The 144,179-nt window shown below is 45.9% G+C and overlaps 1 protein-coding gene across 1 annotated transcript; it reads left to right on the forward strand.

The window, feature by feature from the left end:
- Window positions 1–22,299: 22,299 nt before the first annotated feature.
- On the forward strand, window positions 22,300–118,120 carry PSMD2 (proteasome 26S subunit ubiquitin receptor, non-ATPase 2). Its single transcript, XM_078666088.1, has 21 exons — window positions 22,300–22,471; window positions 31,716–31,772; window positions 33,894–34,058; window positions 49,106–49,227; window positions 51,070–51,294; window positions 55,213–55,371; window positions 57,165–57,309; window positions 57,785–57,845; window positions 58,837–58,983; window positions 63,240–63,346; window positions 63,901–64,028; window positions 64,120–64,207; window positions 66,150–66,312; window positions 82,014–82,115; window positions 84,663–84,808; window positions 96,721–96,804; window positions 97,532–97,700; window positions 107,798–107,892; window positions 116,298–116,424; window positions 117,359–117,477; window positions 117,682–118,120. Exons 1-21 carry the CDS (start codon window positions 22,367–22,369, stop codon window positions 117,862–117,864), a joined length of 2,697 nt encoding a protein of 898 aa, XP_078522214.1. The 5' UTR covers window positions 22,300–22,366; the 3' UTR covers window positions 117,865–118,120.
- Window positions 118,121–144,179: the final 26,059 nt, after the last annotated feature.

A 144,179-nucleotide genomic window follows, 5' to 3' on the forward strand; every position in this document is an offset into this window, starting at 1 on the left:
CAAAGATAGATCACCACCAATGGTCTTATCGGTCAGGAAAGTGCCGCCTCCCTCTTCCTGGAGAAGTTTATCTATGTAGTCCTCTGTGTATGTCAGAGTTTCCCTTTCGGACATTATATGAATGTTACAAAAAGAGTATAAAACTTTTCAGACAGAACAATACAATTTAACAGTTTAACAATACATACAGTGATACAGAAAAAACCCTCGCAGAAGTACTGCATTAAGGTAACCATTAATATAAATGGGGTAACCCAATTGGTCCAGGACCTGGGTAATCAACAGTATGAACAAACAATGGTCCTAGGACTAATATTTCAATTATGCAATTTGTCATCTATTTATGGATTCACACGAAAATATGGAATTTATCCATGAACACCACACCAGTACCAGAAAACAGCCAATTAGAAGTAAATTCAAAACAACAGTGGTGATTTATTTGTTCTCTACCACTTATTGCACAATGTAAATTGTTCACAATATAAATTTTATATAATACCTATTGGTCATCAAGGCTGCCCCCCCGGTAGCGTGCAGAAAATAGAAAAGTAAGGTAGAATTGGTGATGAAGAAAAAGAGGGAAATTCAAAGATCGTGATATAAAAACGTTTTTCAATTCAGAATAGGATCGTCTTTCATCCTATATAAAGACCTGACCATTTGAACAATCGTATTTACAAATTTATTGCAAAGGCAAAAAGAAAAGGCTTTCTACTTGGTAAGTCCAATGCACAAAAAATAGAAGATATGTTGGTCCAGGTCGATATTAATAAAGAGCGTCGACGTTTCGACTCGGCTTATGGCACCACGGCAAGTTAAACCTGGGCCGGGCGAGTCTTCTTCAGGACTTAGGGGAGGCAGCCCTATATAATTCGATGACCCTATAAAGCAGAAAAATGGGTCTGAGTAAGCTGGTGTGGGTGCGTTGCCTAATTAGATACACATCAAGCGTCCAGCGGCTTCCCTTTTTCGTCTTCCTTTGAGGATCCAGACTTCAGAGCCCGACGAGACCCGGATTCCCAGACCTCTCCGACCTCAATCCACATCTGCAGCAAAGCTGAGACCCGTGGGTGCGACGAGACACGTGGGACCGGCCATCTTGGAAGAAACTGCACTTTGCTTCCAGCACGACTCCCGAGGTAAACTCGACCAAGTGCTTTGGGGACTGAGAAGCCCCAGCCCCGAGCAGCCCCTGCACCGAAGATCAGCCCTCCAGCATCCACGAGATCTGCGTGGGGCCCTTCTGCTTGGTTCCTGCTCGACGCGTTGTCTGGTCACTTGCCGGCTGGCTAGTGGCCTCCTAGACGACGAACCTTTGAATTTTCACTGCTGGTCTGGTTGCTCCAGACTGGCCCTTGCTCCCTTCCAAAAGAGGGGCACCCCGGACTCTCCTAGTCCGCACCAGATGCTTTTCCTCCTCACCACGTGGGTTGCCTTTGCCAAGGCCTGTTGACGCCGATTCCGGATCCAACACCGCCGACAGCGAGAGCCTGCGTGGGACAGCTCGTGCCTCCATCCTGGTTGTCGAAGACACCTCCTGGTCCACGTGGCTGCAGAGTCAAGCGTCCACTCTTGACCTGAACACGACGACGACATCTGGTTCCTTCCTGGTTCCACTCCAGTCACTGGCTAGTGACTGTGAACATTATCCCCTCTGCTTTCAGGTCTCCTTCTTCAACAATCCACCCTTGGATTGCACCGGACATCTTCCTCCTGGTCGCCTGCAGCATCTTTTCTTTCAGGCTCCATAGATTTCAACGCGAGAACCCAACGCACTTTGAACCCTATGCACCCGCGGCCCGTGGGTGAGGTAACAAGAGCATTTCGGTGCTCAAGGGTAGTTTAACTGTCCTAGTGTCCAGTTCCACAGTCGTTTTTGTCCTATCTAGTCAGGATTGTCCGCACTCACCTTTAACTTGAACTGTACTGTCCATAGACGTTGTTACGCATCTCGCGTGTGAGTTCACACTCTGCACACGCGTTCCGTGGGCCTCCTATTACTTACCTGAAGTTAGTGTAGCGTGGTCCCATTGATCCAACAGCCTCTGGACAGCTCCATTCCTTCTATTGACTTTCACATTCCACTTACTTAGTATATGGTTTGTCGTGCCCCTAGGGCACCATTGTAATTTCGTGCAACTTAACGTATTTTTCAGAAGAGATTGTCATGTGCTTAGCCCTCTGACCTCATAAAGAGTTCAGAGGTGTTGTTATTAATAAATATACTGTTTATTTTCATACCAACCTGTGTGGTGTCCTTTCATCTGGTATTCAAGGGGTTATATTGTGGTAAAACAGCTGGCTTCACATGCCAAAAGAGTTTAGCCTAAGACTGCTTTGTCCATGCTACCATTAGGATAGCTGGTCTATAAGGTTGACTTACAACCAATCACCATAAGGGTTGTTTGGACTGATACAAGGTGATCACTAGAACTAGTGAGCATCATATATCAGGCCAACTTCTCACAGTAACCTGTCAGTGGAGTTGGGGGAAAGATCTCTGCCAGCTCAAACGTGAGCAGCTTGGGTTTTGAAGGGTTCCACATGACGCTCCCTTTTTGAGCGTTTACTGGGTCTAGGAGCTTCGTCTTAGTCAGACGTATGACCTGAGGAGGAATCGTCATCATGGAGAGATTCTGCAGGCGTCGCCTCAGGGAGGGGGGCCAGGTAATCATGATCACTGGACATGGTCTTGGCCAGTTTGGCAAAATCTGCTGCGCGAGGGTTTCTGGGACCTGACTCACTGGTTCTGGATCGTATGCTAGGGGTGGGGATCCAGCCCTGCTGTTGGAGGTAGCCACAAAGGTGGTGTTTCAATGGTTCTATGGGTTGCATTAGGGCTTTATTAACGGAATGTTGCACCCCTGCATCCAGTGCATTAACAAATTCCTGCTCCAAGGACCCTGAGGGTTTCCCCTCAAAATATTCCTCATCATAATAGTGCTCTGCCATGATGAGGTGTGCAGTGTAACTATGTGGTCCCAATGCAGTAAGATTAATGACTCAAATCTGAGGGGTTATAACCCCAGCCCAGGAGCAAGTATCAGTGGGAGTGGTGCAATCCCAGGTAAGTCAAGCAACAAATCGGTGATATAAGGTGGAGGGAGAGCTTGCCATAACCACTCTAGGCAAAGCCTATGCAAGGATTATGCAGCCCTGAAGATCAGTATACTCAGGGCGTCTGAGTGAGCAAGCCAGAGAAGAGAAACCCGGAGCACAGAAATTCTGCTCCTGCGCTCGTTAAAACCTTCCAATATGTTATGAAGGCATTCAAAATTGCCGCTGCGCAAGCGCAGGGCTTGCCACTCGTGCTAAAATAGAAAGAGGACTGCGCATCTACTTGAAGCGCGTCCTCGCTTCCGTGTCCCACTCCACCAGAAAATAGACACGGGCGTACAGCGCCCTTTCAGGAGGCAGAACGATCCCAGGAAAAAGCGACCGTCAGCGCGTGAGTGCTGATTAAGACAAAGTCGTCTAAATGTGAAATTGACTTGTACAGCGCCACAATCAATAAAGCAAAGCCTCTAAACGCAAACCACTCGTGTACAACTGATTAGCATACAGCATGCAATCAGCGCTAAAGCCCAAGCGTCATGCTAATTTCTTTTTTCATTAGTAATAGAAGAGCACTTAACTGGCTGCAGAGCAATAAAGAAAGAGGACACTGTCACTGTAAGAGTTTATATAGGGCTATGCTCTAAGGTTGGTCAGGTGGCATAATGGTATTTATGGGTAATGCAGTGTTTTGAAACTTTTCTCTTATTGGCTGCTGTAAGTAAGTAGTAAAGAAATGAGAAGCATAATCGAAGCCTCAAGTCCTGACACAGAAGTCAACAACTGGCACTCTTAGAGTTTATCCATTTGTATCTCTTCCTTGAGTGACTTTACAACTTGTACATTTGCAAAAAAATAATTTTGTTCTTCCTTGTGTGACTCTACAACTTGTACATTTGCAATTTTTAGGGCTCGCCTGCTGATGCGCATACGCATAGCTGGCGAAGCTCTATAGTGGCTTATCCAGAGTTTAAACACTGGCGATTCCACTGGCGATTCCATGCGGTGCATGTGCTTTTTAGGTCATTGCGCAAGCGCAAGCCCTAAAAAGCACGTGCACAATGCCACCAGCCGCCTGCCTGCCTGCCTCGCATTACCACATCAAAGGCAGCCCTCCCAGCGCATTTATCACCCCCTAATTATTCACGGCTGGCCGGCCGTACTTTCAGTTTCACGCCGTCTCCTTTTATGCTCTCTGATGCTGTGTCTCGCGTTTCTCCTCCCCCCAGTGTACTTTTTAAAAAACTTGTTTTATTTCACCCTAGTCAGTCGTTGCTTGCAGTCATTGATGTAACAGAGTGCCTACATATTGGCTTTAGCTTCTGATTGTCGCTATATTCATTTTGTTTTGCTTGCACCTCTTCTCTCTCTGTTGTTCATGTTTTTTAATTGATCTCGCGTTTCTCCTCCCCAGAGTACTTTTTTTTAAACTTGTTTCATTTGTCCCTCCCCACCCCTCTTCCAAGATCGCTGTTTATTTTTTAATAATTAAATAACACAGTCCACGCTGAGGCTCGAACCCTGTACTCCAGCTCCAACATCAGAAGCTTCAGCAGCTGCGCAGCCTGTCAAAAGATAAGCGCACCTTTAAATCGTGGCATTGTGGTACAATCAGTTCTGCCCATGCTTCTTGTTGTTGACCTACTCTTTACGGGACATGCGCTTTTTCAAAACTGCACATATTATGTACCGCATTTTTGCTTATTTAATCTTACTCTTTCTATGCCTATATTTTATTAATCCAGCATGCGGTATGTACAAGCTCAGGGCAGCCTCAGAATGGAGGTGAGATTTGACATTTCTTTTCATACAGCTTGGGGCTGCCAGACACTGGCTCGGATTTCGCCACTCTCATCCTGATATTTCAAACTGGACGAGCAATGCGCTTGCTGGTTTCGAACAGCGCTTAGCACAAGATGGTGCATCGAATTCCCCCTCCCCATACAGAGAGCGTTGGAGCTGCGATGGATGGAGATATCAGCAGTTTCTCTGTGTTCCCTTTGTCCGATAAAAAGTTGTTTGCCAACTTACTACGCGGCCTTTTTGTTTCAATTCCTCACCGACTTCTAGATGGTTTGATAAATCGTTGTGACAATGCCCTTTTTCGCTTGCACGTGATTCTGCTGTTACAGGGTCGTATGTAAACTCGAGCCGTGTCTCTTGGGGTTCTGGAAGTTTTGTGTGCTTTGTTAGTGATACTTGGTTTCCACGTCCATTACTGATATTCCATTCCATCCATTTGAGCATTCCATACTAATAGCGCCAAAACTTAGACCCTGTTTACACTAGTTCAAGGCCATGCACGTCGGCATGGCTCGCTGTATTAATCGGGAAGTAGACATTCCAAAAATCCGACAACTGCACATGGTTTATTTTTCTTTGTTACGTGAAGTGCTTGAAGCCAGTAAGAGCGCAGTACATTCAGTTGTCTCTTTTTCTTGTTCTCCTGTTTCCACCTCGACTCTTTCCATTTTTCCTTCGTCTTTATTCATTTGACAGGCTTCCTAGGTTTCCCTCCCTCATATTAAACAATCCACACCTTCCATGCTCTTTTTTGCAAACCCTCCTTCTTCCCTTCTGACCGTTAGATGTCCCAGTCTCCATCCCTTCCAGTCTGCCCTTCTGTGCGTCTGTCCATTTGTTGTGCACACTACCTTCAGTGTGAGAGCCTTCTACTTTCAGTGTGAGAGCCTAATGACAACTTTACAAAATATCTTGATGTCCAGCTTTTGAAGGGACCTGAGAGACATTGGTCTGTTTTTACTGAGTACAAACATCAGAGGCAACTGTAGTCATGGACAGAAGGAATTCTTAGCGAATGTACATGTACTAGACGAACACGGACACATTTAAATTCACTATACAGTTTCAACGTACACGTTGCTTTATTGCTTTTAATGTAAATCGCAGCGAGCTGGAGGTTGCAATCAAGCACCCGCTTTTTGAACGCCTTGGCACCCTCCTTTTTGCCGTCAGGGTCCAAGATCAGTGACACCTGATGCACCTTGATTCTCAAAGGTATTTCTTCACAGCACTGCCCATCCCCCTGCGTCTGCAGCGTAAACTGACTTCAAAATTCGGGCACACTGGCCTCTTGACATGCTAATGGCCCTTTTGTTCTGCGCAAGTGTGTATTTGCATGGGGGGTATCTGCCCATCCCAAAGCCTCTCGAACAGCAGACCAAGGGAATGGCTTCGTGTACATGATGGAGCGCAAAAAAACGGCTTGCATGCTTTAACTACCTTGCAAACGGAATGTGAAGAATATTTCCTTCTTTAGTCAGAAAATTCTGCATTTCGTGGTGATATGTTTTCACGCGTATTTTAAATGGATTATTCTAAGAATTTCTTTACAGACTCATCGAAAATTGGTAATTCATTCAAGGGGGCACTCATATTTTAAAATAATACCTCACATATCAAATCTTTTTTTTAAAGATTCACGGCTTCCGTGTCAATGTACCTCCTACATTATCACTCAGCACAACGACAGCACCACTCAGCACCACCACATTATCACTCACCATCACCACATCATCACTCAGCCCCAGCATCTCACCACCACAGCACCACTCAGCATCACCACATCACCACTCAGCGCTACCCCAGCACCACCACATTATCACTCAGCACCACCACATTATCACTCAGCGCCACCCCAGCATCACTCAGTGCCACCCCAGCATCACTCAGTGCCACCCCAGCATCACTCAGCGCAACCACAGCATCACTCAGCGCAACCACAGCATCACTCAGCGCAACCACAGCATCGCTCAACGCAACCACAGCATCACTCAGCGCAACCACAGCATCGCTCAACGCAACCACAGCATCACTCAGCGCAACAACAGCACCACTCAGCACCACCACAGCATCACTGGTTCAAATATGTTCTTTCAATGTTTGAAGCTGTTCTCAAGCTTTCACGCTTTATTACATATCACAAAAAGATGTTAATATTTCACTTCTGTTCTTGGATTTTCGTCACAATAAAAAACACTGAACATAATCTTCACAAAAGTTATTTACAAAAATGTAAGCTATTGTCATTACAAATTAAATAAATTATTTAAGTATTAATAATTAAAAAAAAATAAAAGCATTGTTATTTGTAATAACAATACATCTAAGTCACGTAAATACAAAACATGTTGCATTACTGTAGTGTTGCGCTCTAGTCTCCGGCGCCTGGCGTGGTGACGTGGCGCGCCGGAGCAAGAGCGGAACACTGGCGCATGCGCGCAGGGCTGAAGGAAAGCGCCGTGGTCAGGAAGCGGCAGAAGCGACGGGAGCTCGAGTGAGTGAGACGCTCGGCGCTCTTTGAGATAGCGTAATTGATAAACATAATAAAGGCACTGCTTTACCTATCCTGGTATCCTGTTCTCTGTGGGGGAAGCAATTGACAACATCACAGTGGCGACGAGGATGGGTCAGTGAGACGCTCGGCGCTCTTTGAGATAGTGTAATTGATAAACATAATAAAGGCACCGCTTTACCTATCCTGGTATCCTGTTCTCTGTGGGGGAAGCAATTGACAACATCACAGTGGCGACGAGGACTGGGATCACCCCACCAACCCCCACACAGCAACACGGGAGAAGCAACAGCAAGGGACTCAAGGAATAAAGCAGGTCAGAGACTGTTGAAAGGGGCACCACATCGTGAGCACGCCCAGAAACACAGCGCTATTTACAAAAGAGCGTGGCAGCAGCGCACGACACCAGCATCCAGCATACATGTGACCCAAGCCACACTAAGGCAGGTCAAAGCCAGCACAGCGCAGAGGGGCACGTAGCTGAGACCCTGGCAGAAAGAAGAGACAGTGATAGGGAGGAAGGAAAAGTACACCTCCCCGGCACCACACAAGGTAGAACTACTAGTGCACCTGGCAGTCCCAATAGCCAAGGAGACGACTCAGAAAGAGAAGGAAACCCCAGCGCACCAGGCAGCCCAGGTAACCGAGACGGAGGACCAAGAACAGCGCCCAGAATGAGCAGCCAGATGACATCTCTCACAGCACCCATCCCCTTCCTACCCAGACCAGGTGAACCCCTGATGAAGTGGGAGGACTGGAGGGAGTATTTCAAGAACTATGTGGAGGCCTTGGAGGATGAATACGGTGAGCCGTTCCCCAGCGCGAGAAAGAAAAGGCTGCTGCTGCATAACCTGGGCCCGGAAGGTGTACGTGTGTATGCGAACATAGTGCCAGCAGAGAGACCAGCCGCAGCCGATGACGTCTTCAAGAACGCCTTGGAAGACCTAGACAACCACTATCGCCCGGCAGTATGTGTATCTGTCGACCGGTACAACTTCCAACAAAGGAAACAGGAGCAAGGAGAGTCGATAGATGATTATGTGGCAGCTTTGAGACGCCTTGCCATCACGTGCAAATATGGGCAACTACAGGATGAATATATCAAAGACCAAATAGTCATGCACACCACGAACAAATCGGTCCAGGACAAGTTGTGGGCACAGGGAGAGACGTCGCTTAAAGACGTAATTGCCATGGTAAAGAAAGCTGAACTTTCGAAGCGCTGTGCGGAATCATTCAAAAAGGAGTGCGCACAGAGGCAGATGGTCAACAAGATAGACGAAGCGCCCTCAACCATGAGGTACAAAGGAGCCACAGGAGAAAGAAGGCAAGATTCTAGGTGGACAGGGAAGCAAGCAACTCCAGGAAGACAACCCACGGACAGCAAATTTTCGTGCTACAGGTGCGGGAGTGCAGATCGTTCAGCGCAAGACAAACGGTGTCCTGCATTTCGCGCCAGGTGCTCTTTCTGCGGCCTAGTCGGCTATTTTGAGAAAGTGTGTCGCAAGAAAGGGAAGAGAACTGTGGTGAAGTACATAGGGCAGTCCTCGTCGGAGGCCCCGGCTGAAGAAGAAGACCTGGAGGACGTCGACATGGTCTTATGCGTCGAGGAGCAGGTGTTGGATGTGACGGGCAGGCGCTCGGACAAACCGCGCACAGACATGTTGATAGGGGGAGTGAAAGTCCACATTGCAATTGACTCAGGGTCCCCGTACTCCATTGTCCAACGATCAGTATGGGAGGAAGCCTTTGTGCCCATCCTGGGTCCCCAGCTAGATCCACCGGACATACGACCCATTTCATACACCAGCAATGCAATTCCCATGGTGGGTTTCCGCACCTTGAAATTCGAATTCAGGGGCAGATCTGCGAACTGCAAGCTGTATGTGGCAGAGCGGGGACCCTCAGTGCTAGGCTGGAGAGACCAAGGCGATTTGGGCATCAAGCTAGATCCGGGTGGCAAAGAGCAAATCCTGCTGACAGAAGACAGCCGCTGGCCACAGCAAGACAAACTAAAGCAGGCCTTCCCCAAAGTATTTGGAGGCACTGTGGGAAAATTGGACAAGTTCGTGCACAAAATACTCCTCAAGGAGGACGCCGGACCGGTGTCCCATAAAGTCAGGAACATCCCCATCGCTGTTAAAGATGCAGTCCAGCAGGAACTCCAAAGATTGGAAGAACAGGGGATAATAGAACCGATAGACAGCTCAGAATGGTTGGCCCCCTTGGTCGTGGCCAGGAAGCCAAATGGCAAGGTACGCTTATGTGTGGACCTCCGCGAGCTCAACAAATGCTTAATCGTAGAGAAGTTTCCCCTACCAAGGATTGAGGAAATGTTGGCAAGAACAAAGGGAGTATCACGGTTCTCAACAATAGACCTCACATCGGCGTATCATCAGATCGACTTACACCCGTCAAGCAGGAAACTAACCTCATTCATCACACCCTTTGGGTGTTATCAATTCCGCCGCATGCCATTTGGGATGGCCTCGGCGGCTGCGGTGTTCCAAAAGTTAATGCACCGCCTATTCAAGGACTTACCAGGTGTCCAGTACTTTCAGGACGACATCCTGATCATGAGAACAAGCCAGGAAGAACATGACGAGAAGCTGACAAAGGTACTAACAGTGCTCCAAGAAAGAGGTCTCACAGCCGAGTGGAGTAAGTGCAGGCTGGGCATGTCATCCGTCACCTATCTAGGACATGAAATAGGGAACCAAGGAATATCCGACAAAAGACAAAACGTGAAAGCTATTTGCGATGTGTGAGAAGTTGGCCGGATAGGTGATGTTTCCAATTCTGGAACCCCCTGGTATCAGACCAAACAATCCCTTATGGTGTCTGGTTGTAAGTCAACCTTATTAGACAAGCTATCCTAGGGGTAGCATGGACTAAGCAGCCTAAAGGCTTAACTTAAGAGGTCGTGTTAAGCGAGCTGTTTTACCACATACAATCCTGTAATATCAAATGAAAGGACACCACACAAGTATATATTATAAAAATATATGTATTTATTACTAAAAACAATCCCCAGTATTCTTTATGGATAAAGGGGCACAAGCGTTAAATCAAAAGCACAGTATAACTTACAAAGTTGCACAATTTTGGATGAGGCCAAGGGGCCACTCAAACCATATACTAAAAAAATGGTATAAGAGAGACCATTCGATCAGTGGTTGGGCCTAGGGAATCGCTGGGAGCAGTCGGGACAAGCAATGCTGAAGTCGGGAAAAGCCCGCGGGATTCGGGTGCAGTGCAGAAAGCGCACGCATGCATCAATGTTAACCAATGGTGCGTAAAAGTTACACAAATAGAGTTTAAGGACACTTCCGCTGAACCTAGAGGAACAAAACTTAAGACACAGACCCTAGAGGTGTGTACCAGTGTGGGAACACCGGCGTTGCAATGTTACCTCACCCACAGGAAGTGGGTGCACAGGGTCGAAGTTGAGTTGGGTTTCGTCACGCAGGTTCTTGGTGCTTGGAGCTGAAAGGGCTGCAGGCGAGGTGAAAGAGAAGTGTCCGGTGGAGTCCAAAGGTGGACTCAAGTCAAAAAGTACCTGAAAGCAGAGGGGACAGAGTCTGGGTCACTCAGCAGTGACCAGGGTGGAACCAGGACGGAACCAGGCAATGTCGGGCGCAATCAGGTGGTTGTCGAGGAGCTTCTCTCCGCTGTCACGTGGGCTCTGGGGCATCTACGACGTCCAGGAGCGGGTCACGATCTGTCCCACGCAGGCTCTCGCCGTCGGCGCTGTCGGCTTCAAGATTGGAGCAAACAACACTTGGCAAAAGCAATCCACACGAAACCGGGAGATTGCTTCTCACTCGAACCAGGAGGGTCAGAGTGGGGGCTCCTTTTCAGGGGAGCTGGTGTAAGTCTGGAGCAACCAGAATCACAAGTCGATTTTCAAGTTTCGTCGGCACAGGGGCCACAAGCAGGCTGGCAAGTGACCGGGCCAACGCATTGAGCCAAAAGAAGCAGAAGGGCCCCACGCCGCACTCGTCAAGTGTGGAGGGCTGAACTTCGGTGCAAGAGTGGCTCAGGGTTGGGGCTTCTCAAACCCCGGTGTACAGCTTCGAGGGTCACTCGTGGGCTGCACGGTCAGCGTCTTGTGGTCTTTTCAAGATGGCGTGCCCCACGCTTCCGGTCGCCTCCACGGGTCTCAGCTCTGCAGGGACTGTGGATCGGGCTGTTAGAAGGCAGGCAAGCTTGATCTCGTCGATCTCTGTCGCTCGAGTTCCGGCGGGAACTGCAACAAAGCAGACGTCGATGGCTGGATGGTGCCTGTTTGCACAGGGTGGTCACTCCTTGACCACAAGGGAGATTCTTCAGTCTTCTACGTCGAGTAGGATGTCGAAGGGTCCAGAGTTTTGTTTCTTATGTTTCATCAGGATAATCTGAAGTGCATTGGCATTGCTCCCATTCTTATACCAATCTAGGGGGCTGGATTACCTGCTAGGTCCCCTCCTATGGGTGGGACCCAGGAAGTGGGTGGATACACCCCCTTCCCTTGATCCAGGCCGCGCTGGCACGAGGGCTGGAGTGCCCCAGAACCGGTTTGGCCGGATTATGCAAGGGGCAGCCTTGTGCTCCCCATGCAGTGTCTGGTTTCTTTCAAACCTCCCTGCTACAATCCACTATCTCCTGTCTGGGGGGGTGTAACACCTCCCTGCGACAGGAAACCCTTTGTCCAGGCCCCCTTGGCTGAGTTTCGGTCAGCTGCAGGGGGTCAGACCTGTGTCTGTGGCAGAAGCATCCATTTTGTGGATCTGAGGCTCTTTTAAAATTAACCGCATTTCAGTAAAGTAACATGTCTTCTCCCTCTAGAGGGGTGGAATGCTATCCCCGTCGCCAGAACTGGCGAGGGGATAGTATTCCAAATCGTATGACACCTTACACGACATGTTTTGATAAAGCCAAACCAAAGTTGCTATATAACCGCGAGGATTATAATGCACTTAAGAGTATATGGTATGGCAATATCCTGAAACAGCTTAGGGAGTTGTTCCCGAGGGCTGCAGACAGGCTCAGCTCATGCTAGAGCTCCATCTCACATTAAACCAAGCACTCTGCCTCCAGGATTGATGAGGCCTTCCATAGGAGTGGCTCACAGGTTTATATGTGTCCAGATATAGGTTTAGATATAGGTATACTATATCTAAGCAAGGGGTGATTACACCACCTTACCCCAGCTGAGTGATCAGCCAGTTGAGTCAATTTAAGAACCAGCCAGGCGTGGCAAAAGATATGTTGCAGCCCCTGGTAGGCCTTGGTGGCACCTATGCCCTGGGCACCTATAGTGCATGGTACAGGGGCTGACAAGGAGTCCATTTCCAATTGTGGTATGTACCTAGGGTACATGGAATCCATTTTACAGAGAGAGCAGATGGCCTGGGGCCCTGATTAGCAGGGAACCAGGTCAACTAAGTCAAAAACCAGCTAAACACAAGGCAAAAAATCTGGGGTAACCATAGTCAGGTAGCCACCTTCCTACATAACCCCCCCCCCACCCCCCCAAACGAAAGGAGATAAGGCTATCCTTGGCCAGGTAAGCCTATATTGCCTGAGTGGCCATATAAGGAAGTACCTGCACTAGCATGGGTACCCCCTGTCTCATGGTCCACTAAGCAGTCCCTCACCCTTGGGGTATTAGAGGGTCTTCACCATAGGGAATCACTACCTTGGGTGTGTTTATGCAAAGTTAAAGGCTGGTGTGGATATGGAGTATTGAAGTGAGGCTCCACTAATTTAGGGCTCAGCTTCCTCCAATTATCTTCCACCATGTGTGCCTTTCTTTCTTTAACTGAGTTGCACTGTGCTCTCAGGGTCAACCTCTGGCTACCTAAAGCTGGAGGCTGGGTCCCTCTGTTTGGCTTGCTGGAGGGACAGTTCAGGTTTGGGCCCTTTGGGTCCCAGGTTTGGCTGTGCCCAACAGAATCCATCTGTGGGAGGTCCCTAACTGTTTTTAAGGGGGCTCCCTCAGGAGTTTTTAAAGTTTTCACCTCACTAGGGCTACTAGTTTTGGTGCCCCTAATCTGTTGATGGGGGTTCTTTCTTTGACAGGGGGCCCTATGGGTCTCACTGTCCTTCTTGTCCTCTGCAGCCCTGGGCTGGCTAAGGCAAGGGAGAGATGGGCAGGTTACCTGCTCCAGACTGGGTCCCCCCTGAGAAGGGTCCACTGACATCAGAGGCTCTGTGAGGCTAGGCCCAACCACCTCTGGGGCAGTTCCTTCATCATGGGTAAGATCAGTTCCCTGAGGAGGCTGATCCTGTCCTAATGTATGGTGAGGGGGAGATTTCTCTTCCTCCTCCATGCTCTCAGTTTGTGTGGAGTTATCCATCATGTCAGGCTTCACAACACACATATCAGTTTGAGTTTGGGCTGTGGCCATCACAGCCCCACCAACCTTTTCAGGAGGGGACTCAGTTTGGGTTTCTGCTGTTATCATAACAGCTTTGCTATTCTGTTCAGGAAGAGCTTCTGTTAAAGATGGGGCAGAGAGTTGCTCAGCCCTACCAACCTTTTCAGGAAGGATATCTTGAATTGGGGCTGTAGCTATTACAGCCCCACTAACCTTTCCATTGGAATTCACCATTCTAGAATGGGCTTCCTGTTCAACCTCAGCCCAGGCTGAGATTTCCAAATCATTACCAAGTAGGCAGTCTACAGGCACGTTTGCTGACACTGCCACTCTCTTTGGGCCAGTGACACCTCTCCAGCTGAGACTTACTACTGCCATGGGATGATTTGTTTGGATTCCATCAATGTTTGTTACCTGGTATGTGGCACCTGGTAAAAGTTGCTTAGAGGGGACTATACAGTCAGCCACCATGGTGATGCTAGCCCCTGTGTCTCTAAAGGCTTCAACTTTCAAACCATTGATGATGGGTTCTTGTCTATATTTGCTCAAAGTATTTGGGCAATCAGAGAAGTTGGCAAACCCCATGTCAGTCTCATAAACAAGATTATTTGGGGATGGGGACCTGGATAGGCCAGGGTCCTCCTGGGCTCCAAAAGTAAACCCACCCAGATTTCTGGGTGTGCTCCCACTTCCTGGGGGATTACTGCTGACAGTAACAGGAGGTGTTGGAGCTGGCTTTGGAGGTATATTCTCTTTATTGCCATTCTTGGGACAACAGTTGTCTGTTTTGTAATGCCCAACCTGCTTACAGACATGGCAATAGGGCTTTTTCTCAGTGGAAGAAGTGTCTTGGGACCCACCCCCATTCTTGGAGTTTTGGGGCCCTGGGGAAGTCTTTTCTTTACTTTTATCCCTACCCTTATCTTGAGGCTTGGTAGACTCCTTCTTCTGGTTACTGTCCTGATTCTTAGGCCTAATCCTGGTTCTGACCCATTTATCTGCCCTCTTTCCCAATTCTTGGGGAGAGGTCAAATCTGAGTCCACCAGGTGCTGGTGTAAGAGCTGGTTCTGACAATTACTTAGGATCTGCTCCCGCATAATCAAATTATACAATCCTGTGAAGTCATGTACTTTGCTGCCATTTAGCCAACCCTCCAGAGCCTTAGTAGCACAATCTACAAAATCAGTCCAGTCCTGTGTCTGTGTCTTCTGGGTGTCTCTGAACGTCAACCTGTACTGTTCAGTGGTTAAGCCAAACCCATCTATTAGGACACTTCTCAGGACTTTGTAATTGTTTGCATCCTCATGTCTGACAGTGAGGAGCTTATCTCTCCCTTTCTCTGAAAAGGAGTACCATAAGATTGCTGCCCACTGTTCCTCATGGACCTGCTGTACCATGCAGGCCCTCTCAAGAGCAGTTATCCACTTGTGGATGTCATCCCCTTCCTTGTGGGGGGGCACAATCTTTGTCAGGTTTCTACTATCATAGGACCTGGGTTTCTCTTTAGGAATATTGCTGCCACCAGTGGCATCTAAGCCACACATTTTCTGTTCTCTTGCCAAGGCAAGTCTAGCTTGAGCCAGGGCTACCTCCTCTCTCTCTATTTGGAGTTTGACAGCCCTCATTCTTGCCTCATGCTCTTTTTTCTGAGAGGGAGTCATTCCTCTCTGAGATTCTCTTGAGGCACTAGAAATATGAGAGTCCCCTGCTGGAGATCTCACTCTTCTGTTGCCTGGGAGAATGTTGTAGGGTCTGGGGAGGTGCTGGCCCTCTCCATTCCCAAGTAGGTTTAAGTTGACCTGGCTAAGCCTGGCAACTACACCCTGGTTAACCCCTAGATCCTGATCTTCAGGGTCCTCTACCTCTGAGTCCTCCTCCTCTTCTACCACTGGGGGAATCTCATTCTCAGGGGGTTGTACTCCATCTCCTGATCCTAAGGGAACTGCAGTTGCCTTATCTAAGTCATCCTGTTCCAGAATGGCTATCAGGGAAGGACTGGTGGGACTTCTGCCCCTTTTTAACCCTCTTGATATGCACAAGGCAACCAAGTCTTTGTGGGTTAGTTTGTCATAACTGGAAGTTGCCTGGGTAAGGTCAACTGTCACAGGCAGAGAGCCTGAAGCTTCACCTGTGCCAGACATGACTCTAGTGTGGTGTAAGTGATGCACCTACCTACACTAAGTGTTTCCCTACTGTACCTTGCTAGTGAGTTGTAGTCAGGGTGTGCTAATCCCTTTTCTCTACAACTACTAAGTTCAGTAGAACTTAAATATGCTAAGCTTTTGATTTATATGTACCTAAGGTACTTGATGTGATCTTTCAATTTGATAAAAGATTGCAATGGTAAAACAAACAGCAAGCTCAAATCCGCACCGCTGCTCACCAATGTGAGGAGTTGGCCTGATAGGTGATGTTTCCAATTCTGGAACCACCTGGTATCAGACCAAACAATCCCTTATGGTGTCTGGTTGTAAGTCAACCTTATTAGACAAGCTATCCTAGGGGTAGCATGGACTAAGCAGCCTAAAGGCTTAACTTAAGAGGTCGTGTTAAGCGAGCTGTTTTACCACATACAATCCTGTAATATCAAATGAAAGGACACCACACAAGTATATATTATAAAAATATATGTATTTATTACTAAAAACAATCCCCAGTATTCTTTATGGATAAAGGGGCACAAGCGTTAAATCAAAAGCACAGTATAACATACAAAGTTGCACAATTTTGGATGAGGCCAAGGGGCCACTCAAACCATATACTAAAAAAATGGTATAAGAGAGACCATTCGATCAGTGGTTAGGCCTAGGGACTAGGGAATCGCTGGGAGCAGTCGGGACAAGCAATGCTGAAGTCGGGAAAAGCCCGCGGGATTCGGGTGCAGTGCAGAAAGCGCACGCATGCATCAATGTTAACCAATTGTGTGTAAAAGTTACACAAATAGAGTTTAAGGACACTTCCGCTGAACCTAGAGGAACAAAACTTAAGACACAGACCCTAGAGGTGTGTACCAGTGTGGGAACACCGGCGTTGCAATGTTACCTCACCCACAGGAAGTGGGTGCACAGGGTCGAAGTTGAGTCGGGTTTCGTCACGCAGGTTCTTGGTGCTTGGAGCTGAAAGGGCTGCAGGCGAGGTGAAAGAGCTGCAGGCGAGGTGAAAGAGAAGTGTACGGTGGAGTCCAAGGGTGGACTCAAGTCGAAAAGTAGCTGAAAGCAGAGGGGACAGAGTCTGGGTCACTCAGCAGTGACCAGGGTGGAACCAGGACGGAACCAGGCAATGTCGGGCGCAATCAGGTGGTTGTCGAGGAGCTTCTCTCCGCTGTCACGTGGGCTCTGGGGCATCTACGAAGTCCAGGAGCGGGTCACGATCTGTCCCACGCAGGCTCTCGCCGTCGGCGCTGTCGGCTTCAAGATTGGAGCAAACAACACTTGGCAAAAGCAATCCACGCGAAACCGGGAGATTGCTTCTCACTCGAAAAAGGAGGGTCAGAGTGGGGGCTTCTTTTCAGGGGAGCTGGTGTAAGTCTGGAGCAACCAGAATCACAAGTCGATTTTCAAGTTTCGTCGGCACAGGGGCCACAAGCCGGCTGGCAAGTGACCGGGCCAACGCGTTGAGCCAAAAGAAGTAGAAGGGCCCCACGCCGCACTCGTCGAGTGTGGAGGGCTGAACTTCGGTGCAAGAGTGGCTCAGGGTTGGGGCTTCTCAAACCCCGGTGTACAGCTTCGAGGGTCACTCGTGGGCTGCACGGTCAGCGTCTTGTGGTCTTTTCAAGATGGCGTGCCCCACGCTTCCGGTCGCCTCCATGGGTCTCAACTCTGCAGGGGCTGTGGATCGGGCTGTTAGAAGGCAGGCAAGCTGGATCTCGTCGATCTCTGTCGCTCGAGTTCCGGCGGGAACTGCAACAAAGCATACGTCGATGGCTGGATGGTGCCTGTTTGCACAGGGTGGTCACTCCTTGACCACAAGGGAGATTCTTCAGTCTTCTACGTCGAGTAGGATGTCGAAGGGTCCAGAGTTTCGTTTCTTATGTTTCATCAGGATAATCTGAAGTGCATTGGCACTGCTCCCATTCTTATACCAATCTAGGGGGCTGGATTACCTGCTAGGTCCCCTCCTATGGGTGGGACACAGGAAGTGGGTGGATACACCCCCTTCCCTTGATCCAGGCCGCGCTGGCACGAGGGCTGGAGTGCCCCAGAACCGGTTTGGCCGGATTATGCAAGGGGCAGCCTTGTGCTCCCCATGCAGTGTCTGGTTTCTTTCAAACCTCCCTGCTACAATCCACTATCTCCTGTCTGGGGGGGTGTGACACCTCCCTGCGACAGGAAACCCTTTGTCCAGGCCCCCTTGGCTGAGTTTCGGTCAGCTGCAGGGGGTCAGACCTGTGTCTGTGGCAGAAGCATCCATTTTGTGGATCTGAGGCTCTTTTAAAATTAACCGCATTTCAGTAAAGTAACATGTCTTCTCCCTCTAGAGGGGTGGAATGCTATCCCCGTCGCCAGAACTGGCGAGGGGATAGTATTCCAAATCGTATGACACCTTACACGACATGTTTTGATAAAGCCAAACCAAAGTTGCTATATAACCGCGAGGATTATAATGCACTTAAGAGTATATGGTATGGCAATATCCTGAAACAGCTTAGGGAGTTGTTCCCGAGGGCTGCAGACAGGCTCAGCTCATGCTAGAGCTCCATCTCACATTAAACCAAGCACTCTGCCTCCAGGATTGATGAGGCCTTCTATAGGAGTGGCTCACAGGTTTATATGTGTCCAGATATAGGTTTAGATATAGGTATACTATATCTAAGCAAGGGGTGATTACACCACCTTACCCCAGCTGAGTGATCAGCCAGTTGTGTCAATTTAAGAACCAGCCAGGGGTGGCAAAAGATATGTTGCAGCCCCTGGTAGGCCTTGGTGGCACCTATGCCCTGGGCACCTATAGTGCATGGTGCAGGGGCTGACAAGGAGTCCATTTCCAATTGTGGTATGTACCTAGGGTACATGGAATCCATTTTACAGAGAGAGCAGATGGCCTGGGGCCCTGATTAGCAGGGAACCAGGTCAACTAAGTCAAAAAACAGCTAAACACAAGGCAAAACATCTGGGGTAACCATAGTCAGGTAGCCACCTTCCTACACGATGCCAGAGCCCCGGTCAACAAGGAAGAAGTGAGGTCATTCCTCGGGATGGCGGAGTACTATAGTAAATTCGTCAGACACTTTGCCACCAAGACTCACAAACTCCGCCAGCTCATCAGAGACAAGTCACAGTTCAAATGGGATGAAGAGGCACAGAGTGAATTCGAAAGGTTGAAAAACGACATAAGTGGTGCAGTACCCCTGCATGGATATGACCCCACAGGCAGCACCATCTTGACAACGGATGCCAGTGAAAGAGGACTGGGAGCAGTGCTGGCACAGGAAAGTATGGATGGCACTGTAGAGACACTCAGTTTTGCATCCAGAGCGCTGTCCCCCACGGAGCAGAAATATAGCGTCATTGAAAAAGAAATGCTGGCTGTCACTTGGGCCATGGGAAAATTTAGACAATTCGTCTGGGGCACCCGCTTCAAACTACAAACAGACCATAAGCCACTGGTCAAGGTGCTAACATCATGCGGCCACGACACAGCCACCCCACGCATCGCGAAGATGACACTCAAGCTCCTAGACTACACCTATGATGCGGAAGATCTTTTAGGCTCCTCGCAGCATCAAGATGGAACAAGCTACCTATGGCGCTGCGATTAGAACTTTCAGAACCAATTTTTAGAGCCAAGCTGAAGACTGCTTTATTCACACAGTAGTTCTTTCCGCACTTGTGAGTTCCAGCAGGTTATTAGCTCCTTAGCGCGGGGACACGCCGCTGTGCGTCACCAAGCGCTCTATAAAACCCCCTAAATAGAAATAGAAAATAGTACCTGCCGGGGACACGAAATAAAGTGGCGGACTATTGGAGCCGAGCCTCCGCCATGGAGGATGCACCTGCGGTCCCACCTGACACTGACGAGATGGTGGCAGAAATGGAGGACGCGGAGAAGACCATCAGCAGGCAAGAATGGGCCCTGGCCTATGAAAAAGATGGAGAAATGGAGGAGGTTAAACAATATTTGATCTCTGGATGGCCAGAAAAAAGGCACCTCAAAGCGGACCTGAGGAAGTACTATGAGATACGGGAGGAAATATCGATGAGTGACTCGGGCATTTTCATGTACCGGGGAGACAAGGTAATACCTCCAATGACTCTGATCCCCCTGCTACTGAATCAACTTCACGAAGGTCACCTCGGCATTGTGAAGACGAAGTTGAGAGCGAAACAAATGTACTGGTGGCCGGGAATGGACAGTCAGATAGAAAGGCAAGTAAGAGAATGTGGCCAGTGCCAAGGAGCTGATAAAATACTGAGACCGCTGAGGCCGGCGTTGGGGGAATTTGAACGACCCCAGAACCCCAGGGAAGATATAGCAGTGGACATTTTAGGTCCCGTCCTCGACAACAAAGGTATTGCCAAATACCTGTGCGTGGTCATAGACAAATACTCCAAATGGCCAGAGATAGAAGTGCAAGAAACCATGGACACAGACACGGTGCTGAGATTCCTCACCTCGCTGTTCTTAAGGGAAGGAATACCGAGGACAATATTAAGTGACAATGGACCGCAGTTCACATCGGACAAATGGAACAAGTACATGGAGAGGAACGGAATAAAGTCGAAACACACGGCAGTGTATCATCCCGCATGCAATGGACAAGTGGAACGGTTTAACCGTGTACTGATGGGATACATACAGGCGGCTATAATGCAAGGGAAAGATTGGGAAACGGAAGTTCAGAGCATGCTGTGGGCTTACAGGATCACCCCAACAGCGCTAGGGTACAGCCCCTTCCAAATCCTGAGAGGTAGGCTCCCCTTTACGAGAGACAATGTAGTGTGGAGAGAAAAAACAGTGACGAGCAAATGGTCGCCGGCGGTGGTACAGCACAACCTGGAGAGGGCCCAAAGGGTGTACGCTGCGCATTACAATAAAAGGCACAACACCAAAGACACTGATCTGGAAAAAGGGGAATGGGTTAGAGTCAAACTAGCAACTCTCCAAAGAAAAGGCGAAAGCAAGTACAGCAAACCCCTGCAGGTTCAAGAAGTGTATGGAAGAGCGGCCTTGCTCAGTGATGGGAGAGTGTGGTCGCAAGATCGCATGGCAAAGGTCAACAGGATCATGCAGTGGCCGGCAGGCAAGGAGGAAGAGAATGAAGGCCAGAAGCAAGCCAATGGAGATGAAGAGACTGTGATAGGAAATGAGAGGCAGAAGGAAAGACCTGCTCAAGAGGACAAGGAAGAGAACGAGGAAGCACGGGCAGATGAAGGAGCAGCGGTGAACACGACCCCGGCTGGGGAGAAGGAAGCGGACACACAGAAGGGAGTGAGGTGTCTTCCCGGAGAAGATAACAGGGAAGAGCTCACACCGGTAAGACGAACACGTGCCGGTAGGGCAGTCACCCTGCCCCCTCGATTCAAAGACTATGATATGAGTGACTATTGAAGTTGGAACTTAAGTGTTGTTTATGTTATGGAAAAGAAGGAGATATGTAGTGTTGCGCTCTAGTCTCCGGCGCCTGGCGTGATGACGTGGCGCGCCGGAGCAAGAGCGGAACACTGGCGCATGCGCGCAGGGCTGAAGGAAAGCGCGCGAAGGTCAGGAAGCGGCAGAAGCGACCGGAGCTCGAGTCAGTGAGTCGCTCGGCGCTCTTTGAGATAGCGTAATTGATAAACATAATAAAGGCACTGCTTTACCTATCCTGGTATCCTGTTCTCTGTGGGGGAAGCAATTGACAACATCACAATTACAAATGCTATAGGTGTCACATTTGCAAAAGTTATAACTATTGCCATTGTAAATGACAAAGCTATTAATTTAACTATTTGAAAAAATAGCACATAAATAAAAAAAAACATTTATAAGACCAATAGCTCAAACTCTCCTAATGCGAGCCCTATTGCATTTCCAATGCTGGTTTTTCAGTTTCTATCTCTTCCTTGTGTGACTTTACAACTTGTACATTTGCAATTTTTTCTGTTTGTATCTTTTATGTAACTCATGTAATCCTAAATCCTTATGTAACGCAACTTGTTCTTTTGTAAAGCGCTCTGACACCTTCGGGTAATGTTCCCGCTAAATAAAATCGCATTAAATAAATAAAATAAAATAAATAAACAACGCACAAACATGAAGCATTTTCACCCACAAATCCATATGAGAAAATATGGTGATGATATTCCTCCCAGCAGCATGGTGCTCACCTTTGGGACGTTATAGTTCTATCTAGATGCAATCTTTCACCAGACTGTGACTTACGCAAAGAAACGCCATCTTAGATCGGGAAAGGTTTTCTCCTATTGACAAATCTTCGCTCTTGAGCCCTTCAAAACTCAATTTGCGTTTCAACCCTCGCTTTGACAAGCCCTCTAGGCTTCTAACCAATCAACAATTTCGATTGAACTATTTGCGTGAGGTAGCTGGAAGGAGCGTTATCTGACTGGCGGTTCTTGACTTGACCCCGCCCTCCGGAGCAGGGCGCGTGGGGACGCGCTTGCGCAGGATCCCGGAAAGTAACCACCAGCAAAGATGGAGGACGCCAGCCGCAAGAAAGCGGTCTCCCCGCCTGCCGCAAAGGACGAAAAGAAGCCCGCAGTACCCGCGGGCAAGAAGGGGGAGAAGGAACAGGAGCTGGTGAGACATGCCGAGGGGGACAGTCCTTTCTGTCGGCCTGGTTATCCCAGGGAAGGGGTTGCTGATTCATATACTCGGTCCAGGCCCAGTGCTGCTGTGTCACTGCCATGGGAGAGTACTCTTTAGAGGCTGTCCATGGGTTAGACCGAGAGCTATAGGACCAGAAAGAAAAGGGGCCTTGGTAATACAAGTAATAACAAAGAGTTATAAAATGTGCATTTCAGTTTCAGTCTAGTGGATGTCACAGATCTAATGTGGGGTTCAGGGTGACCTGTACCTCTAGTGTTTTATGTCAAGTGTCATGATGACAATAAGTTACATTGTTTCGGATCGCAGGGGTTTGAAAGACCGAGAGCAACGTCAACATATTTCCTAACTAGTCTTTCACTCGCACTACATTTCGGTACTCTGATGACAGATATTATGGAAAGTGCTTATAAGTCCACGTCAATATTTGGATAAATAGAGACATACATTGTTTTTTTAAAAAGCAGTCACTACTAGCCACGAGTGCAGCGCGCCAAATTGCATTTTAGATATGTAGGTTTTCGAGCTAATCCATTGGCCTCTTGAATAAGAGAAAGCACAGATGGATACTGAGTGTTTGTGAAGTCTCTGATGACTACAGGTTTGCTTCTTTTGGGTAGCAATGAGGGAGACTTGTAGTTTTAACTGTCAAGGTGGCTCTCTGGTATTTTTCCCATGCAGCATGCATTGGAAAGTGCAATGTGCATGTTGTCGGTTGTTAGCAACGGGGGAGGCATGTACTCATTTAATTGTCCTGGTTATAGGGCAGATCCTTGGGGAGCCACACATGACCGACTTTTGTTTTTCTTTAATTCCCTTTTTATTTGTTTATTTTGAGGAAAAAGCAAGCTGCTAAGCTGTCCCAGAAATTACACATGCCGTTCACGGAGTAGGATGACACGACAGCAGGTGGTGTGATTGTTGTCTAGGGCTTTGAGCTGTTTATCTCATTTAACTTTTTGGGCGGTGTCTGTTCCACAGGCCAGTATGAATCCGGATTGATTATTACATTGAAGTGTCATTAGTTCACTTTTTGGGTGATTTTTTTTTTTTTGGCCTCTATTTGTTATGTTGATTTTGTATAGCTCCTGAATCATCCAAGAGGGTATCCAGGCGCTTGGACAGGTGTGTGGTCCTGTGGTGCTTATATGAAGACCCAAATCTTTAACTTCTTGAGGAACTCAATAAGTGAGGAGGAGACTCTGTGTTGAGGGAGGTTATTCCATGTCTTGGGTGTGATGTAGGAAAATGAGCAACCAGAGGGAGGCAGAGCTCAGGTGTATGATGTGTTGGTGAAAGTGTATGCCGCTGTTCTGTTATTAATTGCAGGACATATTTGATCCAGATGTTTAGCTAGGTCAATAGTTTTCTAGGCATTTAGGTTTGTATTTTATTTTGTAGAAGGTGCATTTTGCACTTTTCCAAGAGTCTTGAACTGAACAGTAGCAGAGGACGGATTTATTATTTTCATAGATGCTCTGGCTCAAAGAAGTGCAATTATTCTTTAATGCAGTTTGTTTGGCAAGTTAGTGTTAAGAAAGAATGAACATTGATGTTCTTTGTTACTTTTAGTTAGTGGGCCTACTTTGAGGATATTATTTTAATGATGGTGGTAGCCAGTTTTATACTTAATATTATCACTAGCATTTGAGATGCGGGAAGCATGTTTCATTGGTTTGGTACTGTGATTTAAGACTATTGAATAGAAGAACTGATTTTCAATCCTGCTTCTTGTTATGCTAGCATAGTAATATACATTTTATGATGTATTGCTGGTGTTTGGTTGCCTTTTCTGTGGCTCTTAGAAAACTTCATATTTGTCTATACTTGATAACATTTTAAAAAAAATATACCAGGAAGTACCATAGTGAAGCTTCATCCATTTTCAGGTCATATAGCTTCATGTTGAACTGTTTAATGACTTCTTTAGATTCTGATTTTGTTTATTTTGTTTGAGTGACTGTTGCAATTATTTTCCAGGGTTCATTCAATTTATAAATGGAATTTTGTTAAATCTCTTGGTTTGTGTTGCTGAATGGTCCTACTGACAAGTATTTTTTGTTTAAATTATATTGCCTCATGCAGTTGTTGGTTTATTACCAAGGAGTAGTGTTTGGTCAACTAAAAGTGCAATGGTTTTGAAGTATTCTACATTTTTGTCATGGTGCTATACCCACAGATAATACCATCAAGATTCACCAATATGCCAGGGATACACAACCCTACTAGAAAGTCTCCTCTTCTTCAGACATCCAACTCCTCAAGCACTGATGAACCCAATCAAGAAAAATTTCTGTTATTTGTCAAGAACAAAATACATAATTCGCTCAAAGACCCGAGCATTGTCTGTTCCAAAAACCCGATCTTCACTGACTGCCTAAGTCACTTGGATTCAACCTGTATGCCATTCTTGTCCTCAGTGAACACATTGCCCTACAGAGAGCCATCTCATCTAAAGAAAGTAAAACCGTTTTTTCCAAAAAGCGTCTTCAAAGCTGCTGTTCAAGCACTAATGCATCTGCATCTGGATGGCGGTAACACTCTTCTCCATGACTTCTCCGGCTCCACACTGGCATCTCTCAAGGGTATCCTACACCCAGCAGCACTTCTCATCCAGGTCCTGAATAAATATGAACATACCAACTCCATCCCTCTAGAACATCATTGGCTCCCTATGCTGTTCTGTACCATCTTCAAAACCAGCTGCATCATTTACAAAGCCATCATGCAGAGCACGCCTGCTTATCCTGCACACAATCTCACCATTTCTGGTGGTTTTCTGCACTCCTGCATCTAGGACACAGTCAGACTGCAGACTAAGAAGTGGAAATAAGCATTTGCAATGCAATAGGTCTCGCTTTACTGAAAGTTTGAGCTATTGGCGTTGCAAATAATACTGCATGCTAAGCCATTGTTTTCAGCTCTATGTGCCACTATAAATAGCAACCAAACACTGGCATATCAACCAAGTCCTTGTCCTAAAAGTGAAAGTCCAGCACAAACCGGACATTTCTCCTTTGTGGCAAACTGCTAAGCTACATCCCTTCTGTACGGAAGCATCAGCAACTCCAAACATGCTTCAGCTCGATTGGAATTTATCAGTTAGATTTATTCAGAGGAGACACCAGAAAATTAAAACATCGGGAATGGAACAGCCTTTAGTGCAATTGTATTATTGTTTCATAATAAATCGACATGGAGACTTGATATGCTTAACCCTTTATGAAAGCCAGAGAATGAAAACTATTTTTTCCATCAGTGTGACCACATTGATCATTTGCTCCAATGGTAAGCCAAATTAGTCAGAGGGAACCTGTCAACAGGCGACCTGTCTTGTGACTAGACAGCTTGGCCATTTAACCAACCTTGCAAACAGGGTATTTTAAACCCATTCTGACAATGTGCTAAGAAAAATCACAAGTCTCATAAAGGAATATTCTGTTGGCTAAAAAGGAGGACTAGCTTTCTGACACGTGACTTGGGCCAATGGCAGCTATGAACTTGTATTATCTCCTTGCACGTTCTGGATAAACTGGAATTATTTAACTACAGCAAAGAAAAACAACAATCAGTATGAGTTTAGATTCTTAAGCATATTTCCTTAATTTAAAACATCAACATTTTAAGCTCAGTTTTAGCCAATACTTCTTGATTTCACTAAAATAAACATATTCTATGCTTCGCCCGATTTTTTTAAAGTATGAGGTAAAGGTGCGTTTGCAAGCATGGGAACTTCTTGCAGACATGGAAAACTTAGATATAGCGATAGCCATTGGGAAATATATGCAGGGTGTGTATAAGTTCCCCAACTTATTGGAGGCTTAAGTGCAAAAAAGTGTATTGCTATTTGAAATGAAATATTAGTGTTTTAAAGTTTTAGGAATTAAGTTTTAAGGATTATATGATGTTTATATGGTTGTGAATAACATTTTTTAATGTGGAGACTTTAAAAAAAGTTATTGTATGAGCTGTTGTTTAAAGACTAAATGGTCTAAATAAACTTTGTTTGAACTGAGCTATGCTTCTGTAGGCTTTCAGGCAGCAGTCTTCTATTGGTCTGCTCCTATCTCATTACCATTTTCTTCCATCCACTACAGCATACAGCAGTGGGTCAGCCCACTTCCGCCATTGGCAGTTTGCTCTTTCACAAAACCTCAGCCATCATATATCTTCAACAAAATAAATAGGCTTTGCTAAAGCTATCAGTTCCAGCATTGGCTTAAAACTTTTAACTTTGTCAGTGCTTGTTTTGTTTTCTCATTGGTCTTGTAAAACGTTATAGCCGGGGAGCTTCTGGGCCCTCAATTGCTTAGTTCTTTGTTAGTGATATTTCCTGTATTGTCTTTCATTTGTGTTTTCCCCAAGTTTAACATGAAGATATTGGAGTAGTGTCTCATAAAGTCGAGGTGGATTTGGTAAGAAGGTTTTTCTCAAGTTCAGTTTATTGTGCCTGTGGTGGCTAGTTATCTAATTATATGCTCCTTTGGGATGTTACTGGAGTTCATTTAACAGGGACCTGCCTGTTCTCGGTTAGCGAATAAATGCTGTTATTCCAACCCTAACACAGGCTTTTCATCTGAAGTTTGAGACTTCTTAAAACGCGATTGATCACCTTACATCCTAGCAACTTTTGGGAGTGCAAGAACACTAGTATAACAGGCTCACACTAGTGCTACACTTATTATATGGAGAATCAAGGAATTTGATTGGCAGATGGCTTTCCCTGAAATTGGAATGAAAGTAAAGCAAAAGAATGGATTTCTATAGATGCATTCATGGACGATTTTCAAAATATTGAATGGAATATATGATGACTTGTAGAGCCAGTAGAAGGCGCATGAACATTGGGTGAGTAAATAAAGTTCTACACTGACTTCACTCTTGTCCTACGTTCTAGGATACAATTTGATGCAGTAAAACAAGCCCTTTGCTATAGTCCAAGTATGTTTTGCTGCACCCTGCAGACAGTTTTGAACAGGATGTATTTTTTACACATCCTAAAGTACTTCAAATTTGTGAACACTATACAAAAAGATGCCAAGGTGAAGAAAACACCCATAGCAAGACATCGGCACCAGTGAAGTTGAATAGTACATTAAAACCAATGTTAATTTGGGGATTTCGTCTTGGTAGAACACACTGGGGTCTCATATTGATGGTGTGGTAACTCTATCTTGAATTCTCAGAGATCGTGCAGTAAATAAGGCTTCTTTTTTCCTGTTGGCAGATTAATTATAGTTGACACTGGTGAATTTTATTTACTGGGTTATCGTCAAGGGTCGTAAACACTATATAAATACAATTATAGTTGTCCCAGTAATTGTAATCCTTGATGTGGAACTACACAACACCAGCTTCATTCTGTGCTTTTGGGATGAGCTCTGAATGCAAGTGTCGGGGAGGCAGCTCAGCGTTGCTGAACCCGCCCACTGTAACCCTACTGGAGACACAAGTGCGGACCCATTGTATTGTCTTGGCAAGCTTGGAGCGCTGGCAGGTGTCTCAGTTGCATTTACAGCTCCGTTCCCAAGTACTCCTGAGGTATAGGTGAATGAGACTTGGTGTAGACGTTGTGTTTCTGAGCATGGTATGACTTGGTCATAGTTGACAAAAGCTGCAAAATAGCATATTTAGAGTAATGTGTTTTTGGATGTTTTCTTGTCTACGATTGTTGAGGGGAGGAAGTCTAGTACATCCCCAGGCCGAGTAGCTAAGTTTTGGACAGCATTCGTGTTTTTTTAGGGAACTGTTACCCTGAAGACTGTTAAACCATAAGCGTTTGGAGCGAAGATCATTGATTAACGCACAAATATCTGAATTGTAATCAGTAATTATAAAAATTATGCATTTGATAGTCTTGAAAAAGTGACATGCCATGCAACAAAACATGCTGGCGGCTTTAGGCTATACTGGCTGTATAGTTTTGGCAAACTTGGAATTCTGAATTTATGAATATTGCATGAATCATGTCAATGTCTAAATTTGAGTAAATAACTAATTGAAATGGAGATTAAGCTCTTAACTTTTTGGACTTTTACATCAGCCTTGTAGTTTGATGCTCACGAACCCTAACGTTCATGCTTTAACTTATGTATTAGTTAGTTGGGCAACAAGTAAATATTGGGATTCCACCTGTACAATATGGTGCATTTGTTATCCAAGAGAAAGTTCTGGGTCATGAGGGAATGTTTAGTCTGCTGCTTATAATGTTGCATGCCTGCTTGGGAGAGTTCTGTGGGTTAAGCCCCCCCACCCTGGTTTAGGGCAGAGTTGCCCTCATTAAAAGGAATATGGATCTCATGTTCCCATATGCTGTATTTTATTATTTAGGCATTTTTTAATGTGACACCGCATACACCCAAAAGGGGTACTATAAGTAAATGATCTAAGAGATTGATCAGAGATTTCTTTCTCAAATATAGGACCTTGTTGAACCATTTAATATGGCTTTAGGAATTTTCACTGCAGGAATTTGAATGATGCACAAAGTTGCTGACTTCTCTCCGTGAAATCCCTTTGCACTTTTTTTAATTTATTTATTTTTTAAAAAGGTATTAACTTGATAATTAGTCCTTATGCCAACTACCATCAGCCCCGCCACCCCTTTTTTGTGGCTACCTTAATCCCAGAACTCTTTAGTAGATAGGGAAGAGCAGGAAAACGGGCTGAGTGAATGAAGGGGTGAACCATGCAGTATCGATGCTGCTGGCACCCACAAATTAGGTTGTGGTTGTCTTTTGCAGCTTGCGTCCTTGAAGAGGTTTCTTTCCCTCTCTCTTTCCGTAGCCATGCTTCATTCCTTCATTTTTCATTTGAGCAGGGTTGTCCCCAACATACTGCCACAGCCCTTGCATAATTTGTCTAATTTTTGGTAATTGATTTAATGCAGACGGAAGTGCTTTGTGTAATGCTGTGCTTTTCTCATTAATGTTAATTGGTTCACTCACTTTTTTTTGTAAAGGGTTTACTCCTTTATTAATCCTACTTGAGAGGACACACAGTCTGAAACTGAGCAAAATGTACCTTCACTTAATGCAGCGATAATGATTCCCACATACCCTTCCCAAGCTTAGTAGCACAACTCCAACCCCACAGTAACTGGGTTTGGTTCACACACACTCCTACTGGCTAACTGACCAATGCCACAGTAGCTAAAAGCCTCTTACCTTCTAAACACTGCATTGCAGGTCTCTAAGTAAATACATACAGCCAATCCTTTGGATTTCTCCTAGTCTCAGAAGAGCTGCACCAGCAAGTGCCTTGGTTGTTAAAGTAGGTGGTGCATTGGGTACACATGAAATGCATTTCTGAAGCGCCTACAGCATAGTAAGCAGCTTCTTAGAGCTAAACAGAAATATCTGTACTTCTGAGAACTGTCGGGATTGGGACCCAATGGTAAGTATTTTGTACAAATGTGTACCTTAAATACTCAGGTGTTCTCTTGGATTACATTTATTCAACGTGTAGCCACATTAACTAAATAGTCAAGAACATAATGTTTTACCTGGGATGTTTAAAGGAATTATATTGATCTTGAACCTCCTCATCGAAGGGGTATCTTGAGCCAGGTGATGATAAACCCAAGACTGGACTATTGCAGTTGGCCCTAGATGGGATTCGCTAAATGCAAAATGGACCTGCTATAAAAGCGCAAACTTTGGGGAGCAGTGTAGGTGAGGGCCTGTGCAGTAGCCATCATATCACTGAGACCAACAAACAAACCTTACATTGATGACTGACTGAATCCATGATCTATTTTAAGTGCCTCATATCGCACCAGTACAAAGGCAGTTCTAACCCCAAGTATGACAAGAGGAGATTTCCCACTATTGTGCATCCAGTGTTCTAAGTTCAGCAGATCTCTACATCTGTTTTTATCGTTTTTTTCCTTTCTTTGAAAGTCTCGACACACTATCTGCCAATGGAGGTTTTTTAAAGGCAATTTTAAAATGTAATGCCATCTAATTTTGGCATCCAGCACGGTTAAGCACTTTACAGACCTTCACAGTTGTGGTCCGCTATAGAAATTCTCTTACTTTAGTCCCGCATTAGATGAAACCATGCTGCTGTGCTTTGTCCTCTCTCTGTGTCATAAAGGTGTTTTTCTGTTGAACATGATTGACTGACATCTGTTGGTTAATTGTTTATGTTCTATGCAGAGTGTCCTACCACCGTGTAGTAACTGTTGTTCAGTAGTGTTGTAAACAATAAGTGGTGCTATCGCCCAACTATATCAACTGAATCAGACCTGATAATATTCATATTAGTTTAAAACTTGCTAAGAAGTTAATACATTACAAGTATTTTGCATGAAGGTAGTGCCATGAAAGGAGCTATACTGTTTATTTAATTTGAGCACAACCAGACATTTGTGTTAAATAAGTTACTGAAGTCTCAAAGAAGTTATAGACACTTGTGACTCAGTTCATTATGTTGCTGTCAACACCATTCCACACATCGTCGCTTTTGCCAATGTACACCCGTAGGACCTCGCTGCTCCACTGCATTAAAAGTGGAACTCTCAAAGCTAACACTTGTTAAAATGGCTTAGTCCACCACAGAAAATGTCAGACTCTGGAAACCTGCTTGAATAGAGGATGAGTGGTTAATACGTTGCGTCCCTGATATCACTTGTTAGGGTATACTAACTCCACCATTCTGCAGTCACAGCAAGACTTCTGGTCAATTGCAGTCTTCTTAAAAATATTTCATTGTAGATCTTTTTCCTTTTTCTTGGGCCAGTCTTTGGCAAATGTAATTTCTGGTATCACGAGGAAGTACTTACAGTTGACGTTTGTGATAAAAATGGACCTATTGCTGAAATCTGTCTGCAAACTGTGGATCAACAGAAGTTGGAATCTCAATTGGCTGCCTCATCTGCTACTTCTTCTGAAATAAATACCATATAAATTAATTGGTGAATAGTAACCGTAAAAACCAACAAGTAACAACCAACTACATGTGCCTGATGGCAAGTGTTATGTAATTATTATTATTATTACCACAATCGATGGTCAGTCACCCTGTTTTAACAGTCTGTAGTCTTTGCTTTCTGTTCTACGTTATAGTTTTGGAGTAAGTCTGATAGGCCTCACTTAGAGACAGAGCTGGTGATCTGTGTCATATCTCTGTTTTTAAAGCTTTTTTTTTTTGTTATATATTTTTTTGACTGTCCTATTTATAACTGACCGTAACCTTACAATTTCTTGTCTCTCAGTCCGAAGAAGACAAACAGTTGCAGGATGAACTGGAGATGCTTGTCGAGAGGCTGGGGGTAAGTAGCTGATGTATTTGAAGTCTTACAAATGCTTGTGTCCCATTGTATGTTACAGGTAAATGCTTATTTAGCAGCTGTCATATGACGTGTCTTTAAAGGACAGTTGCTGTGTTATCATTGGGTGTGCCTTCGGTAACGGTCTTATTGTAGCGTGTCTCTTGAGGGATGATGATAATGTCACTATCTGTAGAGCCTACTGCTCAACAGTTCCTATTTTATGCCAGACCAGTCTCGGATAAGAGGGACGCTGCCTCCGCGGCAGCATCTGCACTGGTACTATTTGTATTTTACAAAATGGAGATGCCTGGAGTGATGAACACATTCTACTTGGGGTGAGTCTCACTTGGAACTGTTAGTATATGGAAGGTAATGCCATCTGTTGGGTACTGATTGAATGCTACAAAATACAAAATTCAAGTTCATCCTTATTCAGCCTCAATGCCACTCTAGACAAACAACAGCAATAGTCAAATTAATATTGGTCATGCTTTATTGCTAACACTCCAACACGAGCTGTCAGGTCCGGTCCCCTACAGACGGGAACACTAGCAACTCCAGAACTGTTTTTGCCCGCTTTGGCTATGTGAGTGGGGTATAGCTTGAGCAGGGGCTCGCATCTTGAACTACTTGTCGCACTGGCGCAAACAACAAAGGGATGTAAGCAATGTTCGCTGGCACTGGTGATCCCTCCAGTCCACATTCCAGCCAACATTACTTGCCCACTATGACACTTTAGACCGAGACCAACCATATGAAAATCAGTCTAGTGTCCTGCTCCATTTGGAACAGCTTACCCTCCACCACTACCCAAAGTGTGTGACCCTGTCCTCAGTGAAGCTTTTGTGGTAGAGCTTTTGTGTTATTAAAGAACAGACCCTTTTATAAAAAATAACAGAAGAGTAGACCAAAGGATTGTTGCAAAAGGTAGTTGGAGAATTTTATAATGGGGCCATCTGTTGGGAAGTGTAGTGAGGCATCCACATGGTCTCCAATATAATGTTTGGTCCACTGTGAAGGGTATGGTCGTACCTTTAGTCATGGGACTCTTACTTGACTGCTGGTAGGAGAGTGTGTAGTGGGACTGTTTGTGCCTTATGATGAGACCGACTTTTGTGCCTTATGATGATACCGACTTTTTTGTAATATTTGATAGGGACTGTGGAGGGAAACCCAATTAGTAGGGTTTTGTGAATAAGGTGTTTGGTGATGCCTGTAGGCATTACCTCCTATGTGCCTGGTGCTGTCAGGAGTGTCTACCCAAGGGGATTATGGGTTAGTTTAATATGTGATGACGTCTTTAATAACTGTGACACTCTATGTAAAAGGTTCTGCAGTGGGACCGATTGGGTGTTTCATTAGGCATGTTTCGCTGACCAATGTGCAGAAGGAGATGTAAGATCAATAGCAATTTGCATCCCCCGTTGATTTTACTGTAACTGTATTGATTTTTGTCAGAAAATGGAAGAGTGAGGAAAAATACATGTGAAACTCCCAAAGTTTTTCTATCAGACTTTACTTTCTGTTGAAAAAGAAATCCTCCCCTTCAGTATATCTTAAATGTGAATTCAAAGAATCACTTTTTTTAAAGCTTTAAAATTAAAACGAAATATTAAGTGGTAAAATACTCTTCAGGACCATATACACAAAACCGGGGGTTTGCCTATCCCTCACCCTCCGCAAGCACTTCAGCTGCCTGATAACATTTTCACAAACACTTCACTTTTCTCCATACTTGGGTTAATAAAGATATGTAATTAATGCACACATACCCTGCCTCTGTACCCCCAAATCACTTGCTGTCCACCCCCTTAACCTCCTTTAATTATCTGTTTATCTTTATTTTGTTCTTTCTTCTTTTTGTTTGGTTTTTTTTTTTACCCAGTTTGGAACTAATGAATTTTACATTGATTTCCTTTCTCTTGTTTGTAACAAATATATTGCTTTTCAAACTTTTTTCCTTCAAACTGTTCACCTAATCTCACCTAGACTGGCAAAGCCTGTTCACTTACGCACTGAAAAAATAGTGCATATCTTACGTCTGTCTGATGTGCCAAGATTCAGTTGCCACCTGCAAGGGTTAACATGGACACAGACAGCACTTTTTTGGTCTTTTTTCAGGAAAAAGACACATCCCTGTATCACCCAGCACTGGAGGAGCTTCGGCGACAGATCAGATCCTCCACCACATCCATGACCTCTGTTCCCAAACCTCTAAAGTTCCTGCGGCCACACTATGGGAAACTGAAGGAGATCTATGAGAACATGGCTCCAGGAGAAAACAAGGTACGTCTTCATGAATTAATTTTTCTGCCTGATAAATCTTGGCTTTCCCTCAAGATGTTTATATACCACTTAAGAACACTATTGCTAGTGAAGCAGTGGAAATAATCATATCTATTTCCATTTGGGATTTTTGACACATGCTTCACATCTGCTAAAAGCCTGATGATGCAGCCTTGCTCTGCTTTGGAACAAGGCTCTCCCTTTGTTCACTTTGCGTAGGTCATTTTGTGATGTCATCCCATTCCCCTCCCTCAGAAGCATTGGGAAAGCTAGTGTGTTGTGCCTTTTGGACCCATTGGCTATGCCAATGGTTTTAGCCGTGTTGCGCGTCCTCTCCGATGTTCGGTTGCGTGGCTAAAGAATGAAAAAAGACTGACGTGGGTTGCCGTATCATTTTATATAGTTGTACGCACCTACAAATTGGCGTGGCTGCTATGGTTTTTCCTTTCTAGTTGCAGATTAGAGAGTTTAATCGGTAGCTAAAAAACTGAAAAAATTAGACCCTTTTTATTAAATATATAACAACATTTATTTTAATTCATTCTATACATGATTTTTATGAATGCATAGTAAAGATTTTCTTTAGATGGGTTTAGGTTGGAAATATTTTTGATTAAAACTTCAGAAAACACATTTTACATTAAAATATGTCCATTAAAGATTTATTTTAAACTTCAACTTAATAGTTCTGTAGCATTTTCTATTTTGCTTTACATTTAAAATAAATATATACACTTTGTCTAACGGAGGAATATCGCACTGCTAGCGAGTTAAAGCCAGAGAGTAACAGCGGCTCACCTTTTCACAACTCGGCGCACCCGCTTCGCGGGTGCCCCTTCGCCTGTGCCTGTGTTGAGGCGGGGATCACACCTGACGTCCTTGAGGAGCATTGAGGCGGTAAGGAGGAAAAGCGGTACCGGGCGTGTGGCTGCAGCGGGGCTGCGAGCGTGCGGGGACTTCAATTCCCAGAAGTCCCTGCCAGACCGACGGAGAGCTTCCGGTCTGCTCTCCCTGCTGGCCCGCCCCCCGCCCTCCTGAGGCTTCATAACATCATCCTACTCCCGCAGCGCGGGACGCAGCCCGGGCTAAGACTGGGCAAAGACAGGGCCGTTTTAGGCCGTTTTAGGCCGTTTTAGGCCGTTTTAGGCCGTTATAGACCGATTAAGACCGGACCGGGCCCTCCCTCTTGGCTTTTCTATGTGAACGATATAGTTGGGTTCCCTGCTTTGATTTACTTCACATATTGCCCACACAATGTCTGTCCGTGAAACTAGGAGTAAATCCACTAAGACCTCAAAAAAGCCTACAGGCACCTTAGACGATTTTATCACTAGGACTAGCCTCTCAATTGACAACGAAATAACCAAACTCCAGCACAAAGTATCACTAGAACTAGAGTGTGCTAGGAGGCTCTCTACCGAGCTTGCGCTGAAGAAAAAATCTTCCTTAGGTAGTATTGCTAACTCAAAAACTCCCGAGCGCACTACTGGACCCATGCCAATCATCACTCTGGCTGAGGTTCATTCTACTGCTGAGGAAACAACCCCCCATACTAGTTATGATTTTGTTGAGCCATCCGTTAGTGTTGATCCCGAAAGCCCTCCTCCCTTGGATTCCACGATAGGAAGTATTGAGGGTACCAAAAATGAGGAGAACCCTAAAGTATTGGTTGAAATAGAGTCTAATAAAAGCCAAGTGCCCGATAAAGCGCACTTAAAGCATAAGAGAAAACGCAAATACTTAACTGCCTATGCTAGAAAAAAGGCAAAGGTAGCACTTAGCCAGAACGTTATGGGGGGTGTTCCAAATGTGCCTAGTGTAACTATTGACAATACTATAACTGAGGAAGCACCTTTATCAGTAGAAAGTTTTAATGACAGCACATATGAGCAAAACTCGATTACAATGGCTGTCCATTCGGTTCATGAGGGCCAAAGAGTCACTTAAGAGACTACTTAGACCGATAGAAGTCAGGCTAACTGGTATTGAGAACCAGTTGCTTGAGGTAGAGAAAAGTGTCATTACCTTATCAAGCTTGAGCCTCAATTGTACTGATGTACCTATAGTCCCTAAGCAAGCTCTAGCTCCTGCTCCCGTACTTCCAACGATTAAAAATCCAACTAATGAACAGGAACAAAAGGAGGGAATAGTAAAACATATAAACACTAAACAATCAATAAATACTACTGACAAATTATATTCAATTCCCAATACTTCTACATCTGTAAACTCCACTAATAAACCTTCGCAGAAAAGCCATGGCCAAAGTAACACATCTCAATTGCCAAATGTTACTACTACCCATTCCTCTATTCAGAGTGCAAAGGCCCTAAAGAAACCCCTATTAAATCCTTCTGTCTTTCCTCATATCACTCCGGCAAGTAACAAACTCTTGTCTGACAGATCTTTTGTAAATAGTACTTACAAGACAAATCACCAATCTAGCCATATGTATAATAACTTTAAAGGAGGGTTTATAGACCTACCACCTGATGCTAGCCCATTTGTAGCTGTTCTCACAGGGGTGCCCGAACTAGAAAGCCAATATGAAGAGAACTTTCACTCCCTAAAAAATAAAGTGATATATTTGTTAAACACAAATAAACCCATTCCGAACCACATGAAAAGCAATATTCTCATGGTTCGGAGAGTACCGTGGGTTGGCCCCATGGCCAAATCAATTATGGGTGATTGTATTGTTATATCTTTTGAGGAACCCCATAGTGCTGAACATATTTGCAAATGGAAATCATATGGAGCAACACCATCCATTGAAGTTAGACCTCTATCGTTTTTTTACCCTCCACCAAGGCCCATTCAATATGGCTCCAATTGGAATTTTGTTAACCAGTATCATGGTTACGCACCTAACTTGGCTAGACAGGTTGATCAAAATATGTGGTCTGGCATCCCCACTTTTAATAGATTCAGTTGTTTAGATGCCGTCGACTGACTTGGAACTATGCCAGATTGTATTTCTAAGTTATACGACACCTTCTGTAATCTTGGTATTGATAATTCCCATCCCAGAATGGATCAACGAATGCTTGATGTAAATAAGGATGTTGAAGATAGGATGCGTAAGATAATGACAAATCACCCCAACAGGGAACTGTCTCTACCAGTTGATAAAGTATGCTATACCCTAGATATGGGTAGTCTGGATGGGGGATCTGATACTGTAACTAGAGAAATGGCAAAACAGGTAGAGAAAGAAATGGTCAACTCTCAGTTAGGCAGTGCACCCAATCAATCGGTAATCATGTCAGCCCTTGATGACCAGAGCCCAACATCTCGCTTGCTTATTCTATCATGGAACATCGCTGGGGTTGCCAAGAACCTAAAGGACCCCGATTGGGCAGATTATATTGACACCAGTGATATTTGTTTTCTGCAAGAAACCTGGGCGACTGAAGTTCCACACCGAGTCGGATACAAAACCTATGGAATTGAGGCAGTCCAGTCTGATAGAGGAAGACCATCAGGGGGTCTGATCATTTGGCTTAAAATTACACTGGTCATGAAGGTTGAATCTATTGATACAGGCACTCCTGACATTTTGGCCCTAAAGGTTACTCCCCCTAAGGGTAATGAATGCTACATCATTAATGTATACAATAGACCAATCGGTCATTCTAAGGTCTCACCTACTTTGGAATCATTGGACCTCTTTTTGAAAAATGTAGTTGGAGACATTCCGGTTATTTTGGGAGGAGATCTAAATTGTAATTTTGAACCTGTTCCAGGCATCAATGATGTTTTTGAAGATGAGGACCAAGCGTACAAAATTCCCCAGCTTGAAACTCTAAAAAGTGTCAAGTATTCTACTTTGGCCGGCCAACTACTAAGGCTAACTGCAGATCATGGTCTTAGAGCATGCAACGGCCGCCTCCCTTCGGATTTGCTAAAACAACCAACTTTTCCCAAAGCTAACAGCAACTTAGACTTCATACTTGTTTCACTTAGTATCTGGTATTTTTTGATTGACTTTAAGGTGACAAGTAGGGGGGAAAGTGATCACTATCCTTTGGAACTTTACATCGACGTGCATATGTTTAGTGACACTATTACCTCACCAACTATGAACACCCACGGAAGAATGTGTGAGGATGTTCACATAAATAACAATAGACGGGCAGTAAAATGGCCCCGCATTTTGGCAGATGGCAAGGCACTAGCGTCAGTATACTCCCTCTTTGAGCAGACGTTTGCACACATAGCTGACCAAACTTTTTTACCTGTACATTTTGATCATTTTATTGAACTCCACAATGTTTTCTTCAATGAATTAAAAACATATCTGTCAAAAATGCCAAGGAAAAAACAACAAAATATAAGAGTGGCCAGTCATGGAAAATTATGGTATGACCACTCATGTAGGATTGCTAAGAGAAACTTACTGTTTGCCATCAAAAGTAGGTCAAAAGAAGAAGTTAAACTTGCAAGGGAGGAGTACAAACGTGTCCAAAGAATATCAAAAAAACTGTGGGAGGAGTCGATTTTGGGCTGAAATGTTAGCTGCTGCAAAAATCAATGATAATGTTGGATTCTGGAGGTTGGTGGCAAATGAGGGGCACGCAGGCAGAGCTGTGAAAGACACGTTTCTGGATGAAATGACCTGGGTGACCCATTTCACATCTCTTTACCAACAATACGACGGTGTTAACAACAGGGGTATATGGTCTCCCCCTCCTATTGAACCCCTTAACTTTACACTGGAGGAAACAGTAAGGGCAATTAACGAACTAAAAAACACTAAAGCACCAGGCCCAGATAAAATACCGGGGGACCTATACAAACACAATGTAGGAGTCTGGGCCCCTTACGTGAACCGCTTGTTCAATGTTTTGTCTACAAACTGTTGTTTTCCAGATAGTTGGCGTGCAGCGGAAGTTGTGTTAATTTTTAAAAAGGGGAATAGACTAACACCCTCTAATTACAGACCAATTAGTCTTATGGACACGCTGCGAAAATTATATGCCAAACACCTGTTATTTCGGATCAACGACTGGCTGGACGATTCCAATATAATCTCCAAATTCCAAGCAGGGTTTAGGAGTAAGACCAGCACTATAGACCAAATATTTCGATTCTGTTGTTTGATCTGGAAGTACGTGCATATTAACCACTTCAGCGCTCCCGCATTTACCTGCCGTGCGCTGAAAAAGTAATAAATGGCTTGTTTGTGACAAAGCCAGCTCGTCATGAGCGCAGGGCAGGTAACGCCCATGACGAGCTGGCTTTGTCATTAGCGTCGAAGTGGTTAGGAAAGGTCACCTCTATGTAGCTTTCGTTGACCTGAGAGCTGCATTCGATCTGGTCCCGCGCAGCTTGCTTTGGAAAACACTAAGTGAAGTGGGTCTACCAGGATGCCTCCTGGCTCAAATAGTTGAGTTGCACACTGGCAACTTTGCAAACATTAGGTGGGGTCCTAATGGTGAGCTGACGCGAAACATTCCGATTGAACGCGGGGTTCGCCAGGGGTGTGTTTTGGCCCCAACCCTGTTCTCTCTGTTTGTTAATGATGTCCCCGATTATCTGAATGGTTGTATTAATGATTCCCCGCAGCTTAATGGAGAAAGGGTGCCTGCGCTGCTCTTCGCAGATGACACCATCCTCATATCTCAGACCAAGAAGGGACTCCAGGCACTCCTTAACTCTTTTAGCTGTTACTGCATGACAAAGGGTTTGGAAATTAATTCAGATAAAACTAAATGTATGTCATTAAATCCCAGTAAACCAGACAGAGGGTTCCTGACCTTGAATAGTCAGAAATTAGGTACTGTGGAAAACTTTTCTTATCTGGGTGTTGCACTTGATTCGAAATTAAGTTGGAAGGCCCAAATCGAGAAAAGTAAGATATCGTATGCCCACAATGTTAAACCGATTATATGCAAACTAAATGCCAGCACAAGTAAAAGTGTAACCCCTGTTTTAGAACTCTTTAAATTCAAAATTCAATCTGCTGTGTTATACGGAGCAGAGATATGGGGACCTTGGGCAAAAGACAGTTTTAAGAGCTTGGACAATAAATTTATGCGTGCCATTGTAAGGGTCCCAAATAGTACACCTCTAATACCACTTCAACTCGACCTGAATTTTAGAAGAACAGATTATTTTGCCATTCTAAGACCACTAATATTTTGGGTTAGGTTATGGACCACCCCAGAATTGGTAGAATATAGAAATGGCCTACAAGAACTGCTGAATCTTGATTCTTTTAATTCTATCCAGTGGTTTGTGCATATCAAAAAATGGTTTACGCTCCTGGGTTTATACTCAATGTGGGAGACGCCTGAAAACATGTCGACCTCTTCTAAATTATTAGTTAAGCGAGCCTTTTGGACTCATATGAGTGACAACTTAGTAGATGGAACAAGAGTTGGGTCCGGAGTTCAGGATTTTCTATCATTCAAGGATGAGTTTCGTTTTGAATCATTCTTGGACGAGATAGAGCCACCCATCGCAAAGTCCCTCTACTTAAAGTTTAGGTATGGGATACTTATGCTGAACCACAATACAGATCGATGGTCACAGAAAAGACTGGGAGAATTGAATGTTAAAAGCGGGTGTTGTCCTATGTGTTTCAATGCCTGTATGGAGAATGAGGTTCATATGTTTTTTATATGTAGTGCTTATGTAAACGCTAGAAAGAAATGGCTAAAACCAATGTGTAACCTTCTAGGAACCAGATCCTGTTCTACAGCTTATAGGGTCATGAAAAGTAACTCAACCCAGTACATTGTATTTAGCATAAGTAGGTTCCTTTACTCTGGTTACATCATTCGTAAGAAACATGGTCAGGTACTCTGAGCAGGACCCGTGTATATGTTTACAATAATCTGACAAAATAAAATATATCTTAAATGGAAATTGTAAAAATCATTTTTAACATTACCTTTTTAATTATTTGTTGCTACGCGTGCTACTATGAATGTTTACTTTTAAACTGTATATCTGTCTTTTATGGCCAAATTGGCCGAAATAAATAAATATATAAAATTAATTTCCATCAATATTTAATCTAAAATATAGTATTTATTTTCGAGTCAGATACTTTTACTTTTTATTTTTCCATATACTTTACCATAAATAGTCTCCATAGTCTGGTACAAACCTGAAATGGTTCCCTAAAATCTTACGTTCTAATTTTAGTGCATGTTGTTCTTGCAGTACTTTTCAAAGATCATAAAATGTTTAACAGATTAGAACTTAAGTGGGCACTTACCTGCTGGTTACAAAGTACTGAGGTGTTAATGAAGAAGATCTAGCAGTCATTTAGGAAAAAGGGGATTTAAAAAGCAACACCCTTAAATGCCATTTATTCACAGATTTTAGCTTTGTCGACTGAACTGCTCAGTACAGCTAGTAATTGGCTTTAATGGGGCTTGTAGGCCACTCCGTAGAAGGTGTGTATATGTTGGATAAAGAACAATGCTAAGCAATGTGCACTTGCTCTAAAGTCTATAATGCTGTTGAAACCTGAATGAGTCAGCTGTGTGACACCATGCGTCTTCCAGCCATTTATCTGTTGCGAGGGAGCTTCAGTGGAAGACATAATCAGTAGTTGCAATCTGAGCAACCTGATGAGCATTGTCTTTCCTTGATGAAAGCTTACCTCTAGCTTGAACTCCTCTACTAATGCTGCCCTACTCAAATATGCACAGGCTGCTCACACAACAACTGACTTTTACATCCGCCAAATTGAAGCGCCATTGCCACCTTTTCCTTTTACTAAATATGTCTCCAAAATGTGTACATAGGTAAAACTTGTGTGTGCAGTTTTTCATGGCCCTTGCCTCATTTCCCATTTACTGGTCACACCTCCACTGATTACGACTCTAGCTGCATTACTGGGCTATGTATCAGTGGCCATTTGCTGTGATTGTGAACAAAATGCTGTTGCCTTGATAAAGGAAGTAGTTGTGTGGCATTGTAATTGACAGTGTCCAGAGTCTGGCATGGGTTATGAAAGAAGAGACAATAATGAAGGTCCATAATTCTTTTTGGCACTTGAAAATGCCTGGCCAGTTAACCACAATTTCACTCTCCCTTCCTGCAACAGTTCTTGAGCTACTTATTGCCTTTGCTATGCAAAGGTACATGTTCAGAGAGATTTCAGATCAGTTGATTACGAGTAATTATGGATTAGTGTCTGTGCTCTCCACAGCTAATGAAAGTGCTAACTAAGGGCCTCATTATGATGTCGGCGGTCCCCCTGACAGACAGCCCTTCTGTCCGACAACCACCTTACAATGCTGGCTGTCGGACCCTCGTCTGTTGAGGGACGGACCTCTGCCAGGATCAGTGATCCCAACTGGGCAGAGGTCTGAATCGTTAACCCTTAATAGAGGCGGTGCCCAGGCAGGCACTGCCATTTGGATTACGATGTCCTTTTCCGGCAGCCTTTTCATGGCTGTCGGAAAGAGAGTTTGAGGGCCCCAACCAGGGTCCCCTTTCCACTGGGGCCACTGCAAAGTGGCCTTGTGGGCACACATAGTGCTACCAGACACATCCTTGCATGGATGTGCACAAAGTGCTCTTTTATACCGTTGCTTGTGCTGCTGCCCTTATCCTGGACCACAGCACAAGCAGCAGTGTAAAAGTGCACTTTCTGACTGCCACCACGGTGGTTGTATCGTAATTAGGAGGTCTCCTGACCACTGCAACACGGTGCGGCAGTCCGACCGTCTGAATGTTACTGCCCTCTGCTGAGCGCTTCAACAGCTGTTAAAAGCACACCTCTGAGCCAATGACACACAAGAGCGTGTACGCTGCACCACTCCGTGCTGACAATTGTGGCTTGAGTCTGTAACTGCCTCCTCCATTTTTCTACAGTCTAGTTTGTAGAGAGTTTGAAGTCCTGCAGTAGAACAACCCGAACAAACTTTCCGCATGTCGAGCTGGCCTTTCTATGTCGCAGTGTTGTTGCTGGGTGGTTTTAATTTGTTCTCTTAAGAAAGCTTTATGAGCATAACCGAAGAACACTGCTACTCTAGATACCTTATCCAAACTAAGGGTAAGCCACCTAGGCCTTCAGGAACGTTAGTAGACCCCCAAACTGCAATTCTCTGTCCAAAGGTACAATCCGGCTCCTCTCTACTCTGATCCTGCCTCACATTAACTCTGCTCCTCATTCGGCAGCACTATTTTGTATGGGCACGTTTTGCACATTTCAGTGGGGGTTGTCCTCGTTTCTCCATCGTTTTGCAGCTTACTGTGCCAGCATGTACCCCAGTGCTGGTTGAGAAAGTGCATGGCCATTTGTGAAGCTGCAGCAGCCATGACACTGGGTTTATTGGGCAAGTTCACCCTAACTTGAGCAGTGTCTGAGCCCAGCAGCAAACTGCCTGTTAAAGAGCCTGTCCTCATGTAATCCTTTAACAATACTACCACTATGGAATCCGAGACATAAGCACAATCCAGGCGCCAGAAAGTTATTTAATGCCAATGGAAAAAAGTGAATGTCTCACTTTATTGTTCATGTATGAAATCCTGCACTAATGGCAGTTTTTAGAAGACCAAGTAGGTTGCAGGCAGTTGAAAAAGAGCAAACCGGAATAAATAAAAAAATGTTGAGGTGCTTGTTCAATGCAGCAGAATACACCATAGGTATCCTAAGTATAAGAATGTATAGAAAATCTAATCCCAGCCCTTTCTTTGTAAAGAGATAATCATGTATCGGAGGTGCATTCAAAAAGTATCCTCTTTCTTCATGAACAAGGTGGCTGAGATGAGATCCAATGTTGATAGTTTTAGGCCCGGCTATCAGTGTAAAGCTCTCACCTATCTACTAAGGATTGGTGAAGAGCAGCACTCTTTGTATAATACTAAGCCTCAACCGAGTTTTCCTTTCTGCTAGATTGGTGCCCAGTTGAGTTTAACCAACCTGCTTCAGAAGAGATTGCTATAACCTACATTGTTACTAAAATTGAAGGTGAGGTGCCAGGGGAGTTAAAACACATGGTTCTTTTTTTTCAAAACGTAGTTTATTGGTTTTATGTAAAACGTACATGAATCTTCACCCAATAATAGCCATCACATCCGCAATGAGTCAAATAAAAGAAAACGCCCCAACGATGATTAAAACTCATGGTTCTTGCACTGCATTATTTAAAAATAAACTTGCCTTTCATCAGAAGACTCAACGAATTGTTGGCCAGTATGAATCACCCTGTTTGGAAAAGGGATGTTCTGGATCAGATTTGGGCACATTGAGGAAAAAAAGCCTCTCGGGTGTATGCAAGTCAGACTACTGGTAAGCACCCAATCCTGAATAACTCTTGGAGGATGTCCGAATGCAGTTAGTTGTGAGTTCTGTCTAGACTGGTGAAGTTGTGAGTAAGGCTGAATGGCGGCTCTGTGGAACTATATGTACACTAACATACGGAATTAACACGCCGCAGGTAACTCTAGTAGTAGACGAGCATACCAGAGCTGAGAACACTGGTTTTATTCAAGGAGTGCTAGCTGGCACTCCACTCCAAGGTGAACAGTATTCTATCCTCGCACCCCGTGCCATCTCTTCCAATCTAAGGGCTACAGAGTGTACAGAGACATGCATCCAGGTTTACCATGCAATTAATATCTTATATAAAATAAATATTCTTCAAGTACTGCAAATCAATATATTGTTTTTAATTCAGCTAGAACAGAGTTCTTCAATCTGTGGGGGGGGGGGGGCGCACTCCACACTAAAATCTCACCTTTGTCCTCTACTGATTCGAACAAACGGCAGAGTGGAGCTGCAGGGGCCCTAAGAAAGGGTGATAGCCATCAAAGCCTCATTAACAAGAAAAAGGTCTTTTAAAGACCTGTGAAATACTCGGGTGGGCTGTGTGCACACCAGGAAGCTGTCTCATCAGGCTGCCACACACGGGGTTTGGTGGGGGGGGGGGGGGGGGGTGGCTATACTGGTTAATTCCTACAGCTGAAATGCTTTAGCTGCAGTGGGAGGCAAGGAGCACCCTTTGCTAAAACTGAAAGCGAGATTTCATAGCAGAGGAGACTCCTTGCCTCGCACTGCAGATGAAATGAATGTCTGTTACCTGCTTTCAGTTTTAGCAGGGAAGGCTTCCAGCCTCCCACTGCAGCTGAAGCATTTCAGCTCTCGGAATTTAACCCCGTCCAGGGAGGGACAGCTCTTCCCAGAAAGGTGACAATGTTGCTTTTTAAATTACACCAGCAGGAGCAATGATCACAGGGCTAAAAGGGTTTTAAGTTGCCAAAAGACAAATCCCAGTCAGGTGTTTAAACAGCCTGCAAATTGCTTCTCTTGACACTTAATGAGTTATAAAGAAGTATGTATTAATTTATGATGTTACTTTTCTGTCTTTACTCCCTTTTATTATCAGTCATATAATTCAAGCAGCCCTAAAACACAATTTAAAGTGCTTTCTATTTATATTTGCTGTTCAGAGTATGCACAGATAAGTGCTGAAAATAGAGCTTTAGGTGACTGCTTTTTTTTTGTACCACGTGGGACATCAAATTAATAAGCTGGCAACCCTAATCATAAAACTGGAATTTTGTAGCAAGATCAGCCCAGTATTTATTTCCTCCACCCTTGATCCCTGGTTAATGCCATAATTGCAATAGCAATAGTTTAACATATCTGAAACCCTGTGCTGCCTTCAATAGCATGCTGAGTTACTGCACGTGTCTGGGAATGCACCCTGCCTTCAGACAACTTGCTCCTCATTCTCGCCCTTCACTTTCATGCTCACCCTGCACTCGCAGCGATCACAATTCCCTCACACTGACACCCATGCACTCAGTGATCACTCTGCTCTCACAATGCACTTGCACGGTTTTCCCTGAACCTCAACCTGCAGCCACACAAGCACACTACCAACCCTGAACTCATGTGACACTTCACTCACCTGTCCCCCTCACTGCTCAATCTGCAATCTCACTTAAACAAGCCCATCACTAACCATGCATTCATTAGTCCCACTCTGCACTAACATGCACACCCAAATTCATATGGTCACCTCACTCACCCTGCAGTCACTCCACGTACCCTACTCTCACACTGTCACATACCTCACTGTGCACTCACATGAGCTCTCCTGCCACCCTCACAGCACAGAGGGTTAATGTGCCTGCTACAAAGAAGGTGTACCATGCAGATCACAGAACTGAGGGGCATATGTTCAAGGAAGTTGCGGAGTGAGGCGTTAGCAGTCATGGGTTAAGGCCTCTCTCCGCCACTTCAGAAAAAGAAGGCTGCACCATATTTACAACAATATGGTGCAGCCTTGCGTTTCCCCTGTGCTGGCGCTTCACTTAGCAGTGTAGCGCCAACGCAGACACTATTGCACCATAGTGCAAGGGCGTCTGGGTGCAGGGAAAAGATTGTTTATGTACAGGAGGGGGACCTTCCTGTACATAAATAATCTATCTTTAAATGCCATTTGTCCCACTTCCATGTGTGCTGCTTAATGCAGCACACACAGAAATCACAAAGTTGATATTTTTTTTTCTTTACAAATACAAGGCATTTTGCTTTTTCCATGTGTGCTGCACAAGGCAGCACACATGGATGAAGCAAAAATGAGGAGAAATAATGCATTTCTCCTAGTTTCGCCAGCTTAAGACCAGGTTTTCCCTGTTCTTAATTTTAACGCTGGCCTTGTAAATAGGGCGCAACATCAAAATCAGTGCCTGTTGCAGTGGAACGCCCACCGCAACACCCACTGCCCACCCTTTCACGCTAAGCATAGCATGAAAGGGGGCCTTATTTACAAGGCAGCGTTAAGCCAAGTGAAGTGGCTTAACTACACAACGTCAGAAAAAGTGACGATGTGGTGTCTATAGGGGCTTGTACATATGCCCCTGAGTATAATGAAACTATGAGTAGCACTATAAAAAAAATTATATGTTTGCCAGAAAGGTGCTATAAAGAGATGAGGTGCATTGTTGGTGAGTGGTAGTAAGGGAATTAATGGAGGAGGAAACACTCATTGTTTTGAACATTATTTGCCGGATATGGCCCGGGATATGTGGGTGGCGGTCGATTATGTAGTGTACCAGATTCCAGAAATTTCTGTCAGGTGGTGGGGGGGGCCCGACATTTAAAAAAAATCAGCTGGGGGGGCTCAACCTTCAAAAGTTTGAAGACCTCTGGGCTAGAATGTGACTGTTCTGCACCAGTGGGGCATTGGGTAAAACAAGATTGCATTTCTGAATCCTTGTTTCGCCTTCTTTTCAGGATGTTCATTTACAATCAAATTTTTGTATTCATCTTGACACGTTTGGTTAGTGTATGTGTTGGGCCACGTTTGAGTTTCCAATATACATTTAATGTGTATCCGACTGCTACATTTCCTATCCTGCCCCCTCCACTAAACTCCACAGGACCAATTGTTTCTGACATAGAAATAATTCCCACTTTTTTCATGCTGTTGAGGAACTTGGCAGCAAAATTGCAAAACTGACATTATGTCAAAGCTAATGAACTAATAGAACTTGCTGTTGTGGTGAAACACCATTGTTTAGCCAAATGCACAACTGGTTTGTATTTTATATGCCAGCTTTAAAGGGGATCTCTTATCCTTAATGATAGATTACATAAAATGTATTCCATCTGGTTGCCATTTAACACTTGAATGAAGAGCGAACCTCGGAATTTATACAAAGAGCGAGACAACACTCAATGCCATCATAAGCTAGTGCCTTCAAAGCAGAAGGTCGCAAATAAACTTTCATGTTTCAATATCCCAAGAGTTTCTAACATAATATGTATGTTGAATCTCTGTACATATGATGATCAGAATTTTTTCAGGTTTATCTCTTATCAATCAGTAGCAAGCATTTACTCAGCTTCTGGTCCGGCTTGATAACTCCGGCCACGCTCAGGAGTCCGTAAAAAATCTGCTTAGGTTTACTGTTAATTGGAATGCAGCTAACTCCTTGAAGATCAATCCGGATTAAACCGGGGTGCTTATTATTCCAACTTAAAATTGCCCTTGGTGTTATCTTTTTTGGCCCCCAGAATAAGGAGTGGTTCCAGTCCCAGTGGTAAAAAGCCTGGTACTGAAAATTGATTCGGAATTGTCCATGTCCTGCCAGGTTTCCTCGGTTGTGGGAATCTGTACTGGCATACTCAGGCAGCTACGGAGACTTGTTCCCCTCCTTTCCATATCTGCATTGCAATCAATTGTTTCCGCCACTGTCATCTCTCGGCTGGATTATGGGAATGCCCTTTACTTGGGCCTTCCCCAGAAACTCCTCAGGAGACTACAAGTTGTACAAAATGATGCGGCTAGGCTCATTTTTAGACTCCCCTGGAGGACGAATAAATTGCACCGGCTGCCCATTGAACAGTGCATGCAATTCAAAAGTCTCTGCATAGCCCATAAGGCTATTTATGGTGAGGCACCTAAATATATAAAAAGATCGGGTGAACAAGTACGTTCCCGGCCGGGTTCTATGTTCATCCGAGGCCTGTAGGTTAGCCTCATCCAGGTACAGCCTTAAAACAAAAGGGGGCAGAGCGTTCTTGGTCCTCCTCCCACAGATTTGGAATGTTCTACTGGAGGACCTGCGAAAAGAACCGGTTTTGCTTACCTTTAGGAAGCTTTTAAAGACCTATCTTTTTAGAAAGGCACTGACATCGGTATAAGCTCTGTTTCCGCTGCCGCTAGCTATCCTACTCTAGCGACCTGCTCACTTGCTCTAGAAGCGCTTAGAGACCGGTTGGTGATTTGCGCTATTTAAAAATATAACCTAATGTAACATTGTGTGTATGCTGTAGCATGGATTAGAGTAACTAATAAAGTGGTTACCTTTTTTATTAAGTCTTATACTGGTGCTTCAAAGAGCTACTGGTACAGTCTGTGCTATGCTTGATGAAGGGTAGTACTGTACATTTCCTAGAATACGCTGGACTGAGCATGCTTGGATTTGCCTGTGTTTTTCATCTAAATGGGGTCCTGGTACAACTTGTCCACAAGGTCTATGACCCTGGTTCAAATGTGCGCCTTCTGTCGCTGCATATCTATGTATCACATCAAACTCCTGCCTCTATACTTTTGTGTCTTTAGCGCTTCGCTGCGGATATCATCTCTGTTCTGGCCATGACAATGAGCGGAGAGAGGGAGTGTCTAAAGTACAGGCTGCTGGGCTCCCAAGAGGAACTGTCTTCGTGGGGCCATGAGTATGTGAGGTGAGTTACTAGCAGGGTGTATATGAATGTGTCCCAGCCTTTCTTGCTGGCTCGCACATATGGTCTCTGTAACAGTTATGCGGACCCTCTGTGCTTGAATTTTGGTGTGAACATTCTTCTGCTTGAGGGCAGACCAGATCATGGTACTGGTACAGACAACAGGTTTAATAAAAAAAATTCTCCCCTCCCCCTTTGACTGGTACTACATGGCACAGGGAGGAAGAACCATGCCATACTGGATCTTATTACTGTGTAATCTATGTACAGTGATTGATTTTCATGACATGATGCTTCTATGACTGTAAGGCTTTCACCTCTGGTGGATTTAAAAGGAGACACTTAAAACATTCTTTGTGCACTTTACCCATGTCTTGTCCCTTGTAGCTCAGTCAAAGCTGAGGGATAAATGGTATTTGACTTTTACAGGATGTGATACATAGGGCCATATGTATCAACACATTTCCCCATAGACACAGAATGGTCAAAACCCTTTGATACATCTGGCCCTTAGATATTTAATAAGAATAATGATAATGGCTGTTATTGAATGTCCACTTGGAATTTGTATCAATCTGGATGTGGTGCTATCTTGTCATGCCTTGCAAAACAACTAACTGCAGTTGTGATGTTTTTCTTTACAATTAATAAAGAAATTTTTAAAAAAATGATGAGGTTGTATATAGTACTGCTGGCACTGTCTACCATGTGTGGTACTGTTAAATACCTATGACTCCGTTTAATTTGATCAAGTTGACGCTCTAATTAAGAAATTAAGAGGGTTATTGGGCAGGTACGTGTCTGTCTGATGCTCTCATAGACTTAGTCCAATTTTATAAATAAAATCTGCACATGACAAAATTCTAGAGTTATCAATCTGTAGAGTTTATTCAAAAATTGCATTGTTACAGAAAGCAAAAAGTAGCTTGTTAACCTAAAGATTTAACATAATCATATTTATCTAAATAGATCTGCAAATAGTGATGGAGTCCATCTCTAAAGAAAAGCCCAAAAGATCAATCGCACTCTTCAAAGATAACACATCTTTTATAATGTTTTAGGGAGAGTAGGCCCACACATTTTCATTGCATGACATTACATAGAAGGGTAGATTAAAAATGCTTCATTCATGACAATCCGTCCAAAAGTTGGTTATATGGCCCTAGGAACTCCTACTTCCTAAGGCACCTTAATAGTTAAGGCTGTATATATGTAATCAAGAGAGGAAATCCCACATTATGAAATACAGGCATATAGTGGCTTATTCATTCGCAGCAGAGCTCGGTTAAGTGAGCTTGAAACAAACCTCTTTCTTTCCGGAGAGAGACATATTCTACAGTTGTGTTAGGACAGACCATTTCTAATGCTGTATTTTCATTAGTTTTCTGAAATGGAGAAAAACACACGCATGTGGAACGCTTGTACACCTAAAATAAGCATGCACTTTTCTGCAGCATTTCATGAATGTTTGTTAATGCAGCCTGGTGTGGCCTAGTTATGCTAGCTAAAGTACGCCTAATTTAATCATTATTTTCTTGCAAATAAACTCCTCTTCACGATTTATAGATTTCATGAATAGGTGTTCCCCTCCACCACCCCCTTCGTAAATTTAAACTCTTTATCTGCAGGGCACGTTACATATTGACAAAGAGTGCTTAACTAGCGGAGACCTCTTGCTGCCTAAAATGCTTTGTTAGTATTTTTAAATTGCAGTGCTGTTTGATGTGTTCAGGGGACTAATTGAAATATATTGAATAGCACTGTACAATTCACATAGGACGTTGACTCCTACCGTAGTTGAAATTTACTGCTGTTTGAGAGGCAAATTTTGTGTCCGTTTTGCAGACACCTCTCTGGTGAGGTTGCTAAAGAGTGGCAGGAGATTGACGAGGCTGACAAGACACAGAAGGATTCCCTGCTGACGCTGGTGAAGGAAATTATACCGTACAATATGGCCCACAATGCAGAGCATGAAGCATGTGACCTCCTTATGGAGATTGAACAAATGGACATGTTGGAGAAGTACATTGATGATAACGCCTACGCGAAGGTGTGCCTCTACCTGACCAGGTGAGAATCACAGTGGAACATCAAATATGTGAACACACTTATATTTTAGTTTGCTCTACAACTGAGCAAGCTAAAATCTAATTATTTCATTCGATTAGTAGACCAGCATGTGCATGAGGGTTTGTCACAAGCATTACAGACAAATATATAATAAAATGACGCTTACATCGAATTTGTGTATGGGTGAATCAGGAAATCAGTGCACCGAAATGTGTGTAGGCATTTTCATAGGATGCTTTGCCTAGCTAGATCACAAGCACAAAGATGTTATATGGGTTTTACATTTCAACACAGTCACCCTCAGAATTTCTTGTTTGATATCTGGTTATTCCTTCCTTAAATGTTCTCTGGTGAGCCAAAAGATAGCAGAGTGCTCCACAGAGTCTAAGGCGAGCATACAGTCCAGTTGTGATTAGAGGGGTACCAGGTTCCGAGAGCAGAAGTTTACTGCTACTGCATCAAGGTGTAATGTTCTTCAAAGAGGTGGGTCTTATGCTCTTTCCTACACTGGAGCTGAGTTGGGGTAGTCTGGATGGATATGGGGATGCTGTTTCGAGGCAGGATTTATTTTGTGTGCTTTTTTGCAGTTCTTTGATTCTAATCTGATGCATCTTGTCTGCGGGTGTGCCGAGAGCCACTGGAAATAGAGCCCATCAGCCAGTTTGATAGCTAGCGAGTTATGATGGCTTTGTAGATGAAGCCTTGGTTTTGAAGCTGCACTGACTTGTACAAAAAAATGCTTTAATTAATCTCAGCCAGTGGCAATTGCTCTTGCTGCAACGCAGTCCATCCTTGTTTTTAAGAGCATGCCACTTTACGTTGGGTCCAGACATATGCAAATCAGCCTTTATCCTACTCCCATGTCCAGTCCAGGGAGGGCCTGGCAGTTTGGGCTGGACTGTTCCTACTGGAGAAGAGTCCAGGCTGATTTACATATGGCTGGGTCCAAAATTAGATGGCATGGTGGGTGAAAAACAATGGACTGGGTGCAGCTCCAGGCGATTGCCTAAGGCTGAGATTAATTCAAGTATTCCATCCATCCACTTGTTGATTTGAAGATAGTGCAAGCTTGCACGGGCAGCCATGTCATTGCCTTCAGGGTGATTAGGTATGCTGTGCCTCATAGGGTGCCCTTTGAGGGCAAGGATGGAGTTTAGAAGGCTGTGGAGCAGGGCATTGCCACCAAATAGATGCAAGAGTACGGCAGCTTATAATAATAATTTTTTTAAATGACGGTACACGGCTGCTTCCGAGGAATCATCCTGGCAGCAGAAAGGCCCAAAGAACCTAGAAGCGAGTTGCAAAGAGAAAAGTCTTAAGCTGTTTATGAAAGATAGATTCAGAGGTGACCGCACATAGCGCCGGGGGAAGGGTGTTCCAGAGTTTAGTAGTCAAGAACACTAAAGATCTTCCTCCCCTTCTCACCCTGCGCACCCTTGGGACTTGTAATAGCATCTGAGCATTAGAACGCAAGTATATGCTCTGACAGTACATTTTCAGTCTTCTCCTCAGATACATTGAAGATTTCAAATGAAAGGCTCTGTAAGCATAAATTAGTGCTTTACATTTGATGCGGAAGCTGATGCACAGGCACTGCAATTGGGGATGGGAGGCAGAAACCGATAGGCATGCCAGCACCTTCAGAATTAAGTGTGCTGCAGAATTTTGAATGATCTGCATGCGATGCAGCAGGTAAGATGGCAATCCTAGGTACAGACAGTTCACCTAATCCAGTTTGGATGTCTCTAGAGCATGAATGATTGTCTTATGATTACTCTCCAGCACTAGATGAAGCATTTTCCTGAGTGATTTCAGAGAGAGAAGGCAGCGGGCAGACACAGCCTTAACCTGTGATTCAAACGACCAATTTGAATCCAATACCAAAGTTTCTTATTCACGAAGAGGGCAGAGGAGGGGTGGATCCAAGGTCTGATGGCTATAAGTTGTGAGAATCTGGATACATGCTGATGCTGAAAAAGAGAATTTAACTTTTTTCAGAATTCAGTTTAAGGTAAATATCGTTCATCCAGACCACCTTCACACAGTGCTTGAAGGCATATAGAGCCTCCACCTCTTTATTCTGGAAGGTCGACATCAACTGAGCATTGTCCACATATACCCCAAGCTTCCAACAGGCTGGCAAGAGGTGTCGCCCATTGAAAAGTGTTGGACTCAAGGCCGAGCCCTGGGGCACTCCGCAGTCAAAAGGTTTGAAGGCTGGTGTAAATGGGGCAAGGAAAACCACCTAAGACCTGCCTTCCAAGTAGGATTTAAGCCAAGCCCACGCCTGACCTCTGACTCCCAACAGTCAGATCAGTTCTGATTTTACCTTTTTTTTTTTTTTTTTTTTTTTTTTTTTTAGTAATGAGAGCTGGTACTGGCAGTCTTAAGTGATTTTGAGAAACTTTCAATTGGTTGAATGCTGCAAATGAAATCTATCCATATCCGTGCCATTTGAGCCAGGTTTGGACCGGTCATTGGCAAGCTACAGGAATCTTGTTTTAGTTTGTTTAAGCTTCTGGTAGTTGCTAGACATCCATGTCTGGATAGGGTACATGCATTGTGGAAAGTGTGGGATGTCTGGAGCCGAGACGCCCCTCAAATATAGTGTTGTCTGCATATTGGGGAGTTTTCATGTTATCTGTGAGTAGAGCCTTAGAGGGGGATCTGTAAAGAGGTTGAAGGTGACGAGCAAAGCTGGAACACCGGGAAACTTTGCTGGCATTTCAGGTTTTTAGGTGGGGGGGGTCGCGGAGACTTCTATCTGAACTAACTGATTTCTGTTGGATAGGTAAGTTAGAAACCATGAAAGATATTTCCTGTGAATACCATTCAAGACCTCCAGGTATGGATGATGATTGGGTGGTTGACAGTGTCAAAGGCAGCTGAGAAGTGCAGTAGCATGAAGAGATGAGGTTGCCTTTCTCTCTGGTCAACAGGGCTTCATCTGTGATTTGTAAAGTAGCTGTGTCTATGCTGCTGCATGATACTAAGCCTGATTGATATTCGCTCAGGAGATAGTTGCCATTGATCTGATCCTGGATTGACAGCTTTTTCTGGTGATCTTTCCGATAGAGGCTAGATGAGTATTGGGCCAGTCATAGACTGGGTCGTCAGAGGGGGTTCTTCAGGAGTTGGGATATCCAACCAGTCTTGAGAACTTCATGGAAGATGCCTTTAGTGATTGAAGAGTAATCCATGGTGATTAAGAGTGGAATATCCTCTCCAAAGCGGGTTTTGATTAAGGACTATGCTATGGCATCATCTTAAAGGGTGGTGGCGTTGATGCAGTTGATAATGTCAGTAAGGTCTTTGCGAGGAAGGGTTTTGGAGGATGACCATTGCGGAGTGCAGCGGGGATGGCTAGATGTAGGAGGAGAGGCAGGTTTAGTGTTGCTGATCTGCTTTCAGAGACAGACAGACAGACAGACACACACACACTTTCCCGCCTTTTTCTTTCCTGTCTATGGATGGAACATATGTAACAAAGGCATTGAAACACTCAACGCCCTACTTTTTCCTTTTCTTCTTCTATTTGCCAGACCAGAGTACTGTCCTAAACATTCAACCCTTCAGTGCCCTTTTACTTTATATCTTCTTCTTTTAAATTTGCCACTCATGTCATTGTGAAGTAACCATGTGAGATAATGTCTACTGTCCTTCTCCTTTTTTGTGGTGGCTCGAGGACAAGTTCACTTAGCAGTAAACAAACTCTCTCCACCAGTGTCTCTTATAGTCCATGTTTGGAAGTCCCACGATTGTACAGAATAGCACATTTTAATAAAGCGCTGTCCTATTTGTAATGGGCTTTTCTATTTACAGTGATGTCCATCATATTTGCAAACTGTTGGAAATGTACATGCCTGTCTTTTGTCCATTCAGTTAATCCTCTTTTCTATTTTTTTTTCATTTGTCTAGTTGTGTAAGCTATGTACCCGAACCAGAGAATTCCGCCCTGTTGCGGTGCGCCCTTGGGATCTTCCGTCGGTTTAACCGCTACCCTGAGGCACTGCGGCTGGCACTGATCCTCAATGACATGGAGTTGGTGGAAGACATCTTCACTTCCTGCAAAGACGTGTGAGTAATTGGCACAATCAATCAATCAATTTTTAAAGCGCGCTACTCACCCGTGAGGGTCTCAAGGCGCTGAAGGGAGGGGGGAGGGGGGGGGCACAGAGCAACACTGCACGTGGAATGAGATTAAATTTGTCTTACCACATACTACTCACTGAAATTGTTCATTATGTCCCTTAATTTGGTCAATATGAAAACGTGTACCTCCACCTACCTGTTCTCTATCATGGCACTCTTTGGAGCCTGTCCTCCTCCTCCGCCTGCTGATGCAGTGAGAAGTAAAAAGGGGTTGGTTAACTTGTTGCTCAGATACAAATGTGAGTGCCATGTGTAAATAATACAACTGCTTAAGGTGCAGACTAGTTTGTTGGAAGCAGTTGCAGTGAACTAGCTTGTACAGAGCCCTGGTCTCATAAGGGAATTCAGGAAAGCATTTTAATAGCTTCCTTGTTTCAATGGAAGCAGATTTGTGTCCATAAACTTACTTGTGTTTAGATTATTTTCCCCAGAAGTAGTAAAAGAGTGCCTTTAAGTTTCCATACCGATATCGCTTGATAGTCCTCGAGTCAGCTGCCAATTTGTCTTCAGCTGACTCCACACACGGGGAAAAAATGATTTGTGAGAAAGCATTTACTGCAGTTTGTGATTCGCTAACGGCTTAACAAGTTACCAACCCTGTATGTGAGCCAGAACCACTGACCATGCACTTTTTTGGCAGCGCTTGACTAGGAAGTAGAAATGTGTGTCAAGATTGTTCGCTAAGCAGAAATGATCTAGATCTTCATAATAAGGCTCACAAATCAGCAGAGGGTTTCTTCAGTTTTTTTATGTTTACATTCAAGAGCCCTGCTGTCTGGGTGGCACGCAACACTGAGTACTACCAGAACCTTTATTCAGGGTATGGCCATTCTAAACGTAAAGTGCGAAAATTCGTTGTGCATGATGCTACGCTTCGCTGTCAAAAGTCTGTAATAGTTGGTGCTCCGTACAGGTGTAGTGCTAAGAAAACCATACAGTCTGCCTCCTCCCATAACCGTTTTACTGATACAAAAAGATGCATGCATTTATTTTCTCATAATAAAACGGTCTTGTTATGATGCATTACCTCGTAAGTGACCCGTATCGAAAGTGCCAAGAGACATTGCAGCGGCTCTCTAATACCACACAACCCCTGTATGTGTATTCCTCTCTTAAGCAAATAATTCCTGACTGCATCTTCCCCACTGTGAGCGATCTAGTTTTGTATGGAATATGCTGTGCTTTCAGAATAACTAAGTGTATAATACCATTGTACAATCCATATTGTGGATGGAAACCTATCTAAAGTAAATCCAAATACCCAATGTGTGGGGATTTTACCCTGTTAATGTAATGTACAGAATAAGGCCCTGAAAATTGTTTTGTTTTTAATTTGAAATTGAATAAGTAATGCCACAGTCTACAGCATGCAAATGTTTAAGAAACAGTTTTTCACTTGTATGGTTGAGCACTCTGCTTACCTCACCCCTTCTGCCTGCTGTGCTTTTTGTTAGCACATGAAGATTTGACCACAGCAGTTCTCTTGTAGTTTTAATAGGTCTCTTGACTGGAATGAGATTTATTGGCCAACTATAAAGGAATTTGACAGGCTCAGATACCAGCTAGGTGGATTCAACTCTCAATCCTTCCGAGCTACGGAGCTGGAGAACACACTTTGATTTTTCGATTCAAAAAATTCTAAGGAAAAGAATCTAGCTAGTGATATCTAGAAAAGCTCTGAAAGTGAAGATGCTTAATTCCTCTTTCTGGCTATGCAGGGTGGTGCAGAAGCAAATGGCATTTATGCTTGGCCGGCATGGAGTATTCTTGGAGCTGAATGAGGACGTGGAAGAATATGAAGACTTAACAGAGATTATGTCCAACGTCCAGCTGAACAGTAACTTCCTAGCACTGGCTCGAGAGGTGAGTTGGGTTGATACGGTGGACATGGGGGTTTAAAAATAAGATGAAGTACAGTCCAACAGTGGTGGTGTTTACATAAGAAGATACCTTGTGGAAAGGAAGGGTACAGACTAAATGTTTCCTGAAAGATATTGCAGGGTGGGGAGTGCTTAATTGTTACTGCTATCAACACAGTAGGAGTTAGCTTAACCGCTATGGCCAGTTGAACAGCATAGATGGTGCCGGAAGGACAAACCTATATGTGAGGAAACTGAGAAACAGAATCTAGGTGATGGTTTAATGGCTAGAACTGAATAGATGGCAATGGGTGGAGGCTGTGTTGAACTAAAAAATTAGTGGGCAGCTTTAATATTGATGAACATTCCCCCCTCCCCCGCTCAATTAAGTAATGCATGCACACACCTCTGGTCAAGAGACTACATTAAAAAATGTAACATTTTATGACGTTGAGATTTTTTTTCTTCTTTTTTTGCAGCTAGACATCATGGAGCCCAAGGTTCCAGATGATATCTACAAAACACATCTAGAAAACAACAGTGAGTTGTTTTTTAAAATTTATTTTTACACAAAGTAAGAACTGTCAGTTCATTGAATATTGTTACAAGTGCTGCTTCTTTACTTGTTGGCTCGGCTTACTCTTTGTAGAGCCTCATTCTTGCAAGAGGTGGGGCTTAATGGAATGGAGGAATGCATGTCAATCACTGTGTTCCCTAAATACTTTTGTAGATCTTTTTCCCCTCTACCATGGTTGTTGGTTTTGGTTCAGAGGGAAGGAGAGTCCCTCCACAGTTCCTTGCTTGTGGTCCTCTTGCCTCTTTTTATCTTCCCATGGTGATTGAGTTATTTCTTGGTAGACTTTACCCAACTGGATGGCTATCACTCACCTTTGTGTCTGCCTCAGTTTGAGATAGACTTTTTCTTGCCTCACATTTTTATCTGTTTGCACTCCTCTCGAGTTTGGCATGACTTTGCACTGTGTATGTTATCTCACTTATCATTCTTTTCTTCTCCCCTATTGTCCAACTTTAACATTAATGACTTCAGGATGACTGAATGAATCATGGCTGTATGGGTTCAATCCAGAGTCCTGCAGATTACTGATCTTTAGAGCCATCAAAAAACATAGCTGTCTGGGTCTGCCCTTTTACGATATTTAAAACCTGTGATGGCTGTCTGCATCCCATACCAGCAACTTATGGCCTGATTTAGAGTTTGACAGATGAGACCTCCATCACGAACTTGACTTGTATCCTGTCTTTCTGTCTTCCTTTATCCAAGTACATAATGCACTCCTCATACCGTTAGTCTCGCTGCAGAAACAGGAAATTTGTGGGTGATTCTTTTAGAAAATATTGATCTTCCATATGCCATAAATGCATTATGAAAATAAATAAAAATGTAGCTGCAATAGCGGAAAACAAACTTTTCGTGTCTATAGAAGCTTTGCATTGTTGAAATTATTTCGATCATATAGGAGTTATTCCTAAAACTTGCTCTGTCCAACCTACTTTCCTTTTTTTCCTTGAGGGTTTGGTGGAAGTGGTTCTCAAGTGGACTCTGCACGAATGAATCTGGCATCCTCCTTTGTGAACGGTTTTGTAAATGCTGCATTCGGACAGGATAAGTTATTAACAGATGATGGCAACAAGTGGCTGTACAAGAACAAGGATCACGGTAAGGCTTTTTTACTGGAAGGGAAGGAACAGCAAGTGCAAGGTGTAATGCAGGGCATGTATTTTTGAATGATGGATGTCAAAAAACCACAGAATCAAGAGTTTTGTTGGATATAAATGGAACAAGGAGCTCTCACTCAAAGTACATTTTAAGATGCTCTAATGGGGTTTACACGTGCACCAGAAAAGCCGGTCAGACATACTTTTTGGGTAACATAATCACACTAATGAATGATCATACTTGGACACAAACTTAAGTACAATTAATATAGGTGCAAAGCAGAGATGTGATTTGTTTGTATGACACCTGTGCACATCAGTTGTGTGTGTGGTCAGGCTTTGTTGAAGTAGCCTTTTTCATGAACCTTATGAATTGTGTTTCTGGTGATAGAATTACTTTGGTTTGCCATGAAATGTCTAGCTGTGAGATTTTGAGGTGCAACTATTACTGTTGGACCTGGCAGTCGCTAAGGGAGGATGTCCATCTGCCCTGTGAGTAACGAAAGTCCTGTAATAAAGTAAAATTGGCTTTTAGTACTATACAAGTTCACTGGGTATACTTGAGATGACCAAACATACTTTCATTGATGGACTTTGTTTTCCTCCCTTGAAGATACAAAGCAGCAGCTGGCATTTGTAGATTAATGGTTTGATGCTATGTATTTCACGTCCATGGAAAGTTTAACACTAGAGCGTAGACATCCCTTCCTGGCTTATCATTAATTCTGGACTGTAGCAGCTCTGTTTATAGCTTTTGAAGCTAGACTTTGTGTTTTGCACAAATGGCACGCAATTGATAGCTGGCTATCAATTATACAAATCAGTTCGCGAAAGAATGACTATTGTCTATCTAGACAACAGTTGGTCCATTGATGGTTGGCTTTAATTTCCAGCAGCTATTAAAGTACACAGCAAACTGACCTTATATGTCCCTGCATTTATCTCCATAACTAGAATTGATACTATGCCCAATTCATTTTTAAATTAGTATCTGCCATAGACCCCCCATGAATGGTTGACAATCTTTGCTTGACGTTTGGTGGTCTACAGTTGTGTGACTGTCAATTCTAGACTGGTGGTAGTTCAAAAATATTTGTGTAATAACGCATCAACGGTCCTTGGATTGTGATTGATGCTAGACCATACTTTGTCATTTGATTGCTGACTTTTTATGGCAAGAGCTTTGGAAGTACACATAGTGCTATCAATACGTAACCGTTGTGCCGTGGATGCTTAACCAGAAGTACTAGATAATTGTTTGTTTACACATAGCTATCACCATTAAATCATGGCTAAATACGGAGTCTAAACTGAGAGGTGCATGGCTATTCCTAGTCTTTGTGCGCCGATGCATAGCAAACGCTACCTATTAAATCCTCGTTGTTTTCATTTAAAAAGTAATAGCCTCCCTAAAAGAAGCGATGACTGCGGATGTGCAGTCAAGGTTATGACCAGGTTTGACTGTTATAGATAGCTCTAAAGATGATTATGGTGTGCATGATCATTTCATGCGTATGTTTATTCGTGAACGTTTCATCGCAGGTGCTCACTCCATTTGAAGGCTAGCGGTAGCTGACGTTCTTTGTTAGCCCCTTGTAGGACAGTGGGTGGCTTCCTGTCAATACATGCTTGTTAGTAGCCCATTGATTGTTATCGATGATACACTGGTTGGTCGATCAATGGCTATTTAAGCTAGACTCTTTTTAGTTCTTGTTGTATGATTATCTGGCTCACTGTCAATAAATGACCTGGTCTCTGTCCCTGAAACACTGTTGGATAATATTTCCATGGATGGCTGAATGATGAAAAACCCCAAGTGAAGCACACAGGTGGCTAATTCATAGTCCTTGACTTCAGCTTTTTTGTGAGGAAACCTGAGATAAATGAATGTTTTTTGGTTTACTCCTGACCTCAGGGATTCCCACTGTCCCTGCGCTTGTGAAAGAAAAATATATAAAATAGCTTGACATTAATGTCGGAGTGTTCATCTCACAAACCGCCTAGTGCCAGAGAGATGGAGATGCTATGCGGGTTCCCTGTAGCCCAGCTGTACTCTCCATTTGAACATAAACTACATTTTGTTTAAATATTTTACTCCACTATAGGAGTAAATTGTTTGTTTCACTAAATCTTAAAAGTTTTAGGAAACATTTGCCAGCAGAACATTCTGTATTGTGTTCAGCTAGGGCCGGGCCTTACTCTGTGACCAAAATAGATGGTCTCTGGCAATAGAAAAGAGAGAAGCAAAGGTGTTGTGTACCATTTGGTATCTTTCCTGTACTTAACAGGTTTTTAACTTCTGACTGAGACAGAAATCGTCATACTCTCACTTTTTCTTATGCAATCATTGAGAAGTCCATTGGTAGTTGTCTTTGAACAACACATGTGCTAAGCTGTATTGGGACTGTGTAAAATTTGGACATGCCTTACCTAGTTCCAAAGCAGTACATGTCTAGATACTCTAATAGAGCAAGAGTACAGAGAAAAGGAACTGAAGCAGTTGGGCCAGCAACACTGAGTAAAAAAAAATGCCATTTTTAGAACAGCATTTAAAGAACCTCTATTGTTCTGCTGTTCCTAGGTACTACATTCATGTTGCACTTTAATATCTTCCACTTAGTGTAGGAAGCTCGCTCTGTATATAATATACCAAAGTAATGTTTAGAGTGCACAGAATCCAGTGGAACCCCAAAGGGAGGCAGAGGTAAAAGTAGATAGCACCTTACTCTCTATTTGTGGTAGTGTGGGCGAGCAGTATGGCTTTATCAGAGGGTAGTGTTAAGCATCTGTTGTACACACTCCCTCAACAAATGATGTCACACACTCAGACTGAGCTCAGACCAATTTTATTTGTATAAACAAATATTGAGTTATTTTATTTCTAGAACCAAGCCAGGCCTGGGGCAGGAAATTGAAATAATACTTTGCAATATTTATGCAGTAAATTACAGTTGGATGCAGGTTCAAAAGCAGTTGGTTGAGTTACAGGTAAGTCAACAGTTTGAAATGACTTTTTAGTTACTTTACAGATTACTGTGCATGTTAATTATTGGATTACTTTTGAAGTTACTTTTGCTAATCTGTGTGATATGCCTAGATATTACACTGAAAGATTTCCTAGACAAAAGGTAAGTAATTCAGTTTTTACAGTTATGCATTTTTTCAATGTTTCATACAAACCAACTCCACACTTAGAAGAATTTTCAAGGAAAAGCAGTCCATGCAATCCAATTGGAGGAAACTAAGTTAACGGTTTGCAGGTAAGTACTTATTTGTGGGAGTTGGTATTCTGAGGTTAGAACCAGGGTTCACCCAAGGTCAAGGATGCACTCTTAGAACACCCTCACCGGCACTAGGGCAGCAGGGGGCAGAGAGCTGAGCGCCAATGTTTTCTAATGGGATTAGGGGGCTTCCGGTTTGTGGCTGCTCATGAGTAGGCTACAAGGTTGTGGGAGCAAAGCTCCTGGTGTTAGGCTCAGGGCAAAGCGGGATCCGGTTTAGCAAACAAGTTGCACCTGCAATGGCACTGGGGCGACTGGGTGCAGTGTGCCGTTTTGCCATTGGGTGCCCTGTTTTCAATGGGATTTGCCGGTTTTAGATTTTGGCTCGGTCCTGGAAGACTTCCGGAAGGATCCAACAGCTGGGCAGGTACGTTTGAGGGCTTGGGGATGTAGGTGCACCTCGGCTTCTCTTCTCCAGGGCGCCGGGTGGCTGGATGCAGGGGTGTCTTTGAGGTCGGATTTCATCTTACCTGGCCACTCGCGGTGGGGTGGGGGGCCCTCCATGCAACAGAAACCCAGCTTCCGAGACTTATGTTGTTGGGACCTTGTAGTTTTTTTAACATTATAAATGAGGTAGTATTTTTATAAGTAATGCTACCTGCTGAATGTTGATGTTTAGTAATATACAGTGTTCCTTAAAAGATCTCTCACCTACCACTTGAATGTGAAATACACAAAGGGATTGTTTGAAAATCGTTGACATGCACCAGTACACTAGCCCCTTGTGTCTGAAATGACAGTACCCACCCTGGTACTGCTCTTTACTTTATATCTGCCTCTGAAAGCATGCATTAAACTAAAGGAGAGCCTTGCAGTGAGTAAAATCTCTTGGTGTTTAAATCCAGTAATAAATACTCTGTTGGGTGGAGCCTGGCTAGGCTTGGTGAATGGTGACTTTTGTTGCTGTTTATAATTCGCCTCAGTTGTTGTAAATGCTCTCTTTGATGTTAACTCTGGTTTTGCTACCTTTTCACAGGCATGCTGAGTGCTGCTGCATCTCTTGGGATGATTCTGCTCTGGGACGTGGATGGGGGACTGACCCAGATAGACAAGTACCTCTACTCATCTGAGGATTACATTAAGGTGAGTTCCTTTGAGTGAATGCCAATTGATTGGGCCCCCTACTTTAGAGGAGGTATTACTTCCACTCAGAACTGTAAGTGCATCAGATATTGTAATTTGAACTCTATTTACCACTTCAGTGAATTGTAAGCACCTGTCCTGGAGATTGGCTCACACAACCAATCCCCTTAATTATGCACACCTTCTAGGGACATTGTGACCCACACTCAATATGCCCCATTAATTGTTAACCAGAGCTTGCAATAAGTATTTCCTGCACAAAAATGGCAGTACTGGCTAACTGCTTTTTCAGATAGAGATCTAATGCCTTCATGGAGTGAAAATCCCATAATTGCTTTCCTACTCAACAAAGTCTATGCTTTAATTGTATTTTCCTTTGTCCAATTCTCTTGACTTCCCTTTTACACATTGCTATATAATATCCTGTTGTGTATAGGCACTCCCCTCGTGTTTTCTTTTAGTTTGCCGCTACAGCTTCTCGGCCTGTTATTCCCCCTATCTTCTGCATACTGCATCCATATAAGTGTTACTTATGTGCTTTCTCTGTCCGGTAGTCTGGTGCTCTCTTGGCCTGTGGTATTGTAAACTCTGGTGTCCGAAACGAGTGTGATCCTGCCCTGGCATTGCTCTCAGACTACGTCCTTCACAACAGCAGCACCATGAGGATTGGCGCCATCTTTGGGTAAGCATTGCAGGGCTTCAGCTTGTACAATGATTGCTTGACTGTTCCAGTTGGAGTTCCAAGAGCTCATAACGCCTCTTACCATTCGCAGGTTGGGGTTAGCCTACGCTGGCTCAAACCGGGAGGATGTTTTGACGTTATTACTTCCTGTCATGGGAGACTCAAAATCCAGTATGGAGGTGAGTATTTCTGTGCTGCAGGTAAAGTGTTCTTGTTTCATTATTTGATTATCTGCCAAATGCTTGTTGGACTACGTTGTGGGAAGAATTGTAAGGGCGCATCGTACTGTCAAAGTCCCATTTGGCGTGTTTTATCCAGTAGTTGATTAGGCCATGCTACTAGTATAATTACAAATTGATAATTCGTCCATAGGCTGCCAATCTTGTGCATGGGTCAACCATGTCCCTTGTGGAAAGGTTTCTTTTTTCTTTTTCTTTTACGGAGTTTTATATAGCGCGAAATTGACCCGAAGGTATAGGGTATCAGAGCGCTCTACATAGCACCAGTTGCGTTACATGAGGACCCAATTAATTTTTGTTAGGCACGGGGAGATAAAGTGATTTGCCCAGAATCACAGGATGTTCAGCGTCATTGCCGAGACTCTAACCCGGTTCCCCAGATTCGAGGTCGACCGCCCTAGCCGTAAAGGCCAACTCCTCTTCCCGAAAACTGAGGATTTTAAGTTCATAAAGGAAATGCACTCACCATACAAGAAACCTATTCTAGTCAAGATTGCTCCTATAAGTCCCAGCGAGGGGCTAAGGAGTAGATTTTCACTGCACAGGTACCGAGCAGCCACAGTACATAAGCGGTGGATCTGAAATTGGTAAATTACTTTCCCAAGTTCTTTATCATCTTCACCTTTCTGACTGCAAGATTGTTAAGCTCGCCTGACAAATAACTTTTGATTTTCCCCAACATGTATGAGCAAGAAAACTGACCGGGGGCATTTCTTTGTGGAGTTCTATAGCCAATGAACTGAAGCTAGCAGAAGGACTTGTCTCCTCAAGAAGGATGGTGAAAATGCACTTCTTCAGAATGTTCTTGCTGTATATTAGCACAGTGCTCGGGTGTCTTTTCTAGGTGTTTACTGCTTTATAAGTGCTGATTGAGATACAATGGACAGCCTGTAAAATGTAGCCCTTCCTGACATGCTTTCCGATGGGCCTGCGTTAAAGCAGGAAAGATGTAGACTAGTTGCATTATAAGAAGCTAATGATTCTGACCAGAATGGAATTCCCTTTTTTATATGGGACTCCTAGCAGAATGTGCCATGTAATATAGGAGCTCCTGTACCTCACCACAGGCTTTTTCACTACCATCATGGATTGTCCTAAGGACCGTCTGTTTCTTTCCTCAGTTACTCTTGCGGCATGGCTAGAATTTGGTTTCCCACGACATTAGATTCTAGTCACAAATGGTGTGCTTGGGCCTTTTTATGGCATGGTATTCAGAAAATAAATATTAAGTGAGTGTTCCCCAACCCTTACCAAAGTTCCCTCTGTTTCCTCATACTACTCTTCTATGTTTTGCTGGGTCTCACCTTCCGCTACCTTTACTTTTTTTTTGCCAGCTTCATGTAATAAAAAAAACTGTGTTGGCAAAGGCAATGGGTCTAGTTTTAGCAAGCATGCGTATAAAATAAACTTTCAAAAAATTAAGTATTAAAGTAAAAATGCCACCATCTAAATGTGGCATGTACATTTTTTCAGAAAAGGTAAAATATGACCAGTTGCAAAAAAAAGTTAAAACATGAACTGAAAGCCGGTGTTCAAGCAGAGATTTGTCTTTCAAACCAGGACCTAAAGTGCACTCATTGCTACCAAATGTGCAAGAGAAAAATGCTGTCTCGAACACTAAAGAGTCCGTGACTAAAGTCAGCTGAACTATTTTCTGATGCTGTAGGCTGTGATTACTAGAAGTGATCTGTGAATGGCACCTGTACAGACCAACTGAAAGCCTAAGGCAATGAAATTTGTTGAATTAAAAAGCCTTTTTTAAAAAAGAAGGCGCAGGATAAAATTAATGTCTTGCTCTTGACGAGTGGTGTTGCAGCCTCTCCTCCTTGAGGAGGCAGTATGAGTGGAATCTCACCTGCTAATGTTCGACTCCCGCCCACAGGTTGCAGGTGTGACTGCCCTGGCCTGTGGTATGATAGCTGTGGGATCCTGCAATGGCGACGTCACGTCGACTATTCTCCAGACCATCATGGAGAAATCTGAGCAAGAGCTGAAGGACACCTTTGCCCGATGGCTGCCGCTCGGCCTCGGTTTGAACCATTTGGGTAAGAATGGACATTTTTGGTAATGTTGCTGTGTACTTCATGTATGTTAGGAGGACATACTACAGGAACGTTGGCCCATTGGTGAGTCTTGATATGGGGAGGTTTGGGGCTTTCAAATTGGATGTCCCTTCTTGCAGAGGGATTGATCGAAAATAACCTATGCTACCTTTGTGCTAGAAGTGTTCACGTCCGACTGGCAAAGTAGTCTTTTCGATCACACTTAAGCTCTGTTGGTTGTTATGTTGTTTGACCATACCCTTGTGATCTGCATAATAAAGCAAGGAGGCATGAATTTGTACTACCTCAACGTCAACAAAATGCTTTATTATAATAGGTTTATCCAAACCATATTACTCGTGTAAATGTTTATCTACGGTACTCAAATTCTTGTCAAGAAAATGTATGTAACTGTTTTGTCACAGTTACATATTGTCAAAAAGTATGTAACTTTCCAGATTTACACTTTGAAAATTGGAAAAGACAAAGGGATACACAAGTGAGACAAACATAAGAAAAATTAACATACCCATTGTTTTCTAAATTTCTGAAGTTTAGTTATCTGCATATTCAGGGTGAATGAAAAGAGAACTGTTTGCAGCCAAGGCACCTTCCACTAGAAAGTAGTGCAACAAAGATAAGGAAATATTTTGAGTGTGTGTTTCAAGCTAACCAAATGCATTCCCTATCATTGTCTCCCCGCCAAGTACTGCCATATTTCATGTTGTGAAATCTGGTAAAAAGCAATTGCCACTCAACTCCTTAAGCTGGCTACCTCCAGTTCTTAGAGACAGCCGGACAAAGTCTATTTTCTTAAAGAATTATTAAAAATCACCAATAGATTGTTCTACTTGCCCTCTCGGCACAAATTCTAGTACATTCCTTTAGGTAGGCTAAGATGTTCTAAGTAGGTGGTACAATGTTTTGAGCAATTGCATACAACTAATAAGCAGCACTTTTTAAAGTCAGACCAGTTTCATTCTGATTTACATCAGCCTGATGACTTTGGACTTCAGATGGGCATTTCCCCTTAATTAGCGATAGAAAATATAGCAAAGATAAGGTCTTCCTTTTAAAAACCAGCTGTATGAAAGTTGGTTTTGTGGTGTGAGATCTCACCGTGTGATAAGGTCACAATCTTTATACGGTCCGGTTAGGTTTCTTTAATTAAACCCTTCCCTCAGTCATGGGTAGCGGTGGCACAGAGCAGCAAGGCATATTCACAGGACCAAATGTAAAACATTTAGGAGCACCAAAAACAGTCAATAAGTACGGAACGCTACACAAAACCATCTCACACCAACTCCTGAAAGTACATTATATTTTTATCTTTAAATAGACACTAAAACTACAAATAATCTATTAAAGTTAAAAGGAGATAGGATTTTTCAAAAGTAGGTTATATTCTTTTAAGTACTGTAAATTGTTCGAAGCAATCGTCTTAGCAGGTTCTGAGCCAGTGGGGAAGAACAACTACCATTCTTCTCTTGTACGGGCCACAATGTGTTGGGAGTCAGTTACGGGGACCACTTGGGTCCAGAGAGATAAATACCTGTCGGGTCCAGTAGTATCTGGGTCCTCCAGAGCACTTTTATCCTTTACTTCGGTTCATCAAAGAAGTGGTCCTGATTCTGGGAACACAGTATGTTTAGGATGCTGGAGAGCTGTGGTGAGTGTTCCTGGGGCCACCTGGCACAAGCATCTAGGGCTGTCTCCAGCCTCATTACTCAATCGCCCACAATGCAGCAGTGGGTTCCAGTGCGGATTCAGTCAGCACTAGTCAACTGTTCTCCAGGTTGCAGCAGTCTTAGTGGTTGCTTACAGGTAAACAAAACTTTTTTCCTGGAGACCAGAGTCCACTTAGGCTACTGGTCTCACGGACTTGGAAACCCCTCAGGAAGGTCAGGACTCGGTCATGCAGCAGGCACTTAGGCGTCCTGCAGGGCTAAGACCTTTCTGTGTAGCTGAGCTCTTGAGGGGTACTGGTTTATTAGGTCTCGTCCTTTTCCATTGCGAAGCAATGGGAAATGGGGGAGAATTAAAGTGCTCCATCGGATAGTCAAACCACCGCTTTTTTCCGTGGCGTTTTCTTCGAGTGCACGTACAGGCACGCGCATTTGGCCCATACACTTTCATGGCCATCTGTTCCTGTTCCTAATGGCCCTCCCCCAGCACAGAGCGCGCATCGCGGCCGCACAGCACATCAAAGGGCTTCTCCCAGCGTGTGCTGTGCGGCTTCTCCTCCCCTAATTATGTGGCCGGCCGTACTTGTGTTTCCTGGCCGCTTCCCGGCCGATCAACTTGTATCAGTTTGCTTACATTACCATGGTTTAAGGCACACATAATTTCCTGTATCATGCCTTGCACTCCCTACCTTCTCGGGACATTCTTTGCACTTGTAATCATAGCAAACAAGGCAACTTTCGGATCAGCTACGGTCAGACAGCTATCTTGTTCGCTGTCCTTGTTTTCGACGTTTTATGTTCTCTTCCTAAGCCTTACATCAGTGACGGCCCTTCGCTAGCCTTGCACACCAAAGCCTGTGATGTCACTTATATCACAGTTGCTTGAACTAGATTACCTACCCATGCCACCTGAATTTGGCACACATTTTATATTCTCTTGCTGGACCTCTCATGCCGTATCGTTATTTTTACTCCTCAATTTCCACACCTGGCATTAGTTTCTTTTCATGCCTTGCACCATTTTGTCATGCTTTACTCTACTCATGCCTTGCAAGCCCTGAACCTATTATCTTCCCTACCCAATCTTTCCACCTGATATCTTCACATGCCATATACCTGTATTCTCCTCCTATGCATATGCACCCGTTATCGTCTCTCACATCAGGAAGGTTTTGTTTCCCATGCCTGCTCCTTGCATCAATCTCATGCTCTGCACCTGAAATGTCACATCAAAGGCTCTGTGCCACTTTCACCCACACAGCAACACTTACAGACACACAACGCCACTCACACCCACGCGAGCCCACTATCATCCACGCAACACCACACTCATCCACGCAACACCACACTCATCCACGCAACACCACACTCATCCACGCAACACCACTCACCCAAGCAACACCACTCACACACGCAACGCCACTCATCCACGCAACCCCACTCATACTCATCCACGCAACCCCACTCATCCACGCAACCCCACTCATCCACGCAACCCCACTCATCCACGCAACGCCACTCATCCACGCAACCCCACTCATCCACGCAACCCCACTCATCCACGCAACCCCACTCATCCACGCAACGCCACTCATCCACGCAACCCCACTCATCCACGCAACCCCACTCATCCACGCAACCCCACTCATCCACGCAACCCCACTCGCCCGCGCAACGCCACTCGCCCGCGCAACGCCACTCGCCCGCGCAACGCCACTCGCCCGCGCAACGCCACTCGCCCGCGCAACGCCACTCGCCCGCGCAACGCCACTCGCCCGCGCAACGCCACTCGCCCGCGCAACGCCACTCGCCCGCGCAACGCCACTCGCCCGCGGGTGCAGATTGTGGGTGCAGATTCAGAGAAAACTCAGCAGCACCACCACCATTGCAATGCAATAGGTCTCGTTTTAACGCAAATTTAAGCTATAGGCCTTGTAAATGGCAAAGCCTTTTATTTATGTTCCAAAAACCAGAACGCAAAAATAAAGGGCATAATCATTTACAATGCTAATAGTTCAGACTCGCGTTATTTATTTATTTATTTATTTATTCAAAGTTTTATATAGCGCGAACAGGATCCTTACAGATATCGGAGCGCTTCACAAAGACAGGGTAGGGGCAGTAGGAGTCAACAGAGATAATGGGAACAGTATAATAGTCAATAACATGGTAATAACATGGATAATAAAAACATACATAAAACCAATCCATATACAATCAGGTAAGGAAGTAATATAGGACAGCACAAGTCATTGATCCCACTACAGAGGTGTTCAGGTGGATCAGTAAACCAACGTGTATCACATCTTGGTCGGTAGTAAGAGAGTAGCGTAGTAGTGCCCCCAACAAGTAGAGTATAGTGCCAAGGGATAGGGTGAGCAGTGATATAAAGCAATGCAGAGTCTCTGAACCAACATCTATAACGATCAGGAGATCTTGGCCAGAAGGATTGTTTTCACCTCTTTCTTGAAGAGTGCAGTGGAGGAGATCAGCCTGGTTTCAGGAGGGAGCGCATTCCAGATCCTGGGTGCCATTCCTGAGAAGGAGCGCTTGTAGGCTTTCACTTTCCGGAATCTACGAGGTTTCAGGAGTAGATTTTTTGTACTCCTATTGGATCTCGAACCTCCTGATATAGACAGCTTTTGAGCGAGGTAGTTGGGTGCCTTGTGGTGCACGGCCGCGTGTGTCATACCTGCAATTTTTAGATGTATTCTGGCTTCAAAAGGCAGCCATTTTAGAGACTTTAAGTCTGGGGATATGTGCGAATGCTTTCTAGAGCCAGTAATGAGTCTCGCGGCAGCGTTCAGGGAGGCTCTTAAGGGTGCTGTTGTGGATAGCGGGAGACCGCTGAGGGCCGCAATTCCGTAGTCTATTCGAGGGATGACTAAAGCTTGTACAGCAGTTTGGAAGTCTTTGGCCGGGAGGAAGGGTTTAATTTTCCTCAGCGTGTTAATTTGAAAATTAGCTGCTTTTGTGGCTTTGCTGACGTGCTGCTGCATGTTGAGCTTGGCGTCGAGTGTGATGCCTAGGGATTTCGCCGAGTCCACGATGGTAGGTTGGACATTGAGTGCTGTTAGGTTGTTGAGCCAGGTTTGGGTGGTGGAGATTTTCGCCGGGGGTGTGATGAGTAGGAACTCAGTTTTCAGAGCATTTAGTTTGAGGTGATTATCGGCCAGCCAAGATTGGGTGTTAATAAGCGTGGAATTCAGATGTTTGATATCTTCCGGGGATTGTAACTTTAGATAGAGTTGTGTGTCATCGGCGTACATATGGAATTGAACATTGGATGCTTGAAGCAAGGTGGCGAGCGGTTCCATAACGAGGTTGAACAGTGTAGGGGAGAGGGTGGATCCTTGTGGGACACCTAGATCTGCAGGCACAGGTGTAGATAGCACATTGTCGATCTTGAACCTCTGAGACCGATTGTGAAGGAAGGACGAAAACCACTTGAGAACAGTTCCCGATAGCCCCATTCTAGTGCTTAGCAGCTCCAGCAAGTTCTCATGTTTGACCGTGTCAAATGCTGACGAGAGGTCAAGAAGGATGAGGAGGCAGGACTCATTGCGATCCAGAATTTGGAGGGCGTCATCAATTATGTGTGTCATAGCTGTTTCCGTGCTATGTTTCGCTCTGAAGCCTGATTGATGAGGGTTGAGGAGGTCAAATTGATCAATGTGTTTTGTTAGTTGGAGTTGGACACATTTCTCCAGCAGTTTGGCCAGGGTGGGGATATTGGTGATGGGCCGATAGTTGTTTAGGTCAGACGGATCAGCTGTAGGTTTCTTGAGTATAGGCGTGACTTGCCCCACCTTAAGGGAGTCTGGAATGTGGCCTTGTTGCAAAGAGCTGTTGATGATCTTGGTCCAGAGAGGGAGGATCAAGGGGATAAAGTCTTTTACAGCATTAGCAGGTAGAGGGTCTGTGAGGTGATTAGAGGGCTTCAAGGTGCAGAGCAGTTTGTGTATTGCTTCTTCTGAATAGGTATCGAAGTACTGCCAGGATGCCTTGTTTTTAGGTTGAGTGTCTGCCATTCTGGTGTGGTTGGGGTATCGGCTTACATCCATGATGAGGTCATTTCTTATGTTGTCAGACTTTAGTTTAAAGAAAGCAGAGAAGGCTTCACAGTGTGGGGTGTCGTTTGTTGTGCTGTTTGATTGTGTGGGTTGTGCCTTTGTTTGGGCCTTGATTAGCTCGAACAGCTTTCTTGGCTTGTTCTTCGCTTGGTCCAACTGGCGGCTGAAGAAGTCCGACTTTGTGCGCTTTATTTTCCTAAAGTAGGCATTTCTCTTGTTCTTAAGCTTTTTGAGATGCAGTGCTGAAGGGTCCGATCTCCAGGTGCGCTCTGCCATTCGCATATTACGCCTTTCGTCATTGAGTCTGTCATCATACCAGGGGTTAGAGATTTTGGTGGAGACTCTCTTCAGTTGCAGAGGGGCGACTTCATTGACTATTGTATTCATAGAGTCACGGTAGTGGTCAGTCAGTGATTGAACATCTGAGGCTCCTGAAGGGGGAAGGAGGAGGTTGCCGATGTGGGGAGGTAGGGTAGAGGGGTTGAGATTCTTCAAATCCCTTTTCCATGCTTTGGTTTTGATTGGTTGAGTAGGGTTAGGTTTAACTTTTTCGTTGATAAAGAAGGTGATAATGTGGTGATCTGACCAATCGCAGGGTAGAATCGCCTCCAGTTGAATAGCGTTCTCTTTGGCAATGATGAGATCGAGTATCGCGCCTTTGTCGTGTGTTCGTTTATCGCATAATTGGGTGAGGTCAAACGCATTGAGGAAAGTTTTGAGACTATTCACCACGGTGTCTTTCTGATCGTTCCAATGGAGATTGAAGTCACCCAGGTAGACTTGAGTGGTCTGCCGACCGGCATTGGAAGTGATCAGGTCCATGAATTGTTGGGTGAATATGAGATTGTCACCAGGCGGGTGATAGATGAGATGTAAAGCACAGACTTGTTTGCCCTCACTGGTGATGTCGAGGCAGAGGAGTTCACAGGAGGAAAGGGAGGGGGAGGTGACTTGAGTAACGGAGAGGTTGCTCCTAAAAATGCATGCAATTCCCCCGCCCGTCTTGCCAGGAGACCTGTCCAGCCTAATGATGTGATAATTGGGGGGGGACTAGTATGTCCATAATCGGGGTAGAGGCTTCAGTGAGCCACGTTTCCGTTAGAATGGCTAGGTCCAGATCCCTATCTGAGACGAGATCCGCGATGTCGGAGGAATGTCTCTGGGCCGATCTGCAGTTTAGTAGGATGCATTTGAGTTTGGGAGAGAGAAGGGTGGTCGAGCTTTCTAGTGTGAGGGGAACTTTTCTGAGGTTGTTAGGGACGGAGCCTCTGTTGTTGAGTGTTGGGGGCCTTAGAGGGTTTGTAAGAATTGTGGGTATGGGGATGTGTGAGTTGGAAAAGTCTTTTACCGGACCTGGGCCATAAGAGCGTAGGAGAGAGCATAGGTCGCGGTCCGACAAGGGGTTGAGAACACGACGGGGGCGGTGGGAATTATTGCGCACGGGGATAGTAGGCCATTGCTGGTGTCGTCGGGGGCGAGGGTATGCAGGGAGGGTGCGTCGTTTGTAGGGTAGTGGGATGGTGGGAGGTAGACTGGGCTGTGAGGAGAGAAGGTCTTTGATTGCGTGGATGTCTTTTTTGATTTGTAAGATTTCCTCTTTGACTTGTTGGAGGGTGGATAAAGTCAGGTCAGGAGGGTCATTGGGGAAGGTGTTGGTGGAGAGCGCCGTTGGTGAGTGGTTGAGTAGTGAGCTGGAGAGCAGGCAGGGTATCGGGGGGGGGGGGTATACTAGCGTTGTTGAGGGGTTCCGCGGAGCTAATGAGTGGGATGGTATTCAAGGAGTGGACGAGTTTGTGGGCGAGGGGTGTGGGTGATGTAGGTGAGACAGGCGGTGGGTGGGATGCATAGGTAGCGACTTCAGTGGGAGACGGTGCCGGTGAGTAGAATAGTGAGTGAAGGCTGAGGACAGTGGGGGAGACAGGAGGGTAGTGAGGGCTGAGAATAGGAGGTGGGAGAGAGGGGGATGCTAAGGTAAGGGAGGAGGTATGTTCTGTATCTTTTGTTGGGAGGGAGATAGAGTTGTGAGTGGGAGTGGGGAGGGAGCAGGGAAGGGAGAGGTGTCTGCCGTGGGGGGGGATGGGGGGGATGGGTGGATAGACTCCGAGTGATGGTGTGTGCAGATGTAGGCGTGTTGTGGGTGGGAGTTGTTGTGTCAGGTGTGAGAGACTCGTTGGTGGGAGTGGGAAGGGAGATGGGGAGGGAGAGGTGTCTGTCGTGGGGGGGGTGGATAAACTTTGGGCGGTGGCTTGTTCAGATGGTGGTGTGTTGTGGGTGGGGGATGTTCTGTCCGGGGGGGGAGGGATGGAGGGGATATGGGTGGGGATAAGAAGGGTCATGTTAGAGGGGCTGCTAGTATGTGCGGTGGAGTTATTTGTGACTGTTCTTGGGGAGTGGGGGGCGTTAACAGCAGGTGGGCCATTTACAGGGGTGCTAGGGGTAGAAGTGTAGTAGGTGGTGGCTGCGACGTCAGGGGTGATAGTGCTGGCGGAGTTCTGGGTGGGGGTCCGCAGCTTGGAGAGGTGCTCTTTGAACTTGGGGAACAGGTTGTCTAGTAATTCCAGGTTCTTGTCCGTGGATTGGATTAGGACAATCCCGTTATTGTAGATGGTAATGGTAGACCTGCCAGGGAAGAGGTGGGAAGGTGTGATGGTGAGACTTAGGCCATGAGTTGTTTTCCTGGTGGTGGAGACTGTGAGTAGGGATAGGAAAGTTTTCCTCCATTGGGCTCTGCGTGAGGTGTGGAAGATGATATCAGTATTCAGGGCTCCATTGCCCAGTGAGAAGTAAGTGTCGGCAAAGGGTGTTTCAGGGTGTGACCTCAAGAAGTTGTGTTTAAAACGTTTAGTGGCATTTTTGGAGAGAGGAGTGGAGGGGTAGTTAATTCTAAAAGTGTTCTTGCCGTTGAGCTCCATTTTATAGAGGCTGTGGTGTTAGGAGTAGGAAATAGGCCGATAGTACAAACTGTCAGCCGCTAGTTACAGGGCCAAGGAAGACACTAGTGAGTGTCACTAGTGATAGCCTATAATATAAATAATATACTGGAATAAAATAGAATACCTATGCAGGCAGTAAAATACCTGAATCGAAAGTGACAGTAATGTGTAGTCAAAAATATGTGAGGTACATGTGCCAGTAACAAAAAACAATTACAAACAACAGTCAAATGCAGAAAAAAGTATTCTCATTCAGTGCATTACAAATGTTCAAAATAAAGCTAGGAGTGTAAGTGTAAGAACCAAATAAATGAGGTAGCGAACAGTGAATGATAGGGATAAAGGTGAGATAGGTGCAGGTGCAGCATGAGGTAGCGTTTGGTGCCGAACCGGTGAGGGAAAAGTGAAATGGGTGCAGTTTACGCAGAGTGTATAGAGTACTAGTAGAGGTATAAAACTGCAATATAGAGCAGTCACTTAATCGCACGAAGATACATATACAATACAAATACAAATACTAGTATAATACTAACAGAGTATGGGTGCAGACAGAGGCTGCTTGAGTCATAAATGACACTAGCGAGCATCCAAAAGAAATATGAGGTAGCGATCGGTGCATTACCTGTGAGGAGAAAGTGACATAGGTGCAGGGTACAAAAATTCTACAAAGTACAGGTAGGAGTATAATACTGCGATAAGAGGCAGATACTTAATCACACATGTATGAGGTAATAGTCGGAAGATAAAGTGACATGGGTACAGGGTACAAAAATTCTACAAAGTACAGGTAGGAGTACAGTACTGCAATAAGAGGCAGATACTTAATCACACATATATGAGGTAGTAATCGGTGAGTTATAAGTGAAGATAAAGTGACGTGGGTACAGGGTACAGCAGTGCACAGAATACAAATAGAAGTACAACAAATGTGTATAATAAAGTAGAAATACAAAAATAGAAAAATAAAAATAAAAATACAGTACTGCAATAAAAGGCAGATACTTAATTATAGTGTTTAGATACAGAGCTATGTAGGTGTGCGGTAGTTGATAACAAGAAAAGTCAGTTCTTGCGAGACCTATTGCATTTTCAATGCTTGTTTAGCTTTTGGCCGTCCTGAAGCTTGACAGGAGGCTAGCCAACTAGCCCTTGGAGTCACAACCTCCGTCCTGGCACAAGTGGAGCTCTTTTCAAGTAGTGTGCACTGCATGCTCCGTCCTCCTTTGTGGGTCATTCGGGTGCAACAGGTGTAGTCCAGCCTTTGTTGGATTCAAGGAGAAGCAGAGAAGTCCTTCTTCGGTCTTCTTTCCAGTCCAGTAGTGGTCTGAGGATTGTGCGTCTGGTGTGCCACTTTTATGCTATTTTCATGTTTGTGTTTAGGAGAAAGCTCAGCCAGTGGTACAATAGTTCACACGAGGCAATCCTTTTCACTTTACATCGGTTTCTGTAGGTTTTACCACCAAACAATCCCAGGATGCTCTTTTGTACCCAAATCCAAGATGACGTAAGCCTTCTTCCTCTGAGGAGCACAGGGCACACCCAAGGAACTACTCAACATAATAAGCCACTCTTCCTGGGAAACCGATTCTGTAATTGGTTTCCCCTCTCCGTAGGGGAGATGCCAGCCTGTCTGCTTGCACAAAGGAGCGACCTCTTAATGTGTAACTTGCATTTGCTTCACAGACGCGGTAGCCTCTTTGAAGCTGGTGATATGTGGCTAGAGCCCTGTAGCTATCCTGCTGAAAGTAGTCACACGCCACCAATCAATAGTTCTCTTGGTTACTTGTTCCAGAGAATGCCTCACACTGCTAGCAGGGTGGCAGCTTGTTGTTTCTGGTGACAGTGCTGCAGATATTCAGATGTGCTACAAGAGGTCTGAACAAGAAAGTTGTGCCTAAATCCACGTGTGCGTGTACTGTCTAAACGCTAACGCTTGACACAGCTACTAATGTGGACACAATCCACACAGCGCGCCACTTGACCACCGGCCACGGTGGCCTCAGCCGGCTCGCTATATTTTGAAGAGTGATGACCTTGCGACAAACCATGTTTGCTCATCACTCTGAGCCACATAATCACCTGGATCTCACCTGAAGCTCCTCGGTTTCATAGCAACGATACAACAGGGTTGATCATTATAGGCTGCTAGTCACTTTCCGAATGCAGCATGCCCCACCTTGTCAAGGCATAGCGCACAATCACTGAGTTAGTCATCCTGTTTGACTATAGCACCTACATAACATTGCATTTTATGTTGCTTAACAGTAAGATGTGTGTGTGTATATATATATATATATATATATATATATATATGTATATATATATGTATATATATATATATGTATATATATATATATATGTTAGTGTTTTGTGTTGTCTTCTCTTCTCCCACAGGTTTTTTTCAAGTGTCCGTAAGTATGTTGACACTCAGTCCACACACCTTAGCGGGTATGTAGGTACTTCATTCCTTTTTCCACGTGGCGCTTTCCACGGTGCCACTCAGTTTCACTATCCGGTCCTGAAGTAAGCCCCCAACATATGCCGCGGGCTGAAACATGTAGACCATCCACATAAGTAAACAAAATGGAATCCACTTGGGGGGTGGTGGTGGTCCCTACTGTGGTGGGGAGCACACCGTATTGTTTAAATACCCCTCGCACACCAACAGGCCCCTTGGTGTCATGCTTCATCATTGGGGTCTTCGCACCCCTCTACGGGATAAGGTGTGCTACGACCGACGACTGCGTGGGAGCACTTCCTGTGGACTATGTGTGGATGTGTGTGGGGTTCTTAATGTGAGTGGTGGAGTGGTGAAAGTGATATCTTAAAAAATACCTGGCTCGTGGGGGAAAAAAGACTTTAATTAAGCCCCGGGCTGGTATTGTTAAAAACAGGGGTGCAGTGTGATGTTACTGGTGTATAATAATGTACATTAACCTCTTTTTAGTGCGTCGACATGAACATGTTTCGGAGTGCGAAACTCCTTCTTCAGGACGGGAAATGCACAAAATTCCCCACCTTACTCACATGAATGTGTATATATATAAAAGTGTATTATACAAAAATAGTGAACTATAGGTGTTTATGTACCTAAATTGTAGTTCCACACATAGTCTCTGCGCCCAATTCGCGTTTTTATCACGACTTAGTTTTTGGTTACAATGCCTCATGAGCCTTTAGCCCATTTTTGGGGGTTCCATCATGCTTGGTTCAGCGATGGTTTCACAGGAGACGATCCGCCCTCTTCCCCTCAGCGCTGCTCCGACGACCATCCACATAGTCAACTAAGGATAATAATTTCCCATTTAGTTGCACAACACTTATTTTAACCATATCCTGAGCCGCCACTAATAAAGTTTACAGGCAAGGATTCTCAGAGGTATTTTTAAGCATAATAAATACATTCGAAGGTGTTTATAAAAGAGGACAAAATCTGTACATCGCTCTTCAGGAAGGTTACCGCAGGTAATTCTACCTTAGAAGCAAGCAGTTGCCATCCTAAACCTCTCAAAAGCAGTATCCCTTATGGGGAATTACTGCGTCTAAAAAGAAACTGCACACTAGAGACTGATTTTGAACGAACTGCTCAAGAATCTATAATGAGGTTTAAAGTAAGAGGGTAATCCGCTGACACTTTAAAGAAGGCATATGATAAAGTGCACCGGATTCCGAGAGAGAGCCTGTTCAGACAGTTAAAAGGAAAGAGTAGAACTGATGATAATACCCCTCGGTTTTCAACCACCTTCTCTAGGGATTCCCATCTGATCCATCGAACGATGGTTCGTCATTGGAATATCCTTAAGACAGATGGGATAATAGGGAAAAATCTATCTAGCCACCCGAAAATCACCTACAGGAGAAACGGGTCATTAAAGGATGTTCTGATTCACAGCCACTTTGATTCTATTCCAAGAACCCCAAGACTGGGAAACCTAACCGGGTTCTTCCCCTGTCAAAATTGCAAAGCATGTAAGTCTAGTTCCAAAGTGACTACATATGAAATTCCAGGAACATCCAGAGTCAGAAAAATCAATACATTTTTAACCTGTACAAGTTCATTCTGTATATATTGTTTAGAGTGTCCGTGCAAACTTCATTACATTGGCAGCTCGGTACACCCAGTCAAAAAGAGAATCTTGGAACATGCAAGAGCAATTCAACACAGTGACCCAAATTATCCAGTTGCCAGACACTTTGCCTCATTACACAATAGTGAACGCAACCTTTTGAAATTTTTTATGCTTTGACCAAGTCCCCCTAAAAGATCGGGGAGGGGTCAGAGAGATGCACATGCGGAGACTAGAATCTAGGTTTATTTTAGATCTGCAAACTAAGTCTCCACGTGGGCTAAATACCGAAGAGGAATTAGCCAGTCATCTTGGTCAGTAATCCGACATCACAATGGTTTTTTCTCAGAGGTTCTTATCTTTCCTTTCTTTAATTAATATGAGATCTTATATAGAGTTTTCTCTCAATTAACTGCTATCTGTAGCTGCATACTTTGCACATACCTCCGTTCGGCTTTATTTAGGTTAAAATAATCGATTGTATAGAACATCAACCTGAATGAGCTATATGTATATATTCGTAAGTGATTACAGCAAAATGCTTGGCTGACCAATGCCCATCCAGGGCATAATAATTTTCTGTTTAATTTGGCGCTCACTGTAAAAAGTGTTATTGATTAATGTGAAACGCACTAAGATGGCCGCCGTTACAACAAGAATGAATTGTTGTCCGTTTTTTATGTTGACCATTGAAGAGGATGCATCACGGTGCAACTTTATTTGAATCTGTGTGAAAATGACATACAAGTAACAGTTGACAAAGGCGAGATGCCGAAACGCGTCCTCTTTCTAAAGCTGACGATGAAATAAAATCGTGAATTTTCAATTCCTGAAAAGACAACTGAGTACGGTCCATTCTTTACTGCGTAAAGGATTTATGGATATATATATATTTATATTTATATATATATATATATTAGTGTTTTGTGTTGTCTTCTCTTCTCCCACAGGTTTTTTTCAAGTGTCCGTAAGTATGTTGACACTCAGTCCACACACCTTAGCGGGTATGTAGGTACTTCACTCCTTTTTCCACGTGGCGCTTTCCACAGTGCCCCTCACAGTTTCACTATCCGGTCCCGAAGTAAGCCCCCAACATATACCGCGGGCTGAAACATGTAGACCATCCACATAGTCAACTAAGGATAATAATTTCCCATTTAGTTGCACAACACTTATTTTAACCATATCCTGAGCCGCCACTAATAAAGTTTACAGGCAAGGATTCTCAGAGGTATTTTTAAGCATAATTTGCATCACATCACACACTCGCACCACACCAGCTCTGCTGTAATCGGGTGTCGTAGCACAACCGGGGGGCCTTCGGCCACCCGGTTGGGACCCCAATGATAAAGCATGACACCAATTAGGTTGGTGTGTGCGGGATCTTTTAAACAAACCTAATGGGTCCATGTACTAACCAGTCTGATTCTTCTTGACAGGGACACTGTCCTCAGGAGTTCTGGTCTTTGTTGAAGAGCAGGCATTCTTCCTCTGCTTTCTGGAACAAGGCGTTGTTGTCTTTGAGAAGTCTTTAATTATAGAGACAGGCCGGGAGGTCTGGGGCCAAGTCAGTAGTCTTCTTCAAGCTTTGCTGCATGGCCTCTTCTTCGTCCTTCTTCGTAGGTTGCAGGAATCTTGTTTCCCGGTTTAGGGGAGCCACCTAAATACTACATTTAGGTGCCGTTTTAGGGGAGTACCAGGTAGGGTCAATGGGCAACTTACCTGGGGTGACTACACCCGCTATTATGCCACCCTCCTGTGGGTGGTGGTTTTAGCCCTGATTGGAGGAGTTTCCTCATCCCCAAGATGGAGGAAACCGAAAAGTGTGCTTAAGTTGGTCTCCTCCATCTGAGGGGTGGTGTTAGCAAAGGTGGGCACACTTCATAGCCTTTCTAAGTTTTCCTGCTGCTTTTCCCTCCCAAGGTGGGTGTGTAAACCGGGGACTGCCATCTGCTGCTGGCAGCAGAGGCGGGGGCAACATCACAAAGGCAGCAGTTTCCCCTTCCAGCAGAACTCTCATTCTGAAGAACTGGGTGTGACACCTCTGTCCTGGATGGGCATTGTTTCTGATCCCAGAGAGCAGAGGCGTTCCACCCAGGGGGGCCCGTAAACATGTCTGTGTGTGTGGCAGTGACCACAGCAGGGTCTGTAGGTTTTCCGTGGGCACCTCTGAGGTGCCCTCTGAGTACATGTTTTAATAAATCTCACACTGGTATCAGTGTGGCTTTATTAAAAGGAGTTGTTTGGTACCAAATACTCCTGGGGCTCAGAGAAGCAATCGTGGTACTGTGGAACTCGAGTTGTCAAGCTCCCAGCCCATGTATTCTCTATGGCTTCCCTGACACTTACAATATTAAGAAATATACCCTAATACTGAAGGGACATATCTGTACATGCAGGTATGCCCACGGCATATCTGCTCATGAAGTTATGCCCACACCTGTGATATAGTGCACCCTGCTTTAGGCCTGGTATGGCCTGCTAAATGGGTGACTTACCTATATCTTGGGCGATGCGTGCTATGTCCACTTTGATGTCTTGTCTGCACCAGGCCATGCGTGCTGCTGTGGCAGTCTGCATGGCCTAGGTTAGAGGTCCCTAGGGGACATTCTTTAGTACCAATAGCCTAGGTACCCATGTACCAGGGACTTGCAGGGAGCCTGAAGGGCAAATTGTGGGTCAGTTTTAGGGTAAGAACACTGGTACTGTTAACTTGGACAGCAGGGGTCCAGTACTCCACAGTCCAAGTTGCATCAAAAGCCAGGCAAAACGTGTGTGGTTTACTGCAACAGAACCCCATATTTTTCACACAGTCAGATTAAAGGTTAGTAGCTTTCTCTATTGTTAGGATATTTTAATGAGATGTCTTAATTGTCACATACGTTGCATGCCTGTTTTCCTGAACTTCAAGTGTGTGTTTGACCTATTTTTGTCCCCTCTTTTCAGGAAAGGGTGAGGCTATTGAGGCTATTCTGGCTGCCCTGGAGGTAGTGTCGGAGCCGTTCCGCAGCTTTGCCAATACGCTGGTGGATATCTGTGCCTACGCAGGTCAGTAATATATCCTTTTTCTGAACCGCCTTTAAAATGTGTATCCAACATTCAGTGACCTGCAATTGACCTTTCGTAAAGAGCAATTCACAAGGATACTGTGCCTTCCCACACACTGTAACAAACACCTAATGGCACTCTGTACGCTCCTACACATTCATTCACCAATATTCTGTGTTGTGTACGCTCCATAAAAACACTAAATCAGGAACATCCTTTGACCCTGAGTGACTTATCTGAAACACCCAAGGATCAGAACTGTCCTTGAAAATATAGCCTAAAGAGGCAGAATTGATAGTTCTGTATATATGTCCTAGAATTCTAGTGTTCTAGAGACAAATTGTTTATTCAAAAGAGAAGCTTGATGTATCGTGTAAGAGAAAGCACTCTGCTGGCTGTAGATGATACTAAGGGTTCAAGATTGGCCAGGGACGTTCAGCACTGGGTGCTTAAACATCGGATTTGTATGGCAAATCCTCACTTACCAGGTGAATGGAACTTCTCAACAGTTGAGACCTAGATCAAAATATTGTTAAAACATTTTCCAGAAAGAGGGAGTTCCTGACACAGAATTGCTAAGGTCAGAAAATGAAACAAAATGCAAAAGCACTGCCTCCAAATTACCATAGCAAAATTCTTAAGGGGATGCACTCTTATTTAATTGGTACAGGATATTTACATTTGCTTTTTCACCAGTACTGCGGATACCCCTGTTCATAAACATGTGCCAGTTGTGCCTTAATATGAGATCCCTTATTGTACCACAGTAATCTCAACAACGGTATGGGTGCCTAATGATTATGGGCTAAGACTAGTTGTGGAGATGGCCTGTGTTCCCACAGTTGCTAAAAAGAAAAGGGGAAAGCTTTTTTCACCCAGAACTAATTTCTTAAATCCTAAAGATTTCAGTCAAAACGTATTCTAGTGTGTAAAATATGTAATTAAAGTTGGGCCTATGGAATAATTAACGTGGGTAAATTAGTCTCTCATTGGCATGATTTTCTTGAGGTAATTTTCAAAAATATACATTTTGTTTGAAAATTGGTTCCTGTACTCTGCACAGGCAGACATAGGCTCTTGTCCATGATCTCTGTTGGTAATGGAGGCAATATCAGAAGAGGATGTCTTTTGATAATGATGCACAGCTGACTAGGCTTCTAGAAAATCCCAAAAAAATCAATAAAGGACAGTTCGCCATAATGGAGTACTGAAAAATTGAAGGTCTTCTCAGTTGCTGGCACTATGCTAATCATCATAGCAATTATCTCCTACTGTAGAGGGGTAGAAATAGTTGCATATCTTCCTGACTTGTTTTATCAGTTTAACTGGTAATGTAAGTTTAAGTTGTGACCTCATAACAATGTCTCCTTTTCGGCCCATTTTAAATTTGTTCACACGTAAATTTCGGTCTTGGTATTAGAAAGCATCTTGGCATCTGTTCTAACAAGAACTCAAAATTATGCTGTGTCTCAAATAATAAACATTTTACAGCATATAATTTTATTTTTAAAATGTTGTTCCTTCTATTGCAAAGTAATGGGTTTTGTGGGTGAATTCAATACTCTTATAAGTAAAAACCAAGCTCTTGCTGCTCAATACAGCATTTTCAGGCTATTTTACAAGACTGCTTTATTAAGTTTTACCTTAATATATGAAGAATATTGTGATTATACAGAAGGATTTGATTACTATATTGTGAAAAGTCGAGCTATCTTATTCAGACTAATGATTCTGATCTAAGTCCCTTCTTTATTTTAATATCCATGGACATTTCACATTGAGATAGATAGGAGTTCCAAAACAATATCTGAGAGCAAGCTGATAGAAGGCAGTTATTTTTAGAATTCTAACTAGACATTACACTGTTAGCTGACCTCTGTAGTCTTGGTTAATCTTTGTTTCAGGCTATCACAGAATTATTCAATTAATGTTTGCTGTTCAAATGCATTGGTAGTATTATTAAACATTACTTGTATTGTAGTCTTCTTTTATGTTTCCTATTATGCCCTTGATTTGTCTGCAACTATAAAGGCTGTGCTTATTGTATATAATAAAGAGAAGTGTGGCTCACTGGTTAGAAGCGGCAGACCCTGAAGCAGAGGTCAGGCCCGGGACCAGGGTTCAATTCCCGACGCGGCAGGGTCTTGGGCTCAATGTCCGCGGACTTGATAATTCTCGCCTCGGTGCCTACTCTAATCATTGGTCCCACTCTGCAACTCTGGGCAATAGCTTGCTTAATCTCCACAACGGCCCCAACAGCGCTGGGATGCCTGGCTTCACCTTGGGGGTGCCTTGGAGGGGGATTCTCACAGGGAAAGCCAGGATGGGTTCCACAACGGTATACAGCGCCAGGATGCCCCGAGATGGGGCGGCAGTGCGCTTTACAAGTATACTTACATTTACATAAACTCGAACTGGGATTTATTGCTTGAAGATCCTTCTAAATCTTTATACTATTCCTGCATGATGGTTGTCGTTCCATAATGTAATAGATCTTGTGTCTGCAAAATCCTTTTCTACTTTGACAGGCTTCCTCTGTTCTTGCAGGTTCTGGGAACGTGCTAAAGGTTCAGCAGCTGCTCCACATCTGTAGCGAACACTTCGATATAAAGGAGAAAGAAGAAGATAAAGACAAGAAGGACAAAAAGGATAAAGAGAAGAAAGAGAGCCCTGCAGATATGGGGGCCCATCAGGTATGAAGAATGCAGTTAATCCCCCAAAGAGGGAGAGCATTAAAGGCTCACGCACCCACAAGGAAACCGAGAGAGGAGAGCTCTGTAGAGATGTTTAAGTAGGGTGAATTACCCAAGCCATTGCCACCAAGCAAGTCTTTTCCCCCCTACCTGCAGTCACAGTAGCCTACCATCTAAAAAGAATAAAATTTACTGAGCCCACTCAAAAACATTGTTTGCAGTGAAGATCTCGGTGCCCATCCGTTATGATTATGCAATCTTTTTGTTGACTCCTTACCCCCCTCCCCCCACCAAAACAAATCCACAAAGGAAGGTCAAACACAGTATGTGAGCTTAGCACCTAGAGCTCTTTGGACTCTGGAGTGCTCTGCTATAGGGAAACCTGATACTTTATGCTCCTGTGGCTAAGCACTGGAGAGATGACCCAGCGAGCAGAACTAGAACAAATATGTTCGAGGCATGTGGGCTGCGGAATTCATATCTATAGCATAGATCGCCGCCTAGTGTTGGGTCCGGATGATTGCACATTGTTGTCCTGGAAGAGTCTTCGAAGTATCACAAGATAGGTGGCTCCTCCCCTGGACTACAGTGCGCATGGGCATCGACTCCATCCCCAGATTGTTTTTTTCCACCATTGGGTTCGGATGTATATTCGACATCTCCAGTTCGGAATCGATATAGACTTTTCTTAAGGCCTGTAGGCCTTTTTCCTATACCGTCGGTATTGTTTTACGTTCGGTGCCCAGCTCTGTTCCGGCTCAGTTCCCGAGTCGGACATCCAGAGGAGTCTCGTGGCTCTTCGGTGCTCGAGGCCCAGTCGACGCAGCAAGACTTTCGACGACACATCATGGAACGGAGTCCGTTCAAGAAATGTCCCGTGTGCGGATCTAAATACCCACACATCGACGTCCACCCAGTGTGCAACAAGTGCCTGTCGCCGGACCACGATGAAGCCAACTGTATGGCTTGTTCCAGGTTTCGATCAAAGAAGACGATTCAACTTCGGCGCGTGGCACGCCAGGAGGCCCAGCAGTCGGCCCCGGCACCGGTGGACATCTTCGACAGAGAAGAAGCAGACTAACAGGAAGTTCATATGCAGATTTCCCCTCCGGCGGAGGAGATAGACTACGAATACGACGGGGACGTCGAAGTGGTCGAGGAAGAAGTCGTCGACGAGGTAGGAGACGACAATGAGGCCTACGTGGCCACAGAAGATAGCTCATGTGAAGAGCTAAGCCCCAAACGGACAATTACTAAGGCTCAGGTCGAGGGATCGCCACACGGCCTTACCCAAGACCTTCCACCCAAATCCACGGCCTCGCCTACGGGCCCGGCTACGGACACTTCTGCGGAGCCTACGTTGGTCAAAACGAAAACAAAACTAATAGAGACGCCGTCGAAACAAAGACGTCTGTCCCTCCGGCCGCCTCCTCGTCTTCAGACACGTCGGGGCAGCCGAAGAAGGCCGTCGACCCGGGGAAGTCGACCAAGGGCACCGAGCCAAAGTCTGTCAAGGGCGCCGAGCCAAAATCGGCCAAAGGCGTCGAACCGAAGACTGGGGCCCCGCACCCAGTACTCAAGTCCACCGACAAGCCAACGTCGGCGCCGTCGGCACGGAAGGAGGGCACAGTGTGCCGAAGAGGGCTGATCGGGTGCCTCGGCCGGATAAGAACAAGGCATCGACGCTAGAGTCTTCACTCGCAGGTGGGCCGAAGACGTCTGTCGGGTCGACAAAACCGTCCGCTTCCTTTACGAAGCAGGTGTCGGATTCTCTACAACGCATCAGGAACAAGGCTTCCGCGGCCGCACCGAAGGATGCTTCCACCGTGAAGCCAGCTGCCACAATGCCAAAGTCTTCGACGCCACTCCTGTTTACGTTGCCGCCGAAGGTAGCACCAAAGGCCTTCGCACCACGGTCGGTCACCGAAGCGCCCGTCCAAGTGTCTACGGATTCGAAGCCTTCTCAGCCGCTTGGGAGCTTGAAACTTCGACAACCCTCGGTGGAGGAGCAGTCGGAACACTTTATCGACGCCGACACCGGGAAACTGACACTCTAAAAGAGGAAGATCACGGCAACCCAGCCTTTGGAGTCCTACACGATTCCTTTGAAGCGCAAGAAGCCTGCTGTGGACTCCCCAGTTCTGGTGGAGCCTCTTGCTCCACGGACTCCACGAGTGGCTACACCCTCACCCACTTATTCAGATGTGGAGGGTGGAGAAGGTGAGGACGAGGAGTATAACTTTCCTGCCAACACATCCTGAGGATCACCAAGACTCATGGGCAGATGCAGGGGACCCAGGGGATACGCAAACTGCCCAGGACCCTCAGGTGTACAATGTCAAAACCTCTCCTACTGAGGATTCTGCGGCATTTAATGCTCTAATTGAGAGGGCGGCTAAAAACCACGACGTCCAGCTGCATGCTGACCCTATCGAAGTGGACTTCCTCTTTGATACCTTTTCCACGGCAGAAAACACTGTCAAGACACTCTCCATGCTGAAAGGGGTTCTAAAACATGCTGCAGACATTTTTAAGGAACCCACACGGGCCAGGGTGATCAACCCTAGAATTGAAAAGAAATATAAGCCGGTACCTGGCGACCCCACCTACATCAAAGGCCAGTTGCCATTGGACTCACTGGTCGTTTCTAATGCCCGGAAGAGGGCGAACTCGCAGACCACGGGTGATGCTCCTCCCCCCGACAAGGAATCTAAAGTGCTGGAGGCATCAGGGAAGAGGGTGGCGGCTCAAGCGGCCAATATCTGGCGTATCTCTAACACTCAGGCACTACTGGCCAGATATGACGGGGCACACTATGACACACTAGAGACCCTGTTACAACATCTTCCAGATCAGTATAAGGAGGCAGCTGAGATGCTTATTCAGGAAGGGAAGCTTATCTCCAACGCTTCGATTAAGTGTGCACTGGACGTGGCGGACACCGCGGCCAGAGCCATTAACACCAGTGTCCTGTTGAGACGCCAGGCCTGGCTCAGAATCTCCGGTTTCAAGCCGGAGATACAGACCACCATCCTCAATCAGCCAGTAAACCCAGATAGGTTATTTGGTCCTGAAGTGGATACCACCTTAGAAAAGATAAAAAAGGATACCGAAACTGCAAAATCCATGGTGGCTCTCCAGTCCCAGCAGTTTCGGGGCAGCACTTTTGGTCGCTCAAGCAATAGAGGTGTTTCCAGAGGCCAGATGTCCCAGCAAACGCAATACAATAAAGGTGGGGCGCAGTCCTCTTACACCAAGCAGAGTAGAGGCGGCTATCGGGGCAACAGCACCAAGGGCAGAGGTCGTGGAAACAACAACTTCAGCTCCTCCGCCACCAACAAACAGTGACGCCCTGTCACTGCCCCCCGACCATACTACACCTGTCGGGGGGAGACTTCAGCAGTTCCTGCCCGTCTGGAAATCCATCACCACAGACAGGTGGGTCAGGAAACTTATCCAGTTCGGTTATTGTCTGGAGTTAACATCCACTCCACCCAACATGCCACCAAAACACCGTCCTATGTCCACAGAGCATTTGCACTTATTGCAGCAGGAGGTACTCGTCATGCTGCAAAAAGGGGCAATCGAGCTCGTGCCGGTGGAGGAAGAAGGCACGGGAGTGTACTCCCTGTACTTCTTAATCCCAAAAAAGGACGGGTCCCTCAGACCCATACTGGACCTCAGACCCCTGAATCAGTACATTCTATCAGAACACTTCCATATGCTCCCACTGCAGCAGGTTCTCCCGTTGCTCAATCAGGGAGACTTCCTCGCAACCTTGGATCTCAAGGATGCCTATTTCCACATTCCACTGCATCCATCACACAGAAAATACCTCAGGTTCACTATTCAGGGTCGGCATTATCAGTTCAAGGTCCTACCTTTCGGGGTGACCACGGCGCCCAGGGTGTTCACAAAATGTCTGGCGACAGTAGCTGCGCACCCCAGGAGGCAGAACGTTCACGTTTACCCTTATCTGGACGACTGGCTTGTCCAAGCAAAGTCGGCCCAGGAGTGCGCCGCCAACATGTCCCACACCATTCACCTTCTTCACGATCTGGGATTCTCACTGAATTATCCCAAGTCGCACCTTCAGCCAGCCCATGTGCGGCAATATCTGGGTGCGACGATCGATACTCTGGCAGCCACGGCTCAGCCAAATTCTGTGAGGATCGACAGCATTCAGTCACTGATCCAGAAGTTCAGACCACAACACTCGCTTCCAGCAAGAGCGTTCATGCAGTTGATAGGCATGATGGCCTCCTGCATCTTCATAGTCCCGCACGCGAGGCTACATATGCGTCCGCTCCAGGAATGCTTGGCTCATCAGTGGACGCAGGCTCAAGGACAGTTGAACGACCTAGTGTTGGTGACCGGTCGGGCATACAGCTCTCTGCATTTTTTTTTATTTTTATTTTTTTATTTAGTTTATAGAGCGCGCAGCTACCCCCGAAGGGGTGTCCCGGCGCTAAAATCCTGAGCCTCCCAGGGGGAATAGGGAGTAAAGAGCAAGGAGAAGCAGGAGAGTGACTCAAAGTCCGGAGAAGAGCCAGGTTTTGAGTTTGGCTCGGAAGATGGATTCGGAGGGACAGAATCTCAGCTCGATAGGTAGGGAGTTCCACAGTTTGGCAGCAATGACACTGAACCCTCTGCCACCCATTCTAGATAATTTAAAACGGGGCGAGATCAGGAGGCGACGGTCATTGGATCTCAAGGATCTGGTGGAGCGGGATATCGAGACACGTTTTTTCAGATAGTTAGGTCCGCGGTCGTTGACGGCTCGATAGGTGAGGGTGAGGACCTTGAACTGGATGCGGCTGGCCACTGGAAGCCAGTGGAGTTCCCTCCGATAAGCAGAAACAGATTGGCGGTAGGGGATGTTACCAATCAGTCTGGCTGCAGCATTCTGGACAATCTGCAGCCGGCCTACCAAGTACTGGGGGGCACCAGCATAGAGGCTGTTAGCATAGTCCAGGTGGGACGTGATGAGGGCTTGGGAAACTGTACGGCGGGAATCCAGGGGGAGATAGGGAAGAATTTTTCTGATCATGCGCAACTTCAGGAAGCAGGCAGAGGTAACTTTATTGACCTGAGTTTTACATGACAGGGAGTCGTCAAACTGGAAACCCAGATTCCGAGCCGAGTGAACGGGGGATGGGGCGGGATCAAGCGCCGTGGGCCACCACCAAGAGGAGGGGATGGAGGCTCTCTGATTAAAAAAACAGTACCTCCGTTTTGTCTGCATTCAGTCTGAGGTGATTAGCGGTCATCCAGATACTGATGTTGGTGAGGCATTGGCGAAAGTTGGCGAATGCGGAGTCCGAGTGGTCCCTGAAAGAAAACACCAACTGTGTGTCGTCAGCGTAAGAGACCACCCTGACTCCGTAGGACTCCACAACGTCGGCCAAGGGGGCAAGATAGACATTGAAGAACAGGGGGCTGAGGGCAGAACCCTGTGGCACCCCGCATGACAGGGGTTTTTTCTCTGACTTGAAGGGTCGCAACAATACCCTCTGACTTCTTGTCGAGAGGAAGGACTCGATCCAGTTGAAGGCAGTGCCACCAATGCCTATCTGTTTAAGTCGATCAAGGAGGATAGGGTGGGAGACCGTATCGAAAGCTGCGGACAGGTCGAGGAGGACCAGCATGGCCTCCTCGCCCCTGTCCACGCACTCCCGAATTGTTTCGGATACTTCCAGCAAAGCCGTCTCAGTGCTAAATCCGGCTCTAAATCCGGATTGTGATCCATGCAGCAGAGAGTGATTTTCTAGATATTCCGTGAGTTGCAGCTGCACGGCTTTTTCCAGGACTTTAGCGGGTTTAGGGAGGAGGGAAATGGGGCGATAGTTAGCAAAAACAGTGGGATCTGCATCCGCTTTTTTTAGGATGGGAATCACCAAGGCCTCCTTCCAGGTGGTAGGGAAGAAGCCATGGTGGAGGGAGGCATTCCAAATGGAGAGGAAGGAGCAGGCTAGTGAAGGCGCCAGTTCTCCCATGAGTTTCGCGGGGATAGGATCGGAGGGGGCGCCGGATTTGCAATGGGTGAGTAACCTGATAGCATCATCCTGGTTGAACTTGTTAAAAGAAAGAAAGGACGGGGACTCTGGGGGACTAGTGGGGGGAGGCATGGGGGCTAGCCCTGTGGGGAAGGAGACACAAAGTTTATTAATCTTATCGAGGAAGTAGTCTGCGAGTCCTTCGCAAAGAGCCTGACTCGCGGTGTTCTGAGGAGCCCTGGCCGGAGGATTAATAAAATCTTTAACAATGCTAAAGAGGGTTTTAGATGAGTTTTTGGCCTTGGTTATTTGAGAGGCAAAGTGATCTTTCATAGCGATTTTTTTTTTTGTTTAAGGAATTTTTTCAGGGCAGATCTGTATAAAAGTTTGGCTTCGAGGTCGTAGTTTAATCTCCACTTACGTTCGAGAGCTTTACATCTGCTTTTCTCCTCACGGAGGGGGGTAGTAAACCAGGGGGCAGAGGGTCGCAATCTAGTGGAGGTGATGATTTTCTGGGGGGCGATGGAGTCAATCGCATTGACGAGGGCAGCATTCAGCCTAGAAACATTTTCATCTATGTCAGAGGAGAGGTACTCTGTCTGAAAGTGGAATACCGGGTCCAGGGTAGCACATGTAACCTTGTGCCACTTTCTTCCCAACTCCTTCCTAGGGGCCAGAGGGGCAGTTTTTCGTCCAAGGGCAAGAGAGAAGGGGATGAGGTAATGGTCAGTCCAGGTAAGAGGGAGGGGAGGGAGGACAGTGATATTCGAGAAATTAGCGAATATGAGGTCCAGGGTGTGACCAGCCACATGAGTGGGACCTACGACTAATTGTTTGAGATTCAGGCTATCCATAGTTTCCAGCAGATTGTTTGCCTTCACGCAGAGCGGGTTGTCTACGTGGAGGTTAAAATCGCCCAGGACAATGAAATATTGGTGTTTGAGAGATAAATCAGCCAGTTGGTGGAAAAGGGCAGTGAGAGAAGGGGAGGTGGCGGTGGGGGGATTGTAGACTAATGTGCCAGCCAGGATAACTGCCGCGGAGTCGGATATGGAAAAGTACATGGCTTCAATTATACCAATATTAGTAAGTTTGGTAAAGGTCAGCTGGAGGTGGGTTTTAAGAATGACGGCTAGACCGCCTCCAGATTTACCGCCAGCCCGGTTCAAGCATTTTATATCATATCCTGGGGGAATAGCCAGATAGATATCCGGAGAAGAGGAGTCAGTGATCCAGGACTCGGTGAGAAAGAGAATATCCCATTCATCTGAGGAGATGGACATCCAGATGTCATTGGCATGACGGGGGAGAGAGCGGCAATTGATCAAACCAGCTTTCAGGGTACGCTGATTAGAAAAGGGTAGCTGTGACGGGGGACGAGGAGAGAGACCAGGTTGGTAGGGCGGAAGGGTGAATTTGCATTGTGGGCAAAGGAAATGAGCGGACTCCAGGTGGTTTGGGATGCAGCGAGTGCTGGTCGAGCAAGGGCGAGGATTAAGTAGGTGTAGTTGGGTATTGGTCCAACACGTACGGACGGGGCTAGTGGAAGAGGCAGGGGGTCTGGCCCTGGGCCCGGTCCAGGCCCGGACGGGCCCAGACGGGCTTGCCTTTGGCGCGCCTTCGGCGCGCTGACGGCGCGCCCGCTGCGCCCGTCCGCTGCGCTTCCTAGCAAGACACATTTTTAATGTCTGTGGAAAAGGGCGTCATGGGGGTGTGGCCAGCTGAGGTGGGCGTGTCCGCCGTGGCGCCTCGCCCTCAGTGATGGCGAAATGGAGTGTTCGTTGCAGCGCTAAGTCCGCTGTTTCAGTGCACGGGGTAAGTGATTAAAAGAACAAGGTATCACACAGCAAAGTTTTTAAAAGTACAGATTCACTCCCGGCTTTCCGCCTCAGGAGACTCACAATTTAAAGTGACGCGCTTTCCAGCTGCGCGCACTTTATAGTGATAAGAAGGGGGCGTGGCCAGCTGAGGTGGGCGTGTCCGCCGTGGCGCCTCGCCCTCAGTGATGGCGAAATGGAGTGTTCGTTGCAGCGCTAAGTCCGCTGTTTCAGTGCACGGGGTAAGTGATTAAAAGAACAAGGTATCACACAGCAAAGTTTTTAAAAGTACAGATTCACTCCCGGCTTTCCGCCTCAGGAGACTCACAATTTAAAGTGACGCGCTTTCCAGCTGCGCGCACTTTATAGTGATAAGAAGGGGGCGTGGCCAGCTGAGGTGGGCGTGTCCGCCGTGGCGCCTCGCCCTCAGTGATGGCGAAATGGAGTGTTCGTTGCAGCGCTAAGTCCGCTGTTTCAGTGCACGGGGTAAGTGATTAAAAGAACAAGGTATCACACAGCAAAGTTTTTAAAAGTACAGATTCACTCCCGGCTTTCCGCCTCCGGAGACTCACAATTTAAAGTGACGCGCTTTCCAGCTGCGCGCACTTTATAGTGATAAGAAGGGGGCGTGGCCAGCTGAGGTGGGCGTGTCCGCCGTGGCGCCTCGCCCTCAGTGATGGCGAAATGGAGTGTTCGTTGCAGCGCTAAGTCCGCTGTTTCAGTGCACGGGGTAAGTGATTAAAAGAACAAGGTATCACACAGCAAAGTTTTTAAAAGTACAGATTCACTCCCGGCTTTCCGCCTCAGGAGACTCACAATTTAAAGTGACGCGCTTTCCAGCTGCGCGCACTTTATAGTGATAAGAAGGGGGCGTGGCCAGCTGAGGTGGGCGTGTCCGCCGTGGCGCCTCGCCCTCAGTGATGGCGAAATGGAGTGTTCGTTGCAGCGCTAAGTCCGCTGTTTCAGTGCACGGGGTAAGTGATTAAAAGAACAAGGTATCACACAGCAAAGTTTTTAAAAGTACAGATTCACTCCCGGCTTTCCGCCTCAGGAGACTCACAATTTAAAGTGACGCGCTTTCCAGCTGCGCGCACTTTATAGTGATAAGAAGGGGGCGTGGCCAGCTGAGGTGGGCGTGTCCGCCGTGGCGCCTCGCCCTCAGTGATGGCGAAATGGAGTGTTCGTTGCAGCGCTAAGTCCGCTGTTTCAGTGCACGGGGTAAGTGATTAAAAGAACAAGGTATCACACAGCAAAGTTTTTAAAAGTACAGATTCACTCCCGGCTTTCCGCCTCAGGAGACTCACAATTTGGTGGAATCCACACAATCTTTGCAAGGGCCGACCGTTCCAGGCGCCTGTGCTACAGATTATCCTGACGACGGACGCATCTCTCCAGGGATGGGGAGCTCATGTACTCCACTATACGGTGCAGGGACTATGGACAACGCAGCAAAAGAGGATGCACATAAACTACCTAGAACTGATGGCAATCTTCATGGCATTGATGGCATTCAAAGTACATCTGTGCAACAAAGTCGTGTTGATCCGGACGGACAACATGACGGCCATGTACTACATTCAAAAGCAGGGAGGTACACACTCTCCACAGTTGTCTCTTCTGGCTCAGAGCATGTGGAAGTGGGCCATTCAGAGGAACATCTTCCTCATGGCGGAACACCTCCCGGGCAAGGACAATCAGATGGCGGATCTGCTCAGCAGGTACAGCCACCAAATGCACGAGTGGGAGATAAATCCATCAGTACTCCACCCGTTCTTCCAGCAGTGGGGTCATCCAGAGATAGACCTGTTTGCCACAAGGGAAAACGCAAAATGCCAAAGCTTTGCCGCCAGGTTCCCTCACCCACAGTCGCAGAGCAATACGATATGGATGAACTGGTCAGGCAGATTTGCGTACGCTTTTCCCCCAGCACCTCTCATACCGCTTGTGGCACGAAAGCTAAGGCAACACTCGATGACACTCATCCTGGTTGCTCCAACGTGGGCACGCCAACCATGGTACACCACGTTTCTAGAACTCTCCGTGGTACCGCATCAAAGGCTGCACCTCACACCCAGGCTTTTGACGCAGAACCATGGCGACATTCAGCATCCAGATCCGCAACAGCTCAACCTGGCGATCTGGCTCCTGAAGTCTTAGAGTTTGGCTACCTTAACTTGCCTCCTGAATGCATGGATATCATACGGGAGGCAAGAAAGCCCACCACCAGAGCTTGCTATGCAGCGAAATGGAAGCGGTTTGTCATTTACTGTACTGAACACAACATCAACCCGCTAGATGCATCCACTCCCAACATCATCTGTTATTTGTTACATCTTTACAAATGCAATCTAGCATATGCTTCCATTCGGATACACTTATCCGCCATAGCGGCTTATCTCCAAAACAGGCAGCATCTCTCCGTTTTCAGAGTGCCTGCCATTAAAGCCTTCCTAGAAGGACTGAAGCGGGTCATCCCTCCCAGGACCCCGCCAGCTCCTGTATGGAACCTCAATGTGGTCCTCACCAGGTTGATGGGCCCACCTTTTGAGCCTCTACATTCATGTGAGATTCAGTTCTTAACGTGGAAAGTGGCTTTTCTCATTGCCATTACGTCTCTACGACGTGTTAGTGAGCTACAGGCGCTCACTGTACAAGAGCCATTCATTCAAATTCACTCCAACAGGGTGGTGCTGCGCACTAACCCTAAATTTCTTCCTAAAGTGGTTTCGCAGTTCCATGTCAATCAGACCATTGAACTGCCCGCGTTCTTTCAAAACCCAGAGACAGTAGCCGAAAGAATGCTCCACAATCTTGATGTCAAACGGGCTTTCGTGTACTACATCGATAGGACCAAAGACTTTAGGAAGACACAACTCTTTGTTGCCTTCTCAGCCCAGCACAAAGGCAACCCCATTTCCAAAGCAGGTATAGCCAGGTGGATCGTTAAGTGTATTCAAATTTGCTATCACAAGGCTAAGCGCACTTTGACGGTCCCCCCCAGAGCCCACTCCACCCGCAAGTTGGGGGCCTCCATGGCTTTCCTTGGTAATATCCCTTTGGAAGATATTTGTAGAGCAGCCACATGGTCTACACCACACACATTTACTAAACACTACTGTGTAGATGTGCACTCCAAGCAGCTGTAGGGCAGGCTGTTCTTAAGACACTTTTTCAAACGTCTGCAGCTGGCACAGGCGGCCGCCGTTAATGGAGGGACTGCTATTTATTCTATGCTATAGATATGAATTCAGCAGCCCACATGCCTCGAACTGAATATGCTACTTACCAGTATGCATCTGTTCTTGGCATGTAGGGCTGCTGACATTCATATCGCCCGCCCTCCTCCCCGGCGCCTGTAGTGGCTGCAGAATTTACACTTACTCTTAGCATGGTCATCACTCACACTGTTACACTCCATCATCGCCACAATGGCTAAAAACAATCTGGGGATGGAGTTGATGCCCATGCGCACTGTAGTCCAGGGGAGGAGCCACCTATCTCGTGATACTTCGAAGACTCTTCCAGGACAACAATGTGCAATCATCCGGACCCAACACTAGGCGGCGATCTATGCTATAGATATGAATGTCAGCAGCCCTACATGCCAAGAACAGATGCATACTGGTAAGTAGCATATTCAAATTGTCTCATCAGAGGAAAGGATCAAAACCATGGAGCTACCTTTCCCACCTTTATTCATATTTCTGTAGTTTAGAAAATCACGTATTTCTTCAGATTATTCACTCTTTCAAGAATTGCAATTTATTATTGCCATTTTTTACGTATGAATTCAAAGTACTCTTGATAGCCATTCTGTATTTTTTATTCTTTGTAAAGTGTCACACTATAGTGTTCTGTCTTTTCCATTCTGTGCTTGTTCTTTGCTACTTTCCACCCAAGTAGGTATGTTGGGGTTCATGCCCCCCCTATTTTTTTTTTCTGTGGCCTCTTTCTGCACTTGTCCCCTGTTCCATCTGTTTTCCTGCACTTGAGATCATGAACCTCTCTATGCTGTTTTTATGCTCACTCACTCAGCTGATGATTATGATTCCCCCTTCTTCCACTCTGTTCTCATGTTCTCGTCAATCCTTGTTCTTAGGGTGTTGCTGTGCTCGGGATTGCCTTGATTGCCATGGGAGAAGAAATCGGAGCGGAGATGGCGCTTCGTACGTTTGGGCACTTGGTAAGTCACAGTGAGCATGAATTTTTCTTTTTCTTTTTGGAGCTCTAGCTTTGTCTGGTTGCGCTTATTAATCTGCAGTTGAAAAAGTGTATGTTTGAAAGTGGGAAGCATTTGATGGCATGTATAAGGTTCAAGGTGTGCACAGAGACGTACAACGCAACCCTGCATCTAGGCGTCTTGGTGCCACAAAAGAGGGGAGCCAAAGAAACATATGACCTACCTTCCTTAATGCCATTGTTTTATGTTGCGGGAGTAAATGTAGCTAGTTTATGGTGCAGGCTGCACTGATTATACTGTTCCTTTAAGGTAACTCTGATAGCTATTCTTTAATCATGGATAATAGGCATATCGCTGTTCAACTCTGTTTGGTACAGATGCCTCGGGCAGTATTGTGGAAGGCATAGGATGTAATGGATCCAGTGAAGTGGGTGAGGTGGAGTTATAGTTTGAGTTTGTTCCTTCAGACATTTTCTGGGTCATGTGCAGGATTTTAGTTCAGAAATGGCCTGTTGGTCGATAAACTGACATGATGCCCAGCAAAGAAGGCAGTCTGCTGAGGATTGGCTGTCATTCTGTGATCATTGTATTGTATCTCAATTTTGGGAAATTTATAAGACCAAACAAGAAATCTGCAAATTCAATAACAATGATAAATACCGCCCCGGTCACTACCTTTCAGTAGCCACGCACTTTTCTTAGTTTCTCATCTCATTTATTATTTTTGCAGCTCCGATATGGTGAACCCACTCTGAGGCGGGCTGTCCCGCTTGCCCTGGCACTCATTTCAGTCTCCAATCCACGGCTCAACATCTTAGACACTCTCAGCAAGTTCTCCCACGATGCAGACCCAGAGGTGTCCTACAATTCAATCTTCGCCATGGGCCTGGTTGGCAGTGGTGAGTCACTTTTTTGTATTCTTGGAACTGCTAATCTTGGTCTGATCTCCCCAAGAACAGTGTGTCTCTGTGTGGGGCATTGCACAATAACTTTGTATTTGTTTCCATCTAGGGGAGAATCCACGGGCAAGGTGTGGCCTGACTCTACCTTTTATTGTCTATATTTCAAACGGATTTCAACTGTTTTTTCAAACTTACATGTGCACAGACTAGTTCCTTCGATACATATGTGCAATCGGTAGCTATTTACGTTCATGTGGGGAAAACACAAACTGGATGGGGGTAGAGCAGAAGGGACCTAAAAAGTATACAGCAGTTTTCACCCTGCGGCCCGTTGTGCGAACAAGGGCATGCACTTCCAGTTAGGTAGCTTACAACCCTGCATGCATTAGTACCTCCCACTCCATAGGACATGGGCACTCTTACAGAGTGAGGGCAAAGATGGCACTTAGGGTATGTAAGATCGATAGCTAAATAATAATTCGGAACTGGAAATCAACAAGGGCGATGGAGGTCCAACCACGGAAGATTGTGAGGAGGAAGTGACACCTGCTTTCTGGCAGATAGCCCACCAGATAACTTATCCAGGTTTCATGCAATTTTGAAGAAAGCTGCAAAAGAGCTTGGCCTTTCCAAGATCACGCATTAGCACGCTTTATGACAACCCAGACTCCTGCATTGCTGTGGATGTTCTGTTCGTACTTGCCACACCTCTAGTTAGCAAGTGCTAACGTTTCCATGCCTTGGGCGTAAGAGTTGGCTCTGTGATTGCGCCATCTATCAGGGCAGCCAGCACCAATTTGAGCTCCTACGACTGGCCGAAGTGGATGGACGTTACACTAGTCCTAGATTCCGTTTCAGAAGACAAACCGAACACTGTGAAGTAGCACATGCCTCCGCCCGATATTATTGATGCAGCATTGATGTATCAAATGTAGGCTTCTGCCAGTTAGTTGAAGTATATGTTCTCTGTTGACAAACCTGGTGAAAGAGCACTTCAGCCAAAAATGCAGAGGATGGTTTTGAATAAGCCTGACGCTCTTTTGCAAAACGAAAGATTAGTTGTTACCTGGTATCAAAACCAATATGGACACTGCATGCTCCCTGGGGCACTATAGTCTCACAAAACTCAAAATTTCAATCTTTGTAGATTAGTGCTACAGAGGAGGATCCTCACAATATGCTCTTAGGCCAGTACTGTTAATCATAGTGATTAAGGGTATTCTAAACCTTAGTAACAAAATCCAAACAAGCGTTCGCAAAAAAAGAAAACTAGCTTTGCCGTCGATTAAGACATCCATAAGTAACCATGACTTCCTAACACTGACAGTCTTACCCCTCGGTCCATCCACGGGGGGGGTCAGATTGTGCTGTAGGATGGAAGATCTCTTCAGACTGCCGGGCACTTCACACCCTTGAAGTCTTGCACATAACACGTTTTTCCTCCAACTTTGAATAATCCCCTACACTTACAATAGGAGATTCTTGAGTGCCTCCACGAGTACCTAGAGTAGCAGTCTTGATTGCTGTGTGAGCAATAAAGGCTTCTCTAGCTTTTTTTAGGTCTCGCGACCTATCAATGCGCGCAAGCGCATTGAGCGGAGCGAGAATTCAAGTGCTCGAATCCTCGTCAAACCAAGGGCTTCTTGGTGAGGTTTTCTTTAAGTTCACGTGAATCACGTGATTAAACAAGCACGCGCATCAGCCTCCCTCCCTCCCTCCCTCCCTCCTAGTTGCGTTTTTTCACGGCCGCACAGCACATCAAAGGGCTTCTCCCAGCGTGTGCTGTGCGGCTTCTCCTCCCCTAATTATTCATGGCTGGCCGGTGGCCGGCCGTACTTTCAGTTTCCCGGCGCTCTGCATTATCAGGTACGTGTTGGTGACGATTTACACAGCACTCTTGTTTTTACTGCTTCATGATGGAGGAAAAGTCCACAAACCAGCCTGCCCCCCTCTCCTCCTCTCCCCCCATTACACAGACTGTGGCTTCGACCCTGCATAGCGCTCTGCTGCAGTTCTGCTGGATTCGCGCTATATAAATATAGCATACTACCCTACAGTCCTGACTGTCGAGCGCGCTCTCTTTCTTATTTGCCTGTTCTTTATTCTTTCCTTCTTATATTCCCATCTTTGTTCGTTTTTACATCATTTCCCCCATCAATTTACTCAAACCTAAAATTACTTGACTTGCTTCCCTCTCACTCCCCTCTTTCCTTGCTTTCATTCACCCTTCATAAAATATTCTCTCCTCCCTTCTTTCCTCCAAGCCAATTCTCTCCGCCCTTACTTCTTCCCATCCTTCTGGCTCTCAACCCCTGCTTCCATCTCTCCCTCCATTTCCTTCCCCAATTTTGATCTCTCCATGCCACGTCCCTCATCCTTTTAGTGCCTTTCCATGCGCCCCCTTCCAGGACACGCACACACATCATGCTATATGGGCCTATATGTGATACTTGGGGGCGGGGTGGGGGGTATTGGCAGTAGAGGAACGTATGTATGCACACACACGTTCCTTGTACCATTGTACCATGGTGTCAGCTTCTCTTTCAGTGCATTCATGCCTCCGTTATTTTAACACACTCGCGCTCCTCACCCTTTCCCAGAATACATAATGTCTCCTCCAGCGGGTAGGCACAAACAGGCAGGAACCGGCCGTGTGGACATGCTGTTCCTGTCCCTGGGTGCTTCTACCCCATTACAGGCGCACGAGCTCGCAGTATAGCCGCACCACGTGGCACAATAAATCCACAAGGTAAAGTGTGGAGCTATGCAGTAAAGGCCATGTATATTTATTGGGTTCTTGTATTTTGAGGGCTCACGGTGGGGCTGGCCTCCTAGGGGGGCTGTCTCTCGATGTACGGAGGGAAATTAAAAATAAATTTGTAGCCAAAAGGCAATTAGAACAAAAACCCTTGCCTTTATTTATTTTTTTGCTTCAAAATAAAGTGTGTTCTACACAGCAGCCCCACAGTGTCGGCTTCTTTGTTTTTCAGAGTTTTGCTTGTGCAATATTTATGGGCTCCCGGTGATTTCTGGGACACTTTTGTACTCACTCAAGTTCGCACTTCTTACTAAGCTGATGGCAGCGCTTACTGGTCGGAGGGGGGCTTAATGGTCAGAGGGGAAGCCGTAACCAGCACTGGCGTTGCCAATAGGTCCCGCAGTAGGAAAGTTGGAGCTATTACAATTGCAAATAACAATGCCTTTTATTTTTGTTTTCATTTTAAAAACATAAAGGGCTTTGTCATATACAAAACCAATAGCTCCAACTTTCCTACTGCGAGACCTATTGGCAACGCCAGTGCTTGTTCTGGTTGACTTCAAGCGCCTCTCCTGGTCTAAATGGACGTGGTCCATGAGACTGGCCTATGTCATGGTGCACGAGCATGGTCCTTGTTCACCTGGCACAACAAAAATCAGCAATGGGATCACGATATTACAGTTGGGATACTCAGGGCGGGGGTGCACGTTCTTGGGGGCTTTTCCGTCTCAACAAAGGTGTAATGTTCGAGGCATGTGGGCTGCTGAATTCATATCTATAGCATAGATCGCCGCCTAGTGTTGGGTCCGGATGATTGCACATTGTTGTCCTGAAAGAGTCTTCGAAGTATCACGACATAGGTGGCTCCTCCCCTGGACTACAGTGCGCATGGGCATCGACTCCATCCTCAGATTGTTTTTTTCCGCCATTGGGTTCGGATGTATTTTCGTTATTTCCAGTCGGAATCGACATAAACTTTTTTCGAGGCCAAAAGGCCTTTTTTCGAACCGTCGGTATTGTTTGCGTTCGGTCCCCGGTTCACTTCCAACTCAGTTAGTCGGATATCCAGGGAGTTGTGTGACTCTTCGGTGATCGAGGCCCAGTCGACGCAGCAAGACTTTCGACGGCATGGAACGGATGTCCGTTCAAGAAATGTCCCGTGTGTGGATCGAAGTACCCACACATTGACGTCCATCCAGTGTGCAACAAGTGCCTGTCACCGGACCACGACGAAGCCAGCTGTATGGCCTGTTCCAGGTTTCGTTCGAAGAAGACGATTCGGCTTCGGCGTGTGGCGTGCCTCGAGGCCCGGCGCTCGGCCCCGGCACCGGTGGACATCTTCGAAGACGGACAACAAGTTCAGATGCAGATTTCACCTCCAACGGTGGACATCGAATACGACTACGAAGCGGATGTCGAAGGCCAAGACGTAGAAGTCGTCGATGAGGTAGGGGACGACGATGAGGCCTATGGGGCCATGGAAGATAGCTCAGAGGAAGAGCTATGCCCCGTTCGGACAATTACAAAGGCTCAGGTCGAGGGATCGCCACATGGCCTTACCCAAGACTTTATACCAGCATCCACGGCCCCGCCTTCCGGCCCGGCTACGGACACTTCGGCGGAGCCGCCATTGTCCAAAAGGAAACCGAAACCTTCGGTGTCGACAAAAACAAAAATGGTCGAGGCGCCATCGAAACCGAAGACGTCTGCTCCCACATCGACGCCATCGTCTTCCGAGGTGCCGGCCCACTCAAAGCCGAAGAAAGCCATCGACCCGGTCAAGGTGCCGAAAGTGGTCAAGGTCGTCGAGCCGAAAACAAAACAGGCCGTCGACTCGGAGCACAGCAAGATCGTCGAGCCGAAAACAAAGAAGGCCGTCGACTCTGAGTCAAGCAAGGTCGTCGAGCCAAAGTCCAAGAAGGCTGTCGAGCCGAAGTCGGGCAAGGGCATTGAGCCGAAGACTGGGACGCCGACGCCAGTGGTCAAGGCCGCCGATCCGAAACCGTCGGGGTCGACCTCTGCAACCACGGACAGAGATCGTAGCGCCCCTAAGAAGGATGCTCCTACGCCTCGAGCGGAAAAGCCGAAGTCATCGACGCTCTGGTTCTCCCCTGGGGGTGGACCGAGGTCAACTGTCGGATCGACGAAGCCGTCCGCTTCCTTCACGAAGCAGATCTCGGACTCCCTCAAGCGACTTAGGGACAAGGCTTCAGCGTCGGAACCCAAGACGCCTTCCACCCCGAAGCAAGCTGTCACGACGCCAAAGACTTCGGCGCCGATCCTCTTCACGTTGCCGCCGAAGGTGGCGCCGAAGGCCTTCGCACCACGCTCGGTGCCCCAGGACTCTGTGGTTTCGAAGCCGCCTCACCCGGCTGGGAGTTTGAAGCATCGACAACCCTTACTAGAGGAGCAGTCGGAGCCTTTCATCGATGCCGACACTGGAAAGCTTACGTTTTACAAAAGGAAAATCACTGCGTTGCAGCCTTTGGAGTCATACACTATTCCTCTGAAGCGCAAAAGGCCTGCTCCAGAAACCCCGGTCTTGGTCGAACCAATACTTCCTCGCACTACAGGAATTGTAACACCCTCACCCACTTACTCTGATGGAGAGGATGCAGGAGAGCAGGACGAGGAATACAATTTTCCTGCCAACACAGAGCCTGATGTACAACAGGACTCATGGGTGGAGGCAGATGACCAAGGGGATCAGCACACCGTCCATGACCCTCAGGTGTACAACGTCAAGACCTCCCACTGAGGATTCTGCGGCATTTAATGCCTTGATTGAGAGGGCAGCTAAAAACCACGACGTGGAAATGCATGCTGACCCTGTGGAGGTGGACTTTCTCTTTGATACTTTCTCAACTGCTGAGAAGTCTGTGAAAACTCTTCCAATGCTGAAGGGGGTCCTCAAGCATGCTGCGGACATTTTCAAGGAGCCCACGCGGTCAAGGGTGGTCAACCCTAGAATTGAGAAAAAATACAGACCGGCACCCTACTTACATCAAGGGCCAGTTGCCATTGGACTCTTTGGTGGTTTCTAATGCCCGCAAAAGGGCGAATTCGCAGACCACCGGTGAAGCTCCTCCCCCAGACAAAGAATCAAAAGTGCTGGAGGCATCAGGAAAGAGTAGCAGCTCAGGCGGCCAATATCTGGCGTATCTCTAACACGCAGGCACTCTTGGCTAGATACGACAGGGCACACTACGACACACTAGAGACCCTGTTGCAGCATTTGCCTGATCAATATAAAGAGGCAGGGGAGATGCTTATCCAGGAAGGGAAGCTCATCTCGAACGCTTCCATCAAATGTGCACTAGATGTTGCGGACACTGCTGCCAGAGTAATTAACACCAGTGTGATGCTCAGACGTCAGGCATGGCTTAGGATCTCCGGGTTTAAGCCGGAAATACAAACTACCAACCTTAACCAGCCGGTCAACCCTGACAGATTATTTGGTCCTGAGGTGGATACCACCCTGGAGAAAATAAAGAAGGATACCGAAACTGCCAAGTCCATGGGGGCACTCCAGTCCCAGCAGTTTCGGGGGAGCACTTTTCGTCGCTCAGGCAATAGAGGTGTTACCAGAGGCCGGATGTCCCAACAAACACAGTTCAATAAAGGTGGGGCTCAATCCTCTTACACCAAGCAGAGTAGAGGAGGTTACCGGGGCAACAGCACCAAGGGCAGAGGCAGGGGCAACAACAACTCCCGTTCCTCCGCCTCCAACAAACAGTGACGCCCTGTCACTGCCCCCGACCATTCCACGCCTGTCGGGGGGAGACTCCAGCAGTTCCTGCCAGTCTGGAAATCCATCACCACAGACAGGTGGGTCAGGAAACTTATCCAGTTCGGCTATTGTTTGGAGCTAACATCCACTCCACCCAACATACCGCCAAAACACCGTCCTATGTCAGCAGAGCATTTGCACTTATTGCAGCAGGAGGTTCTTGTCATGCTGCAAAAAGGCGCAATAGAGCTCGTGCCAGTGGAGGAAGAAGGCACAGGGGTGTATTCCCTGTACTTCTTAATCCCAAAGAAGGACGGGTCCCTCAGACCTATTCTGGACCTAAGGCCCCTAAACCAGTACATTCTCTCAGAACACTTCCACATGCTAACACTGCAGCAGGTTCTTCCATTGCTCAATCGGGGAGACTTCCTCGCAACCTTAGATCTCAAGGATGCTTACTTTCACATCCCACTCCATCCATCCCACAGGAAATACCTCAGGTTCACCATTCAGAATCGGCATTACCAATTCAAGGTCCTTCCTTTCGGGGTGACCACAGCCCCCAGAGTGTTCACGAAATGTCTGGCGACAGTGGCGGCGCACCTCAGGAGACAAAACGTCCATGTCTACCCTTATCTGGATGACTGGCTGGTTCAGGCAAAGTCTGCCCAGCAGTGCGCCGCCGATATGTCCCACACCATTCACCTTCTTCACGGTCTGGGCTTCTCACTAAACTATCCGAAGTCGCACCTTCAGCCAGCCCATGTGCGGCAGTATCTGGGCGCGACGATACATACTCTGGCAGCCACGGCTCAGCCAAATTCTGTGAGGATCGACAACATACAGTCGCTAATCAAAAAGTTCAGACCGCAACACTCACTTCCAGCGAGAGTGTTCATGCAGTTGATAGGCATGATGGCCTCCTGCATCTTCATCGTCCCGCACGCAAGGTTGCATATGCGTCCGCTCCAAGAATGCTTAGCGCATCAGTGGACTCAGGCTCAAGGACAGTTGAACGACCTAGTGTTGGCGACCGGTCGGGCATACAACTCTCTGCATTGGTGGACTCCACACAACCTTTGCAAGGGCCGACCGTTCCAAGAGCCTGTGCCACAGATTATCCTGACGACGGACGCATCTCTCCAGGGATGGGGAGCTCATGTGCTCCATTACACGGTGCAGGGACTATGGACGACGCAGCAGAAGAAGATGCACATCAACTACCTAGAACTGATGGCAATCTTCATGGCGCTCAAGTCCTTCAAAGTACATCTGTGCAACAAAGTCGTGTTGATCCGGACGGACAACATGACGGCCATGTACTACATCCAAAAGCAGGGAGGTACACACTCTCCACAGTTCTCATCTGGCTCAGAGCATGTGGAAGTGGGCCATTCAGAGGAACATCTTCCTCATGGCGGAACACCTCCCGGGCAAAGACAATCACATGGCGGATCTGCTCAGCAGGTACAGCCACCAGATGCACGAGTGGGAGTTACATCCATCAGTACTCCGCCTGTACTTCCAGCAGTGGGGTCATCCAGCGATAGACCTGTTTGCCACAAGGGAAAACGCAAAATGCCAAAGCTTTGCCGCCAGGTTCCCTCACCCACAGTCGCAGGGCAATGCGATATGGATGAACTGGTCAGGCAGATTTGTGTACGCTTTTCCCCCAGCACCTCTCATACCGCTGGTGGCACGAAAGCTAAAGCAGCACTCGATGACTCTCATCCTGGTTGCTCCAACGTGGGCACGCCAACCATGGTACACCACGTTTCTAGAACTCTCCGTGGTACCGCATCAAAGGCTGCACCTCACACCCAGGCTCTTGACGCAGAACCATGGCGACATTCAGCATCCAGATCCGCAACAGCTCAATCTGGCGATCTGGCTCCTGAGGTCTTAGAATTTGGCTACCTTGATTTGCCTCCTGAATGCATGGACATCATCCGGGAGGCAAGAAAGCCCACTACCAGAGCTTGCTATGCAGTGAAATGGAGGCGGTTTGTCATTTACTGTACGGAACACAACATCAACCCGCTAGATGCATCCATTCCTAATATCATCTGCTATTTGTTACATCTTTACAAATGCAATCTAGCATATGCTTCCATTCGGATACACTTATCCGCCATAGCGGCTTATCTCCAAAACAGGCAGCATCTCTGTTTTCAGGGTGCCTGCCATTAAAGCCTTCCTAGAAGGGCTGAAGCGGGTCATCCCTCCCAGGACCCCGCCAGCTCCTGTGTGGAACCTCAATGTGGTCCTCACCAGGTTAATGGGCCCACCTTTTGAGCCTCTCCATTCCTGTGAGATTCAGTTCTTAACATGGAAAGTGGCTTTTCTCATTGCCATTACATCTCTACGACGTGTTAGTGAGCTACAGGCGCTCACTGTACAAGAGCCATTTATTCAAATTCATTCCAACAGGGTGGTGCTGCGCACTAACCCTAAATTCCTTTCCTAAGGTGGTTTCGCCGTTTCATGTCAATCAAACCATCGAACTGCCTGCATTTTTTCAGAACCCTGAGACAGTAGCAGAAAGAATGCTCCACACTCTTGATGTCAAAAGAGCGTTGATGTACTACATTGATAGGACCAAGGACTTTAGAAAGACACAACAGCTCTTTGTTGCCTTAGCCCAGCACAAAGGCAACCCCATTTCCAAAGCAGGGATAGCCAGGTGGATCGTTAAGTGTATTCAGGTTTGCTATCACAAGGCTAAGCGCACTTTAACGGTCCCCCCCCAGAGCCCACTCCACCCGCAAGTTGGGGGCCTCCATGGCGTTCCTGGGTAATATTCCTTTGGAAGATATTTGTAGAGCAGCCTCATGGTCTACACCACATACATTTACTAAACATTACTGTGTAGATGTGCACTCCAAACAGCAGGCAGCTGTAGGACAGGCTGTTCTTAAAACACTTTTTCAGACTTCTGCAGCTGGCACAGGCGGCCGCCGTTAATGGAGGGACTGCTATGTATTCTATGCTATAGATATGAATTCAGCAGCCCACATGCCTCGAACTGAATATGCTACTTACCAGTATGCATCTGTTCTTGGCATGTAGGGCTGCTGACATTCATATCGCCCGCCCTCCTCCCCGGCGCCTGTAGCGGCTGCAGACCTTCTTGCATTTACTCTTAAGCATGGCCATCGCTTACACTATTACACTCCATCTTTGCCACAATGGCTAAAAACAATCTGAGGATGGAGTCGATGCCCATGCGCCCTGTAGTCCAGGGGAGGAGCCACCTATCTCGTGATACTTCGAAGACTCTTCCAGGACAACAATGTGCAATCATCCGGACCCAACACTAGGCGGCGATCTATGCTATAGATATGAATGTCAGCAGCCCTACATGCCAAGAACAGATGCATACTGGTAAGTAGCATATTCAACATATCTTTCTGGAGGCATTGGCATGCATGTTCATTGGCAGAAAGAGATTGGAATTTGGTTATAAAACTAAATTCTACGTTTTTGAGTTCTAAAACGCTTTGGTATCTATTGACTGGAGTATAATGTACAATTTACGTAGCTCACCGAGCATTGGGGCATGTGAGCTTTTTACATGTATAATAAAGAAATCTTTGTGTTCAACAGGTACAAATAATGCCAGGCTGGCGGCTATGCTGAGGCAGCTGGCACAGTACCATGCCAAGGACCCAAACAATCTCTTCATGGTGCGGTTGTCACAGGTATGTGCCAAATAAACCAGTAAAATAAACAAACATGTTGAGGTGAGAAACCGTGGCGGCTGGTAAGGTTTGAGAGTGGTGTGGCGGGGGGTGTTCGGGAAGTTAGTCACCATTTTCTGTGCAAATCTTATTAAACAGAAATGGGATAAAATGCCCAAATAATAACATAGCCCTGACCTCCTTTAGCGTAATGTACAACTGGCAAGACGTTTTGGGGATCATAATATCTCCAGTTCTAAGGTGTTGGCAACACAATGGGCAGGTATGATTACAGACAATTACACCAGCGGGAATGTCGGTGCTCAGCCAGGGCCAGGAATTCACAATTCAAAAAGTGTGAAACTGGCTAACTCCAAAGTTCTGTGACTTGCAGGAAGTCGTAAAATTGCACCTACGCACAATTGTTGTACAGTTGACCTAGTAGTCATTTATCGCTTACCTTTGTGGAACAAATGCAAAAAAATGGGCCTGGGCCTTAACGGCTGGTTGCTCTCATAATACCACACACTGTCACGACATACACAAGTCCCACTCCTGACGGGCACAGCACTGCAGGTTGCTAAGGGATAAGCTGCCAGCACTGCCGTAAATCAGACAGCTGCCTCAACCAAAAAACATGAAGTCGTTCTCACAGTTGCGCAGCAGTGTTCATGAAATGGCATCCACCACAACCAGGAGTTACAGAACCACGGAAAGCAGCCTCATACACTACAGGTCGAGTCTGCGCAGACTTGATTCCTGCTTCCCGCCTGCCACACCCTTTCCCAATGCGTCACAGAGTGGGGGTCTCACCCACGCCGTGTAATGAGTTCGGAAAGGATAGGGTGACCATGCTCCCCACTCTCTTGATTAATGTGGAGGCTTAACGATCCCGGGCTTGTATTTAAAATGCCTGGAGCTAACTTTACCTCCACGCCATCAGGGGGTGAAGACTAGGGCTTGAAGCTAGGTCTTTACCATGCTGATAACCTCACAGGCTTCAGTGCTGTGAAGTTGTCAGCCCGGCAAACATTTAGACTTCTTTGGGCCCTCCCCCGCCCCAGGGAGCAAACAGGCAGACGCAGTGACAGTCACGTGATGACGGTGTCCAGAATGGTAATTGGACTATGCCGGTGTTGATGAGTAGGACAGACAATGCCCCGTGTTCAACATAACCTGCTAAATTAAATTACACAAAGGGGTATGTTTTTTAAATGAAAACAAAAAATGAGCATTCAGCATTATTATTATTGATGAAGTAAACGGGGCAGAGCCCCGACGCCCTTGGACAGAAACCGCCACTGGTGTGAAATTAAGAAAGGAGCTTCTGAATCTCTGTGCTACAGAAACAGGTAATGGAAAGCCATGTGGCCTATTTTCCATTCTCTACAACATATTGCAGAACCCTGCACGTAGTTGCCCTGTGCACTGCAAAGAAGGAATGCGTACTTCTTACATTGTTCAAACTCCGATGTTTATTTGTTCAATTATGTTGATAAAATACAGTCCATCTTATGTAATCAATACTTTTATTTCTATGATCATTAAATACTCATTTATATTCTACAAAGATGGTTGCTTTTATTTCAAGTACTGTTCTGTGTTTATTTTTGTAACTGCTTCAATAGAGTTTGAGTAATGTGTACCGTTCGATTTTTCTACTTTGCTGTGCACAGGGTAACCCTAGCGAGGTTCCGCACTGTGTGTTTAGTAGGGGACGTGGTTTAAACCGGTGAGTTTGTCTCTTTAGCACATTTTACCTGCTCCAAACTATTTCACATATGTAAAAAGTGAATTGAATATTTACAATGTAGGGTATGCATTAACCCACCTTGAGTTGGACATTTTAGGACTAGCCTCCATTCTGCTGCTGTCTTTCTTTTTAACTAGACTGTAACAATGATGGTTGTTTTTTTTTCGATGAAATATTGTTTTTAACTTGGAGGCCGTGACGTGCCCTGCCTGGTGACGTAATTTATCCTCATGTAACTTTTTAGGAAACCTTGGTCTGTAAAGACATGCAATTAGGATGGCTGATTTTAAACCATGAAGTTGCGACTTTTAAAACCAGCACAATTTACAGCTATAGTAATCCGTACCTACAGACAATAAGCCGTTGGAGAAATTCTCCAAATTATTAACGCCGGTTGCTGGAATGAGAATTCTTTAGACCAAGGGGTCTTAATACTCTGCAGTGCCTAGCTCCTTTTGGAAGACTGATTTCCCTATTTTGGATATGAGATAAATCCTATTTTCAGGCAAACTCTAGCTACCTCAAAGTCCTGGACATCGTTCTACAAAGCACTGAAGGTTGTGATATAAGGAATGTGCATTGCAGTGCCCTTTGGGTTATGGAAGTCACAAACTTTAACTGGCTTGGAGAATCAGAACTTTATCTTGTGTGACGCATGGTTGGTCCTCCCCTTCTGAAGGAGAGCAGGGAGGAAGATTGGCAGTTTCAGAAACTATTGGACAAATTGCAGAGTGTGAGTAAAAGCTGTGTGAGAGACTGCTACACAAGGAGGGTTAAAAGCAGGGATGGGGAATGGTAATCGATAAAAACACACAAATATTCTCAGTTTGTCCATTTGGGGGAGGTGTGTTGGCCAACAGAAAGCTTTCTTTGATGTTTCATTTGCAGCAGATGATGGTAGATCCTGAGTTTTCCATTGTGTAGCTTGTGAGTAACCAGTAGCTAGCTCTCGGACTTTGAGCCCCAACCAGAGACAGTGGTGCTTGGTGAGCCATATTCTACACTGCTCGGTGTGAGTCCCTTAAAATAAATGCAAGCCAAATCAGTGTTAAACCCCTATGCTTACAAACACAGTTTAAATGACACTGCAGTAATGCACAGCTGTCTCCTATTAACAAACTCTGGAAATCACAGCTGATCTTTTGATGTGATCCATGTTTCACGTCCAGTGACTGCTTTAAATGTTTGTTTTTAAAATTTTCATTTTCATCATGAAATCAATTTTTATCAATTTTGATTTGGTAGTTCAAGTTTGAAATTTGTATAGCGCACTACTCACCCAGAGGGTCTCAAGGCGCTTGAGGGAGGGGGGGTACATTACTTATCGAATATCCAAGTTTTTAGTTGTTTTCTGAAGGAGAGGTGGTTCTGTGTAAGGCGGAGGTGGGTGGGGAGAGAATTCCAGGTCATGGCCGCTAAGTAGGAGAAGGATCTTCCCCCCATGGTGGATCTTTGGATGCGTGGAATTGCGGCGAGGGCTTGATTGGACGATCGTAGTTGGCGGCTGGGGGTGTAAAAGGACAGGCGCGTGTTGAGGTATTCGGGTCCTAGGTCGTAGAGGGCTTTGTGTGCGTGGGTGAGGAGACGGAACGTTATTCTCTTGTTGACGGGGAGCCAGTGGAGGTCTTTCAGGTGACCGGAAATGTGAGCTTGGTGGGGGATGTCTAGGATGAGTCTGGCTGAAGCGTTTTGGATGCGTTGGAGTTTTTTCTGTAGTTTGGCTGTGGTTCCGGCGTAAAGGGTGTTTCCGTAGTCCAGTAGGCTTGTGACCAGTGCATGGGTGACCGTCTTTCTTGTTTCGGTGGGGATCCAACGGAAGATTTTTTTGAGCATACGTAGGATGTTGAAGCATGATGAGACGGCGTTGCCTTGCCTGGTCATCGAGAGGGAGGAGTCCAGGATGAAGCCTAGGTTATGTGCGTGGTCGGTTGGTCTGGGTGCGATTCCCAGGGCCGGTAGCCACCATGAGTCGTCCCAGGCGGAGGGGGGTGATCCTAAGATGAGGACTTCTGTTTTGTCCGAGTTCAGTTTTAAACGGCTGTTCTTCTCCACTCGGCTACTTCTTTCATCCCTTCGTGTAGGTTGGTTTTGGCGGTGTTTGGATCTTTGGTGAGGGAGAGGATCAGCTGGGTGTCGTCTGCGTAGGAGATGATGTTGAGGTTGTGTTGGCGCGCGATGGATGCGAGGGGACTCATGTATACGTTGAAGAGGATGGGACTGAGTGATGAACCTTGCGGTACGTTGCAGAAGACTTCGGTGGCCTCTGATCTGAAAGGGGGGAGTCGAACACTCTGGGTTCTTCCGGCGAGGAACGAGATGATCCAGTCAAATGCTTTTCCTTGTATCCCGACGTTGCTGAGGCGTTGTACAAGGGTGCTATGACAGACTGTGTCGAAGGCTGCGGAGAGGTCAAGGAGGATGAGGGCAGCTGTTTCTCCGTTGTCCAGTAGAGTTCGAATGTCGTCTGTTGCTGCGATGAGGGCGGTCTCGGTGCTGTGTTTGGCCCGGAAGCCGGACTGTGAAGGGTCGAGGGATTTGTTGGATTCGAGGAAGGCGGCGAGCTGACTGTTGACTGCTTTCTCAATAACTTTGGCAGGGAATGGGAGGAGCAAAATGGGGCGGTAGTTCTGAAGTTCAGTGGGGTCTGCAGTGGGTTTCTTCAGGAGGGCGCTGAGTTCGGCATGTTTCCAGCTTTCCGGGAAGGTAGCGGAGCTGAGGGAGCAGTTGATGACGTCTCTGAGATGGGGTGCGATAATGGAGTCTGCTTTGTTGAAAATGTGGTGGGGACATGGGTCGGTTGGCGATCCTGAGTGGATGGAGTTCATCAGGCGGATGGTGTCTTCAGTGGCGATTGTGTTCCAGGCGCAAAGGTTGTTGTAGGGGGGTTTAAGTTCGGAGGTGGGTGGGGTGGACTGGACTCTAAAGCTGTTATGTATGTCCGCGATCTTGTTGTGGAAGAACGAGGCTAGAGAGTCGCAGAGGTCTTGAGAGGGAGTGATGTCGTTGGTGCCGGCATTGGGGTTGGAAAACTCTTTGACGATGTTGAATAGTTCCTTGCTGTTGTGGGCATTGTTGTAGAGTCGATCCTTGAATGCTGATTTCTTGCTGGATCGGATCAGCTGGTGGGGTTTGCGGGTGGCGTTCTTGAAGGTGGCCAGGTTGTCAGTGGTTGGGGTTTTTCGCCAGGCTTTCTCGAGGGTGCGACAGATCTTCTTGGATTTCTTAAGGTCATCATTGAACCAGGGGGCTTTTTTGTTACCTAGCTTGATTTGATGGTTTTTCAGGGGTGCTAATTCGTCAGCGCTGTGGGTGATCCATTGTGTGAGGTTGGTGGCTGCTTGGTTTGGGTCTGATGATTCGGTAGTTCGTGTTCGAGACATATGAGCTGCAGATTACACACTGTGCATAGATCGCCACCTAGTGTTGGGCCCGGATGTTTGCAGTTGTTTTTGTCCTGAAAAGTCTTTGGAAGTCACCGGATAGGTGACTCCTCCATTCCCCTAGATGACATCTGCAAAGCAGCCACATGGTCTACACCGCACACATTCACAAAACACTATTGTGTAGATGTGCAAACCAAACAACAAGCTACTGTGGGCCAGGCTGTACTCAAAACACTGTTTCAAACTACTGCAACAGATACGGGTGGTCGCCGCTAAGGGTGGGTACTGCTATACAATCTATGCACAGTGTGTAATCTGCAGCTCATATGCCTCGAACGGAAAATGCTACTTACCAGTAGGCATCTGTTCTTGGCATGTAGAGCTGCAGAGTTACACACGCCCATCCGCCTCCCCGGCTACCTTTATCTGTTCCAGTATTATCTTAATTAGATAAAGCTTACATGAGCATCCTTCCTGTTTCTTACAAAACTCCATTTCCCTGCTGGCGAAAAACAATCAATCCCGAGTCTTCCAAAGACTTTTCAGGACAAAATGAACTGCAAACATCCGGGCCCAACACTAGGTGGGGATCTATGCACAGTGTGTAACTCTGCAGCTCTACATGCCAAGAACAGATGCATACTGGTAAGTAGCATTTTCCTTCTGAAATACAATGTTTTTGTTTTGTGATTCACACCACATTTTCTTTGAGGAAGGCATTGCTGCTTATGCCAGGCTACCATCAGTGTTGTCAGAATTGTTCACGCAAACGTGTTTTCTTATAGGCAGTAGACACTGAGAGTTCATCCGCCAAGCCCATCAAGACAAAGGCCACTATAGTCCAACCATCCAGTTCCCTTTGCGCTGTATCTAAGAAATAAGAGCCCAACTGATCTTGGGCTGATGTTCCATTCTGCTCTTGGCTTGATTACAGCAACAGAAGAGACTTCAGTCTGATTTCTAGAAGTCTTACCTTTCAGTTTTTGCAAACTAAAAATGTTTGAGTTGAATTAACCATTAATTTGCTAATGAAATTACACTAGAAGTGGTATTGTGGGTGCTGTCCACCTCATGAAAATATGCTTGATATCTCATTAAGAGCCCTTTAGACTAATTAGTCATTTGTGCACTTCGTCCACTTAAACAGTCTGTGTTCTACACTGCAAGTGAAAGATGAAATGCCTCTGATGCAAAGGATTCCACGAGATGACTGTCTCTGATTAATCTTAAAGAACAATTTGTGTATATAATGCTATGCGTCGGGACTCAGCCCCCCCGGTGCCACCGACGTGGGTGGTCTTGGAAGCGGACTTAGGTGCACTCACACGGAAGGTATCTTGTAATGCACGCTTTAAATTAATACACTTTAATTTCATGCACCGCACCTACCTCACTCCAATCTTATTGAAGCGCTATTCCCCGGATAGTAATGATGTTTGTCCCAGATGTGGCGCGGGAGGGGCGGGGTTCCGGCATTTGGCTTGGAGCTGCCTGCTAATTCAGAGTTTTTGGGCGAGCGTAGTAGAACGGATAGTGGCCACGATGGGATTACGGATCACACTGACGCCTTTGCACTGCCTGTTGGCGCTGGTCCCTAGGCCAAAGAAACGAAAGCTGTCCTATAGACTAATGCAATTGATGTTGGTCCTAGCCAGACGCAGGGTGGCTATCACCTGGATGGGTCAGAGGGCCCCGGAGATACCCACGTGGCTCAGGGGTGTGAGGGAATGGTCCCAAGCTGAAGACACACATATGCAGTGCAGCAGGAGGGATGAAAAATTACAGGAGGACCTACTGGCCTGGTGGGTTATGTGCGCTACAGGATTGGGGGGACGAGGACACACTTCCCACACCGATTCTGAAGGGGTGAGTGACGAGCTATTCTCGCCTCGGGGATCGGGTTCTGAGGAGAAGGCCGAGGTTGTCCCCTAGGGTGGAGCTAGGATACTGCTTAGTGTGTGGACTGGTTATGTACTCGCAGTAATGCAACTCTTGTATGTTATCCTGCTATGCCTTCGGAGAGATTGTGTGGCTCAGTGGAGCATCTAGCCAACAAACGTGCCTTAGTGAGTCAGACAATGTGACTATGTGCTGTTTTGATGCCATTGGGGGGGGAGTTGTGTATGTTTGTACAATGTAAAACTGAAAAATAAAGTTTTAAAAAAAAGAACAATTTGTGATAAAAACAAAAATAAATGAACGCAGGAATGGTTGAGATCTGGTTGCTAGAGGAACAAGCAGCACCTCTACCAGAGGATAGAAAAGCAAGAATACTTCCCCTAGTCCTGCGGCACAACAGATATTTGCTAGAGGTGACATTTCTCTTTCAGATTGGACATAATCACCTTTGTGTCTGGAGAGTGGAAAACTGATCCACTTAGTCCTTAGTTCCGTACAGTAAAACAACACATTTCATTTTTGCCCTGATGAAGATCCTACAAATTAAGGCTTTCCAATCGTCTGGTTTCTGTTCAGTCCTTGTCAGTCAAAATCTGATTATTCGGATACCAAGCTCCTGGTGTTATAGTCCGTACACAGTCAAAATGTTGACACCAGTTGTCAATGTTTGTTGGGCTTTTATACCATTTCTTTAATCATCTTTATTTTATTATTATGTATGCATATGTTTTCACATCTTTGAAATAGAAGAACCTCCATTTAGATTAAGGGGACTGCTGATCACAATTTTGGTTTTTTGCCCCCCACCCCCCTATTTACTACATACAAAAACAGTTTTTTATGTTGATGGGAAATGTAAATTAGATGTTGTATATGCTAATCAAATCAGTTGTGGAGGATGGCGGGTTTGTAGTAATTGACCTTCTATGAAATAGTTGTGGAAAGTGTGTGGCACTATCAGCATATGGAGTCTTCATTCGCAGCATTTCATAGACTAAAGTTCCCACCTTGTGGCTGAGGTTTAAGAACAGGATGTTAGATTAAGGAACACAGGGAATGTGCTTAAGAATGGGGATGATCACCATTGGTCTTTTCAAATGCGAGAACCTTTTTCGTGTTCTGCATGTACCACAGATGATTCTCAGTAGACGCGGTGCATGGACTCCTTACGAAAACTGCCATGAAGGGCATTTTTCATTTTATATTTGTGTATATTTTCTGATATGTTTTTTTAACTGACCGAGCAAAATGTCAGTGTATATTTTCCATGCAAGCATTGGTTTTTGTTCAATTTATTCTTGCAGGTTTGGTTGGGCTGTCTTGACTTTTTAAATTTTGTTTTTTATCTTAGTATATCTCCGTAACATGTTTGTGTTTCCTCTTCTTTATAGGGCCTGACCCACCTTGGGAAGGGCACTCTGACCCTCTGCCCATACCACAGTGACCGCCAGCTAATGAGTCAAGTGGCAGTGGCAGGTCTGCTGACGGTACTAGTGTCATTCCTGGATGTGAAGAACAGTAAGTCTAATGGTTAATAATCAAAACATTTGTGTGCGTGTGGAAGAGTGCAAGTAGAAAAGTGTATGTGATATAAGTTCCTATGCTCAAGAATCCTGCCTACCACACCCTTAAAGTCACATGTTCCAAGAGTGGGTAATTGCTCTTTGCATTGATTTTAATCTATCAACCAACTCATGCCCCTTTCCTCAACCAAAGTAGGAAATGGTCTCCTCTTCCAATGCGTTGTCTAAAATTCCTGTCTTTGACATAAACTCTGTCCTTTTGCCCAGAAAGCCAGATAATTTAATCTAATGTAATGCTTGGAAGTTTATTCTTTAGCTAGTTCTGTGCCGGTCTTACTTGATGTAGATTTTATTTAAATGTAGAAGGAATGAGCAGGATGGGATAGTAGAAATCTCCAGGATATTGGCAGGGTTGGTGTGCTAATTGTAAAGTTAGGAACTGTATCCGCACTGCTCATAGTGAAGGAAAAGTTCCATTGAAAAGATGGTTTACGTGAAAGGATGAGAGCTGTATTTAGGGGCTGAAGAGAAGATGCAAGTAGCTGCAGCTTACTGTTAAAAATAAAGGATTGAAGCTTCAGTGAGAGCCTTTAGCTCATAGGAAGGTGAGTGCTGTTTCCACAAATCAAAAACTAAATGGGGGTGGGGGCAGAGAGGGTAGGATAAGTTAGATTAAAAGGCTGATTTCAGTGAAGGAGGAGTGCTGCATGGAATGGAGATTGATTTCAAGAGAATGAGAGCATTGTGGAGCTATGAAGTGTAATGAGGACACAGCATGGCAAGGAGAGAACTCTTAAGAGGATTAGAACTGCATAAGGAGAAATTAACCTTCACTAGGGGGGCGGGAGGGGCATACCTGAATGTGGAGATGACGAGGTGTTCTCTGAATGTCTTAATTATTATTGTTTTCTTGTCTCTTATCACTTTAGTTATTCTTGGCAAGTCTCACTATGTCCTGTATGGACTGGTTGCTGCTATGCAGCCACGTATGCTGGTTACATTTGATGAGGAGTTGCGACCTTTACCTGTCTCGGTCCGCGTGGGTCAGGTGAGAAATGCTGACCAGTCCCTTTCTTTCTCTACTCTTGCTCTCCCCTTTGGAAACACAATATTCTATCCCACATACTCTTGCATGTGCACTTCCATGTATTTTACATCAATATTTCCAATTTTCACATGCAGACACAATTGACTTTGTTCAATACTTCTCACTCACTCGCACCTGTTGATCCTCCTCTTTGCTTCTTCACAGGCCGTAGATGTTGTTGGACAGGCCGGCAAGCCCAAAACTATCACTGGCTTTCAGACGCACACCACCCCAGTCCTGCTTGCACATGGAGAAAGAGCAGAGTTGGCCACAGAGGAGTACCTGCCTGTAACGCCCATCTTGGAGGGCTTTGTCATTTTGCGCAAGAATCCAAACTATGATGTGTAGCACTTATGTGGAACTTGAGCTGCGCAAACACCTGGCGCTGTATAGAGAATCTGTGATTATTTGCAGTTTTCATTTTCCTGTGTAACACAGGGGTGTGAAGGCGGGTGAGAAGAGGCAGGAAGTGCAATCCCAGGGCAGTGTGAGGGCCTGACTACACAGTGGTGTAAGAAGGGGAGTGCATGGTTGTCCAAGTCCCTTTTTGTTGGTTTTGTTACTAAAATATTCATGTTAATAAATTTCCAATTTGTCCTCCGGATGTTGTGTTTATTCCTTAAGCTAGTCATTTTCATTTGCAAGTAGTATACCTCTTGGACTAGGGCTGTAACTCTAGTAGCCATAAATGACACCTTAGCCCAGTACTTCAGTGAAGTATATAAAAGTTCGAGACTGCTCCGGGCGACAACAATCGGTGCCTTTCTGGTGGAATTAGACATAAACAGACTTACCCAGGACCAAAACATGGCATTAGATCAGGACGCAAAGGAGCTTCTGAAGGCCATTTGTGAAACACTAGAAGGGGGGAACTCTAGGGGCTGATGGGCTCCTGTTGGAGTTCTTATACATGTTTCGGGCAAGGCTTGCTACAAGGCTGCTGTTAGTTTTTAGGGAGACCCTACAGTGTAGACCACTGTCTGACTCTGAGTCTACTATAATTATGCTGAGAAACCAGGGATATACCCTGAACTGTTGGAGTCCTATAGACCCCATATCAATGATTAGCTTGAACGCCAAAATCCTATCTAAGGTTCTTGCCAATAGGCCATGCCGAGTGGTGGCTGGGATGGTCCATAAAGACAGTGTGGCTTTATTCCGGTGTGAGATCCCAATATGAACCCGAATCGCCTCCGTCACGTACTACATGAGACTGTGGGTTTAGAGTTGGAGGGAGTGTTGGTTGTCTTAAATAAAAAAAGGAATTTGACATGCTAAACTGGAAGTATATGGTAGCAGTTACGGAGAGAATGGGCATTTGGATCAAGTATCGAAACTGGATAACATTTTTGTAGACTGACCCCACTGCAAGGGTATGAACAGGGGCCATTGTCTCCAAAAGTTGGACGGAGGAGAGGGGAACAAGGCAGGATTGCCCACTGTCACCTTTATTATTTGCCTTGGCAGTGGAGCCACTGGTGATACACCTGCATGGGTGTCTGAGGCCATGGGGCAATAGACTGGGGACCACAACCAATGTGTGTAGATGTTCACAGATGATGCTTTGATGTATTTAACACAGCCTGGTATCTCTCTTCCTCGACTTACTGCAGAGTTGCGATGGTTGGGATACGTGTTGGGTCGCTGGATTAAGTGGGTCAGGACTTTATTATTCCTACTGGCATCGCTGGTGGCCTGCCCACTGAAGGAACTGCTGGACCTGCGTTTGAGGTGGGGAAATAACAGATTTGGGTATTTAGGTGACTCGCACTACACAACACATTACACCTATAATAATGGGAAGGATTGTTCAAGGCCTGAGAGATTCATTTTGATTTTGGAATACACTATTGGTCCCAGCGTTGGGAAGAGTAGCATTTGTGAATATGATAGTCCTTCAGCGTTGTTTATATACATTCTAAAAATCCCTATGACCAGTCCATGGCACCACGTATAAAGAGCTAGACAGATTACTGAACTTATTGGTGTGGGCGGGAAAAAGTAGAGTGCAATTAGCAGTATTAAAGAGATAAAGAGAAGGGGGTTTGGGACTGCGAGATATGGAACTTTACTGTTCGGCATCATGACTCCTGTATGCAGCGATGCATTGTAGCGACACAGATAACTGAGAAAAACAACTCCTAAGACGCTACTGGTGTCCTTGATGTGGGATCAAGCCAATCTAAGGTTATACGACTGGTGTTGATGGCTTGGACACAGCAGTTGTGAGGGTGTTGACAATAGACCCCTTACTCAAGGCTGCAGACCTTTAGGAAAATTAGCAACATTATGTCTATGGCATGAGGAAGGAGGGTGCAATACGCTGGGGGACTTGTACCCTGCAGAAAAATGTCTCACGTTCGAAGAAGCATGCACCACCTTTAATGTGGTCAGGGGTCATTTTTTGCAGTTTGATGGGTAAGTGGTCCAATGCTCACAGTGCTAGACTTGTGGAAGAATGAAGTGCTTGTGCCCAAAGCTCTACTCAGAAGTTTGCAGCCATTGCAATTAAAGGTCAGCGCACCGCGTATCAAGGCCGGTAGTCTTTAATTCACTACCAGACCATCCCTGCCCCTTTTTCTCTCTTGGAAGTTCCTGCTTTCTACCTTTGTCACGTTTTTGATTTTATTTTTTATTTTCCTTTCGGAGTCTTTTTTTTATCTGTGTGTTTTTCCTTCTCTTGCACTCAGTAAATAGCTGATATGGAAAAATAAGTGCCAGTCCCCAAAAATAAGTACCGGCAACCACCGGCTTAAATTAAGCACTGTGTGCTCACCTATTGGAAGGAAGTAGTGACAAGTGTGGGATGGGCAACCTCCAGTAAAATCGAGACCACGATGAGTCATGCCTGTTGGGTCCTATATTGAAACCAAAGAGAGGGAAAATCCAGTATAAATTGCTTCCTCGGGTGTCCTAATTGCTAAGCACAGACTAGCGATACAATGGATGTCTTCTAGGATCCCCACCTATGCAGCTAGGCCGAGGGGCATGTGAGAGTGGGCCTTGGCAGGGGAAAGATGCATATGAGATGTGCATACAGATGAAAAAGATGTAGAGGACTTAACTCTTAACTTAACTCTCGGGGCGAACTGCTTAGTATGCTCGGTGACTGATGATGCCAACAGGAATGAGGACGGTTCACAGTACAGGGATCCACGTTTGGGAAAAGTGAATAAAATGACCGGGAACTGAGCGAGGACTCTGATGTTTCAGATCGTGAGAAGGATTGATGAACTCTACATGGAAAGGATACACCGCGGTAGCTGTATAGTGTTATAGTGGACTTTTAAGTGCTATTGATATGTGTAATCTTTGGAGACGGGAGATTCTCACAATACATGAATTCTGCTGATTGCCTTGGGGATAGGGGAACTTAGCTTAGCGTACTGCTGCAAGACTTGCTTGCAATCAGTCTGCTGTTGGACAGTAGGGTGTCTGAAAAAACAACTCCATCCACTGACCCATCTTTGGGGCTGTATGAGGGGAAGTCACGGAGAGGTTCACTCTCTGCCTCCTGATCCTCCTCAGTCACCATCAGCATGGTGATGTCAGCCCTGTCATGGGAAACCTTAAGGCGGTTCACATGAATCACCCTTTTGGGTGTCCTGCGTGTGCCCAGGTCAACTAAGTAGGTGACCGCACTTATCTTTTCTAAGACGGGGTAAGGGCCACTCCATCTGTCCTGGAGAGCCCTTGGTGCCACTGGCTCCAAAACCCACACAGTTTGCCCTGGTTGGAATTCTACCAGTGCAGCTTTTTGGTCCTATCAGTGCTATTGAGTCTCCTGGCTGGCGTCAAGATTTTTGGAAGCTCTTTCCATGTACTCTGCCAGTCTGGACATTATGCCTAGTACATAGTCCACAATGTCTTGTTTTCGTTCTTGGAGAGGCCTCCAAAAAAGGCTGAGAAAAAAAACGCAAGGAAGGTGTTTTCGCCTTCTAATAAGTGTTGCAGGAAGCCAGGGGGTGAAGGGGTTTGCCACCTCTACAGTCACCAGTGTTTTGTTGTGCACTTAGACTAAGTGGTTTTTAGGAGTCTGGGTTTCTCCCTCCCGTTTCACCCCCACCCCTGGATCCCTCAGTTGTGCGGCCCCACAAAGACCCGAAACGGCCCGTACCTTGTGTAGCCACGACCCTCTGGGGCCGTGGCTGGAGTTCCCGCGTTGCCAGGTAGGGCCTGGCTGCTCGTCTGATTCGCCTTCGGGTCCTGCTGCCTTGGCGGGCTCTTCTCAGGATAACACGTTGTCTTCTTCCTCTTGAGAATTTCCTCCTCCGTCCGACGGGGGTATATGGAAGGTTTTCACCAATGTCTCCTCCTGACTCGTCCCGTAGGTCAGTCCTGTCGAACGCCGGACTCCTCTTGTGTCTTCCGTCTTGAAGCCGTCGAGACCACCGTCACCTGATTTGGGAAGTCCGGTGCCTTAAAGGGCCAGTACTCCTCTGGAAAGGGCTGTAAATATAGAAGGGGAGACGGGGAGAGATAATCGGGAAAGTGCTCCATGTGCGTCGTCACACGCCCCTACCCCAGTCTGTTCACAATCTGGGAACAATGGAAGACGGGACAGGATATCAGCGTTCCCATTGTCCGTACCTTTTCGATGGATGACTTCAAAAGAGTAAGGTTGGAGGGAAAGGAACCACCGTAGAATTCTGGGATTATTCCCTTATTGCGGCTCATCAATCAATCAATCAATCAGGTCATTTATATAGCGCACTACTCACCCGTAGGGTCTCAAGGCGCTGGATTGGAGGGGGGGTGCCGTTACTGCTCGAACAGCCAGGTCTTGAGCTTCTTCCTGAAGGAGAGGTGGTCTTGGGTCAGGCGCAGGTCGGTTGGGAGTGAGTTCCAGGTCTTGGCGGCCAGGTAGGAGAAGGACCTTCCTCCTGTTGTCGCTCTTCGGATGCGGGGGACGGCGGCGAGGGCGTGGCTGGTTGATCTGAGGAGGCGCTTGGGGGTGTAGAAGTTGATCCGGTTGTTGAGGTAGCTCGGGCCTTGGTCGTGTAGGGCTTTGTGTGCGTGAGTGAGGAGACGGAAGGTGATTCTCCTGTTGACCGGGAGCCAGTGCAGATCTCTCAGGTGTCCGGAGATGTGGCTGCGTCGGGGGATGTCGAGGATGAGTCTGGCTGAGGCGTTCTGGATCCGCTGGAGTCTCTTCTGGAGCTTGGCGGTGGTTCCGGCGTAGAGGGCGTTGCCGTAGTCCAGTCGGCTGGTGACGAGTGCCTGGGTCACCGTCTTCCTCGTCTCGGTGGGGATCCACCGGAAGATCTTGCGTAGCATGCGCAGGATGTTGAAGCAAGACGAGGAGACGGCGTTGACTTGTCTGGTCATGGAGAGGGAGGAGTCCAGGATGAAGCCCAGGTTGCGTGCGTGGTCCGTCGGTTTGGGTGCGGTGCCCAGGGCGGGGGGCCACCAGGAGTCGTCCCAGGCGGAGGGCGAGGAGCCCAGGATGAGGACCTCCGTCTTGTCCGAGTTCAGTTTCAGGCGGCTGGTCGTCATCCATTCGGCTACCTCTCTCATCCCTTCGTGCAGGTTGGCTCTGGCGGTGGCGGGGTCGTTGGTCAGGGAGAGGATCAGCTGGGTGTCGTCGGCGTAGGAGATTATGTTGAGGTTGTGTTGGCGTGCGATGGCCGCGAGGGGGCTCATGTAGACGTTGAAGAGGGTGGGGCTCAGTGAGGATCCTTGAGGGACGCCGCAGATGACTTTGGTGGCCTCTGACTTGTACGGTGGTAGGCGGACTCTCTGTGTTCTTCCGTCGAGGAAGGACTGGATCCATTCCAGTGCCTTGTCCTGGATTCCGATGTTGCCGAGGCGCTGTACTAGGGTGCTGTGGCAGACAGTGTCGAAAGCCGCGGAGAGGTCCAGGAGGATGAGGGCCGCTGTTTCTCCGTTGTCCATCAGAGTTCGTATGTCATCGGTGGCAGCGATGAGGGCGGTCTCGGTGCTGTGGTTCGCTCGGAAGCCAGACTGTGAGGGGTCGAGGGATCCGTTCGTCTCGAGGAAGGCGGCCAGCTGTTTGACGGTCTTCTCGATGACTTTGGCCGGGAACGGGAGGAGCGAGATGGGACGGTAGTTCTTGAGGTCTGTGGGGTCTGCTGTGGGTTTCTTGAGAAGAGCGCTGAGTTCGGCGTGCTTCCAGCTCTCAGGGAAGGTGGCGGTGTCGAAGGAGGTGTTGATGATGTCCCGCAGGTGGGGTGCGATGACAGCGTCGGCCTTGTTGAAGACGTGGTGAGGGCAGGGGTCAGTCGGAGATCCGGAATGGATGGAGTTCATTGTGCGGATGGTGTCTTCGGTGCTGATCGGAGTCCAGGTGCGGAGGGTGGTGGTGGGTGGCGTTGTTGTGGCTTGCGTTGGTTGGTTGCTGAAGCTGTTGTGTATGTCCGCGATCTTGTTGTGGAAGTAGGATGCGAGGGAGTTGCAGAGGTCTTGCGACGGGGTGATGTCATTGTTTCCGGCGTTGGGGTTGGAGAGCTCTTTCACGATGTTGAAGAGTTCCTTGCAGTTGTGTGCGTTGTTGTCCAGCCGGTCCTTGTATGTATTTTTCTTGGTGGCGCGGATCAGTTGGTGGTGTTTCCGGGTGGCGAGCTTGAGGGTGGTCATGTTGTCCGTCGTTGGTTCCCTTCTCCAGACATTCTCGAGGGCTCGACAGTTCTTCTTGGAGCTCTTGAGGTCGTCGGTGAACCATGGTGTTTTTCTGCTGCAGGGTCTGCTGGGCGGGGTTCTCAGAGGGGCGAGTTCGTCCGTGCTGTTGTTGATCCACTTCGTGAGGTTGTCGGCGGCCTGGCTGGGGTTCGCTGAGCTGGCGGGGGGGTGCTGGCTCAAGGAAGCGGTGAGCTGGTCGGCTGTGATCTTGTTCCAGCTTCTTCGGGCAACCTGTTGCTGGTGGTGGTGGATCGTCGTTCTTTTGAAGCTGAAGTGGACGCAGCTGTGGTCCGTCCAGTGGAGTCCGGTGGCGTGGCTGAAGGTGACGTCTTTGCTGGATGAGAAGACGGCGTCGAGTGTGTGTCCGGCGAGGTGGGTGGGGGTGGTCACCAGTTGCTTGAGTCCGAGGTTGTCGAGCAGGCTGATGGTGTTGCGGTCGCTGTTGTTCTCCAGGTGGAAGTTGAGGTCCCCCAGGAGGATGTAGTCGGCGGAGGGGAGGGCATGCGGGCTGACGAAGTCGGCGATGTCCTCGCTGAATCGTGTGCGTGGACCCGGGGGTCGGTAGATCAGGGTGCCTCTGAGGGTGGTCTTCGGGTTGGTGTGGATCTGGAAGTGCAGGTGTTCAGCGGAGGTTAGGGTGTCGTCGGTGTTGGTCGTGATGCGGATGGTGTCTCTGTGGATGATGGCAATGCCTCCTCCCGTCAGGTTGGCGGTGCGGTCCCTCCGGATGATCTTGTAGCCCTCCGGGATGGCGATGGCGATGTCTGGGGCTGAGGAGGCGTTCATCCAGGTCTCGGTGAGGAAGGCAACGTCAGGGGCGGTGGTGTCGAGGAGGTTCCAGAGTTCTACGGCGTGTCTGTGGACGGAGCGGGTGTTGAGCAGGATGCACTTGAGGTGGTTGCTGCTGATGTTTGGCTTGGCGAGTGCTGGTGCAGGGTGAGTCCGGATGCAGGTGAATTTGCAGGCGTGGCAGCTGAAGGGTCCGTGGGTGTGCTTCGGGGCGGCTCGATGACATCCTGGGATGCGGCCGGTGTTGAGTGCGATGAGATCGGCGGCGGCGTAGGTTCGTCGGGTCGGCTTCCGTCGGTGGGGGCCAGGGGTCCTGGCCCTGGGCGCGGTCCAGGCGCCGACGGGCTTACCTTTGGCGCGCCTTCGGCGCACAATCGGCGCGCCCGCTGCGCGTCAACGCTGCGCGTTCGCACGGTCGCCATTTAAGGCGAAGTGCGCGGGTGGGCGGAGCAGCTGGGAGGCGGGAGCGGGGAGGGAACAGAATGAAAAAAGGGGCGGGGTCGGTGGTGGTGGCGGGAAGCGGGGGGCGGCGAGGAAGGCGGGAAACACGGGGGAGAGCGGGCAGCGACTACGAAGGAGACAAGCACAAATGATGGTCAAAACAACACTTAGTACGGGCAAATACAGCGAGGGAAAAACAAGCACAAATGATGGTCAAAACAACACTTAATACGGGCAAAAACAGCGAGGGGAAAACAAGCACAAATGATGGTCAAAACAACACTTAATACGGGCAAGAACGGCGAGGGAAAAACAAGCACAAATGTTGGTCAAAGCAGAGCAACGACGGCAGGCAGCGAGGCAGAGGGCACAGCAGGGGGGCACACGCAGCAGCTGGTGGCCGTGCGGCGCGGGGGTGTCCCACAAGTCATCCAAAGCAATGGGGCGTAATCGGTAAACAGGAGGAAGTGGGGACCCTCCAAATAGTATTTGAGCTTGTCCACTGCCCACTTAATGGCCAGGCATTCTTTCTCAATTATAGGGTACCATTGTTCCCGGGGAAAAAGCTTACGGCTTATAAAAAGTATAGGCTGCTCAGTGCCTTCGGTGAGGTTTGAGATAAGACAGCCCCTAACCCATTTTCAGATGCATCTGTGTGTAAGATAACGGGTTTTGAGAAATCAGGAGAGCGTAGAACAGGTGCAGTGGTTATAGCCATTTTGAGATCTATAAAGGCCTTCTTCGCACAGGGACTGGGTTGTAAGAGATCCTTGGTTTTAACACTTTTCTGAAGCAAGTCAGTGAGTGGTGTCGCTAGTTCCGAATATTGGGGTATGAACCGCCTGTAATAACCAAAAAGCCCCAAGAACGCCCTGACTTCTTTTTTTGTTGATGGAAAAGGGGCTTCTACTATAGACTTTATCTTTTCTGACTGAGGTTCAATGACTCCGTTGCCCAAGAGATATCCTAGGTATTTTACTTTTCTGAAGCCTATTTTTGATTTTTTCGCATTAACATGTAACCCTGAATCTTTAAGAGATGTTAAGACCTGGGTTAAATGCTGGAAATGTGTTTCCCAATCAGGGCTGAATATGACTGTCATCCAGGTACGCGGATGAATAGTCTTGATGTTGTTGTAATATCTTGTTCATCAGCCTCTGGAACGTGGCAGGCACCCCATGCAACCCAAAGGGTAAGACTGTGAACTCGTATAAGCCATTGGGTGTAGCAAAGGCAGTCTTCTCCTGATCTTCTGGCTTGAGGGGCACCTGCCAGTAACCCTTGGGGAGGTCAAGGGTAGTGATAAACTGTGCCTCGCCTAGTTTTTCTATCAGTTCATCGACTCTGGGGATAGGATATGAGTCACACTTAGATATGGAATTAACGGTGTGAAAGTCTATACAAAAGCGGACTGACCCTCCGGTTTTGGCACCAGCACTATAGGGGCGGACCAGTCGCTCTTTGATGGTTTTATAACCCCCAGATCTAACATACTTTCTACTTCCTGTTCTATGGCTTGCCTTCTGGCTGCTGGTATCCTGTAAGGTTTTAGTTTTACTATCTTCCCGGGTTGAGTGCGAATAGCATGTTCGGCAAGCTCTGTTCTTCCTGGCAAATCAGAGAAGCTGTGTTCAAAAGGGGTTAAAGTATCTTGGACGGTTCTACCCTGACTTTTGGTTAACTCTGCATTGACGACCAATTGTTTTACAGTGGTCGCGGTTTGTGGGGGTCGTTCTATGTTATGTACATCTTGAGGGGGAGGACCTAACCCATTTTTGAGCAGGTTTATAGGATATAGTTGTTTTTTTCTTGGCGAGATTTGAACCCTGTAGAAGGTTAGTCCTACCTTTTCTATGATTTTGTATGGGCCCTGCCATCCTGTCTTTGTTTTTCCTATAGCGGAAGGCAGAAGGACTAATGCCCAATCGTCCACAGAGAGCTGCCGCCACTTCTTTCCTCTATTGTACGCTAGTTGTTGTTTTACTTGTGCTTTCTCGAGGTAAGAATTAGCAAATTCTCTTAATTTATGTAGTCTAGAGCGGAGGCCTCTTGTATAATCAAGAAAGGACTTCGTTTCTCCCTCTTTTTCTTGCTCCCAGGCCTCCTTGGTGATCTCGAGGAGACTCCTGGGTTCTCTCCCATATAAGAGTTGAAATGGCAAACAGCCTAAGCTAGGCTGAACCTGGCTTCTCACTACATACAGGGCTAAGGGAAGCAACATGTCCCACTCCTTACCTTCCACAGTTAAGAGTTTCTTTAACGTCAACTTTAGAGTGGCGTTTTAATGCTCACATAGACCCTCTGTCTGGGGATGATAAACCGACGTTTTGATGTGTGAGACAGTCAAGGTTTTGCATATTTGTGACATTCATTTTGAAACAAAGGGAGTCCCCTGATCTGTATTTCCCGCGGGAACCCAACCCGGGAAAACCGTTCCAGTAACTTCTCAGAAATGTTCTGGGTTGTAGGGGTTCGCAAAGGGAAGGCCTCCGGATACTTTGTGGCATAATCAACCACGACCAGGGCATATATGTGACCTTTTTTGGTGCGCGAAAGCGGCCCAATAAGGTCCATCCCAACCCTTTCGAACGGATTACCTACAACCGGGAGAGGTTGTAAAGGAACTGCTGGGGGGGGGGGTCTATAAGGATTCTTCGTTTGGCACACCTCGCATTCTTGACAGAACCGAGTGACGTGTGAAAAGATTCCAGGCCGGTAAAAATGTTGCAGTAACATCTGGATGGTCTTATGAGCCCCTCTATGTCCTGCCAATAAATGCGAGTGAGCAAAAAAAAGAACCTGTTCTCAGAATGCTTGTGGTACTACTAACTGAGGGGTGTCTCCTTTCTTCCCAACCCTATACAGCAATTCGTTTTTTACGTGAAAGGTTGGGTAAGAGATTGGTGTGGGCTGGGGTATTTGTTGCGCTTGGTCCCAGGCGGGTTGGATCATTTTTTTGGGCATATCTTAAACTTCCGTCAATGAGCCAGGGAGCCTGTGTTAGAAATGACAAGTGTGTAGGCGTAGAGGGGAGGGACCTGTGCAGCTTCTCTTCTAGTAAGAGAATAAAGGATGGATTATCTTGTCCTATGATCATCTGTTCTGGCAAAGTGGGAACAACCCCAAGCCTTACATCTAAGGTCTGCCCTGAGTGAAGGGTCACAGGGATTCGTATCCAAGGCTTAACATCTCCATGCACACATCTTATTGGTACTGTCTCTTTAGCTACACCTTGGAAAGGAGCTACCAGCGATTGTAGAACCACGGACTGCTTACACCCAGAGTCCAGTAATGCTTTTATGGGTACCCCCTTTACTTATACACTTACGTGGAAACTAGGTCCTAGTTCTGCAGAGTACAGAATAGAACGGGGAATGCATCCAGTGTCCATGGGTTCTTCCTGGGGTTTCTTCCTAGGAAAGTTTCTTGCAATAGGGCCCCACTCGCCACATTTAAAACATTGTGGGTTGCAAAGTGGAGGGGGTTCTATTCGGAATTGTCTAGACTTTAATGCTTCTATGGAAGGTTTCACTGGTTTCTTATCAGGTTTCCCTGTAACGCTCATCTGTTTTGTGGTCTTGTCTGTGTCCAAAGGTAAGGCTCTAGGCTGTGCTCTATAAAAGGTAGTGGCCATCTCTACCGCTTGTTCTGGACTGAGGTGGTGATGTTTTTTGAGCCACCTCTGGAAAGGGTATGGAAGAGCCTCAAGGAACTGTTCCAAGTAAAACATCTCCATGATTTCTTCTTTTGAATGTGTCTGTGGTCTTAGCCACTTTATCTGCGGCGGCTTTTAGGTTGAAGTACAGGATTTTAGGGTTACCTGATGCCGTACCTCATTCTTTTCTGAATTTTACCCTATAACTTCTGCATCCATACCCATGTGGTCTAATATCAGTTCCTTTATCTCTGGGTATGGGGTATTGCCGTTAGGGTTGGCCACCTGGTATGCGGCTTGTGCTTCTCTGGTAAGGAGCGGGGCTAGAAAAAAAGGCCGTTTAGCTTCGGGCCATCCTGACGCCCGAGCTGCCCTTTCGAAGTTAAGGAGAAATGCGTCTGGATCCTCTCCTGTAACATATTTTTGTAGGGAGATGTTAGGGCCTGTTCCTGCACGTATTTCTGAGTGGTTAGTTCTCGGCGGTCATCCGCTACTTTCAACATTTGATCGGCATGGTTAGCTACACTGTCTTTCAGTATTTCCCAGTCTGTTTGAGTGGAGGTAATCTGTTTTTCTACCGCCCACTCCAGCTTCTCATGTCTGCTTATTAACTGCTGGATCAGATTTTCCATTTTGGAGGCAACCGTGATCCCACTTCTGACACCACGTGTGGTGCGGTGGAGAAGCAGACCAGGACAACTAGGAGCTATGTATGGGTTTTTTTGATTTATTAATTCAGTTTTTCAACAAAGGAAATAAACGTTCTAGGGTAAACACTTCTCAGCGCAAAGAGTTGCGAGACTTGTGGTTTGTCCGGCTCCTTCTTCTCCTTGGTATTTGCTGGTAGTCAGGAGGTTGACTCTGTTATGGTGACTGGGGAGCTGACGGTCCAGGCACTCGTTGGTGTAGAGGACTGGGGGGGGGGGGCAGAGAAGAAAAAAGGCAGAGAAAAAAAACGTAAGAAAGGTGTTTTCGCCTTCTAATAAGTGTCGCGGGAAGCAAGGGGGGTGAAGGGGTTTGCCACCTCTACCGTCACCAGTGTTTTGTCGTGCACTTAGACTAAGTGGTTTTTAGGAGTCTGGGTTTTTCCCTCCCGTTTCACCCCCACCCCTGGATCCCTCAGTTGAGCGGCCCCACGAAAACCCGAAATGGCCCCGTACGTTGTGTAGCCACGACCCTCCGGGGCCGTGGCTGGAGTTCCCCCGTTGCCAGGTAGGGTCTGGCTGCCCGTCTGTTTCGCCTTCGGGTCCTGCTGCCTTGGCGTGCTCTTCTCGGGATAACGCGTCGTCTTCTTCCTCTTGAGCGTTTCCTCCTCCGTCCGACGGGGGTATATGGAAGGTTTTCACCAACGTCTCCTCCTGACTCGTCCCGTAGGTCAGTCCTGTCGAACACTGGACTCCTCTCTCGTCTTCTGTCTTGAAGCCGTTGAGACCACGTGACTCAGTCACCTGATTTGGGAAGTCCGGTGCCTTAAAGGGCCAGGACTCCTCTGGAAAGGGCTGTAAATATAGAAGGGGAGACACCAACGAGGGCCTTAGCTACTGCAGGAGCTGTAGTAGTCCTAAAGGGAATCGCCTCAGGATACCTAGTTGCATGATCCACTAGTATGAATGTGTTTCCTGATGCTGTGGGTGGTTCAAGTGGACCCACTATGTCCACACCTACCCTTTCAGAGCGAACCCCAACCACTGGTATTGGAATCAAAAGGGTCTTTGGGTGTTCACCTGTTCTGCCACTGGCTTGATAGATGACACGGGAGTTGACAAACCCCTTTACTTTCTGAGACATCTGGGGCCAGTAAAAGTGGCTAACTAGCGTTTCACAAGTTTTGGTACGGTCCAGATGTCCAGCCAAGGGGGGTGTCATGAGCTAAAGTTAGTATGAACTCCCAATACTTCGGAGGCACTGCCACTCTCCTTGTGGCTCAAGGGTTGGGGTCTCTGGCCACAGTGTACAGTAGCCCCTCCTCACAATAGACTCTGTGAGTACCACTGACATCTTCCTTTTCCTGGGTAGCAGCTTGCTTCCTCAGGCTTTCAAGAGTTGGACAGTCCTGCTGTCCAAGGCACAGCTCTTCCCTAGAGGGTCCACTTGGGCGTAAGAGTTCAACCTTGTAAGGTTCAAGCTGCATGCGCTCAGTTCACTCTGGGTTGTCCAAGTCCTCTCCCTGAGGAAAGGGGTCCTGATCCTTGTTCTGTACAGAACCTGGTTTCCAGGTCTTACCTTTCTTCTTGGAAGGTTGGGCCATGCTTTCAGGCTCCAACATGTCTTTTCACCCTAGATTTAGGTAGTAGTGTTCCCGGAGGAAATGTCCGCACAATTCTTTATAATACAGTTAACCCCTTCCCTGCTCATGACGAGCTCAGCTCGTCATGCAGTACACTGCTTGTGTGCTTATCACGAGCTGAGCTCGTCATGAACAATAGGATTGTAAAAAAGGCAGCACCAAGAGGGAATTGCCTTAGAATTAATGTGGTTAATATATGCATATAATACATGATATATAAGGAGCAACAAATGGTTAAATAAACAGAGGGTGCTAAAGAAACTCAAGACACCTACTACATCAAGGTGCTATAAGCATACACAAGAAGTGAATGCCACAAAGACTATTGAGAATTTGAGATTCTAATTACAGCACTCCAAACGGTCACTAGTTGTTCAGTCTGGGCTTAAGTATGGAGCCCTCAGCACAGAAGCTCTATCTGTCATAGAGATTGAGATCAAGAGAACAGACAATGTTCCAATTTATAACCAGGATCCAAACAAAAGTTTTTGTTTGTCATTTCGGGCTACTGGTTGTGCGGAAAGCGGGACTGCTACTGTGCTGACAGCAACTTATCAGGGTTGCGAAAATGAATATTTATGAATAGTGGCTGGTCGTTGGTACGCTTACCCTATCAGATTGCAACTTGGGATCAACATTTCTGAACCCGTCTTACATTCACTTGATAGCAACTTATCAGGGTTGCGAAAATTATTATTCATTGAATAGCGGTTGATTGTCTGATACATATACCTAACTTGATTACAACCTGGATTGACATCTTTGAGCCTGTTTTTGCACTGACTTGTTGGTAACAATATCGCACCTGAACTGATGTGGCTGGTATTTCTACATTGAGAACCACCCTGATTCGCATGCAGATCTATACTCATCAATAATTTTATTGATCTGCCTTGTATAGACTGCAGCTTATTTTCTACTAACCCGGTGAACATACAAGATATCTCTCCACGATACCCGTGCCTTGATGAAGTCCTTGTGTGGGACTAAACACGTGTTGGCGCTGTACATGCTGGGAAAATCTATTTTATGAAATCTGAATATCAATAAAGAAAAATATTGAAGATACTCAAAGTGGACTCTACTTGAATTCATCTTGGATTGTTTGGATCCTGGTTATATATTGGAACATTGTCTGTTCTCTTGATCTCAATCTCCATGACAGATAGAGCTTCTGTGCTGAGGGCTCCATACTTAAGCTCAGACTGAACAACTAATGACCGTTTGGAGTGCTGTAATTAGAATCTCAAATTCTCAATGTCTTTTCACCCTGCTTTCGGCTCTGTGCTCTTGTTTTCACACACAATCACAGGGATGTCCAGCATTGCTGCATGGGTTTTTAATTCTACCTCAGTCCATTCTGAGGTTTCCAGGTCATTACCAAGCAGACATGCAGCTGGAAGCTTTGCAGAGACCACAACCTGTTTCAGGCCAGTAATTGAAAGATAAGTTGGGGGTGAGGTTGAGCTCCTTACCCTGGTCCTCTATGCCATTGTGGGTATCTTCACTACCAGCTGGGTTCTTGTTAAGAGACATTGTTTAAAAAAAAAACTTCTAACCCCTCTTATCCTAGCTAAAGGGAACTTTTATTTTTCTAAAATTCTAAAGGTACCTAACCAATGTCCAAACAAGGCTTTTAGTAATTTGGAAAAATGTGTCAATTCAAAAATCAGAATTCTAAAGACAATTTAAGAGTTCTGTCGTGTAATCATGTGCTAATGCTTTTTTATGGAGAAAGTAACATACTGCATACCGGTACTTGCAATCGTATTCCGGGGGCGTCCTTTAGCCCTCCCTGGTGTGTCTGGGTGCAGAGATGCTGGACAGGTTGTTAGCCTTCGGTGCTACATCATAGCCAAAGGTGGGGTGGGGGCACCCCGAAACCGGCTGTAGAGGGGGACTTGAGAACAAGTTCAGGAGCTTCCATGGGTGTAGGTAGGTGGCTCTGCATATACTATACCAAAATGAGGTATAGTATTTACAGAGTCCAGTTGAACCCCAAAGGTAGGTAAAAGTAGATGGCACCTTACACTCTATTTGTGGTAGTGTGGGCGAGCAGTAAGGCTGAATCATTTGTTGTACACACTCAATCAGCAGATGATGTCACACACTCAGACTGAACTCAGACCAATTTTGTTTGTATAAAAATATTGTTTAGTTATTTTATTTCTATAACCAAGCCTGACACAGGTAAGTTAAATAAATGCTTTGCAATATTTTATGCAGTTTTTACAAGTGAATGCAAGTTCAAATGCATTTGTTTAAAAACAGGTAAGTCAAGGTATTAAAATTTCTGTACAGATTACTTTAGTTACTTTTCAGATAACTTTTTCTACTCCGTTTGCTATGCCTAGATATTACACTGGTGTAGGGTAGAGAAGGGGCACCCTACTCACATGGAACCAGGGTACATATTATATAAGCAAAAACACTGGTTCCTGTGGACAAATGTAATCAATAAACTATGGATACGCACAATGGCAAAAGGGAGGGGTAAAGTGGATGTCCGAGAAAGATCTAAGACCAAATACCACAGGATACTTTGTAAATTCAGAGTTTATTTGCTTAAATCATCACACTTGTATACAAAATAGTGCATGGTGTCCCCAGTGAACATGGAACCTACATAACAATTAGTGACATTGTGACACAAAGAAATGGTTTCCAAAATGATAGTTGACCATCAGACTAGTATAAAATGAACACAGCCTTCTAATGTGGTAATAGAGACTGGTGAATGGTTTGCTTTAGGTTTTGGTGACGGCGTTTTGACCCTGTAGCAATAGGCGGGCTCTTCAGGACCTAGGAATGTGGGGACATATGAAAAAAAAATTAGGGAAAGCACCTGAAGGTATCCCCATCATTTTAGAGGCACACACACCTTCGCATCTCCATCACGTGCAGAATTGGGCAGCAACTAACGGAACATCTCTGACATAAATCATCACACCGGATGGTGTGCCAGACGAGCATTCATCACACCAGCGCTCAGTCTGTGTGTGGCATGAATCAGTCCCCTGCTATGCCAATGCCTTGATCTCGAAGTGTAGGAGTTTTACAACATTTCATACAAAGCCAACTGACATTAAAAAAGAGCTGCAGCAGTGAGAATGAAAACACTCAGAGGTCTGCTTGTCGGATAGATGGGAGGATCAGTCTGAAGCTGGGACGTAGGCAAACTTTTCATGAAGATGATAAAAAAGCAACATGCAGGAATTACTGAAAACCGTGACTCGAAGAAACGGTTCAGAACCTCTTTCCTTCTTTCATTTAGTTGCTTCCCTGTGAAATGGATCCAAAAAAGAACAAACCAGTGGTGCGCGCGTGCCACAGCTTGACATCTGGGTTCAATTATCGTGCCCATGTCTGGGCACGATAATTGAAACCACATGGCGGCCGTGCGGGTAACCGCCACCAATAGGCCATGGGTGGAGCAATGCGCCCGCCTTTGGCTAATCGCGTGCTGTCTTTGTTAAAAAGACGCAAGCAAAGGCCAATAGTGTAGGACAAAAGAAAAAGCACATGCACGAGCAGATTTCAAAAGCCCCTACATGAAGTCTCGCTGCGGGAGCAGGGCTGCGCACTGCACTGCAATGCTAGGCGCGACACCTAATAAGTGTTGGGGCCAGGAAGCAAGCCATCGGCTGTAAGGATATGCTTATAGAGGATCGAGCTGGCACCTGAGAAAAGGAATTCGCTGTCAGTGACATTAGTGCACCACAAGGAAGTGAAGGTATAAGAAGGGTACTCACATGGGACCAAGCTGGACACTGGCGAAAATAAAACATAAGGGGAGTAATGAAGCCTCATTTCAAACAATCCATGGTAGAAACAATAAGAGCCATATAATTAAGGTACTTATCCCAGTGAGGGGAGGAAATGACAGTCTTAGTATGTGCTCGTAATAATTTTACTGCATCTGTATTCATAAATTACACGTCCATCCGTGTGAGATGAACAAGTATCTGAAGGAGCGTGCAAGGATATCAAAATGATGTAAGCAGGCCACTGGGTTGTAAGAACAAAGCTCCTGGTTTTAGGCTCGGGGCAAAGGGGGAATCCTGTATAGCACAAAAAGTGCACCCGCAGGGGTGGCTGTGTGCTGAGTGCTGTTTTGGCGTCGGGTGCCCTGTTGATTGCAATGGAGATTCTCCGGTTTCAACAAAGACTACAGGCTTGGGGACGAAGATTTTTTGGAGCCGACCACCAGTTTGAGATGTAAGTTGCGATGCCTGAGGGTGCTGGGACACCATCGGTCGGGCCACCCAAGGCCGTGTGACTTTAGGTGCAGGGGTGTATTTTGGCGTTTGGTTTCTCTCACCAGCTCTGGCGCAGTTGGGGGGGGGGGGGTTTGGGCAACTGGTGCAGAGTGGTACAAAGTGGTACAAACTCGGGCTATGGGCAACTGGTGCAGAGTGGTACAAACTTGCAGATTTTGCCGGAGCTGGAGTCTGTGGTTGAACAAATTTGGTGTTCACAGGAGACAGTCATTTGTTTGGAAGGCAGGGAATGTCCTCTGGGTTCTTGAGGTTGCTGGCCGCAGGACACACCGTAGTTTTGCTTCTGCGTGTTCGAGGTGGGGACAGGCTAGTAGGGCTGGGACCAAATCAGTGAGCATCCTCCTCTTCGCTTCGACACAGCTGTCCAGTCCTTCTGTTCTTCTTGGTTGTTGCTTTTCTGAGGAGGCAAGGTTCAGGGGTGCCCCTTAATACTAGCTTTAGGGGCATTACAGGTAAGTAAAAGGTTGGGACTAATGAGACCCTTCCTTGGAGTGGGTATGCCCCCTATTATGCCACTCTCCAGTGGAAGGGGGTATATGCCTCTCTGGTTGGCTGGTTCCCCCCATCTGCAAGATGACGGGAACGGAGTTGTACTTCACCTCGCTACCCCCACCTCGGGGGTGGGGTTGGCAAACGTGGGCACGCCTCCCTCCCTCACTTAGTTTTCCTGCCGGTTCCTCCGCCCAAAGTGGGGGTCAGAACCGGTAGGGACCAGTTGCTGGAAGCAGCAAAAGGCCTGGGGAGGCTCCCAAAGGTGGTAAGCCTTTGAAGCTTCTCCTTCGTGAACCCTGCCCATCCTGGGGGACGAGGCTTGGCACCTCGTCCCAGGATGTGCTTTGTTTCAGACCCCAGAGAGCAGCAGGTTCTCCACCCAGGGGTTCAGAAACATGTTGGGTGGTGGCTGTTGGAGAGCAGCCACTCAGCCTAGGCACTAGTGTTAGGTCGTTTTTCAGGGGCATCTCTAAGATGCCCTTTGTGTGTATTGTTCATTAAATCCCAGATTGGCATCAGTGTGGGTTTAATGTGCTGAGAAGTTTGATACCAAACTTCCCGGTTTTTAGTAAACCCATTATAGTGCTGTGGAGTTCGTAATGACATACGTCCAGTACCCTATACTCTTAATGGCATTACAGCACTTACAATGTCTAAGAATTGGCTTGGACACTGTAGGGGTACAGGGCTCATGCACCTGTACCCTCACCACTGCTATAGTGCACCCAGCTAGAGGGGTGGCTGACCTATGCCAGGGCACTGGGTTGTAGGCATGGGCACACAGGGATGTGTGCCATGTTGACTCTTCACTTGTTCTGCACCAAAACATGCAGCCTGCAAAGGCAGTGTGTGGGTGTAAAGGTACATGGCCTCTAAGGGTGGCACAATAAGTGCTGCAGCCTTTAGAGGCCTTCCCTGGTCACATTGCCTTTGGTACCTGTGGTACCTGCTTGGCAGTAACCCAGGGCACACTCAGTCAAAGCACATCAGCAGTTTAGCAACGAATTGGGTCAACCATGCAAAAAGAGGGCATTTTCTTACAGAATCTACCAAAAAAGCTTAAGAACCAATCTTTCCAATTGCTTGGTTTTAATAACACACTTACATTAAAGAATAAAGCCTGCATAGGCTTAGGTTGTTATGGCATGCCTTCAATGAGGACGGGACTTTATTGGTTTGTTTTTGCACACTTCTCATCAATGGTTTAACTACCTCATTGGCCACGCGAACCCCCTTGCTATCCTCTACAGACCTCGAAAAATCTACTTGCCCACCCGCAATTGTGACTAACATTTTGTCTGGTCGAGCTATTTTTAGCACCCACTAGTCCCATCTGGCTGAGTAAACGCAGGCTGGAAAGGAACAGGTGTTCTGTTCATTCAGGAAGTGAGTGAGCAATAAAGATTCCATTAAATCTTGTTTTTATCTTGAGGTGTTTGCTGTCTGTTCAAGGAAAGAGCTCAAATGTCAGTTTGTCTTTTAACTGATTGCTGCTTGGAAAATGTGGTTTATTTTTCTTTCTTTTACTAGAGTTGGAGAAAAATAACTGACATCTTCAGACAACGCACTTGACAAAAACCTCTAACACAACATTTAAATGAATAGCCTGTAAATTAATAGTACAAATATTTTAAAATATATCCAGAATTACAAAAGCCTATTATTTTTGTAATTAACGAGTGTGATGCAAACAAAGTTAAATAGGAGCAAAACAAACCAGAACACGTTACTTGATGTGCAAGTGACACATATTTGCAGAGACTCTATTTCCAAACATTAATTTTTGAACACTATATAGTTTTATCAGTTAAGCTGCATGTCAGTGGGAAAATGTTTGGCCATTTTGATGTAAAATCTGCTGATTACAAATGGCAGTTTGCTACCACTTAATGCTATAGTTGTGTATTTATTAAAAGTGATATTTTTTAAACTGATTTGAGAAACATTCTTGTCTCCACCCTAATGAAAATTCTGTTGATGAACTAAGAGGCAAGTCAGAAGTCATGTGTATCCTATATGTGGTTAAATTTGTATTCTATGTGGAAAGATTAGTCTATTAAATCAAACCTAAGAGGTTTTTGTACAACAAATGCTGAACTCACAAATTTGATTATGCTATCATATGTGATAATGAAGAAAATGGCGGCTCAATTAATTAAATTGTGCCCACAATCTCATCATTCGAAACCAGTTCATGGGTCAAGAGCATTACAAATAGGTCAAGTAGATTATTTAAGTCACTAGACCTGCAGGTCTAGTAACATTTTTATGATTTTCCGAGGCCTGCTGTACATCCAGATGGTTCACAACTTCAGTCACTTCTCTCTCTGTTCTTTATCTTCTTTTGCAGCATATCTGCTTCGGTGATGCTGCTTACTTTCCCTTGCCTCTGTGGCTCTGGTGGGTTTAAATTGCAGTGGGTTTCAACTTGATTGTTTTAACTCTTGCCTTCTACTCATGTCAAGACGACTAACTGGGAAGAAAAAGCCCTCTTGCCATTCAGAACACTATATATATATATTTTTTTGTATTTGTACCAACTGCTATCTATAAATTCGGAACCCCAATTTCTCAAAAACCACTGAACAAATTTACACCAAATCACAAAAAGCATGCTTTCTGAGCAAGGATCTAACTGTCAAAATTGGCGTCATTCTCTCCAGCCATTTTCTCTGTATAGTTGGGCAGTTTTTCTTACTGAAATTGTGTGGAGGACCACCCCTCTCTTTCTGGGACGATGCTTCCTACATCACCCCCAAAGTAGGAAGGAGCGGAGGTAGATTTTTTTTTCGTGAATATTCGTCAAACCGTGCCAAAGTTATTAGCAAAACAAAATATGCTCTCCATAAGGAACTCTGACTCATGTAGGACTACACTGTAGCTACCGGCACGGTCTAATAATCTCAGAAGAAGGGGCAGCAGCTATTATGACGGAGCTCAGGGCCAGTTTTTGTGCCTTCGATGCACGTTTTGACCTACTTGCAGCCTGACTAGACCAAATGGGGGAGTGCCTGGACAGACTGTGTGTGACTGGATACTGTGGAGGAGCGGGTTTCAGTCCACAAAGACAATAACACCACACCGACCCGTCGGCTGGAGAAGATAGTGTGCCTATTGAAGGTAGTGGCCATCAAAAATGAGGACTTAGAGGAGCGTTTCCGCCAGAGCAATATCCCTATCATCAGCCTGGCAGAATCAATAAACATGGAAAGATGTAAACACTTCGTAGAAAATTTACTCACCAACTTGCTTGGGGCCCAACACCTGTCCTCCACTTTCATTGTTGAGAAGGCTCCTAGATCTTTGCCCCCACGTGCTCCGCCTTGCCCCATAGTGGCCTGTATTTCAAACTCCAGGGATCGCAATAGACACTATGCTTCGTCTGACCCGGGAGAAATCCCCCCAGTAGTACCAAGGCACCACACTTTCGATCTACCCGGACTTCACACTGGCGGTGTAGGAGGCAACGCCGAAATTCCCTAAAGCGAAGGCACTGCTCAGAAAACAGATTTAAATACAGCATGTTGCATCCAGCCAGGCTCCATGTAATGGTGAATGACAAATCCCGCTTCTTTGACACCCCGGCTGATGTGCTTGCGTTCTGCAAACAGTTGGGCAACAGCTGCCAACCCTCCAATCGCACTACTTTTGATCGCCCTTCCCCAGACCTGAATGTCCCTGCCAGTGCTAAACTTTTTTCTCTCCCAGCTCAACTGATGCATTGATTGGCAATAAAGGAGATTAGCATAATGTTAGCCTCTGTGTCATGCCATAAAATCTATTCTGTCTTGTGGGGGACTGTTGTTTCTCTGTCATGCTGAAGTTACTATCCTTTTGGAAACTCTTCCTTCCGCTATTTCTCATATATATACCCTCATGTTTTTGCATCGTTATTCACTACCTTGCACATTGGGCACAGAGTTCCGAGGTGTTGCACGTCCCTCACGGATGAGTCTATAGCTTTGGTGGGATCTTTGTTATTGGTCTTGATCTTAAGGGGATTTGCTAGTTTTTTTTTTTCCCACCTGGTGTGGGAGGGAGGTGGGTTTTTGGGGTTTCATGTGGCTTGTACTTACTCTGTTTTTCCTTTCCCTTCTTTTCCTATGGTGAACAAGGCAAAGCCAAACGCAGACAACTATGTAAGTCTTGACAGGGTTGACTCAATATCATGTTTCTTTAGTGGGAGATACTAGACGATCCGTAGATCTGACTTCTTACCTGGAACGTCAGTGGACTGAACAACTCACGAAAGGACAAATTGGTGTGATCATATCTTAACCGCCACAGAATTAAGGTTGTGTTTTTGCAGGAAACACACCTCCCACCACAGATGCACCCCCCCCCCTCTCTCTCTATCATGAGGTCCACACAAATACTTCGCTAACTTCAGCTTCTATCCAAGTGGGACTTTCTGATCTCTTTTTCCTCCAATTGCGCAATCTTTTGCTCTCCTATATAAGTACCAACTAATGTTCCCCCCCCTTTCTATTGTTGCATCATGTTATATGCTGCAGCTATGTCAAGCTGTATCCATATGAAACGCCTGTAAAGTTATTGGGCCTCGCCATCCTAATCCCCATCTTCCCTTCCTACTGTATTCTACTTCTGAAAATGCTTAATTAAAGCTTAAAATTAATCAGTAAGATACAAGAGACTATACATCTAGAAATAGTTTGCACGGATGCCTGCTTTCCTGCACTGATAGGGTTATGAATAGGGCTCCCGGTTTTATGGTATTTATTTTTTTGCCATTTCCGTCTGTATTTATCCATATTTATTTTTCGGGCATTTTTTCTGTATTTATCCACATTTATTTTTACCACAAGCAAAAGACGACGCTACAGCTAGTATTTTTCCACATTTATTTAAATTGACAGTCCACAGCAATGTTAAAAGTATATGTCATCTGAAAGGAGTCAGTGACTGAACAGTACATGATTTTGTCCTTGGTGCTAGGATTTATTTTAGGTATTGACCAGAGTCATCTGATTCTCCCACACTCTCTGCCCGAGACAAAGTCTTCCCCAATAATCAGTGTTTTTTCCATGCTCTTCATTGGGGTTTCCCAACATTGCAGCAGCAGCAACCACCAGTTCTCTCCCTGCGTCAATCTCTTATCTAGTGGAGCAAACTCCCCTCCTCCATCTAGAACGGTGTCTTTTACATGTTTGAGATCTGATGGGTCTCTTTGTAGTCAGTGTCTCTCCTTCAACATCACAACAGGGCAATGTAGCACCTTTACAAGGGGGGTGGGGGGTGTGGGGGGGTTATAAATAAATTATGAGTGGACGCTCGTGGTTCACTCGGCGACCCCCACCGTAAAGCAGTGTATGTGCCCGTTATGTCTTGAAGTCACGGCCTATGCCTCAAGGTGCTTGCAGACCTCACGATGGCTAAATCATTCAAAGAAATGTCATCCTGTTATTTAATTTGCTGTCTATCTGCTCAGCTATTGAGCTACAAATCATGAAAGACAGCACGGAGAGTCAATTAAAAGAAGCACAATTTTCAGTATTTATTCACTTTTCTAAATAAATGCAGGTTGTGCGGGCAATGTGGTACCACTCATTATTATACTGCAGTCTGGCCTCGTTCCTTCCTCTCCCTGGGTGGAATTCTTACAGTGGACATCCAATTGGTTGGTGACAGCGCGCATTGTGCTGAAATTACGCACTGGAAAAATCATTTGTAATTATTTAATGCACATGCACTCTGTGTTGTTTATTGAAACATTTAATTTCGCTTCATGCAGCCTGCCTGCTGGAATGCAACAACCATTTTAAGATATTATGAAAGCGTTAAAAACATGGTCCATGTTTTAAACGCTTTCATAATATCTTAAAATGTTCTGTTGCATTCCAACAGGCAGGCTGCATGAAGCGAAATTAAATGTTTCAATAAACAACACAGAGTGCATGTGCATTAAATAATTACAAATTATTTTCAGTGTGTAATTTCAGCACATGGTAGAAGAGCCATAACTCACACAACAATGGTGTGAATAGAGGCTCCTGATCTGACTCTGGCAGGGGGCTCTAAAAGGGGTGAAGCCTCATTAACAAGTAAATGGTCTTTCAAAGACCTGTGAAGTGCTCGGGTGCGGCTGGCAGCTCCGTGTCTGCCCGGGAAGGCGTCTCAGCCCGGACTGACACCTCTTAACCCTCTAAGGAGGGGGAGACACGATTGCAGAAGAACAAAATGTACTAGTATTTTCCCGTTTTTTACATATAAATACAGATAAAGGAAAACTTGTTTTCCGTCTGTATTTATATGTAAAAATCCGTAAAAACGGAAAACCGGGAGACATCTGACAATCTCGTCTCCTTAGTTCTGTCTTAGTATATTAATACCTTTTTAACAACTAAAATATTATCTCGATGTTCGAGAAGTCATATAAGCAGAACACACTGCATTAAAATTGATCAACTTGAAAATCAGAAACCGCCTTAGGTGGGTGAGCTCTGATTTCCTTTTTACTGCAGTGGAAAACAAAGTAAGGGCCTGATTCTCATTTAATCTAGGAGCTGAAGTAACAACTACTAGTTAAGCTACTTCACATGTTAGATGCTGTAGACTAGCTTGGTGCATGGGTTCACAAGGAGACCACATCCATTTTAGTAATACTACCTCCAACCCCCAAAGAGTAGATGGTTTTCATAAAGGAAGATGACCGTTTTTCAGACCTACAAAGAAATCTTGAAGGAACAAGACCCAGGATGGAGACTTACTAATTGCGATAACTGCTTCTAACCGGATGTTTATAGAAACATTAAGCCCTTCATCATGTATAGTAGATAACATACAATTTTCTGATATGCGATTGGGTTAATCTTCCTTTCAGTGCAACATTTGTTGAATTTCTTCCATTTACGAGCATAGGATGATCTTGCAGATGGCCTCTTCCAGAAAAGTCATGCATTCAGGAGGAAGATTTAAGTGTCCACACTGAAGGTGTTCAGGATCCAAAGAGTCAAATGCAGATATGTGTCAGCATCCTGCGTTTGCCTTGGTTTGGCAGATCCTGTTTGCACTTGCAGTTTTATGTACGGTTAAGGGACTTTCAAGACCATCCTGGTTGCTTCCTGCTTTATGTTGACCACCTCCTTTAGGATTTACAGTATCGAAGGTAAAGCATGGAGAAATGTTCCAGGCCAGCTCATCAAAAACTATTTATCCACGCTCTGGGAACAGAGATGCAAAGGTCTGATGTCACCATACTGTTGACGTTTACGGATATCACCTCCATCTTTTGGGCAGTCTTGGATAGGGTTCTCAACCTGGTTCCTCCTGGAGATTCGGGTATTACATCATTGTCAATTTGTCAGTCTGAATAACATTCTTCTTAGACTGAAAGTTAAGTTCTAGCACCCAGGGGGACTACGCTGCGTTTGTTTTGGTTAATCGACTTTTCCGTTTGAGATCACATACTTTGACTCTTCAAGTCTGCAAGATGGATACCTCGTCACAGGAGGGATGTGTTTGGGATGACAGTTTCTTTCAGAAGAGATATTTTAAAAGGGATGTCCTTCATTAGATTGGTTTGATTCATCCACATGGGAATAGCGTCAATTTGTCTTCCTACCTGTGAACGCTCACTCCTGTGGCCCTCTAGATATTCCTACAGGGGTATTACCCACACCCTTGCATGGGCAACTCTTGTGATTGAAGAGACCACTAAGCCCAGCAGGGAAGTATCCTGTTTGATGGTGGGACAAGAGTCTTTCCTTAAGTACTATTGTCATTTTGAATCTACGATTGCTCGCTTGTATTGAATTCTATGAGTTGGAGCTGGCATTAGCTTTTCTAAATTCACTTGAAGATCCAGGTTTGTTAACATTTGGTGCATCATTTTGTAGTGCTAAGGTACACTTCGTCTTTATACAGTTGTCTGGATAAAGGTAGATGTAGATTCCTTTAGATCTTAACTACTGTCATGCATTTTACTAATACTCTTGGAACACACTTCCACCCTAACATTAGCATTTTGAATTGAAAGGCTCATTTTGACACAAATCTTGGATGTTGTCTGCACTGCTAAGCCATTGGAATATAGAAGTAAGCATCTTTGAGATATATGGAG

This window comes from Lissotriton helveticus, chromosome 11 (assembly GCF_964261635.1).
Source record: "Lissotriton helveticus chromosome 11, aLisHel1.1, whole genome shotgun sequence".
NCBI lineage: Eukaryota > Metazoa > Chordata > Amphibia > Caudata > Salamandridae > Lissotriton > Lissotriton helveticus.

What these genes read in the sequence shown, in the direction of transcription:
- PSMD2 (XM_078666088.1), top strand. Translation starts at nt 22,367, where the DNA reads ATGGAGGACGCCAGCCGCAAGAAAGCGGTCTCCCCGCCTGCCGCAAAG. An exon ending in TGGGGCCATGAGTATGTGAG is followed by an intron (nt 49,228 to 51,069) that starts GTGAGTTACTAG and finishes TCCGTTTTGCAG; the next exon opens with ACACCTCTCTGGTGAGGTTG. An exon ending in AACACATCTAGAAAACAACA is followed by an intron (nt 57,846 to 58,836) that starts GTGAGTTGTTTT and finishes TTTTTCCTTGAG; the next exon opens with GGTTTGGTGGAAGTGGTTCT.